Source organism: Solanum dulcamara, chromosome 6 (genome assembly GCF_947179165.1).
Source record: "Solanum dulcamara chromosome 6, daSolDulc1.2, whole genome shotgun sequence".
Classification (NCBI taxonomy): Eukaryota; Viridiplantae; Streptophyta; class Magnoliopsida; order Solanales; family Solanaceae; genus Solanum; species Solanum dulcamara.
In genome coordinates this window covers 2164020-2275316 of record NC_077242.1, presented here as the reverse complement: position 1 = coordinate 2275316, position 111297 = coordinate 2164020, and the positions used below count along the sequence as shown (strand labels likewise).

The following is a 111297-nucleotide window of genomic DNA, read 5'->3' as shown; positions in this document are numbered from 1 at the left end:
TTGAGATGTTTTTTGACTCTGATACTCTAATAAGAAAATGAAACTTAATTCTAATCTAATCCCAGAAACTAGCTAATGATGTTAGAATTTTCTATCCAAAATTATATAAGAAAACCAAATAACTAATCTTCTAGTACTATAGATTTTAGAATTTTTGTAAGCTTATGTGACGAGGAGTAACCCTCCTCCTTTTTTTTATTTTTTTTATTTTGATAAGTTAGAGAGTAAGGATGTGCCCTCACTCCTAGTTTTGTAATGCGGAGGTCAGTTTTCGTCTCCTCCATGCTCCTTTGGCTTATCTATTGAATCCCCTCTGAGGGAACCTTTTAGAAAAAAAATCACCCATCGATGTGGAAACTCAACAGTACTGAAATTCAAACTCACGAGACTAACCATTTTGAAAATTTAAACCAAATAACACACAAAAAAAATGAGAAACGAAGATTTCATGGTGTTGCAAAAGAGGTGGAACAAGTTAGGATAAGGTCTTATTAATTGGAAAGAAAATGCGGGGCACAACAAAAAGGGTGCATTAACAAACTCAAAGTATTAGATTCATCTAATTGGGGCATGTCCATAACTTATCCGACCACAATCTCTGCACCTATTACTATGTTAAGTTTATAACCTAATTCTAAACAAAAGTCCATTTGTTTCTTTGTTGTTTTTGAACTTCTAGTCCCCACATCATCATGATACACTACTATGCATTGTTCTTTAATTTGTTCAAAAAAATTGTTTCGAAAATTGAAGAAAAACATATTATTAAGCTTCAAAAAGGATGCGTGGTCAGACGAATCGAAAGAATTCAAGACCTAATTATTTTGATTGAGTCGCTACGTCTCTCTTGATAAAAGCAGAGTGAGGTTCTTAGAGTTCAATTGAATGTTTACATAATATATGACCAAACCATCTCAAACGATTTTAACTTATTTTATCATCTATATATATGTGTGTCATTAACACCCTCCTAATGCAATCATTTATATATTAATTTGTTCAATCTTGTACTAGTTTACGTCCATCTTAATATTTACTATATTAAACAAGATGAACGTGATTTCGAAGAATCATTATTAAATTCAAGTTAAAATCAAGGGAAAGTTATAATTCAATGTCTTTCAGCCCTTAATTAGTTTGCAAGAAATGTGCATAATGTATAGGCAGTGTGTGTCTATATATATATAATTAAAATATATTGATAGTGTATAATTTTGCCATTTTGATAAATTAGATAATCGAAAGATACACATACGTAAGTTCCCAAAAATCAATCCTTGTATTTAGGGCTGTACAGGGCAAATCGATAAACCGCACCAAACCGACAAATCGAACCAAACCGGAAAAAAAAACGACTAGTGGTTTGGTTTGACTTGGTTTGGTGTTTGGAAAAAAAATCCGACCATTATAGGGTTGATTTGGTTTTAACTAAAAAAAGTCAAACTTAACCTAAACCGACCCAATTATAGATATACTACTTTTAAATTATGTTATACATAAAAATATTTATTAAAATATAATTTATAAATATTTTTTAAAAAAATTTCATAATTTTTGTTTTCTTTCTTACATTTAGATTTGGATTTGAGAAGCTCATCTAAATAATATACAAAAAAACTCATTTTATAAAGTTATATTATAAAGTTAAAACTTCAAACAGTGTTCTGCCTCCATCTTATATGTTGATATTTTGTACTAGAACTCTTTTTAAGAAGCACTGCTCTGTGCTTTTTATTAGATACTATGAAAAACCCGAGAAATCCGAGAAACCCGAAAAAAATTGATATCGAAAAACTTAACTTTTATTGGCTTAGTTTATAAATTTAATAATCCGACACAAATAATTTGGTTTAGTTTATAAAAAATCTGAACTAACCCGATCCATGTACACCCCTACTTGTATTTTATCTTTTCTTTAGCTTTTAAAGAGCCAAAAAGTAGTTTGGTCCAAGTACAATCATATACTTTATGTTGATTTTCATTCAACCAGAAAATATCTCGAAGTCTTCCACAAGGTGGAGTATTATTTTATGGTTTTGAATAAAAAGCATTCAAGGAGAAAAGCATTAAATTCTAAATACAATCAAAGTCTTAATTGGCTATCAACTTAAAAAAAGATATAACTCTTTTGAGTTTTGTTCCAATTTATATGATATGTTTGAATTTTGAGAGTTAAACAAAAACGTTCTTAAAGCAATATATTTGTATGATGTCTTTTAAATATTTTTAAATTTTCATTCTTATAAGTTACAATACTTTTTAGATAATTCTTAAATATGTAAATTATTTTTCAAAAATTGTATGTTTAAATGCACGATCAAAATAAAGAAGACCGTTTCTCGAAATTTTTATATCATATAAATTGGGACGAAGGGAGCATATAAAATGAGGTAGGAAAAGCATATAGATATTTTTATTGCACCAATAATTTTGAAGTTTTTCCATCTTTATCTGTTGAAGAATGTGATACTAGTTTAAATGAACTCCTCCATTGGTCCAAACCCTAATAATTTCAGAGAAAATTAGGCAAACTGCCACTTTTTTGGACCACTAATTAACATTTAATCATTGTTTTAGAAGTTATCCAATGTTTAGCAACATTTTAATACATGAATAAAATTTGAGAAAAAAATATCCTTAACTAAAACATGGAAAAACAATAATAAATCATTGTAACATTTGTTTTCAAATTCAAGGAGTGTTTTTCATGGTATTTGGACTACTAGTTAATCTTTCGTGTTTTTTAGTGTTTTAGTTAGGGATATGTTTGTTTTAATTTATTTTTGCATTAAAAACTAGTTATATTTTAAGTGTAATTTACATAAATCTCATAGTGTTAAGAGTTATTTATAGTATTTTTCTATTCATTTCGAAATTACAAAAATTGCTTAAAAATTATGAATTTTGGATACATCACTGTATTTTCAAATACATCAATAGACATCCAGATACATAGAAGAGGGATGTATCCTAGATAAGAGAAATGTATTAGAGAGGGAATAAAGATGTATCAGAGCCGGGATAGGACTTCCGAATACATAGGAGAGGGATGTATCCAAGAAGGGAGAGATGTATTTGAGAAGGGGATAGGAATGTATCACTAGAGGTCAAAGGGGAGTGATGTATCCGAGAGAAAATTTATAATTTTTTTTTATAGATTATGATAAAATAAGATGTGTATTCATATAATTTTTTCATATTTAATTACATTTTATTTTATACAATAGATAAACTTAAATACCGATTTGATCATTTTCTAGCCCGCCCAATTTTTACAATAATTTCGTATCATCCATCTTTCTTTCCTCGTACATATTTTTGACGAGGTCTAGTGGACCATATCTTAAAATCAAACCAATTAAACCTTATAACTATCTACTTGACTAACTAAATTTATATACATTCTCAATTTTTCATATAATGTAGCGAGTGGTCTCAAATTCTATAGGAGCATAGAGATTTTAATAAAAAAAATAGAAAGAAGTATTAAAAACACTCCTAAATTTAATGAAAATTTAAGAGTGTAATTTACTCATGTTACAAGATCAAAAGTATATTTAAATTTCCTGGAATAGAGTAAGAGCACAGTATTTAGCCACAGTAACACATGTGCTGTAGTACAATACAATTATGGGACTATTTTGATTGGTCGGTGGGTACAATCATTTATAGCAGTGTCTGGAGTCGTAAAATACAATTTCCACGTGTAACTAGATTAGGTCAAACTACTAATTAAAAATAACTTTTTTCATGTTATTTAAACACTATACTCACGTTACAATTTATGTGTAAGATTAGTCATGTTATCATGTACTATCATAGTAGAGATTAAATTATAATTATAGAAATAGTAACATAATCTTGAGTAGTAGTTGATTTAAGATTAATGTCTTGTATTCTGTTTTATTAATGTGATTTGAATTGTCTTTTCTTTTCTTTCTATATGATATTATTATGATAATTTGTTCATTTATTTATCTGACACACTTACAATTTTTCATTTGTGTACGTTGGTATTTATCATACCTATCAATATTTCTGGCAATTCATTGCTATCAGTCTATCACAGATCTAATGTTTTTGTAGGCTCAATATATATAATTCTTCTTTTGCGTGCATAAAATATACAATATATATATATATATATATATATATATATATATATATATATATATAAGATAGAAAATATATAATAGTAATTTATTTATTCTAAGATTAGGGAGATTCTCAGTAGTGGTGACTTCAGACTCACACACGTATCTTTTAAGTAAGTCATATTTGTTCTAATAGGATCAATTATGTTATTTAACACTGTATAAGGCTGATTTTATTTTCTTTTGCCTATAGGAAAATGATGATTTTTCATGAATAATTGTGATGGCTATGATGTTGAGAATATGTGCGCTTTCATAATTTTCGTGTAGGAACAAGTAGACAGTCCTAATTAAATCCAATTAAATCACGATCAAAAGTATAATAACAGAATGAAGTGTGCACGAAATAGTTTTTAAAAGAAAAGATGCCACATACATACATATCTTGTAGACATAAATTAAATTTAGTAAAGTACTATTATTTAAAGATGTTCAAATGATAAATTACATAACCTTTATTGATCCATATTTGATTCAGTGGCGCGGAGCCAAAATTTTCATCAAAGATATTTGAGATGTCTTTACTTTATTCTATCTTCTTCTTTTTCATTTGATTTGTTATTTATATTGGGATACGATTAACTTTGAATTTGCATATTACAGAGCTCATTTTTAGGAACGACACTTTCAATAAAAAAAAATATTTTTTGAAATTCTTAAACTCAAAATATCTAATTAAGAGAGGGGATCACTGACGTTATTTTCATTCTACATAGCATCATCACATACGTAGCAGGGAAATAATCATAATCTCCAACATCTTTGACCTACGTCTCTCTCGACTTTTTAATTGAAAAATATCAGAAACACAAATTATCTAAGACTAATTAAGCTGGAAGTAGGAAATAAATACTCCACTTGACAAGGTGAATAAATTATTTAACAGGAAGTTTGGATGTTCGATTATTAAAATTATGTTTGATAAAGTGAAGTGTTTAATAAAGTTTTTTGTGAAATAATATACTTTTATATATGGAGGTAAGCAGAGAAATTATTTTTTAAAAGCTAAAAGAAATACTCATTAGATGCGCGGATATCTTAGTGGAGAAATATGAAAGATTGATTATAGATGACTTAATTAGAAAAGGTAGAGGTGGATCGAAGATGTATTAAGGAGAGATGATTAGACAAGACATGATACGATTATAACTTATCGAGGAAAGTGAGAAAGATACGAATTAGGATAAAAGGTTAGTACGTTCATACTAGTAGATAAGAGTGCATTGTCTTGTCACCTTTATTATTAGTAGTCGTAGGACTACTCTCTTAGTTTCATATTCTTTAATTTCTGTTGCTATTTATGATTTCGTATAGTATAATTATAATATTATTTTGTTGTAGTGTTGTTCTACCACTAGATTCTTTTTGTTTTTGTCCCTATTATTGTCTTTTGTACTTCTATCTTTATCTTGAGTCAAAAGTAATTTTTCTATCTTACTTCTAAAGTAAGAAGTAAAGATATGATTTGTGTATATTCTTATATTTATCCTAAATTTATTTTAAGTGACTATATTGAGTATATTGTTGTAGTTGTTTGGACAATCATTCTATTAACCAAGGATTTATATGACTTTATATATATTATCGTGGACCAGTAAGAAAACAGCAAACGTAAAATGAAAAGATGAGCATGACTTTATTTAATATTTTAGATATAGCACGTGGCAATAAAAAGAACTCAACAAACCTCAACCTCATTATGATCAACTTCATAATTTATAAATTACGAAAAAGCAATCGACGTGCCCTTTTGACCTACCAAACAATTACTAATTCTTATCTACTATATTCTTACTTTAGGACAATCAAATGCTTCTTGATTTTGTTCAATTTCCTCAAATAATGCCACGTTCACTAAAGTTCATTAAAGGATCCAATCATACACGCCAATATTATTGTCGATGCTTAGCTAAAATTGACATTCCATTTTCCATTTGAAGCTTCAAGTCTTTGACCTTTGCAACTTCTTCTTTTTTACTTTTATTATATTTTAATTTATCATATTCGATATTTATATTAAATTATATTTTATTATTGATTAAGTAAAAGAATAAGAGTAGAATATATATTTATGAAATAAGAATATAAGTTAAATATATATCATGTTTTTATTAATTTGATAAAAAAAAATTAAGCATGAATAAGTTCTTATCCTTCTAGGTCCACGGAAGAAAAGTTAAACAAATACGCCCTAGTCCACATGACTTTAGCGTAAATACATGACTTCATAGTCACTATATAACAGTATTCAAATATTGTATATATAAATTATTAAATATTTTTGGTATGTTTGACATGAAGATAATTATTCAGTTTTTTTTTATAATTGTTTATTTTAAATATTATTAAAAAGAATTCCTAAAGAACTCATTTTCCTGTAATTTCAATGAACTTTTTTTTATATTTTTCAAAAAGCCTAACTTTTTTTTTGCTCTTTTGACGATCTGAACTCACAATAAGAGTTCTAATCATTTTGTTCTTTTGGTGATTCAAATTTACAATTATAGAATTGAAGATGAGGTTACTTACCATCTGAACAATCCCTTTTGTTAATTTGAAATAATTCAATTTCTCGAGAGGATGAGAGGATCTATTTTTTGAAACGCTCTCATAACATTTTCAACTGATAATTTCAACAACCCAACCTCCCCACCATCCCATCAACCTCCCCCCCCCCGGCAACTCTCGAGATATTTTGAAAGTATTTTCAACTTATTAACCAAATATCTGAAAAATCACCATTTTTCCGTGGAAAGCATAGCACTAACACCATTTATGAACGACTTTAATCATTGCTTGTTCGAAATTGTGACTCGAAACACATTATGTGCATGTTTAATCTCTCTGTTGAAATAGTAAAATTAATTAATTAACATTGTTAGTTTGAAATTGTGACTCCAAATGCTAATTTGAAACATCTAAGGGCACGTTTGATTCATGAAAAAAATATTTTTCTCTATTATTTATCACTTTCATGCATTTTGAAGAGACTGATACTTTGTTACTTATCACGATTGAATCTCAACCTGTCGATTGATGATAAAGACATAAACATTTCATTTCTAGTTTTAAAAAAAAATAATTTTATTTCATTGTTTATTAATCAGATTCTTCGAGAATCGATTTTGCTTTTCTTCATAACATGTTTGTATTGAATAAAACGTTCTGTAAGAAATAAAACGGAGCCCCGAAGAGGACCACAACACCATTGTTTATGAGCTGTCGCACGCATACATGACAAACACGTGTGCATTAACAAGAGAGTTTAATTTGAACGGTGAAGATCGGATTTGGAGGTCAGAAACATCCTGTTTTAGGTCCCGAACAGTAGCTCTGTTTTGGGTGGTTTTCTTCCTATCACTTTTGTTGTTGTAGCTATTGCTTCTCCTTTGCTTGGAAATTGTTGTGTAGCAATTTAGGAGAATATTTGTAACCCTCTTATTGTTATAGTGGAGCAATTCGAATTTCGAAAATCCCGTGGTTGTTACCTTCGATTTGAAGGACTTTTCCATGTTAAATTTGATGTTATTTATTTTCTCTATTTTCTAATTTGCGTCCTTCCGTCATAACACACAATGAAGGACAGGATGCAACACTGGTATACAAAAGGGCAATTCACCCTTACAGCCAATGGGAAATACTCAATCACAAGTGGTTATCTGGCTATGATAGGAAACCAAGCTAAGCTAGAGAGCTGCACCAATTTGAAATTCTGTATCATTGCCAAGACGGAGATTCATTATGTGGTTAGCAGCACAGAATAGACTGCTAACAAAGGATAGACTGCTGAATATGAATATACATGTGGAAGACACTACATACAGGCTATGTGAAGCATCAGTGTTGGAGACGAATAAGAGCCCGTTTGGATTGGCTTTAAGTTAGTCAAAACCAACTTAAAGCTCCTTTTCAGCTTTTGGACGTGTTTGCCTAATGCTAACTTTAAGCCAGAAAGTTCTTAAAGTCAGTCAAAAATGAAAAGTTAGGAGTTAGGATTCCTAACTTTTTTTTTCCTAAAGGCTTAAAGTCATTTTCTTTGACCATGGAAATTACTTTTATATTCCTTATATTTTAACTAAATTCCCAAACTACCCTTTTTATTCTTTTAACCCTAAAATTCACATAATTTTCCTCATTTAAACACTTTTATCCAAACACTCAACTGCTTATTTATAAAAATAACTTTCAGCACTTTAAAGTTCTAAAAACACTTCATACATAAAAGTCACTTTTTTTAAGCTCATCCAAACGGGCTCTAAACATATATTTGTAGACAGCGAGTATGTAATCTTCCTTCAATATCATTTACTGTCTGTTGGAGCTCTATGAATCCAAATTGTGTCTGCTTTGATGTAAATTTCATGCACCCATTTCAGCTATAAAGATTCTTTGTTCATAGCTAATTGACATAACAATTTGCCTACAAAAGCAACATTTCAGTTCCCACTTGTAGTATTCCTGCATAGGAAAGTTGCTTTGCATAGGTGTATTTGATCCTGCTTACTATCTGTCAACTAGCTGGTGGCATTCTGATTTACTCCACTTCTTAGATGTGAAGGGTAATCCCAAATATCTAATAGAAAAGGTTCCTTGTGTGAAACCAGTAATTTCCAGGAGCTGTTGCTTCTCTTGGTCAATTATTCCTGCTATGAATAAATTGAATTTGTCCATGTTTGCTACAATTTCAGTTGTTGCACTGAAATGACTTAGGGCTTCCATAACTCTAGTTACAGATTTGATGTCTCCTTCGCAAAAGATCATTAGATCATCTGCAAATACAATGTGATTCAGCCTGAGTGCTTTACACATAGGATGAAATTGAAAGTCTGGCAGATAACTCATGCTCTTGAGTAATCTTGAGAGGTACTCCATAACAAGTATAAAGAGTAATAGGGAGACAGGATCCCCTTGTCTCAATCCTCTCTTCCCTTCAAAATAACCATAACCTTTCCCATTGATCTTGACAGTAAATTTAGGAGTTGATACATATATCATAATCAGTTTTATGAATTTTATTGCACCTATACAAGGTACAACATAACTATTTTGACTACCACTTGACAAAATTTCCCTTGACATTTTGATGGCACATAACAACATACACTTATCTTCTTAATTAAGATAAGTTAAATTTTACATAATATAAATACACTCTCCAAAAGTGAAATAGTTTTCTTCCGTGGCTATTATGGATCATGCATTTGCATTCTCTTTTCACCGTTAGATAAGGTCGGACGCTTGATAACATCGAAAACCATTACTACGTGTTGGCTTTTAAACGCATGATCAACTTTGGGTCCCAATAGAAAAGGACGACCGTACTTATCACTAGTATTTTTTTGTATTAATTTTTTTTTTAATCTTAGGTGATAAAACATGATACGACACAGTTTTAGATTATTAATGGTATGACCTTAGAAAGATTTGGTGAATACGTACTAAGGTTGCAGATTAGTAGGTAGTATAGGATTTTCTCGCTTAGGGTGATTGATATTTATCATTGAATTATTTATTTTATTATAATTCTTATTATTGATATATCGAACTGTGTATTCATGCTTTCAATAATCTATCATGGTATGTTGATTATCGCACTATTTTGTTGTTATTTTTGCTCTATTTTGATAGATTTTTCACCATTTTCTTATTATTTTTTAACTGTCTCCTTCTTCCTTTACTTGAGACGAGAGTATTTTAAAAATAGTTTATCTGCTTCTACGAAAAAATGATAAAATTTATGTATATTCTATCATTTTCAAATTTTATTTGTGAGATTTTACCGTTAAAAATTTCGCTCGATTCTTCTTCGAATCCTCCACCTAATAAAAACTTAATGTATTCTATGGTCTTCTTTTTTTTGTTTTTTTTGGATCTTACGTACAGTGAAAGCTTAATATATTGAGCCAGTCTTTTTTTCCCGGCCTATATAAAGAACCCCATAGCTCACAATCCAAGAAATTTCAGAAAATCTAATTTTCTTCCTCTCCAATTTCCTAAAATCTTGCTGCTCTTTTCTTCTCTCTCTACATTTTGTTTAGTTGCCAGAAGAAAATGGGTGTTCAGGAACCGGATCCTCTTACACAACTAAGCTTGCCACCCGGGTTTCGGTTTTACCCGACTGATGAAGAGCTTTTAGTTCAATATTTATGCCGTAAAGTTGCTGGCCATGATTTCTCCCTACCAATCATTGCAGAAATTGATTTGTACAAATTCGATCCATGGGTTCTTCCAAGTAAGTTTTTCTAAATTAATTTTAGTTTTTTTAAACTTGATTAAGTTAACTAATATTAGTTTTATTGTTGAATTTCGTAAAGGTAAGGCGATTTTCGGAGAAAAGGAATGGTACTTCTTCAGTCCAAGAGATAGAAAGTATCCGAATGGATCTCGACCAAACAGAGTAGCTGGCTCTGGGTATTGGAAAGCAACTGGAACTGATAAAGTAATTACTACTGAAGGTAGAAAAGTTGGAATCAAAAAGGCTTTAGTGTTTTACATTGGTAAAGCACCTAAAGGAACAAAAACTAATTGGATTATGCATGAATATAGACTCAGTGAATCTTCAACCAAAAGTGGAAGTTCAAGGGTATATATCTTTTATTATTTCAGAATTAGAATTTAAAATTTATGAATTCTTGAAATTTTATTCTGAATTTGACACTAAGAGTTGATTTTTTTTGGTATGTTTCAGTTGGACGATTGGGTTCTATGTAGGATTTACAAGAAGAATTCCGTTGGACAAAAACTGAGTAGTTCTGATTTACAGAGTAAGGATATAAGCCATGGTTCATCATCATCCTCTTCGTCTCAATTTGACGATATGCTGGAATCTCTACCAGTAATTGAAGACCGGTATTTCTCATTACCGAGAGTGAATTCCATTAGGAATATTCAACAAGATGATGACAAGCTCAATCTTCAACAATTGGGTTCTGGGAATTTCGACTGGGCAACTCTAGCTGGATTTAATTCGTTTCATGAATTGACCACCGGAAATCAAGCACCAGCAACCGGAAATCAAACTCCGGTGCTTGTGAACATCAATCAGTATCACAATCACAACAACAATTTGAATAATATGAATGAATTTTTCGCCAACCCAACGGCGTTAAATTTTCACGGCGAAGCTAAGTTTGAAGGAGGAGTTGATCAAGAAGTAGAAAGCAGTGTTAGAGCTCAACGACTTAACAGCGTTAACCCGGGTTTCTTCCCGGAGAACTCAACCGGGTTTCCGGGCACTTATACGAACTCGGTGCCTGACCCGTTTGGGATTCGGTACCCGACCCAAACAGTGAATGTGGGGTTTACTGGGTAAATAGTGAAAAGTTAGAAGCATTGGAAAGGGTAAAATGTGAATGTTCCTAGATTAACTTCAAGACAATTTGGAAAAAATCGTCACGATTATTGCGGTGAAAAGGGCATTTATTCTTTGGTTGGGGACTAAAAATAGCAACAAAAAAAAAAAAAAAAGTTCACAAGATTTGTTCATGCAATTATGAACATATACAATGTATCTATTTTGTTGTACTCAAATTTAAGGCTATGGTAATGTACTCATAGGAATACAAATTGGATGATTTAGCTAATTTTTAATTATTTTTTTTTTGGTTCTAAACTTTTGTGACTTTAACGTGAATTTGTTGCATCTTTTTTTGGTGCTTAAATCTAATAATTTGTTAAAATATTTGATGGAAGATAAAAATGAATATTGATTTTTGAAAATTCTTAAAAAATAAAAACTAATAATAATATATCTAAGAGTCCACTTGATAATTTATTTATATATATAAGAGATCATTTTTGTCATTTTGTAAGCTTAACTTAATCAACTCGTCTATTAAGTTCAATTATGGAATAAAATGGGTTAAAAATGAATTAAGAGTGGATAAGAAATGACACGTCTATTACTCTTTTTATTGGACAAATAACCTGTTCAAATATGAGTAAGAACATTCTTTAGGGATATCCTCGTTAGAATAAAACATATGATTCATTAGTAGGACCAAATTTAATATTGTTGTGATTCTAGTTTATTGAAGGATAGACGTAATCGATTATGAATACATAGAAATTCTAATAGTAAAAAGTAATAGTAATAACCAAATGCATGATTGGTGCAGAGGAAAAAGAGAGACATTGAAATGACTATTGGAAATTAATTTATTCAAAAATAGTACTAGTCACAAATTTTATGGAATTCTACTTAGGAGGTTAGATATGTAATTAAGAACAAGTCATCAGTGTTTGTACCTTAATAAGATTATTTTCAATCTTCATTTATATAACTAAAAATAATCGAGAATTTCTTAACACATGCTGTAAATTGTTATATAAAAATATTTTAAGAAATAACTTAGAATTAAACTGATAAAGTAATTGTCATGTGGTCAAAATATCATGTTCAATTCATTCTAAATGTAAGATAAAAATATGTATAATAATTCTTTATGATCCAATTTTTTTTCGAACCCTGCATACAATGAGAACCTCTCTTTTTTTCCTTTTTAGGTTTAGAATTGGACCAGTTGATTGTGATAGTTACTCAATTAAATGCAATCTTCGTTTGACACTCCTAATATTAAATTATATATAATTAAATGGGAATGAACTACTTCGGTGACTTCTTAAAAATCATGACTTCCCAGTATTTCTATATATTTTTCTTTCTCCAAAAGTGTGTTAGCGAAGTTTTGAAGTTTCATATATCATAAATTTTACGTTGAATCAAATAGAATCACATGAATTGAATTGAAAAGTATGTTAATCATATGAAACAAAGCATAGTCTCGGTTTTTTGTCAAAATAAAAGATACAGCGATAACTTTAGTAGTATGACATTATACACAGAGGCGCAATCATAATTTAAAATTTATAAATTTGTTATAAAATAATTTTTATATATTTAATAAATTTCTTAATAAATAAATAAAATTTAAATTAAGATTACTGAATTCAATCGAGCACTGTACCAGTTGCAACCGATTATATGAATCTATCACAACTTTCCAAATTGAAAGTTGGGTTCACAAGGCTTCATATACACTTGTCCTTCCACATATTACTCCTTTTCACAAGTCGGTTTTATTTGGTGACATATGTGACTTTATTTTTTACGTTACAATTTGGTTTTTTGGCATTAGGTATGCTAAGGTGGTCCTTGTCTTATGCTATGACACCATTACATACGTTGTACACATAAAAGACAATTATACTTTATTTTTTTGTAGTTATTGGGTCTACTAATTGTCTAATGAGTCATGACAAAGATTGCACATACTGTGGATTTCTCTAGGAGGTTTCATGAACATAGTGTGATCAATACATTTAAATGTTTGATAGTGTAAAGCCTATTTGGGTGGAAAAGTGTTTAAAATTGGCTTAAATTGAATAATATCATATTATGTTAAGAATATTTTTAATTGTATAGGAATGTAGTGAAGGTATGGGACGCCTTAATGCCTTTGCCCATCTACATGACGGTTAATTTGCTATCTATACCCGTAGCTTTGAAGACACAAAAAAGAAGCAAAACTTTGGTGCCATAGATACTAAGTTTATGTGGGATGACACACAATTAAGCTCCAAATTAGCCCATGAATTATGATGGATCATGTGAAACGTAGTGTAAGCAGGAGATTGTTTGATATGTGTGAACAATATTCCACTTGGATAGTAAAAAAGAAATCGCGTACTTCTAAGGTGTTGAATACTTAATGTTGTGAGACATTTTGGTGAAAAACATGCAAGTTCGGTCCAAAATCAATAATATTGCACATATTAAAAATATTTTTGAGTTGTTTGAGCCTAATTGAAGTTCCACTCGTAAAAGTTTCAAACTCTAACATATAATGGTTGAATACAAACTTCAAATTTTTTTCGGTTTTCTTCATTCCGTGTTTATTGAAAAGTAGTAACAATTAATTGAAGTTTTAACAATATTTCTCTTGATTTGGTCAAATGTATTAAGAGCCTGTTTGGATTGGCTTTTCAGCTTTGACTTATAAGCGAAAAGTCATAAGTTAAAAATTCTAACTTATGATTTTTAATTTATTTTTATCATTTTAGTTTAAAATTAAGTACTTATACTCATTTTTTTAAACTTATCCAAATACTGCAAAACTCCTTAAACGTTATTTTAACTTAACATTTATAATAAGTCAATCTACACAAGCGCTAAGCCTTCTTCCACTATGATCATTTGGGTCTTGCTCATTTATGAATACGAAATGGGTCCAAAGTTACTCTTAGTCCATACATTTGTATTCCTCCTGGGCCTAGCCTATTCCATTTAAAGGCCCAAATAAGCTATTGTGGGTTCAATTTAGAAACAAGATAGAAAAAATTACCAAATTACACATTTACACTCCTTTATTTACCATTACTCTCATACATTTCAAAAAACTTCAAAATATCTTATTTTCATCCGGATACATTAATTTTGATTCATAAATTATCTCTATGTTCAATGTATCATGCTTTAAATGTTATATGTTGATACATAAAACTCTAATTAATATATCTGATTTACTGAATTAATGTATCCGAATTACTGAATTAATGTATCCGAATTATTAAATTAATGTATCTGAATTACCATATTTTTAAGAGATTTCTGTAAATTAAAAAAGGATAGAAAAAATGATAATCAACCCTTTGCACAATGTGATTTATGTAAGTTTTACAAAAAGATAGGGCCTTAAGAATTGGAAGTATTAGGTCTTGCCCAGCCCAAGCGCATTTCCCTTAGGCAAATATTTCTTTTTAAGCCATTATTTAGATCATATTCTATTTTTAAAAGAGGCACAAGTATAATCCTTGGGAGTGACAATAGTCTAATGTTTTCTCATAAAATAATTTATTTGGTCAAAAGAAATCTTTATAATGTGATCTAAAGGGTCTATAAGTTGCAAAGAAAAAAAAAGTGGGGGGAGGTAATTTATTAAATATTTGCACAATATGGATACAAACTGTTGAATGTCAACATAACTACGAGCCCAAATATAACAGGCTCTCAAAAATTTAAAGAATATACATTCTTTTTGAGATTACCCATCCACATACATAGGTAAAATACAAGAGATTTAGCAAAATATTTGAATTCTTTAGATTTTTGGCGCAATGTCTAAAATGAATTTTACACCTTAGTTGTAACCATTTGTACCCGTCCTTAAGGAAGCAGGAAAGGAGGGGACACTGGGTGAGATCTATCAACAGCGAATTTTTCTTTTATAGAAATAGAGGAATTTATCAAAAAGATACTTTTATGGCAACAGTTGACTCAAACGAACTTGGGAACAAAGCAATTTCTAGTAGCTAACGAGCATATAGTTAATTTTGTAAGCTAATCAATCGAAGAGAAGAAATTCTCATGAATAAGATATATGATTCAAATTACTTATCGTATATGATTCTTATGCACCACAAATCCTGGATCTTATTCTTATGGAGTCTCTCAGTGTATGGTAAATGTACAATAATACGTCTTGATTATAGTGCAATTATGCTGGCTAAAATTTGTAAAAACGTAAAATAAAATACTTTATTCGTTTAAAAAGAAAGACTTACTTTTCTTTTTAGTATGTTTCAAAAAGAATGACCCATTTTTTGGGGGGCAACATTTTAATTTTAGTTTTTTACGTGACATCCACAAGATTAAAGGGCATTTTGTTACATTTCACATAACTTAATTAATTTAGGACTACAAAATTGAAAAATCTTCTTTATTTTTTTAAACTTCGTATCAAGTCAAACTAAGTCATTCTTCTTGAAACGGGAAATATTTTTATTGACAGTTGGAAATGGGCCCCATTTACATTATTCTATAGGAAAGTCCACATTTTCCATAGAGTTCGAAGCAAGCCTTCATAAACTCTCTCCAAAAGGTCAATATTATGAGGCCTGACTTAACATTTTGTTCTCGTGAAAACTTTTGATTGACAAGAATGCTTGAGAGAAATAGAGGAGACGAGAATATTAGATGATTTGTTTTATTTGTTAAATTATTGATGGATAGAGTTATTCAGTAACTATGCTAGTTGAAGGTGTACGAGCTCTTTAAAAATTAGTCAAGGTAGGCACGAGCTAATCTGATCACAATGATTATCAAAAGGAATTAAATGTTTGTGATCTTTAAAAAGTTACGCTAATAGATCCAGTATATATGTGCATGCCACTCATTCTTTTCCAAGAATTTCAAACAAAAATAACTGAAGTTGGTACTATGTTAGACTAATTATTTACTAATCATGATAATACGTTGGAAATTAGCAAAAGAACGAAATTATATTCTGTGGAAATTAAAGCTGTCATATGAAGCGTAATATTCTATAGTCAACAAAATCCAGCTTGGTGTGTGACTGTGAATTGAGTTTAATTTTTATATATTGAAAATGTAAAAGATAAATACAAATAACTTTCCATAAAAAAATGAAATTGGAGTGGGAAATGTGAACGTCTCTGTTGATAGTTGAAAAAAATTAACGAAGCTAAATATAAATCGAAGCGTTGAATACTCTTTCTATTGTATGATTTTTTGGAGAAAACCATGTGATTTGGCAAAACATATAATATTATACCATATTACACGAATTTTTGGAATGTCTTATTTCCAATTAGAGGTGTACATGGATCGAATTGGTTCGGATTTTTTACAAATTAAACCAAACCATTTGTGTCGGGTTATTAAATCTATAAACCAAATCAAACCAATAAAAGTCGGGTTTTTCCATATCAATTTTTCTCAGGTTGTTCGATTTTTTTTGGGTTTTTCGGGTTTTTCATAGTATCTAATAAAAAGCACAGAGCAGTGCTTCTTAAAAAGAGTTCTAGTACAAAATATCAACATATAAGATAGAGGCAGCACACTGTTTGGAGTTTTAACTTTATAATATAACTTTATAAGATGAGCTTTTTTTGTATATTATTTAGATGGGTTTCTCAGGTCCAAATCTAAATGTAAGAAAGAAAACAAAAATTATGAAAAATTTTAAAAAATATTTATAAATTACATTTTAATAAATATTTTTATGTATAGCATAATTTAAAAGTAGTATATCTATAATCGGGTCGGTTTGGGTTCGGTTTGACTTTTTTTAGTTAAAACCAAATCAACCCTATAATGGTCGGGGGTTTTTTCCAAACACCAAACCAAGTCAAACCAAACCACTAGTCGGGTTTTTTTTCCGGTTTGATTCGGTTTGTCGATTTGGTGCGATTTATTGGTTTGTCCTGTACAACCCTATTTCCAACAATGGTATTAGAGCTAATAATTTACCAAGACAAGTATGGAGATGACGGTATAATAGTGTGGGACGTGACTTATTGCATTTACCTGTCTACAAACAAATTTATAATAACGACTGGCGGTAACTTTGAGACATATACACAAAAAAAAAACATGTGGGCTTTGATGATCATAATTATATACTCGAGAATTCATAAATCTCAATAACAGGCATGTGGAGCTTCATTCGAATGGGATTGAAAATTGTTGTGTATAAATAAAGTATTATATTGATAGTTGACAGAAAAATGAAATTACATATAGCTTCATTCGAATGGGACTGAAAATTGTTGTGTATAAATAAAGTATCATATTGATTGTTGACATAAAAATGAAATTACATATATAATGTACTCAGAGAAATACTCTTGATGGTATGAAGTCGTATAGAAAAATGGGCTTGACACAAAAACGGAGGGGTTTCACAACTATATTTGAATACTTTGGATTGTTTTAGCAAAATAAATAACCTAACATGTTATAACTCATACATTATCTTGATAGCGTAAAAATTCTTTACACGATTAGTACAAGTAATTAAGTTAAATCCTTTTTCAATTTAATACTTCTTTTTTTCCCATCAGTTCAATGATCATAATCTGATTCTGATGCATTTTATCTTATAGAATTTGTTTTCTCTGGTCATTATTGATTATAAAAAATTCCCGCAAAAACTTTTTTTTAATAAAAAGTGTACAGTAAATATACTATTCTCATCCACAACATAAATATCAAGATGAATTGTATTTTGTAAAGAGCATCTTTTTATCTTTTTCTCAAAATATAAAGTGAATGGATAATAAACATAGACGACTTGATCATTTTTGCCTAAATTTGGTTAAGCAGTAAAATCAAATGAAGATTAAGGTGTCTAATTATCACTTCATACTTAAGGAATATATTGAAAGCATGTCATATATATCGTCACATACCACTAATTTCCAGAATATGGGTGAAAAAGAAATTACATAAAATATATATCTTACTACAAAAAAAATTACTAATATGGATTTAACTATGAATTTTATCGTAAAAATTCATTTCTTTGTATTTTGTTATTAATTCGTTGCTAAATTGAATTAGCGGTGAATTTGGCTGTATATCACGCTAATTTCCATTTTTTTTGGTAGATAATGCGTGGGTTTAAATAATGACAACATAGTGAAAAAAACTAAGTAGGCATTTGGCAATAGATTTTAAATATTTTTTATTTTATTTAAAATTTAGGAGTTAGAGTTGAATATATGGAGTTGTGTTTGGTTATACATTTTTGCAAAGAATATTTGAAATAATGTTATTTATACTTGAATGTACTCAAGTACAACTTAAAAAGTGAAAGCGACCGAATTGGAAAACAATTTACCTGTTTTTCAAATTAAAAATACAACTTCAAGTTGGATTTGAATTTTCATGACTAAACACTGATTTTCAAATAAATGAAAAGAATTTATTTTGGAAAGAAGTGAATGGAGTAATTTTTAGGTTAACAACAACACTATATCTAGTATAATCTTATAAGTGAGGTCTTGAGAGGCAATATGATGTATGCAAATCTTACCATTATCTTTCGTAGGATCCGCTAAAAAATAAAAGTAAGTTGGGTCAATTTAATAATTTCAGGTGCTTGGTGATTTTTTTATTTTTTTTTTGGTGTTTTCCAACTGATTCATTGAACAAAAAAGACTAATGGTTTTGTCTTGATGTACTAAACTAGAAAATGGATGGGAACCCTTCAACTCTGAGATTAAGAAATACTTAAGCACAGCTAATTAGTGAAAACAAAAATTAATGGCACATCTCAATCACATTATCTCAAATTACTTTTTAAAGGAAAACAAAGCTGGCCTAATTTCAACCCTTTGCTTTGCAATTCTTAGCTGTTTTCTCTTTTTAATAATTAATAATAATCTCTTCTGTTTTTTTTTTAATTAAAAAAATAAAATTTAATTAATGATCTGAAGTTACGGTCATATGTATTATTAATTTCTTGTTGAAACTAAATTATCCAATATTTATACCTTTTTCCTTAAGAGTTATGAGGTGACCCGTTATAGTCTGCTATTATGATTTTTAAATTATGAAAAGATTAATTCAATTGCTGAAATTAGTAATGGGTTTAATTTTTCAAAAATGCATTTAATCTAGGAATACGAAGATAAGGCATGAGGTTCAAATCCTAACGAAAATAAAAATATCCAGTGATACTTAGTGAATAGTTTTCATGTCCGATCATCTGATCCAGTATTTTCAACAAAACATAAATTTCTTTAAACGTTACATAATTTTAAGACACAATTGGTTCATTAATGTTTAAAAAAAATTAAATATTGAACGTTCATAGAACTTAAATTTCAAAATGTTGAATGAATAACACTATCTGATAGATGATATATGTGCTGATAGAAAATTTCACGTGAAATAATTGAAGTAAGCACGAAATGGCTTGACAACCTCCGATTACATGTAGAATATATATTGCTCCCCCGTGACTTTTTGTGTTATTGCTGAATGAAGTCTTCAAGTCATGATAACTTTGAAAATTAGTACGTGAATAATTATATATTCGTAGTTACTATTTTCTCCCTGTGATTTGAATTTGATAGAAATATAAGAAAATAAAAAAAAATTGATTTTGTGAATTTATATAAAGATATTTAAAATGTATTAAAATATCATTTAATCTTATGATTTTAAACACGCCACGTAGAATTCCTTACCTTAGCTGGAGCTTGTTGGTGCCACCTAAACGATAGGTAGGCGGCGAATTATATATTTAGATTAAAAAGTTGTCTAAAAAGGAATAAATATTTTTTAAAATAAAAAAAAAAAAAAGTAAAATAAATAAATTAAAACGGATTGAGTATTAATATGTTTCGGCTAGCAAAGTGTGACTTCCACCAAATTGTATTCGAAAATATGGACATCAAAGGTATAAATGGAGAAACATTTAAGTTTTCCTTTATTAAACTAAGACATATATAAGCATGGTGATTATACAAGTGGAATTAACTGAAAGGACTTGAAACAGTTTAACGAAAATAATATATATATATATATATATATATATATATATATATATATATATATATATATATATATATTATGGTATATAAATTCATAAGTTAATTTTTCATGAATCTTCCCCCACACAGGGGGGAGGAGGAGTTAGGTAATTCAGTACGTTGCACTCCTAAATATACTATATATTAAAATTATATTGTATATATAAAGTTAAAATTATATTTTATTTATGTGTATCAGATGTCGTGTGTTTACTTTTTTATATTTTTGAGAGTTTTTTTAGTGAAAATGATGGCTCCGTCAAATGAGGGGTTAGGAATACATGCCAAACTAACTAACTAAAAGGTTTGGTAATATAATTACGTGCGTATTTGGTGTATAATTACGATGCAAAACAGAAAAGAAAAAAATACACAATAAAAGGGGCATGCAATTGTGACTTGCTTGAATTCTGTTAAGAGTGTGAGCAAATTATGCTTTTCTTGTGGCGTAATATCTGCAATAGGTGATAATAGCCTTTAATTTTGTCTTTTAAAACTTCTGCCCATCAACTTCACTTCACTTACAAATACCCGTTCCCTCGCCATCAACGAATGTAATGCAGTAGATAAGACTGTTTCTATCTGAATTAGAAGTCTCAGTTTTGAATTTTGGATACGGAAAAATTCTTAGTAGGAAATGCTACTCCAAATAAGCCTTGTCTGGCACAAATCTGAATTAGTTAGACTTCAATATGAATATCAAACATTATATGGAAAAGAAAAAAAACAAACACCCCTCTTTTTTGCAAAACTAAACATTGACATCCCTCTTTCTTTTTAATCTTAATTCTCATATACATTATGTTGCTCTCCATTTACCTTTTACTGCAAATTATATATCTTGTGAACAAATATATATTACTTTAAAAAAGCTTTATCTCATCGTAAATGTTACTAAATTTATAAAAATATCTTCACTATAAAGCAACAACATAAAAAATTGATCGTGCTAGAATAATGAAACTTCCGTAATTCACAAAAACTTCATGTGAACTCGTCCGATCATATTGGAAAACTTGGGTGGGGTGGGGTGGGGTGGGGGGATGATGTAAATGACAACTTTTCTTGTGTGTGGGTAATCATTCGATGTTCATTGGACTAACTAATTCGAATTCGCACGAGATATGGAGTCAATTGGCTTTGTAGTCCTTTACAAACTCATTTTTAATTAGTTATGTGTTCTTTTTACAAGAGATCTTTATCTTACATATAAAAGATCTTTATTTATATGTGTAAAAGATAAGAAAAAGTCATTTTCTTCTATTTAATTTGTAAAGGGTCATAATAGATCATTTCCACCAAAAGGGACGGTGTCACGACCCCGATCCGTCGTGATTGTCACCCACACTAATCCTCCGATGGAAAAACCACGAATTCAGCCCCAAACTAACAGTACTCACTAGAGATAGACAAATTAAAGATGCGGAAATTAGCACCTAGGATCTGAAAGTCGATGTACCAAAACTCTAACGAAACAACAAGTCTAAGATAGGGGATGCAACCCCAAAAAGTCATAAACTAAGAAGTCTGAAAGTCTAAGTCTTGAGAGAGGGACTAAGATAAAGAAGAGCACATGGTATCCTGAAAGAACTGGCTTACCCTTGAACTCTTGGCACTAGCGATCTTCTATTTGAGGTCTTTCAGCAGTCGCTTGAATATGCCCTGTACTCAACAAAGATAGAACAAGTGCAGTATAAGTACACAAAGACTAGTGTACTGGTAGGATCACGCGACTAGCAAATAAGTGAGACATGACAAGTAATTACAACACAGTAACCACATATATACAGAATAGACTTATCCATCATCATCTCACAACCAATACTTAAATATGATCACAGTTCAACATTCCTAATTATCATGCAATTTCAATTAAGGGTCCTCTCATGGGACCTACAAACTCAAACCATATATGTATCGGAATGTGATACCCGGTCCAAGGTTATGTGTCGAAATGTGACACTCAATTCAAATGTTTGTTGGAATGTGATACCCGATCTAGTTATGTATCAAAACGTGACACCTGATCCAAGCATACACAATTAACCACAATCACAATAAATAGTCCAACCATCATATCTACCAAAAACAGGTTCATTGCAAGCCATAGACAGTAAGTAGTCATTTCATATGGTTCATTTCATTCTCCCATATTCATATACACATATGCATATAGTGGAGCAATTAGCAAGTACATACATCACATATGGGAAGACAAAATCATCACTAACCTCGAAACCAAGCTTTGACAACTCTAAAGTGCTAGAGCTTTCCCTTTTCGAATTCGTTCAGCTTGTTCTTGGTCTAAAAACAGTCACATACATATAAAAGATCAATACAATGACCTAATTCACATGAATTATAACATAATTTCCCTCTTAGGCCAAATCCATAATCGTAACCCCTATCTAGTGCTATTTCCCACCATTAGTTTCAAGCTAAAACCCTCTCTCAAAGATCACGAACCATAATTTCTAGGTTCTAGGAATCAAAATATGAATTAAGGGAGTGATTTACTTACCTTTAGCACAAAAAATGGTGGAAATCTACAAGAATTTGCCCTAGGTCACTTTTGGTCTCTTAAGAAAGAAGTGGATGACTAAAAATGATTTTGAGACTTTTCCCTGTCTTTATTCGCGATTATCCCGCCACAGCGGGACCATTCCGCTCTGGAGGCCCCGCCCTGACAGGATTGCGGAGACAAAGAGCTTGTAAAGAGTCTCCAAGTCTCCCATATCACACCATACTATCATCCCATGACATCTTAACATATACCTTTCACACCAAGTTCAATTTCAGGGAGTTTTATCGCCCGAATATGATTTCATAAAGCCGTACAAGCTCTATCGTCTTGGCTATCAACTAAATTGATCAAATTATAGGTTCAATCCCCCCATCCATTTCCGGATCTCCTTAGACCTCACTTGACTCACTATTTATCCTAGTATGGCTTAGGCTTAAACTTTTTCCAAGTCACTATCCAAAATTTTCTGGCCCAAATTCCTTGCCTATTGGCTTATCCGTAACGACGGCGACGGGGGATAAAATCAATTTTTAAAAATGCTAGCTCCTAATTGATAATTAATGTTCAATTATCATATAGTATTAAATATATATCATCAACTAAAGAAATAAAGAGAATAATACAAACAAATTGTTGGGCTAATTTAGCCCAAAGATATTCTTTAACTTGATGAGGATTATTCTCACATTATGTGGGATAATCTTCTTCAGATTAAGTTCTATATGACCCATTATCATGTTCCATGAGTCACCCCTTGATCTAAGTTCTATGTGGTCTACAAATTATGATTCACAAGTCAATTTTTTAGATTAACTGTACGTGTGTCATCCACATGATCAAATATTTATAGTCACTGAAACACATAGCTAGTTTCTGTTAGTTTTTTTGTCCTGACTTTTCTAGTATAATTGGGTTTTCCTTTTCCTAAAAGAAAAACACAAAGTCTCCATATTTGGCTAGTCTTTTTTCTTGTAGGAAAAAGGGTTATGACTTTATAAATAGAGGTTCATTTCTTCTAACTTAATAGCATTCACATTGTAGTCCTATAAGCTTTGAGAGTTTTGTGTAGGGGGAGAATTTGTGAGACACAAGTGTTATGTTAACACTTGTGTGAACCTCTTTGTATTCCGAGTGAATTGTGTGAGATTATTTCTCTCGATATTTTGTACTCTCATATTTATATAGTGAATTGTTCATCTCCTCTTGTGGATGTAAATCGATTGACCGAACCACGTGAAATATTTGTGTCTCTTTTGATATATTTCTCGTTTGTCTTCTTACTCATGGTCTATCGAGGTTTGAATTGCTAGCTTCCGCATAACGCCTAATTATTTCAGTCCCAACAAGTAGTATTAGAGCGAGGTTGAAAACGGGTGTTCATCTTGGAGGGTTCAGTTCTAACCGCAACCTATTTGACAGTATTGAAGAATATTTTAGTTGAGAAATTTTTGATAGAGAGGTTTTCTATGTTGAGACATAGACTTTGTAGAGGAGATTATGCAGAGTAGATGCATTCCATTGAAGATTATGTAAAGAAGGTGGAGCAAATTTATTTTGTCAGATATTCAGGGCAAGAGGGGCACTTAGGACTACTTATCAGACGAATCGGGCGGATAATTTGACTTAACGATTTGGCCTATCGGATATCAATTTTTAAATTTACTAATCCACTAGCCAACCTATAAGATATTGATTGATTTGGTAATGGATTAGCAAATTATTAGACGGTTATCGGGCGGTGTATCGGTTAACCTCTAATCTCTATGATACCTTTTTTTCGATGAACGCACCTTACAAAAAATATGGCTTCTTTTCATTATTTTAAAAGTCGTGGGCGAGGGACTTCTTTACGCCTTACCTCTTTTAAACTTTAGTGTTTTTTTTGAGTTTGGTGACTTGCTTTCTATTCTTTAAGGCAAAATATATAATTATAGAAAAGTAAATAAGTTTTTCTGGCTTTATGGGTTTAGCCTTTAGGAATTAGGACTAACAAAGAAAAAATATATACTTACTCTTATATTATGATAAAATATTAAATAAGGCTAATATACCTAAAATAAAAGTGTAAGTATGGTAAGTCTTAACAGGTTAACGGTTTACCCAATAAGGAAATTGAACAATCCGCCCCCACAGCAATAAGCCATTAATTATGAAATTTTAATTTGTTCCCCAACCGTTTGTCCGATAACCCAATACCAATAAGCCAATAAGTCAATTTTGCGGTTGGCTTATCAGTTATAGTTTGGTTTTGAATATCCCTAGGGAGAATTGTTAAGTTTTTTGCCCTGACTTTCTTATTATAATTGGGTTTTCTTTTCCTAAAAAAAAACACAAAGTCTCCATATTTGGCTAGTCCTTTTTCTTGTAGGAAAAAGGGTTATGACTTTATAAATAGAGGTTCATTTCTTCTAACTTGATAGCATTCACAATGTAGTCCTAGAGGCTTTGAGAGTTTTGTGTAGGGGGAGAATTTGTGAGACACAAGTGTTATGTTAACACTTGTGTCAACCTCTTTGTATTTCGAGTGAATTGTGTGAGGTTATTTCTCTTAATATTTTGTACTGTCATATTTATATAGTGAATTGCTCATCTCCTCTTGTGGATATAGATCGATTGACCGAACCACGTTAAATGTTTGTGTCTTTTTTGATATATTTCTCGTTTGTTTTCTTACTAATGGTCTATCGAGATTTGAATTGCTAGCTTCCGCATGACGCCTAATTATTTTGGTCCCAAAAGTTTCTTCTTATGTGCGTGCATCTCAAAGCTATCTTTGGCATGGTAATGATAGTAAACCAAGCCTCACACTACCGCCTTTTCATTTCCATACTTATTTCAACGAACAATTGGCTCTAATACCATTTTTTGGGCTAAATTACTAGTTTAAAGCTATTCTTAATTGTGTGTAAAATTACTCTCTTTGGGACAAGTTCTTATAGATTTTCACCATGTTTTTGACTAAACAATGTGAAACTTCATTCGTACGCCCTAAACAAACCGGTAAAAGCATGAAAAACACCATTCAAGATACTTTTTTCAAGAAAAGGATAGGAGATCCTATATAGTGTATAAAGAGTTGATCAATGCATAGTTAACTTGCTACTAGCTTATATTTGTATTTGTAATAAAAAAAAAAAAAAACATGATAGAAATGTGGCAAGTAGTACAAAGAGCACATGCATAGTATAATTCACATATCATTTATTTCCCAGACCTGGAATTCACAAAAGGGCAAGTTAGGTTAACCCTACAATAAAGAAATTGATAGATACCATATTTTTTATAAGTTACAAGTACTAAGTTTGACTCAGAGCTTATGTAACCCACATGCAAGGCTTTGTATATATGTATTTTAATCTAACACGTTTTCAAAATTTACAATATGCTTTTCTTTCTTATATACTACATTTTTTAAACATATGGTCTTAATTCCTACTCCACTCGTACGATTATATTAATTTTTTTATTATTGTTGTTGTTATATTTTTTTTTATGATATGTTTTCCTTAAATTGATAAAGAATGTGGCCCTCATAAATTTCATTAATTCAATTCATATCATGACCTTCACTAAATTATACCACTAGCTATCAATAAACCATGCGCATATTCCTCTTTCTTATTTTCTTCTCACATAATTCATATACTTCATAACTCAATGAGTGCTTCTTTATTTAAATTTGGTAATTTCTTTTTCTTCTTTTCGATACTTTTTAACAAATTGCACTCAATAGCATCATTTTACACTCCACTGTCAAATTTACTTTTTAACTTTCCGTTTCCAAGTAGTTATGAGCCTCACATTTCTGCAAATAAAAAAAGGGCAGCCCGGTGCATTTAAGCTTCCGCTATGCGCAGGGTTCGGGGAAGGGCCCGACCACAAGGGTCTATTGTACGCAGTCTTACCTTGCATTTCTGCCAGAGACTGTTTCCAAGGTTTGAACCCGTGAATTAAGTTACATACATCCGTTAGTCTAAGAAATATTTTATATTATCACGTCGACTTTACTTGTTATATCATGTAACTTACATGACTAATTAGGCCATTAGTGAGTATTTGCAAGTAGAATATTGGATTAATACTGGTTCAAAAACGAGTTTTTGCTCACAAATATGTTGATCTATAGGCTACAAATTCAAGCCATGGAATTAACCACGTGTATAAGGTCCAATTCCCTACATCATATCTCTTTGGGGTACGTCCCTTTTCTGACTTCTACGTAAATGTGAAATGTTTTGTGTACCAAAAAGTGAGAGTGCGACTCTCAACCGAATCCAACATAAATGTGAGATTGTTGTATTTTAATTTGTGGTGAGAATCATGAAAAAATAGTGTAGTTTGTCCTTTAGTATTAGGCAAGCATGGCCAGGAAGTGCCATCAATTATCATTTGACTTCAAAGTCTTTTTGCTTCGTAAGCTATGACATAAGAAAATTAAATCCCGCCCATTAAGAGAATTTATATGCTTAATTGATTTAAAATTTACGCGATATATATATGTAATTTAATATGTTATAATTATTTTTCAACTATAAGATTTCGTCAGTTATAAACAGTTACTATATATATTATATATTGCACGTAACGTAACGTAACATAATGGTGTAAAAATAATAAACTTATACTCATGATTAATGAGCCCGCTCTTATTTTTTATTTTAAATTTATGTGGATTAAACTTCACTAGCTAGTCAACATTTACTACTTACTAGTAGCATATTGGATAATAGTAGACGTGTTATATAGACAATAAAGCAACTTTCCCAACCTTATGTTTTCTCTCCTTTTATTTTTTATTTTTGTGGAAACAACTTGATTTTCTTATGGATAGAATAGGTTATGGGGTCATTTTTAGCACTCGTTTATTTCATCCTCCGTTTTAAGTTATATATACTGATAATATATATATTCTATATATCATTGATGAATTTTAATGTGTGATGGCAGATTCGTTATTAGTTTTAATAGATTACAAATTAACTGCTTATTACGAGACTTACATGTGTAATTATCCCATAACTAATTTGATTGTCTAAATATTTGGACACCGTCATTACACATAACTTAAATTCTATAGCATCATCCTTGTTCTGACTATTGATGATATACATGGATATTTGATATTCGTCTGAAACTGACCACTCTATATGTTTAGTGGAGTATAAGTTCTTTAAAAATTAAAATAATGCCCAAACATAATTTATTAGATATTATAATGCAAAAATATAAACTTATATTTTGTAAAAAATTAAATATTTTTTACGAGAAACAAAGTTTAAAGACCAGTACGACGCTCTAATGGAATCTTTACAGATAAAACAAAAAATTCAAGTTTGATAATGCTTGCATGACATTAAATAAAGACAAAAGAATAAATGACCCAATGTTAAATTACTAAAAGATATTATTGTGGTTTAGCCAGTGAGAGGACAACAGACGAACAGGCAATATGGTAAACATTTTATGGTTGTATTTTATGTGGTGGACTAATTAATCACCTTTTTAGTGTAGTTGCTATCTTGAATTTGGTTAAAGACAATGTTGCTGATGTTTCTAGTGGGAAGTGGGGGCTCACTTGGATTATTAAAACCGTACTCAGAATTTTTCGTAAGCGATTTATATTTAACAAAAAAAGTGAATATAAATATAATTAAATTACTATAATAACAAATGATAATTTTTTATATAATTATATATTATCTAAGAAAAATTTTGGTGAAGTAATATTCCGTGACATTGTTTAGAACTAAGTATATTTGTCATTAGTACTGCAAGAATTGACAGGAAATTAATGCTAATCTGATAGATTAAGAAGACTACATTTTGACCCCACTAGGAGTCGATAAATTGAGTACCATGAATACAACTGATCGATCATGTAGACTTTTGACTATCGATAAATTTTTAGCCACTATCAAAATTAATTGGCTCGAGACGAATTCAGAATTTAGATACAATGTATCTTGAAATTAGATATCGATGTTTAAAGTATATATCTAATTCTATTTGTATATATTTGTTTTATCTGAGTGCACATGCATATATATATAAGACAATTTCAAATTAAACACAAATTCATAGTTGATATGTCACGATTAAAATTACAAGTAGTTATTTTTAGTTTTTATATGATAATAATTTTAATTACAATTCTGAAAAGTGACTAATAAACGCTATTTTGATAGAATCAACGGTTTTATATGGGCCCTGACCATATTCACACAATTTTTCTCCATTTGTCTCTTCTTATATCTCTTTCGATATATTCTTTTCATCCTGACGTATACACATTTATTGCTATCACTTGTTTTCTGTTTAAATGAATATTATATTAAATGAAACAGAAGATATATTTAAATTATTTTTGATAGTACACTCATATATTTAACCCTTTTTTTCTTAAAATTATATTAAAGTCCAGCAATATTTACCAACTAGCTAGCACATTACGTGGAGATTTAGACAGCAGAATTGATTAAAAAGATGAGGATGGAGAAAAACTGATAACACGATAAAAATTTATACTATTAAAAATCACAGTTTTTTCGCTTGAATTATTTATTGACTATTTCTACAGTTATTTTGATTGAATTAGTGAGAAAAGAAAAAATAGTAACCATACGAAAAAATTAGAAAATTTCACTATTTCACTGATAATTTATTTTTCATCATGTATTTTTTTCAGTGAAATAATTTAGTAAATTTTTTTAAAAAAATCATATTTTATAATATAAAATCATGAAAAAAACCCCAAATTTGTGGCAGTAGAAAGTCATGAAATGATAAAAGCAGTCCTTGACGTACAATATCACTAAATAGTCAAAAAGGTCACTAACTTTGATATTTTTTAAAATATTTTTTAGCTTTTTGCACGTTTATAATGAAAACTAGCTACTTTAGTAAGATAGTAAATGTTAATTTGTGTTATTATTTATTAGATTGTAAATTTTATCTCTTCTCAAATTTACTCATGGAAAATTGTAAATACTTATTATAAGTTTGTGTTATTATTTATTAGACATGGGTAATTTTGAGAAATGAAATTAAGATTTTCTTGTTTTGGCAAAACATTAATGAAAAACTAAAAAAAAAAAAAAGAAGGATGAATGGAGTATTTATTTATAAGAAATACGAACATGGTTGACTTTATAAATTTGCTCTTTAACGTAGTTATTAGTAAATGATAAAAAGAGAATAGTGAGAACTAAGAACATTAATGAAGATCGTAGTGGAGTAGTAAGTATTTTTTTTATTTTTAATTAACGATCTTAGGTTCAAGCTGCGATGTGAAATCACATTGTTAGGGACCATATATTTTAATGAAAATTTCCAATACGAATATGAAATTATCAGATATCCAATATGAATATTGAATCGTAAATTGTATGCAAATCTTGCTATTTTTTTAAAAAAAAAATACTTGATTTGATAAGAAATGTGAAACGAAAAGACAAAACAAAAAACAAAAAAATCATAGACTAAGATTATGCTCCAAGTCTCACTTTCAGATAAAATGGAGAGAGGTATTAATAGTGAATTGAATCTCTTAGTAAAGAAATTCTTGATTTGATAAGAAATGTGAAATGAAAGAAAGAAAAAAAAGACCTATCATAAAAATATCTTTTTGCATGAATTCCTTGGACACATAATGATGTCTTCCATTCTTTGTTATTTCTAATGGGAACAACTATATGGTATTTAAAATTTGTTGGTTCTATTAATTCAGAATCATACCACGTAAAATTTATTAAATTAAAAAAATGTATTCCTAATAAAAATTTCTCCAATTCTAATTTTCTTGATAAAATCATTCGGATCGAAATTTTTCGTTACATGGTAAATCAAAAGGAGAACAGGAAAGTTGATAGCGAGGATCGATTTTTTAACCTATTAAATACTTATTAATATTGATACCACTAAATTATAAACCGTGAAATTATATCACTTGGATTTCTATTAGTCCCTTTTTTTTGTGAATAATTATTAAATAAATTAAAAATGCATACATATGAAAATGAAGACCATTAAGGAGATTAATTTTGACCCCACCAAAGGCAAAATATACGGATTAGCAAACAAAGTGTATCATATTTGAGGTTAAAAGACCTTCTTATCTTCGTCGTAATCAAACTTTTGTTGTTTGCCCAAATGTTGTCTCATGTCCATTGGATATTTAATCAGCCAGTCAAGGCAGATATTTGCATGTAGCACAAAAGAATTTGACACTTTTTTTTCTTCTTTATAGCGATGATGTTTTAATCAGTTTGTGTTCATTTCGATAATTTTAACAAATATTTATTAGTTTTTATCTGTACTAGTACCAAATTAAATAATTGTGTTAGATATAAATTTTTTTACTGAAATTTTATTTGAACTTTGATATTTAAAGTTCGAAATATGAGGAGAGTATTCGAATAAACATATAAATTTTTCAAACTAATTTATAAACAGTACTTATTAACTTACTTACAGATTTTGACAAACATAAAAATGTTTATAAGCCAAAATCCTTATAGATTAGTCATTTTCAACTAATAATACTATAGCTTATAAATACTTATAGTTTGACCAAATCAATCTTTTACAAGTTTAAATCAATTGTAATATCCAAAATATCCATCCTAAAACATAAACTTAATTATTTCTCTAATTATATTTCCATCATTCTTCATTTTATTTTTTGAAAATATCTTTCAAAACATTTTGATCATTTTAGTAGAAAAAAAAGTGTTTATCAATAACTTTTTATTGTTCAGTATATTTATGAGCTACTTTTAAATTGTAATTTTCTTTTTGTCTTTTTGATGTGGTTAAACATTTTAGATGAGGAACTTATCTTGGTGTAGATTAATCAAACTTTATAATATTTTGTTGCCTCCCTCTGGTTGTCTTAGGTATATTTAGAGGTGGACCCTATTTGCTTTCTTTTCAACCTCATCACGTGTCGGGCTAACCTTATATTACATAACCATGCGTGTCGATTGATTAAAGGCCTAATATTCAGTTCTCAATCGCTTAATTACGTCATTGATAGCTACTAATCACCTCATTTTTTCCTTCATTAACATCCACTAAACTATTACATGGACTTCCTTTTTTTATAAAAGACAAATATACCCCTTTGTCTTTATATGGTATATAGACATAGGTTAAGAATATTTCTCATCACAAGTTGTACACACACTATTTTAAATATTTTCGTTTAAAGTTTTCATCATTTAAAGTTGTGTATGGCCATCCTCTACTTATTAGAAAATATTGAATATATTTTGATATTGTAAAAGTTGACATTATTATATTTCTACTTGTAAAAAGTAGGGTAAGTAAATAGTTACAACCGATTAAAATTATTGATAATTGTGGGCAGAGTCAGCAGGTGTACAAAAGCTAACGGTTTTAGCTTTTCATAATTGAATTTATTTGAATTCAGTATTTTGACACAGTGCATAAATATCTATATAAAAAGTCATTAAAATTGCAATAAATAATACTTATCTCATATTATTGAAGATATAATGAATTTAATATTAAGAACTTCAAATTCTAAATAAATTTTGGATCAATAATTGGTTTACTTCACCAAATAATTATGTTATATATAGGCAAAATATATAAAATATGTCGCTTAACTCGGCCTCAGTTGGCATCTATGTCCTCCGAGTTTAAATTTGCATAAGTAGACACTTAATTAATTTGTCATGTTTACTTCTTTAAATTTGAATTTCCTTAATAACAAAAATTGTGACTCCACCGCTATCAGTGATGTATATATTACCTTAGCACATCATCAACAACGATAATAATAACATATCAAATATTATCTTACAAGTGAAGTATGAAGATTGAGGATGAAAATCATACAAATTTACTCTTACCTTTATAAAAAATATTATTTTTGATAAATGCTCAGCTATTATCTCAAACACATAAAATTTTAAGTAGTGATATTTTTTTAAAATGGAGTAAGTAGATATTCTAATTGGTTAAATTTTACTAGTACTAGTAGTTTATTTTATTTACAGTATTAGTGTATAAAATAAAATAATAAAATAAAGTAAAAAATGTACTTCATATTATACCATATAAAAAGAAGAAGGGGGAGAAGAGCCAAATGTTATTAACCAAACCAATTTCCAGCTGATTTTCTGTATTCTTGTACTACTAACTCACAGCACACACACCATTTCTCTCTCTCCTGAACTTCTAAATATCTTAAGCTGAATTTTAGTACCATACCATTTACTCCTCCTAGTTCTTCTTCTTCTTGTTATTATTATTATTTTATTATATAGTTTTATAATCAACTCGCTCTGATCGAATATATAATTATAAAAAAAATACATATATTATCGAATTTTGTGTTAATGGAGAGTACCGATTCATCAACCGGCTCTCATCATCAGCCACAATTGCCACCTGGATTTCGATTTCATCCCACTGATGAAGAACTTGTTGTTCATTACCTTAAGAAAAGAGTTGCCTCTGTTCCTCTTCCTGTTTCTATTATTGCTGAAGTTGATCTTTACAAATTTGATCCTTGGGAACTACCTGGTATGTACTATTTTTATCGCGATTTTATAGTCTAGTGGTATCGGTTAATGAGAATTTTTCATGCCATAAGTGTGAGTTTGATTCTCGTTCTTCTCTCTTTTTTATTTCCCCTTCCCTTATTTTTCTTCTTCTTGGTCGTGTAATAAAATGGTAATTTTGATTGTACGGATTTTTAAGTGTTTGAGAATTTTTCACATAATAACTGTGAGTTTGATTCTCCACTTTTTTGTTTCTCCTCCCCTTCTTTTTTTTCTTCTTCTTCATATTGTAAAATGGTATATTTTGTTTTTTTTCAGAGTTTTAAGTGTTTGAGAATTTTTCACATAACAAGTGTGAGTTCGAATTTTTTTTTTGTTTCACTTTTTTATTTCTCCTCCCTTTCTTCCTCTCCATGAAATGAAAAGGCAATTTTGATTTTTTGATAAATTTTTGAGCGTTTGAAAAATTTTCACTTGATAAGTATGAGTTTGATTCTCTTGTTTTTTTTAAAAAAAAAAATTAAAATCTCCTTTTGTTCTTCTTCTTCGGGTAATAAAATGGTAATTTTGATATTTTTTTGTCGATTATTAAGTGTTTGAAATTTTTTCAAGCGATAAGTGTGAGTTTAATTCTCGCCATTCCTTTTTTTTATTTTTCTTGCCGTTGTTTTTTGCTTCTTCTTTCATGTAATAGAAAAATATTACTAGAAAATTGAAATGATAATTTTGAAATTTTGACAACTTTTGAGTGCTTGAGAATTGAGATGTTCTAATTTTGATTGTTTGATTCTATTGTTGTTGTCCTTTTTTTTTTTACTTCTCCTTCCTTTCTTCTCTTTTTTTTTATGTTAAAAATTGTAACTTCGAAATTTTGATGATATTTTAATATTTGAGAATATTTTTTTCCCACATAATAAGTGTGAATCCAATTTTTGTTATGCCTTTTTTTTATTGCTTCTTACCTTCTTTTTTTCCCATTCCATGTAACAAAAAAGACAATTTTAAAATATGTTTGAAGCTTTTTCTCAAAATAAGTGTGAATTCGATTTTCGTTATTTTTTTTATTTAATTCCCTTTCCTTCTTTCTCTCATGTCATAGGTGGCAATTTTTTGAGTGTTTGAGAATTTTTTATCATGCAATAAGTGTGAATTCGATTTTCCTTATTCTCTCTTTTTGTGTTCCCTTTTTCCTTCTCCACTTTATAAAAATAGAACTTTTATAAAAAAAAAAAAAGCAATTTTGAAATTTCGTTGAGTTTTGAGCGTTTGAGATATGTTTTTTAATTTTAATTTTCAGCTAAAGCGACATTTGGAAAACAAGAATGGTACTTCTTTAGTCCAAGGGATAGGAAGTATCCAAACGGGGCGAGGCCTAACAGAGCGGCAACTTCCGGTTACTGGAAGGCTACCGGAACCGACAAGCCGGTGCTCACCGCCGGCGGGACTCAAAAAGTCGGTGTCAAAAAAGCATTGGTTTTTTATGGAGGCAAACCTCCAAAAGGGGTGAAAACAAATTGGATCATGCATGAATATAGGCTTGCTGACAATAAAACAAATAATAAGCCCCCTGGTTGTGACCTTGCCAATAAAAAATCACTAAGGGTAAGTATTCTATTTTATTTTTATGTCAATTTCATACTTTAATTTAAAATTTGTCTTGAATTTAATGTTTTTAGAGCACACCCTATGTTGGAATAGTAAGTATTCCTTTTGTGACAATTACATTAGCAAATACTCCTATATTGGTAAGGTTGTATCAATATTTTTAAATTTAATTATATATTTTTAAAAATTGAACATAATGCATTTTGTTAATTATGAAATCAGAGTTTAGTATTTACTGAAATTTTAAAGATTTTAATATATATGTATGTATGTTTTTTTAGCAATTAAATCATTGATTATATATTACATATTCCTTTAGTGATGTATTCTGTGGCATAACCATATAGAGTGAAGAGTAGTCGGTTTGACATACTCATTTAAAAAAATTATTTCGTGTATTTAAAATTTGATTAACTTGGATGCATATATTTAAATTTTAAATATCTCACCTTGTCATAGGTACTACGTACCTAATATAGCCACCACACACATGGCACAGAATCTTGTTACAAAAAGAAAAGGCTTTAATAAAATTGACTTTTGAAAGTTATTACATTTGATTGACTTGGATTGACTAATGAATTGTTTTTTTAAAAATATGCAGCTAGATGATTGGGTTTTATGTAGGATTTACAAGAAGAATAATACTCAAAGGCCAATTGATCATGAAAGGGATGATTTGAATATTGATATGATGATGGGATCATCATCAATTAATCCATCATGCATACCAAATTCCATGTCAATGCCAAATATTTTTTGTCAAGCAAAAATCCCACAACTAAAATCTTCAAATTTTGGTACTACATTGCTTCATGAAAATGACCAAAATTTATACGAAGGTGGATCACAATTTTCTGCAAAGAGGCCACTAGCAAATTTATATTGGAATGATCAAGATGGAGGAGCTAGTAACGACAATTCTCAATCAACAAAAAGGTTTTTGACGGAGAATATGGAGGACGGATTAAATATGAATGCTCGAGCTGATGAACACAATGGATCTATTGTAAGTCTTCTGAGTCAACTTCCTCAAACTCCGTCACTTCACCAACAACAAGTTTTGGGGTCTCTTAGTGACGGAGTTTATCGACAACCTTATTCGAGCATGAATTGGTATTCTTAGACATCAAATTGAAGAAGAAGAAAAAAAAGGCGATATTGTGAATCATATTATTATACCATACAAACATGTTTAATTATTACAGGATCCTAACTAATTATTATTGATTAACGATCGACGGTGTTAAATTAGATTGGTGGGATCGCTGGATTTGGGTATTGAGATTTTGTTGGTTTTTTAAATTAGATGATTTACAGTTTAGTGAAAAAAAATAATTACGTGAGGCCATGTATATTTTTGTTTTATTAACTGTTTGTCTTTACTTTATAGTATATATAAAAATACATACATCTCCAAGGTTTGACTGTGAATAGAGATGCATAGAAACAAATCTTGTAATTATATATATTCTATATCTTATTGGGAAAAAAAATGTTCTGGACATTTTTATTTGATTCGGTTGGATTGATATAAATTTACTTCGAAACACATCCGATCAACGAGAATTCGTATAATTGATCTTGACTTGTTTAGAATGGAAACCTAGTATTGTTACGATCAGAAAGAAAATAAAAATCGGCCAGATATCTAATTAAATTACATACTATTTTCTTTCAACAACTTTTTAAAAAGATTCCCAAAACCCTAAGGATTAATCTGTTTGTTTGTTAGCTTAGTGAGAGATTATATTTACTAATGCTATAATTATTTAATAAGTAGCTAGTAAGGTAGGTTACTAATTTTAATATAGAATTGGTTTTTAATTTTCCAAAAAAATAGAATATCATTAATTAAGCAGTGAAATAATTTGCTACCTTAGAAGAAAAGAAATCCTGTTAAGGGAAAAGATAAGAATCATTTGTTGTTGTGGAGCGCTTAGTAATTAATAGTGACACATTATAGAGGGATCATACATTGCATACTTGACATGATTGATGCAATTATTTATTGGAGAGAATCAAACAAATAGATAGATAATCTCAATGACAAATGGGTTATTGGATCCAATTATTTAAAGAGAAAAAGAAAAAATCACAATACCTTTTCCATTAATTAATTTGGCATGATAATATTTTAAATTACGGTGGTGCTCGAGCCAATTTATATCCACATCAACTTTTTATCAAATACATATTATTTCTTGTCAACGAAGATATTATAAATAATTCTGTCAATCAAAACTAGGTATGGACAAAAGCGGATGAAACCTCCTTGGTTATGGCTATATGTGAACTTTATAATTTTATCACAAAGTATATATCTGTATGTAAAGATCTATTAAAATCTCAACAAATATCATATGAGAGTCTATAACTTTAACAACAAAATGAGTTCACTATTATTTAAAATACTAATAAGGTTGCATACTCACAACTCTTAGTGAAATTACATTTGATATGTTGTTATTGGTGTAATGAGTTCATTACTATAAGAATCTTGATCTTTTAAATTTTTGTCCATTTTACTAATCGTTAGGTCACGCTGTGAATTCTTTTGACATGATACGTTAATAAGGAGCTTTTGCTTTTGCATTTAGGAGACAATAACAAAATTATAAGAATGGGAAATTCCATCATACATTGTCTAGATATACTTGGGATGTCATACTTTTTTCTTGATTATATCTCTAGTCTCATTTTCTTGGATTAGACATGGGCAAAAGTATATTCCAAGAGCTATAGGTCCTCACAATATTGACAGCAAGATGCTACCTCACAATTACCTTTCTTTCTTTGTTGACTTGGGACCATTTCACTATCATCAAAGGGGAATCATTATCTCCAAAAAAAAACATATAATCGTTTCTTTTTTTTTAATTATTATGTTAATTGCATTTCCTTTTCAAGGAAACATAACAAAACTACTTTAATATGATTTCATTTCCCTACTTATTTTAGCAACATAATATTTAAAAAGGATCCAAATGCATGTATCAATATCATAGCATCACATCATATATATACAAGTATATACACAAGTGTGAACATACATTATATATTTTTTTAATCTTTTTACTTGACGTCAGTTCAACGAAATACCTAATTTTTAGTATCTTTTTTTGCATTCCTAAAATACGCTGTTGCATACGTACGTATAGGTATTGCCAAGTATACAAAAGAAGTATATGATATCCTTTACTTGCTAGATTAAAATAGTCCATGTACCTCAATTTCAAAATTATTCATTTAGAGGTTAAGAAAATTCTTTTTTCAGTAAAATGAAAAGGGGTGTAAAAGATATTATTTAAAGTTTATTTGCTGAAAAGGGATGGTCAGTCTGAATTTATGACTTCAATAAATATGTTGAAATTTCTGTTAAGCCCACTTGAAATGATAATACATTGTCATAATCTTTCTCAACTGATTTTAATGATATTGTGGTGAATGCACTATCTTGATAGATAGATATATATGGTATATTATCTCCAAAAAAAGGTCTATGATTATTTATAATTATTAAGCCTATGGCCAAAGATTAAGCAAATTTAATTGCTAGAAAAATTGATTGATTGGACTCTTAATGTTAGTAGGTTAGAGAAAATTGACAAGTCACAGCCTCTTCTAACATGCATTAGTTGTTAAATACTTACATGATGTTTATATCAAATCATATTAATTTACTATAGTTAAATAATTTAATAAGGTTGAAAATACATAAAGGTTTGATTTTTTTTCAAATAGTAGTATTGCCCTTTTGGGGCTTTATTGAGTTAGCTGCTCTGGACTTTGGCGCATAATGGGGTCATTTGCAGTTTTGCCTCTATTTTGTGCTTGTCTTTTTTTTAGCCCTTAGGATAATTAACTTGGTACATAAATTTATATTTTTGTAATATAATAATTCATAATTTATGCTTCACGCCTTTAAAGAATTTACGTCTGGGTGGCTTGCCTCTACTATCGCTCCTTAGTCTTCTAGTGGTAAAACGAAAGGGGAGATGATAGTGTTAGGTGGTAGAAAGAGCTCAAAATAAGAGCCTAAAATTATGGGATCTTTATTTTGCTAAATTGCTCTTTTTGGTAGAATCTTAATGTGTTAGGTAATTAGATAAAAACGTTTATACTAATTATAAGAGCCCATTTTCATCACCTAGCGTAAAAATCTCCTTTAATTTGACTCCTTGAAAATAGAATTACTTTTGTTTAAAAGTGTTTGGAGAGAAAACAAAGTAACAAGTACGATTTAACTATTAACATATAAGATAAAACACCCTCCTCGCACTCTAAAAAAATAAAAATGAATACCACCTTCCTTTTTAATCAAAGTTTCCTCGAAACTGATTCAATAAATAGGCCGAAGGGATATAGAGGGGCAAGAGCTGACTTCTGCATTACGATACTAGGATTGATAAATTAACACATTCTTGATAAATATCGTTAAAGTATTGTATTGCCCTCTAATAGGACTACACAGAGCAGCAGAAAGCTCAAAGTTATCAAAGATAAAAAACAAAGGTGGTATTCACCTATCTTTATCTTTCCATTACTTCATAATTAGGAAGTTCATCTTTTAATTCTAGTACTTCTATTTTCCTAAGAATAATCCTTCAAAAGGAACTTTCGAATTCTGAAAAAATTGAGGAAGAAACGTCGTTGTTGAGCTAAACAATCGATACACTTGATATGATATGGCATTATGCACTTAAAAACAAGTCTGGTCAATTTTTTTCCAAAAAGATTTAATTTTTTTTAGTATTTGACTGGCCAACTTAAAATCATTTTGTGCTTAAAATAAATTCCAATGAATGGACTTATTTTAAACAATTTATAAGTCAAAAAAAATAAGTTGGGCTGCACCAACTTATTTTTTTTTCAACTTATAAGCAGTTTTCAATTTATAAATTACTTAAAATAAGTCCATCCAAACAGGCTCTAAGACATGAGGGCTGGAGTATAATTTCAAGAACTAGAGGGGAAAGCTTTAATACGAACAAAATACATGGTAGTTCAATGCAATTTTAGTAATAGAATCAAGTCGGCCAGCTCGGCCAAATTGAATGAAATCATTTTATTTTTTTTGTGAGAGATATGTAGAATAGGTGCTCAAGTAAGCATTGCTCCCTGATCATTCTTCTTTTGAGCCGAGCCAAGGGTCTACCTAAAACAATCTATCTAGCCCACAAAGGTAGAGGTAATACATCTTACCTTTTTCAGACTCCTGTTGTTGTTTGCAAGTGAAGTGAAATGCAAAAGAGAGAAATAAACCAACCATCAGGCTTGCAACACCAGTTCCCTTCATGCATATTTCATGATACTTTAAAGACGGTCAATATTATGTTATAAGCTATACTTCTATTATGGAAGTTTCTGTTGAAACTTCAACAGGAACATTAGAGTTCGAGATTTCACTATTTTACAGTTACTACAAAAGAATTTGTGTACATACACGGAGGAAGGAGAGCAGCGTGCAGTATGCACAAATCATAAACGAGTATCTCGGAGGATGTTTTCTGAGAGTACGGTCAAGCAAGTATCTGCGGCTATATCACCTCAAAGCTATACATTTCCTCGAATCTTTGTCGTGTCTTTGCTCTTCCATTTATTTACTCCTACAGCACGCATCAAATTAAGGCAGTACGTCAATACTGACTTCATCGTACATCCACATCTTGCGAGTAAGAAGTTATTTCACACACCTGTGGTGGACCTATTGAGGGAGGTTGCGCCTCTGTTTCTACGATCACCTCAGAGACTCTAGATTCTGATTTCTCATTTGAATAACTAATAAACAAAGAACAAATGAAGTCAAAATATGATGCACTTCTTGTAGTTCCATCTGCATTATTCTAACATCTTTTTTTTTTCTTTTTTTCTTTTTTTGAGAAAAGGTGATTGTATCTGCATTATTGTCGTCGAAGTTTGAAATACCTTAGGGCACTACAGATTGGTCCTAATGATTGACAAACAAAAATACAAGAAGTAATAACATGAAGATTAACCATTCAATAGGAAATCTAATTCACCTAGATGGTAGCAAGCAGCACGGAGCCAGGTAGGACTGAGGGCAGAAACTTACCCTGTTTATACATAATTAAAATTATTTTTTAACATATAGTAGATGTTGAACACCCTTTGGCTTCTTCATGTGTTTACTCCTTTATATTTTGAAACCTCTTAGTGAAAATCCTAGCTCCGCAACTAGCAGCGAGGCACATAAGTATCCCAGTACGAAAAGACTAAATTGGAGTCATTAGTTGGGTGTAACCTAAGAGCTACCTGCCCCTAAATAATCATGGACAACATTTTGTTGAAGAACAGGAAACCTTTGGAAGTTCACATATATATTAATAGAGTAAAGATGGACTGCCATCAATTTCCTTAACCAAGATAACAATCCTTGAATACGATGCACCAAAAAAAGTAAAAATTCGTAATTGAATTTGGGATGCTTACGTTGAGAGTATTGTCACCCAAATGAGTTCTACACAGTCAACCCAAAGAAGCCTTTGTTCAACCGGGACTACACCGTACGTAATTAGATGAGCAAATGGCCACAGCTTCCAACCAGCCTGAAAAATGAGCCACATACAGAGAATCCGTGTTAAAAGGGTGTCATGATGCATGAGTTGCTACTAATCCATGCTGAACCTCAAACATCATGTTGCATGATAGAAGCATGCATGCAAGAAACAACAAATAGGAATAATATAAACTGCAGGAAACTATCATTCAATCGCTTTTCCGATCTGCACAACAAATGGTAACTTATCAACAGAGCGTAGGTTTAAATTTGACAAGTATTATGGAGATTCAATGAACACCCTGACTTAAAAATCTTCTTTGAAAATGCAAAATAATGTTCAACTATGAAAGAACTATGGACCAGATACGAGGAAGAACGCCAGAAAAATGAAGAGAAAATGAACACGAGCAGCACAGTAGCAACTATGGTCATGGTAAATAACACTGATATATTCATAGATATGAAAACCAAGAAACAATAATATTTTACGTAGTAATATGAACTACTGCTTGAAGCGAAAATAAGTTCAATTATGTAAAGGTGATGCCGTAATTTAAGCAAGAAGTAAGAGCAGAAGGTCTTCTTACAGTCAACATTGGAAAGAATGTAGCCTTCAATTCACTGAAAATGGCAAGAGGGGATTCAAGACGTAAAATTCCCAAAACTGTGTAGTAAATGCTGTTCCAAACTGCTGACCAAACAGTTTGATCAAAGGCAACCTTGACAGGAACCACCCACCAATCTTCGAAAGGAAACAGTGCCTAATACAAATCAGAGTGTGTTGCTTAGTCCAGAACAATTAAAACCTATAAATGCACAGCCATGGAAGTATGAAACGTTTTAAAACAGCAGTACCTCACAGAACTGATAATAATAATGAGAGAGGGATCCATGTAGCGTGAATCCAACTAAGCCTGATCTCAACATACGTGCACGATCAATGTCAAAAAGAGGCTTCCCTTCATAGCACTGCAATAAGTACAGGGAAGACTAATCAATCCCTGTGCCGAAAAACAATTTCAAGTGATTCATGGGATTTGCAGGAATTTTCTATTTCATACACACTAACCTGTGCAATCCAATCCCCAACAGAATAAACCACTCCACTGATGACCATTTTAGCCAAAACTGGATTTCTTTTAAGGGCTTCCTCATATGCAACCCAGTTGTGCTGAGGTGCATATCTCAATATCTCAAATAAGGTCCATCCCTGAAAGAGAAGGATGATGAGCTATATTCTCCTGGAAAATATGTAGGTGAGCATACATCACTACAATTTGCTTCAGAAATAACGAGAAGGAATTCCACAAGAAACAAATATGTTTCAATGCGGTGAACCCAAGTAAAAGAATATATAACTTTAAGAAAAAAAAATGATACAAGGGAAAAAAGCAAACTTGTCACTATAAGTATTATAAGTATACGCGATTCCTTGTCAATTTATCAAGGATCAAACTATTTTAAGAAAAAAAGTACTTGAAATCAAGAAAGAGCAATCAGGATCTAACAATTTTAATTGACAGTTCTATATACTGAATGAAATGAAATATGCAATCATCACCCATGAGCAATGAAGGCCAACACAAATTAGACTGCATAAAACTGTCAGATTCTCCAATTAGACCAAAAGCAGATACAAAATAAACATCATACCCCAACCCTGTACAACTGTAAATAACAGCGACATGAAATTCATGACTAAAGTGCAAATGATTTGAACCACAGAAGACTGAAAGACATTAAGAAATACAGATCCTTAATCAAGAATAGAACAACTACATAAGGATTTTTTTTCCCCTTGAACAACAACAGGGCAGAACAAAGAGCATGAGAACATACCAATCTAAAAGGCACCAAAATCAATTGAGTTATATATAGATGGGTGCAACACGCGTGTGTTTCCACCTAAATGGAAGGTACTTGGGACACTCAAGTTATAAATATTAAACATATCTTTTAAGCTTAGGTTGGAAATCTTTCTCCTTTAATCTTTTTCATTGCCTCTTAACAAGTGTGGCCTATAGGTCAATAAAGTCTGTTCAGGTTCAAATCCCAGCAGAGATAAAAACACTAAGTGATTTCTTCCAATCTGTCCTAACCTTTATAGACGGACTTAGTTGCTGCTAGGGGTGTTAGTTATCCCATGTAATTAGACGCAAGCAAGCTGGCCCAGAGACAATGGTTATAAAAAAAAAAATTGAGAGAATTAATCATTTGAACCGAATGAACCAAAATATTAAGACAAAAACCACATAAAGAGAGAGTCTTGATATGCAAATGTTTATGCTCAGAACAAATTTTCAGACACCGAGTTATTTAAATACAAGTTAGTAGCTTCTACAACTAGTAATAAGTAACTTACATGCCAGTAATCATGGTCAATTGTGAGCAATTTAGTGATAGCAAAAGATCCAGCAGCTAAAACAATAGCTGCATTAATAGCTCTATCAATAAGTTTCTCCACATCCTCCTCTTCATTTTCTGACCCAACAACACCACTTGCCGAAGAAAACCCACCAGCACCTTCAAACGACAACCTCCCTTCATTTCCGAACCCACCCACTACCTGATTTACTATATCCATCTCTCCGCTTAATTCCGGCTCTCTTTCTAATCCAATTACGACGCCGTTTTGCTGGTCCGTACTGTCGGTACTTTGGATCGGAATCACGTCGGTTTCGTTGGCTACCGAACCCACTACAGCCAAATCCCTCAACTGCTGATTCTGCTGTTTAAGACCTCTGAATAAGAATTGAGACTTTAAGGGCTTTGATAGAGAGAGAAAGGGCTTTGCGTTGGGTTTTGGCAGAGAGAGAAAGGGCTGTGGTGAGGTCAAGCCATTGATTGTCGCCATTGAAATGGAGAAAGCTTAGATCAAAGCTTACTTCACCTTCTTTCTCTCTGTCAAACAAACAGTAGAACAAAGGGATTTTATATCAGTTTGGTGATCAGGTACTTCGCGGCTTACGATAATGGAAGTGATCCTCCAATCGTTGATTGACAGAAATAAGTTGATGGTGTTTTTTCATTGGTTGATGTGTGGAGGTGCAGCTGACTATGGTGGAGCTACATTCTTTGTTCCTATGTGACTGCGCTATCCTCAAGCCACGTAAGAACGATCATAGCCAATAATTGAGCATAATTTTTTTATAAAGTCAATAGTTTTATTTGTATAAAAATATAATAGATTTATTTTTTTATATTTATTTTAAATACGAAATATATGAAATGTTTTTTCTAATTTTTTTTCTTTTAATTAACAATAAGATGTTAAACGTTATAAAAGTGTGTTCTAAATAAACTTTATCTTTAATAGGATTTGGACCAACTTAAAATAAAAATATAGAAAAATAATTTATATCATTAAAATTAAAATGACTAAGATAGGGCATTTTTGAAAAATTAATTTAAGGGGGCACGGGATTTGTCAAATTGGCACGCAGACTTTTTTTAAAATTGAACTTAGCACATGACTAAGCATTCACCAACTTTTTCTATAAAAGTTTTCTATATTTTCTTAAAATAGGCGAGAGATCTCGCCGGGAGTAAAAAAACGTAATTTATTTTGCTCCTGAAAATTAGCAAATGCTTTATAAAATTAATTGAGATATATACTATAAATTGATTCGTACATTGTGGTTATCAAAACAAAAGTGGGCAAAGACACACAATATTAAATATATATATATATATAAAAAAAATTTATGGAAAAAGGGTCAAATATACCTTTAAACTATTTGAAATGAATAAAAATATGTTTCATTTATAGTTTGGTCCAAAAATATCTTTACCGTCAATATTTTAGTCCAGAAATGCCCTTATTGCTATTTAATGGGTCAAAAATGCCCTTTTTCAAACAAATATATTATTTATTTTCTTTTTGAACACATTTTTTTCCTAGTAATATTTCTTTTATTAGCAAATGTTTATTCCACTTCAATTAGAAAAAAATTTAAAATATTTCTTATTTTATTATAATTATTTTCTATCGTTATTTGAATAAAAATTAATGATAGATTTATTATTATCTTATATATATGACATATATTATCCGTTAAAATTTAGAGTACATGAAATTATTCTATTTTAATTGATAAAATGAGATTATGAAGAATAAAATAATTTGCTACATTTTTATTACTTAAAGTGGTTTAAAAAGAAAGAAAACAAGAATAGAGTTCCTTAAAAGTAATATTTTTATAAAGAACAAGATTTTTTTAAAAAAAATATCTATATATTTATTCGGAAAAAGGCATTTTTGACCCATTTTGTAATAATAGGAATATTTTTGACTCATTAAATAACAATAGGGGCATTTCTGGACCAAAATATTAACGACAAAAGGCATTTTTGAACCAAACTATAAACTAATGACATTTTTATTCATTTCAAATAGATTAGGGGCATTTTTAATCATTTTCCCTTAATTTATTGATTTCTAATGATGCAGGGAAATAAATTTTTTCTAGTCGAGGAAAACAATGTTCTTGTAGGTTTGTAGATTGATTGGCGAAGTGATGGTCCTCTCCACTTGTCGACTCATTTTGGTATCTTTCAGTTTCATATGTGGCTACGTTCACATGAAATCTCATTCGGATAAAAGCATATTCAGATTTTAAATTATAAAAAAAAATAATTGATGATTTCAAGTTAACATATAATAATAATTATTAAATTAACAATATAAGCTAATTATAAATATTTTATTAATTTCTTAATATGAATACAAAATAGAAACAAAATGACTAAATTCCTGTGAATCTATATTTTAAGGGCTAGACCCCCCGCCCCCTGGAGAGAATAGTTAGTTCACACATTTATGGTGGTGGGCTCGTAAATACTTTCCCATATTTGTGGTTGTTGATTAGAAAGCATGTCATGTTCAGTGATTTTTATTTTATTTTTCCTTCGAATGTCATGTTCAGAGATTTAGACCATCAAATAATTAGGGTCATTTATTGTGGGCAAGGAGGCTACCAATATTCTTTTATCTACACATACTATGAGACAATAATAACAGGTGTCTGCCCTTTAAACCATTCAAAAACTCTCTAGTCTTCTAGTAATAGTACTAGTATATATCCTAAGTCAAAATAAAATTAAAAAAATCCTAAGTTGTTTTCATTGGAAATTCTTGAGGCAAAGAATTTTCAGAAATGGTGCATCAGACGAAATGCATGTATTTTTCATTCTCTAACTATAATTCATCAGATTTTATTCTGAAATTAAATTCAACATTAGTGCATTGTTTGTTCCTTAAGACTTAGATTGACTTGTTAATTGTTTTCACATGTTGTGTAGATATTATATAGTTTTAAGTTTCTAAGTTGAATCTTTTCTAGCTTAATGAGTTTAGGTTTAAGTTACTCGAGACCAAATTATAAGTAAAGGGTGTTTGATTTTTGTATAAGTTGTACTAAGCTTATAGTGTGTATATTATAATATATAGGTTAATTTCCGACGTTTGGTAAGTAAGAAGGAAATATTGTCCCAAAAACATTTAGATATAACATAACCAAATACGGTGACACCGAACCCGAATCCCCAACATTTAACATGGACCTGAATTCCTATCTCGTTCGCGACCGAAGATCCGATATGACCCCAACATCGACAAAGATCCAATCCCGACTCGAGACCTAACCCTCGAAACTAACCTCGACCTCAACTCAAAACTCAATCATTGACGTGATTAAGACCTAACCCTCGACCCTAATTCAGACAAAGATCAGAGACACTATTCCAAGCCAGGACCTGACCTTGACCTTGAGTCGGGGTCGAGTCCCTAAACATAAATTATGTAGTTAGTTCTGGATCGTGGTCAAGAATTGGAAGTCGGGTTTGAAAGTTGAGTCTTGGATTAGGGCCAGAATCAAGTGTTAGGGGCGAGAGTGGAGTCTCGAATCTCGAGTTGGGGCCAAAAGTTGGATTTAAGGTTGATGACGGAAGTTAAATCTTGAGACGATCTCGAGTTGGGTCAAGGTTGACGTCTTGAGTCGGGAGTAGAATCTTAGTTCGAGGTAGGGCTGAGAGTTGAGTATCAGGTCAAGAGTTGGGTCATGGGTCCCATTTGGGATTTGGAGTAAAGACACGAGTGGATATCGAATCCCGAATTTAAGTCGAGTGGTGAGGCTGAAATAAAGATTTAAATTTTTTTTTCCTTACTTTATGTAGGGAACTCATTTTCCTTAAATTTAAGGAAAATGAGTCAATTTAAAAAATGATGAATCCAATCAAACATGAGAAAGTTGAAAAACATTTTTCTTCGTACCAAACACACCCATAGTTGATTTTGTTAATATACCTTGCTACTAGCTTAATCCAATAAAGGCATTTAACCTAGTTGATCGAAAATTACAATGGACAACCCATCCAATTTATTAATTACTAGAAAATCATAGGTCATTCAAAGTTGGAAAAACTACACAAAATAGATCCAAATAGGGCAATTGGGGCATTTTAATTATCAAAAAATGGTCATTCGGCGTATATTCATGTATATTTGATGTATATTTTATGTATAGAGTGTATCATAATGTATATTTAGTGTAGAGCTCATGTATAAGTAATCTATATTGTATAATCAGTGTATACTTTCTATGACTCTTGGCAAGCTGTATTGTATAGTTATTGTATATTTTCTATAACTTTGGCTATTATATTTGTTGTAAACTAATTAGTTTATTGTATATATTTGATATTGTCCCGATTATTTACCTTAATTGACCCACGCCCCAAACTATTTACCCACTTACCTCACTTTCTCCTTTTTTATTTTGTGCATGACGACAACATGACTTCAGCATCACTGCTATAAATTAATCCTCCGTGATACTCTATCGGTATATTGATACCACATCGGTAATTCTCTGTGATACTCCATCGATATATTGATACCACATCGATAATTCTCTGTGATACTCCGTCGGTATATTGATACCCTATTGGTATCATATAAGATTAGACTCTTTTTTAAGAAATAAAAATAAAACAATTAAGAAAAAATTATTAAAGTCACAATCTTATTTATTAAACTCTAAATTAGTAGAAAAAATATATTTTTTGTGATACTCCGTCGGTATATTGTTACCATATTGGTGTCATATAGGACTGAGCTTAATCCTCTGTGATATTCCGTCGATATATCGATACCGTATCGGTATCACATAGGATGGTGCTGACGTTAGCGTGTGAATTTTAAAATAAATCTATGACATCTTAAAATAAAAAGAGGGCATAAAAGTAATGGAACATTTAAGGATAAATACTTTTCCTTTTCAAGGTATAAGAGTTCTTTTCCCTTCAAAATTCATGAAATATTTTAGCCAATTATACTATAGCCTGATGACCAAAATTACAAAAGAGTGGAGGAAGAGTTTAAACTACATGAAATATTTTAGCCAATTATACTAGGAAAAATTACTAAGAAAAATATTTTTTAATAAATAATTATTGATTTTAGCGATATTTTTTTATTTATTATCATTTATAGCAATATATAACAATATTATGTTATATCTACTATGTATTATTAGTGAATTATTCATGCAATATAAATATATTATAAGTGTTTTAAAATATAATATACTTGTTTGGTAAGAAATTGACACAATGTATTATAAGTGTATTAAAGTATGTGATAAATAAATTATTCATGAATAAAACTCGTATTATATGAGTTTTATAAATTATTCTCGCTAATATGTATTAAAATTGTATTATAAGTATTCAGTGAAAAAAATATTATTGATATAAATAGTAAATATTTTCTTAATGTAGTACATTTATGTAAATTTACCATTATACTATAGCCTGATGACCAAAATTACAAAAGAGTGGAGGAAAAAGTTTAAACAATAGCCAATTTGACCAAACAAGGTAAAACAGAGTGGTTAAATCCGAAAATAGGAAGGATGGAACAAATCTACTGAATAGCAGCAAATCAGTGTTGAGTGAGCAGTTAAAAAACTTCACTGACACACCTTCCCAGAAATCTTAAGTTTAGCCCGTATTAGTTTTTTCCGTCCGCCTAAATCATCATCAATCAGTTCTAAATCAGAAACGAATCGTAAAGAGGATCTTCGTCGCTTCTTAGTTCGTCTCTGGAAATTGCCGATCTCAGTACAACACATATGGTTTCTGCAGATCAGTAATGGCGAACTTCTTAGCTCAGTTTCAAAGTATTAAAACTACTTGCGATCACGTCGTCATTGCCGGTAAACAAATCTCACCTCTCACTTCTATTTCATACAAACCCTAGCTTGTAGTTGTAATTTGAATTATAGTTTCGCAATGACTGGCGGTAGTACCGGCTATGCCGCTTCAACTATATCAGCAGCGTGATGATCGCCGTCTCCTAATCTTAGATCACTTGGAAATGCTTGCAAGTTATATGTTAGCTATAGACAGCCAATTTAAGGCGAAATTGCTTATTTTTTCCTGCAATCTATCGAAATCAATGTAAACTTAGCTAGAAGGATCTAAATTTGTGATACTAACTAGTCTTGGATTGAGTGAGATTTAGGGAACATCTAGTGTTAGACAACTCGTAGTTTGCCTTAAAAGACTAATTGTTTAGTATTGAAATGAAATTGGCTAAATGGATTTAGAGAATTTATATAGCAGAATCGAGCTTGTGATGGAGTAGTAGTTGATTGGATATGCATGTATTTGAATTATGTGGTACAACTGTGGGTCGTAAGTATGGAATAGGTCCCCCATAACTGAAGTTATGCGCACTTTGGGTATTGAAAAGGAATAACATGTCTATTTATTAAGGCGGTAGTTTTGGTAGTTGCTGCTATACTTGGCTTGTCTGCTTCAGGCTCATGTGAGGACCTTTGTTTGAGGTGAGATTCTATGGCAGGTTGTTGAATTTGCCGACTTTGATGCTGTAATTTATTATACCTGTATATAATATTTAGTTTCTGACTTTCTAAAAGTTTGAACTTTGCATCAAGTATGTCTGTTCCCCCTAGAAAATTATCTCTAATTGTGCTATTCCTATGTACTCTTATCAAAATCTAGTACCTCTACTTGAATAAGTAACCTCTCTCCTTTTCGACTTTTCGTTTGAAAGGGAGACATGTTACTACTAATATCTTGTGCCCATTTTTGCCTCTACTAGTACTGCTAGAGTATAAACCTTAAATTTGGATCTCTGTGAGCTTCAAAGTATGACTTGTTCATCTTGTAAATATTTTACTTTTTGTGCATTATCTTGTATGGTTCAGTTGCTCAGCTTCATTTTTCCAATAAATTACTTTGCAGTTGAAGATGTCAGTGATTTATGGCCCCTTGTAAAGAAGGGGTTTGAAGACCATTTGCCATTCAAGAGAGCTTTTCTAAATAACAAGACCCGTAATCCTGTGCTTGTGGATGAACTGCCAGCTGAATACATATTGACAACAGATTCAAGACTTCGTAGTCGATATCCTCAAGAACAATCATTATTTTGGTTCCGAGAGCCATATGCCACTGTAGTTCTTGTCTCTTGTGAGGTAGAAAGCGTACTTGGCTTCTTAAAGTTGAATATTCTATCTTGGCATCGTTGTTCAATATATAACGGCCTTGTGAGTTGTTGTTGTTACTATAAGAGATACAGTTGTTTAGAATTTAGAGACATTGTGTGTATTGCAACTGATCAGTGAAAAGATGTTATGTAGAGAAAATAACACATACTTGTTTTTCCTATAAAAAAAGAAATGAAAATATGTACTTAGCTTAATCTATGCAATTGTCTCACTTTATACATTTCAAGTATTTTAAATGATAATTCACCCATGAGGTCTTTAGGTTCATATCCTAGCGGAGACAAAAATACACTACATGATTTCATCGCATCAGCGTAAACCTTGGTGGATAGAGTTATCCCAATCTCTTTTCAGTCCTTTCAAGTATCCCTTGCCATATTTACATGTGCTTGTCCTTTGACCCGAGAGATTGAATAGCGGGATATTATGATTGAAACTTAAAAGGGGCAAGTGGAGCTACCGTTGTTGGCTTATATTCCTGTTTGGAGAGGACTAAACTCATATATGGTTGGTGGCTGATGTGAAGCTTTTGCCAAGTGGCATCTGTATGGAGAAAACAAAGAAAGTAGGGCATATCGAGCGAGAATTTTTTGGAGGGAAACAGGAGAATAAGACAAACTATATGTGTAGTTAGCAGTGTAGTCAAAGGCACGCTTAAGCCCTGAAGCGAGGCTCAAAACGTTTTGAGCGCTTCGCCTCGCTTTATGTGCGCTTCAATGTTGTCATCAAGGTTCTAAGGCAAACTTTCCTTGCCAATGAGCCTTTTCTTAAGAAGTGACACTAAACAATTGATATTTCACTTTATCATAATTTGTTTTCAATTTCTTTGGTCATATATTGGTCATGCATGTTTATAATTATTAGTCTTGGACTAAACATATATATTTGTATTTTTTTCTCCCTTTGCGCCTTTGTTCATTAAAGCCCACGCTTTATTTGCGTTTTGTGCTTAAAGCCCCAACGGACCTTAGAGCTTTTTTGCGCTTTTCGCCTTTGATAACACTGGTAGTTAGTAAGGGGGACCAAGTAGCTGGTTATAACCATGACTGAGTTAGTGAAATGACCCATTTAAACTCATTTTCTTGGATATTCACGATGAATCTTGGAAGTTTTTCTCAATTGGCAGACAACATGGTCTTACATTTAAGGTAGCTGCTTATATTTCAGCATTTTCATCTGTTGTAAAAGGAATTGAAGTAGACAAGAAGTTCCAGTTTTGCTAAAAAAATCTTTGGCCTCTTCAGTGAGGGAATAATTGGCAGTTAAGGAACAACCCTGACATGCTCTCACCTTGTTGCTTCCAATTTTTGATGGTCCTTGGAGTTTTTATTTTTGATAAGTTTTTTTTTTTATTTTTAACAGCCTCTTTTTGATTAATCTGCTTAATTAACGTCCAATATTTATTCTACTTTTGCTTCTTTTATTTTGAAGATAGTTTCTTGTTTGTATACAGTAAAAGTTGATGATTTTTTTTTCTTGTTAGGATCTTGATGAGTTTAAGACTATTCTCAAGCCACGCCTAAAGTTAATAGTTCAAAATGATGAACGGGAGTGGTTCATCGTGTTCGTGTCTAAAGCAGCATCTCACAATGATCAGTCCACCAAGATGGCAAAAAAAGTATATGCTAAACTTGAAGTTGATTTTAGCTCCAAGAAAAGAGAAAGGTGTTCCCCCGCTGCAAATTATATGAGTTCTGATGCAATTAACAAGCGTGCTGATTCAGTGCCACCCATGCATCTCAAAAATTGTTTTGCAAGTCCTGAATTTTCTCTCTTTACAAATAAATTGACTAAATGGGAAATATCAGAAGAATATTTTATATACTTACAGAAACCATTAGTGCATCTTGTGGGAGGTACAGGGATCGTACTCCACATCTCAATCTTAGTTCTTACTTCTTCCAATCAATAGAAACCATTAGTGCATCTTCTTTCTAAAATTCATCATGAAGGATGGTTATGTAATGTTTCTAATAAGAAGGCTAATTAGATAATTACCATTCTTCCTCTCATGGATTTTGGCACTAAGTTGCCTTTCTTTTAACAGGTTGTCATACAGCTAACTTTCACTGTATGTGGTCTTTTCCGTTATCTGTCTTGAGTTACATTAGTATTTTCTTCAGATCTATGGTATTCATCCAGTTAAAGCATCTAGTTAAATAACATGTTAAAATTACGTGAATCAGAGAGATGAAATATCCTTGAGAGGAGACAGAAGTGTACCTAACTAATATTTTTATTCTTCCTTTTTAAAATAACCTGGATCTTAACACCCCAAATAAATTCTCTCTCTAACATATTTGGATATATTCTTTGTATAGATGTTGCAAACTAGACATTCATGGACCTGATACAAATTTCTGGGATGACTTGGAAGCCAAGATCATGGAATGCATCAGAAATACACTTGATAGGCGCATTCAGTTTTATGAAGAGGAAATACGGAAGCTTAGTGAACAGCGCTTCATGCCTGTGTGGAACTTCTGTAACTTCTTCATTTTGAAGGTAATACAACAGCAGCAACATCATTCCCAGTGTGATCCCAAATTGTTTCTTCACCATTAGCAGGATCGTCAGATGCTAGTGCCTGGATTCACGAATATAGAAAAGCTTCATTGTTTAACAATACATGATTTCAGAGATTAGTAACTACTGTGGAAAGGCATTTTAGTGCGATATATCTTCTAGTGAAGATCATTTAACCTTCTTGGTTGTAATGGGTTAGCTTTATGCTTTATATCAGTTAGTAGGTTAACTTTAGATAATCCAAGTGATTATATTATGCTTATGTGGAGTTGCCTCAAACTGTTGCGTTTTTTGCTGAGAATTAGATTTTATCGAGAGGATCCATGTTCTAGATTTTCAGTAACAACTTCTTATCATTTAACAGGAGAGTCTGGCTTTTATGTTTGAGATTGCTCATCTCCATGAAGATGCATTACGTGAATATGACGAGCTAGAACTCTGCTACTTGGAAACAGGTACTGAATGGCCGACTCTTTTTATTTTCCTCTTCAACTTCAAGATGGATGAATGTTAATTATTTAAATTTATTGCTGAAAACATAGTCACCCTTCTTGTTTGCTGTTGACCTCCTTACTTAGCCATCTTTACTATTTTGCCTCCTTTCGTGTTATGCTACTAGGTTTCTTGGTATGAAGGAAAATGTTTTCCATGGACAATATTTTCCTAGAAAATACTTTTGTGAAAAATAAGTGGATTTCTTATTTATTTACTAGTGTTTGGTAAGCAAAACAATATTCTGCAAGAGCATTTATATGGAATCCAGAAAAACATTATGTGGGTGGGATAAGCTGGGGTGGGGACTGGGGGTGGTGGTGGGTGGAATGGCCAAGGGTTTGGGGGGGGGGGGGAGGAGACAATGAGCTTGATATGCCACTTATGGAACTTGTTTCCCCTACTTTCAGTAGGGAAGTCATAAAGAGATTCTTCTTTCCATAAAAGTCTGAAATAGATTGCCTAATCAAGAGATTCTTTTTTCCATAAGAAATATCATAATTTCAAAATCCTCAAATATCTCTTTAGGGTTCTCTATATTTCTCCATGGCATTTGTCAAACCTATGTATATGTGAATTTGCATGATGTTCTACAATCCTAATACTCTTCATAGGTCATTGGACCTTACATGCTTGCATATATTCCTTAATAGGTTATTGGACCCAAGATGCTTGCAGACAATACTTAATACTATGAAGTTTGGCGTGAATGCATTGCTAAATCCATTTAATTTGATGACATGAGATCATCGGTGGCTTTTCTTTCTTGATTGTAACATGAGAAACCACTGAGAATTCTGTGCTAATATGTATTATGTTTTGCAGTGTACTATTTAGGCTAACTTGATTTGCTCAAATTTTCTGTTGTTTTCTGGTTATAAAGATGCTAAACCTGATAACTGACCCGATTTTTATATGTCACTATTCATTAGTGAATATGACTGGGAAACAGAGGGACTTTGGAGGAATGGACAGCGGCGATGATCAGGCTGCATTGCTCAACCCAGGAAAAAAAGCACTTAACCAGATTGTTCAAGATGATTCTTTTAGGGAATTTGACTTCAGGCAGTATCTATTTGCCTGCCAATCAAAGGTGAGTATGCAAGACCTATGATTAAAGTAGGCTAGCTTTGCATAAGGTATAAATCTTTTCTTAATCAGTCGGAGGAAAAATACTGCACTGCTCCCTTGCATTCATCATCCTTCTTTCTCTTTTGGGACATGCCAAAAAAGTTGCCCACAACAAAAGTTGAAAGGGAGTCTTATTTCTAGTAATGCTCCAAAATGTAATTTTTTTTGGCACTGTGATAGTTGCACTTGCAACCCTAGCAAGTGAAATCAATTTGCTCATTCCTAATCTGTAATGTACATTCTCTTTTGTTACTTCTACCATCTGCCTTGAACTTCTCCGTGGTCCCATAACATGATAAAGCTGTCTATTGATCAGAGAAGCAAAAGAATTGTGCTACCCATATAATCCCCTCCTCTATGAGCACTATCATAACATTGAGGATACTCGTGGCTTTGAACTGGATGAGTACAAGAAGTTCTTTTTCCCAACCTCTTCTAGTAATTAGTGTTTTCAAGAGTCTACGTGTATGTTGCTGTTTCTATTGCTGAAGAGATTCAGTTTATTTGTGGTTGAAAACACCAACAAAACCAGTGGAATCTTACAAGTGAGGTCTGGGGAGAGTATAATGTATTCAAACCTTTCCCCTACCTCATGGGGTAGAGAGATTGTTTTTGAAAAACCTTGGCTCAAGTGCATCAAATCAAAATAAAATAGTTGTAAACGAGGAAATATGGCGATGATGAAAAAAACAGGCAACTAATACGTAAAGCAATACAGAACATACACAAAAAGAACAGTAATGTCACATGGTAACAAATATCACAAAACAAGAAACTACATGAAGAAGGCTAATACTATGACATACACGGTGCTCTAGACTACCACCAAGCCTATTCGCACTGAAAAGCGACACAAAGCTCAACTCCCAATTAACCTTGTATCCTAGTCCGCGACCTCCTTACCTCCCTATCTAAGATCATGTCCTTGGTAAACTAACTCATTCTATGTACACCATACTATCTCATTTTTGTAGTACAGGTTGTTTCCATTGCTGTAGCTACCTCGTTCTACTTTCATGTTCAGCATAATGCCATGATCCTGATATTACTTTATTAAATGTGTGTAGCTCGAAAAATATAGGACTTCTCAGATATCTGATGAGAATAAGTTCCGAATATGAGGTAACATCAACTCTTGGATGTCATCATTTTTCATCTGTACCTTTGAAAGAGCATTTAGTGCTAAAAAATTTCTCACCGGTGCTCAACTTTGTGAAAATGTGTTTGTTAATCTTAGGAGCAAGAAGCATTTTTTTCACAATTTCTTTTCCCTATACAAAAAAACGAAGCACTAAGCATTTAAAGGAATGAATTCTCCTTCAGTTGAAATGTTTGGTTGGGTTTCACGTGTCACATTTATGACTTATCTTTGCAGCTATTGAGATACCTTTATTTGGCTACTATTCTGTTATTTGTATTTTCAAAAACTAATTGGGATAGAAAGATACTGCATTCTGAAAGATTGTATCATGCTCATAAGTTCAATCCCCTGGAAGTTTGGAACCCAACAAACAACAACAACATCATACCTAGTGTAATCCCACAAATAGGGTATGGGGAGGGCAGAGTGTATGTAGAACTTACCTCTACCTCGTAGAGATAGAGAGGTTGTTTACATAGACCCTCGGCTTAAAATAAAGCATATCCAAGTAGTGATACAAAAATGAGAACAGTTACAACAACGCAATAATGTGAAATTGGAGCAACACACAACATACAACAGAAAAAATAGTAATGCCAAAAAAATAATGCGATAAACGAAGCACAAAAAGACAGGTGATAATCGAAATCGAAGAACAAGAAACTATGAGAAAGTGCTAATACCACTGGCAAGAAAGAAGGTCCAAGTACTACCACCAATCCTATCCTACAAGAAAGCGAGAGAACACTCAACTGCCAACTAATCTTCTACCCTAATGCGCGACCTGGTCTCTTATCTAAAGATCATGTCCTCTATAAGCTCAAGAGGCATCATGTCCTGTCTAATCACCTCCCCCGAATACTTCTTCAAATTACCTCTACCTCTCATGATGCCCGCCCTTAACAATCTCTCGCACCTCCTCACTGAGGCATTTACACTGTTCCCTTTCACATGCTTAAACCATCTCAGTCTCGCTTCTCTCATTTTATCCACCACAGAGGTCACTCCTAGCCTGTCCTAAATATCTTCATTCCTAATCTTATCTCTCCTACTCTCCTAATATGCCCACATATCCACCTCCACCCCTACAAACAATATTTTTTTTAAAAAAAATAGGAAGAGTATAGATGATCACTTCTCCTTGCACTTAAATTATCTTAAGCATTTTTCTGATGATGTTTAATCAAGATTTATTTTTCCATTAATACCTGCAGCTTCTCTTTAAGCTGACCCGACCATTTGAAGTAGCATCAAGGGGGCATTCATTTATTATTAGCTTCTCAAAGGCATTGGCCCTTCATGAGGTAATGAGTTCTCTTTTACCTTCTTCGTAATTTCTATTGTCTGTGAGGATTGAATCCTTTTTTATTATTTTATATTCCCTTTTATATTTTTCATTCAATCCTTTGCTTTAAAAGGCAACTTAATTGCCAGTACAGTCTGAATGGAGTGGAATGTTATTTTAATGATTCATATAGCTCCATCTATTGGGATTGAGGTGTAGTTGATTAATTGATTTTTCATATGTGCTTCTGTTGTTCCAGAGTAAATTGCCCTTCTGCACGCGTGAAGTATGGGTTATAACCGCTTCCTTGGCTTTAATCACTGCAACTGCTTCTCAATACAAAGATGGACAAGTGGCTCCCGACATTGAAAAAGAGTTTTACCGTGTTCAGGGGGACCTTTATTCTTTGTGTCGTACTAAGGTAATTTAAGCTATGCTAAGAAGTATCATCTGATGTTGTCAGATGTATCTACTTATGACTAACCATAATCTTGACCATCCTACACAAGATTTGTTGTCTGATGAGTTTTGAAACGCTGGTCATGTGTATGTAGCTTTTAGGGCTGTCATTTGCTCAAATTTTCAAATAATTTTGATTCTGGATTCAGTTGTTGTTCCTTTAGCTTTTATTTATTACAAATTACTCTCTGCCTTCCGTTGAAGCTTGTTATGGTTGTGGCAGTTCATGCGGCTGGCATATTTAATTGGTTATGGATTACATATTGAAAGAAGTCCTGTGAATAGGTACTCGCACTGTTCGCTCTTGACAACACCTTTTTCTTGTATTGGGGCATTTTTCTGAACCAACCATCCTATAGGAGGGTAATCCAAGTATACAATAAAGGTTGTTTAATTTACTGAAAGCTCATGTATATTTCATTCGTTTGCGCAGTGCTTCACTTAGCATGCTGCCTTGGCCTAAGCCAGGAGTTTGGCCTTCTCTTCCTCCCGATGCTTCATCTGATGTGCTTGTGAAAGAAAAGGTGCGTTTTTATTCGTGGTCATTGAAGATAAGCCAGAAAGACCTGCCCATCTAAAAGCATACCATTCTCCTATAGCAATTACCTAGCTGAAAATTTTAGGATTGGTGACTGCTAAAGTTAATGAAAGTAGATGTGTATGAAAGGGCATGTGGTTTGTAAAGTAAAATTCCTCCCTTCTCATCAACCGTCAGACATTTTGAAGGATCAGTTAGGATTCATTCTGTAGGGTATGAGAAAAGCTTAGGAATGAATATGTAGCATATAGGCAACCCGCTGACATATACAAACTGAAAATTAAGCAACTGAAAAAGCTAGAGGTTTGGCAAATCGTTGATGTACACAAATAGGTAATATTACTTGAGTTGTAAGTAGAAGAGATAAAGTTTTCATATTTTGACCTCCAATCTAAGTTCAGGGTGCCATTGGCCGGGTGAATACTTTTATAATAGACTAACAGACATTAACATTTGAGTTTCTCTTGCGTACCTGCATCCCCATATTAATCATGCCATCCTTGGCACACTTCAAACTTTCAAAGGTCTGCTTAGCCAGCAATAATGGGCCCAATATCCACTTTTGGACATTATTTGCAACATTATTTGCATTTATGTTTTCAATTGAAATGCCTTCTGATACCATTGGCCACAATTTCTTTGCAGATGATGTTTGAAGAAAGTCTGCGGGTTAAGCATTTTGGTATTCAGAGGAAGCCTTTGCCTCTAGAACCGTCTGTACTCTTGCGGGAAGCAAATCGCAGAAGAGCTTCTATTTCTGCTGGAAATGTGTTTGAAATGTTTGATGGACATCCAAATGCAATTGATGGGTAATGGAGATTGATTAAGATGAATGCTTTATTTGTACATTTTTTATAGGTGCATTTCCATACTTAACAAAGCAAAGTTTGGGTGATTGGGCTGTTTTGAGATTATCAGTTGGCCTGATTTGGAAATTTTAGAAGTTCGATAGTTTCTCGTGTAAAAATAAAAAAGAAGTTTGATAATTTTCCTATATTACTTGTATAGGAAGCGACAAGCTTACGGCTCCTATTTACATTCTTGACTTAATACGTTTCCGCTTCACTTATCACTATTGTGCAGTTGAAAATTGCTCTATTTTCAAAAACAGCAAAATATTGTTCGAACAATTGGTAAGGTGAATAAAAATGCTATTTATAAGCATGCCTGTGTCAATTTAAGTGAATTACTGGAGGATATAAAGCTGAATAGACTGTTTTCGTTGATTACTCAAGGGCCCCTTCAAGGTGTAACTATATGGATGCATGGACAAAGACTATGGTTTACATTAGTGTCAATATTTTCTTTTAGTCCAAGAATTATCTCCTGAGAACATCATTAAGAGAAAGCAGAGAACATAAAAAGCAATGACTGGTGTCGTTTTCATCGATTTCTTACTAATCTTTTGACTATAGGATGTTTTCCTGAAGCCATACGGTAAAAAATCTAAAATTATATTAGAACATTGGTGTTAGTCTCCCCAATAGGCTTCACATTTTGTTCTATTGTAACCTCAAAGGCTGAGCTCTTACCTTGTCGTCATCTGCCGACAGCTCAGGTTCAATGTCTTCACCAGCAAAAGCACAGTCGATATCAATGTTGAGAACTAACTCTTCGCCTGGAAACTTTGAGAGCTCAATCAGCCGACCTTTGAGGCTTTCAGAAATTTGTGTAGCTGCTGAGCATGCTTTGCGGAGTACAATTTCTGATGCAGAACTGTGGAAATCATTGTCTTCTGTCCAGGAATTTGAGGTTCCTATCTTCTCTAAGGACTATATGTGTACCTGTGAATAGTAATGGCACTTGGAATAGAGTTCTGTATACTACTTGTGAATAGGCATGATACTACTAATTTGAGTTCTGCATATATCTTTTTTAACTGCTCGTGAATTGGACTCCTTGACATGCATTATTCAGCAGCAGATTAATTTTATTATTTATGTAGAGTCGTGTTTTGTTTTATATTCTTCATTCCTTTATGCAATTCTAATCAGTTTTAATCTTAGCAAAAATACCTGGAGCTGTCAAAAGGAGCTGCCAACAACTATCATCGTTCATGGTGGAAGAGGCATGGAGTTGTACTTGATGGTGAAATTGCAGCTGTGTTCCATAAAAACGGAAATTATGATCTTGCTGCAAAATTGTATGAAAAGGTTTGTGCTCTTTATGCTGGTGAAGGATGGCAGAATCTTTTAGCTGAGGTCCTTCCCAATTTAGCTGAGTGCCAAAAGGAACTTGGTGATCAAGCTGGCTATCTATCTTCATGTGTAAGATTGCTCTCATTGGATAAAGGATTGTTCTCCAGCAAGGAACGTCAAGCATTTCAGTCTGAAGTGGTTCGTCTTGCTCATAGTGAGATGGAGAACACCGTGCCTCTAGATGTGTCCTCACTGATAACATTTTCTGGCAATCCTGGACCACCACTGCAGCTTTGTGATGGCGATCCTGGTACACTCTCTGTCATTGTATGGAGTGGATTTCCTGATGACATTACTCTAGAATCACTTAGTCTAACTCTCACAGCCACAACTAATACCGATGAGGGTGTTAAGGTATTCTGTTATACTCTCTATCGCATTTCCTCAAGTAGTTTTTAGAAAGTGTATGTTCTAGTGCAATAAAATTTTATGAGTCTTTTTCTCAGGCAATAAAAAGATCCGGTGAAACGATATTAAAGCCCGGAAGGAATACAATCATGATCAATTTACCTCCTCAGAGACCCGGTTCTTATGTTTTGGGGGTTCTTACAGGGAAAATTGGTCTACTAAGTTTTAGATCTCACAGCTTTTCAAAGGGTGCTCCTGCAGATAGTGATGATTTTATGAGTTATGAGAAGCCAACAAGGCCAATCTTAAAGGTAAAGGATCTGTCAGATAAGTGGAGAGACAAAAATGAATTGTGAAGGTTGTGATGTGTATTCCAAAAGGATAGGAGTGTCATCCTTCGCTTCTATCCTCAAATATTCTTAATGATTTTTTTTGTATGCAAATGGTTTTTTTATATAGAATGATTATCTGAAAGGCCTTCTATATTTCTTGAACGTTTTTGAAAGGTGTTCAAGCCAAGGTCTCTGGTTGATCTTACTGCTGCTGTTTCATCTGCTTTATTGATGAATGAACCTCAGTGGGTTGGAATAATTGTGAAGCCAATTAGTTACTCTCTTAAGGGTGCAATTCTGCACATAGACACTGGTCCTGGGTTGGCTATTGAAAAATCGCATAATATTGAAATTGAGAGGCACGTGAATGGGCACACAGATGAGTTAGACCATTCTGGAGATTCTAAAGATGATGACAGTCCTGCAGCTACTCCCGAAGTAAAACAAATGTCTCTTCATGATGGAAATATTGAGCTGCCTGATTGGGCAAGCAACATAACTTCTGTTTTGTGGATTCCTGTGCGAGCTACCAGCGATGAACTTCCTAAAGGCGCTCCTGCAGGTGATGATTAATAAACTAGTGGTTGTTCAAACAACGTAGTCACAGCTCCATAAATCTGTTTTTTCCACCGCCTAAACACCTGCTTTACCTATCAGGTGCAATTCTTCCCCAGAGACACAACCTAGTGGAGGGACTGAGAACAATAGCTTTGAAACTTGAATTTGGGGTGTCGCGGAACCAAATATTTGAAAGGTTAACCTTCCTCACCTTTTCATTTGATACTTCTAATTTTTGATACTTTTTATGCATATTCTTGTTAGTAAGAATAATCTGGAATCTTTATGCATATTCTTGTTAGTAAGACTAGTCTGTAATCTAACTTTATTTGCAGGACAATTGCTGTGCACTTCACTGACCCCTTCTCTGTAAGTACACGAGTTACGGACAAAAGCACTGATGGTAAATTGCTTTTGCAGGTAATCGTTTCTGCCGCTTTTGTTTGGTGGTGGTGTTTTGGGGGGTGGGTGAGCTAGGGGTGAGGCTGGGGGTGGGAACTTACAGGCTAGAGTAGTCATTTTCTTTGTGATCAGAGGTTCTTTATAAGTATTTTGGATGTCTGGATTATGTAATAGAAATAGAGAAGAAAAATAAATGACTTAAAGAGAGGAAAAATAAATGACTTAAAGAGAAGAAAAGGCATAGGAGATGCAAGAAGCCATCTGAATTTGCATCCTCTGTGTTAGGATCACTGGTACCAGAAACGCAGACGGTTGTCTCTGATGTCTGTAGTTCTGTGTTTTACGGAATTGTGTAATTTCAGAGTCAAGAAATGACATGACCTTCATTAATGCCAACTCTCTCATGGTTACTGTCTCCTGCTTTGTTTAGGTGATACTACAATCACAAGTCCAAGCTACACTGACCATCTATGATTCTTGGCTTGATCTTCAAGAAGGCTTTGCTCACATTAGAAATGGTGATAAAAAACCAATCTCTGGCTTCTTCCCCTTAGTGATCTCTCCGAAATCTAGAGCTGGAATTCTCTTCAGTGTATGTCTGGCAAATGCACCAATAAAAGGTATGCCCTGTTGTTTTCCCTCTTAGTCACAGACTCGACAGTCATTAATTTTTATCATCCTTTATGTACTGATACTAATAGTAGGGAGCCCAATCATGGCATATCATCCACTACATTTTCTGCAATACTGGGGAAATCTTTGGACAACATTTTTTCCCTGCATGCTTCTGATTAGCCATCGACCAAAAGCAGAAAAGAAGAGGAAATATCTACTGGAGTCTACTAGGGATATTCCTTTGTGGATAGTTGATAGGGATTAATTTGAATTACATGGAGGAGGAAAATGCATGCTACATATTTTTTTTTTCGTATTCTTGAAACTTATCGAACTATTTTAAGAAGCAACTAATGATATTTCATGACATTAGTTTTCACTCTTGCCTTTTCCTTTTGTGGTTTGCTTAGAAGAAGCTGAGATCCAGTGTCCTGAGAGCATTTTAAATATTAGATTTGGTATTTTGGGAAATAGAGCTGCTGGTGCCCATGACCCCAATGCTGAGGAACCTAGTGGACATGATGGATCGACTCAGAGTCTGATTTTCAAGAGCTCTCTTCTTTTACAGAGACCTGTGCTTGACCCTTGCTTTGCAGTTGGTTTTCTGCCTCTTTCTTCAACTGATCTTCAAGTAGGACAGCTTGTTAGCATGAGATGGAGAGTTGAAAGGTTAAGGAGTTCGGAGGAATATGCAGCTTCTGAAAACAATGTAAGTACTGATGATCTGTAATCCTCTATGGCAAATTGGCAATCTCAATAACAAAGTTGATCAATCCTCTCTGTCCAATATAAATTGCTCAACCTTTCATTAGTGTGAAGCTCTTTTTACTGTTGGATTTTCATTTCTCCTGCTAATCAATCATCTGGGTGACTTACTGGATAACTCCATCAAGTTTTTCAACATCCACTTTAGACTCGTGAGGAAGCTTATTATTTTCTATCAAAATTTTGAAATATAGAAAGTGATGTAACATTCATAATCGAGCCCTGGCTGCTGATGCTCATGTATATCTTTTTGATCTGGTTATTCTTGTAAATTTCTCACATCATATAAACTAACTTGTAATACCATATATGTCAAAATGGGACAACAAACTTCCTTTAGATGACAAGTGCCTCCTTTTTTTTTCCTATTGCAAGGATGATGTTCTATACGAGGTCCATGCAAATTCAGATCACTGGATGATTGCTGGGAGGAAAAGGGGACATGTCTTACTCTCAACGAAACAAGGTTTCTTCAAGTTGTTTTTTTCATTGTTTGACTTGTATTACAAGTGCTTCTGTGCACTTACATGTGCTCTGCCGGTTCTCATGCTTTTTTGTACACTGCCAGGATCGAGAATAACTATTTCAGTATTATGCTTGCCACTGGTTGCTGGATATGTTCGTCCTCCTCAGTTGGGGTTGCCAAATGTTGACAAGGCCAATATTTGTTGTAATCCTCCCAGTCCACATTTGGTGTGCGTCTTCCCTCCAGCTTTGAGTTCTTCTTTCTGCATACCAGCCTGAAGCCTTTGGTCATCCTTCTGACCTTTCTTTACAATTGGATTGATCGTCCTTTCTCGTTCAAAGAATGATGAGCTTCACATGGATGGCTTAACTTGAAAACTTCGAGTCTACCAGTGTTTGTAAAATATGTATTCTTTTTCCAAGTCGCGACAGTAAAGGAAGCGAGTTTTTTTAGTGTCAAAGATGTAGACCTAATGTACAGAGAAGATTTTTGCTTGTACAATAGACGAGATTCTGAGAGAGAATTTCCTTTTACACGGAAGAGTAGTCAGGAGTAGATGAATTGAAGAGGTAAAGTGATTGGTTTTACAATATGATGTGCATGCTGTGACTAACTTGATGGTTGATAGATCCTTTTCTTTTTCACATCTCTTTTGATTGTTTTTATGCTCCTTGTCGATCCCTCTGGTTGAGTTAGATGATCTTCCAGTCGTCTTCATTTATTTTGACATTTTTCTCTTATTTTCCAGACTACCTTTCACAACATTTATCATACTAGAGCAAGCACAATAATCGGACACAAAACAAGAACATATGATAGATTTTGAAGTTCAAGCCAAAGTACATTTAGTAGTATTTTATTGATTGATGTCCCGTAATTGTTTTCTACAGAAGAAATTTATAAAGGTTGTGAGGTATTGGTTACACGATTAATATACTTGAATCATATATCTTCAAAAAAAAAATTACTGAGTAGCCATTCTATTATTAATCTAATCATTTTAACTTTACAATATTAAAAGAATTACCTATACCCCAAAAATACGATACAGAAAGATGCTTCAAATTATATATATTAAAAAGAGAAGTAAAGGAAGGTCCCACCGAGATTTGAACTCGGGTTACTGGATTCAGAGTCCAATGTCCTGACCACTAGACCATGGGACCTTATTGGTACATTGTGACAACAATAATTATAAATAACAAAATCAAAAGTAACCCCACCACCACACACAACCTCAATTATCTTTTATGCTACACCATAAATGAAGTATACCTTGAATTCATCATGCATAAAAGTTCATTATTTTCTTCTCAAAGAAAACATAGTAAAGGTAAGGCCACATACACGCCAATCTCTCTAGACCCCAACCTCACTTATATAATTACCTTGGTATGTTGTTATTGTTGTCATAAGGAAACAATTGAAAGAGAAAAGACAGGGAGAAACTTTGAAAGCAAAAGAGGTTTACCAATCCAACATTAACCTTGGATTAGGCCCTGTTTTAAGGACTCAAATATTGTGGCATGTTTTAATGTAAAACACAAAAATCAGGAGAGAAGGAATATATTAAGGTGTGTGGTCTCCATCAACTCTTCTACATACTAAGTCTACATTGATAGTTGAAACGTCGTGAAAATATAATTTTCTTAGTCGATATGTGTCACAAATCTATGTGTTCATTATTTTATTTTATTTTCAATAGCATTCGCGAAAAGTTCACACTGCATTTGCATTATTCATCACCTAAAAATGACTAGGAACGAAAAAATTTATTGGGAGTTTATGCCTATTTAATTGCAAGATTAGAGTGTTTAAACTTTTTGATAGTAAAATTGGAATTTGAATTCCTTTTTTTTTTTCAAAATTAATCCTAAATTGAATAAGCATTTTGATTAAGGCCTCATTATGGTAAAAAGTCCAAAACATCATTGGAATGGACAATACAAAATTAGGGGAGAAGAAATATCATAAATTGTTTGGTCTTAAATCTTAATCAACACATTTAGGTGGGCATCTAATATTCCAATATATATAAGCCAAATCTATTTATAATGATAGCTCAAACATATTGGCAAGCACAAACATTTTGCAACTCTGAAATGTAGTTGAAACACCAAAATCATGAAAACTTTTGTTAGCAAATCCTTTTAATCCTACCAAATCTACAATCAACATCATTGTTGTTTTAGTTTCTCACTAACGACATTGATATGGATGGATCTAACAGAACTCAGTAACTTTTGTTCGAATTTTATGTATGTTTACTAAATACTTATATAATTAAAATTTAGAATCGAATTACTAACGGGTGAGGTTATTATCCTATTATTATCAAAAACCATAAAATTTAAATTTTGTATTTGTCTTTGTCAAACAAAACTTTGTTCATGATTTTGATTTGTCACAAAGAGGCATGAGTGGTGTGTATTTTGATAAAGACTTAACAAATTCAAATTGTATCTAAACTTTTTTATCATTACAATTTATTGCTTTCTTTGATAGCACACATACAAATGGAAGGAGGCTACTATAGAAAATAGTAATATTGAACTTATCTTTTATGTCATTCCCATAAATATTAATCCATCAAAAATTGTTATGAAGTTGTACGTAATTATTCTTAATCAAAAAGGTCTCAAATTCAGCAAGTTTTGAATATGAAATTCTCTTTGATAGAAAGCCCTTTACCCCCTTAAATTGAAAGTTTCCAACGAGAATCCGGATTAGTTGAGTCGCAAGCTCATATCGAACTCCAAAAGTGTAAAACCAATTTTTTTTTATGATATGCCCATTAAAGTTCCCCTATTCAAAATCATTACTTTGAACTTTTCTTGTGGAGGAAAAGATATAGGGTCAATTTCAATATTCTTTTGTTGTTGTAGGACCTATGTGTATGCATTAGTCATTCGTTTCTCTTGCTTTCACATGTAGTCAAAATTTTCTATGGTTTTATTTTCTTTTCTAAATTTAAAAAATAATTAATCTTCTTTTATATAATTTGTTTCTACGGTATAGGTATTTCATTATCTGATCTTCTTTATTTTTATATTAGTTATAATAACATGATAATGTGCAACCTACGTGCATGCCACTTAAATAAAAGGTGTAAATATATGTACTATAAACAATTAGGTTAGGCAAAGTCTTTCCGTCATTATATTTCTGTAAAATATTTTAAATTTTTTCATATTTGGTTGTCAAAATAATTAATTTTTTCAAAGAAAATGGGTTCCCTAAAAATTAGGAAAACGGCTTTTTTTTGAAAGAGAATGTAGAGAAAATGAGTTCTACCAGTGACATTTCATGTTGATTATCCCCTCCCCACCAATGACATAGTCAAGATTTTCAATAAAGGGGTTCAAAATCTAAACTAGTAGACATACGAACTAGCCGAAGGAGGTTCGACATCTATTATTTATACACCAAAAATTATTTTTATCATGTATAAATAGTATAATTTTTTACCAAAGGAGTTCGAATGAACCCCCGCCATCATGTGGCTCCGTCCCTGCTCTCCATCCCCATAGTATTTATCTATATTATATATAAATACTTTTGAAATAACATTTTTCACTTGGATACTCACCAAAATGAGAAAATAGGTAAAAAAAAATCATTTATTTTTGTTGATTTTTTTTCCTTCGTACCAAACACACCCATAGCCTCCACTACCATTCAAATTCCAATTCTACAAAAGAAGTAAATGCAGAAAAGACTTTTGAACTAAATAATGCTCCTTATAATATCTAATATGTGTAGGATAGAGACTTGACAAGGACCTCAATTGATATATTTATCAGCTTCTTTTTTCAATCTTTTATCCAATTATTCAAATACCTAACAACATGTTATTATTAAGAGGTCCCAATTCTATTGTCCTACTATGCTATATATATATATATATATATATATATATATATATTCAAGTTCATTTTTCACTATTCACATGATTTTCCTTGTAAATGAAGTTTTGTCAATTTTGTTGACAAATGTTTTTCTTTTATTTTCTTTTGTGTTTGACAAAATTAACTAGCCAATGCACAAATTAGTTAACATATATATAATTATTGACTTTGTCTCGTTATAAAGAGATTGAATTGGAACAGGATAATTGTATTATGTTAGAGATTTACGGTTAATGAGATGATATATAATTATATAAATATTTATAATTTATTATATAGATATATATTATAATTTTTATAATTAATGATAAATTCTAAATTGAGAGTCTATCAAAAATATTTAATTTACTTTGAACGATAGAGATGGAATCTATATACATACTTTCCTTTTTAAATTCTATTTATAAAATATATTGGATATGTTATGTTATTTCATGCTCAATTAAATAGTATTACATAAAACTTAGAAGGAGTGAGTACAAATTAAGCAAAGAATTGGCTCAATATTGTGAACAAAATGGAAATAGTCATAAAAGTCAAGATTTCAAATATAGAATTTTGGAAATGCCAGTAGACAGACAGGACTGGTAGAATTTAATACTTGGTAACTAACTTATTTCCACGTACACTTCTAAACTCCAATTACCAGTAATGATTTTCAGGTCCACAATAATTTTTCAAATTTTCACTTAAGTCTTTTCTTTTTCTACTATTCTTATGATAATGACCTCTCAACAACTCCAAGCCTCACTTATTTACCCAAATTTAATTCTCCATTCTAATAATTTAACTTTCTTTTTAGTTTTTCGTATAACTACTAAATAAAATAAGGTTTAGATTTCAACTAGATACTTTAAACAATTATGTTTAACACCTTTCTAAGGAAGTAATTTTTTGTATGTCCACTTTACAATTTGAATAGAGAAAAATAATTTTATAAAAAACTCTTTCAACTTTTTAAAAATAAAATTCTTACGAAAAATAAATCTTTCCAACTTTCTAACTTAGTATACTCATGTAGTTTCAAATAATTGTTTTACTCATTTGAGTTGTTTCAAGAGCTGGATGTTTTTCACAAATCAAAGTATTTAATAATGCCTTTAATCACATTTACTTATCATATTTGTCAGATATTATTATACTTAAAACCATGCCATTTTAGGAAGAAAAAAAAAATACTATAATTAAAAAAGTTACCTTTGTTGGTACATCTTCACTGTTATTAATGATTACAGATAGGTTGTCAAAATATACTAACTTAATATCAATAGTCTTTAAAATCAATTTAGTAGAAGTCACTCCTTGATTTGCTCTAATCTATCTATATATTTATATAAAAGAGTAGATAAGGTGATGTGGCACCTCTCTATGGTACACAATGCGAAGTTGTTTTTCACTTGTAGGCTTTAGTTTAAAAAGACAAACAGTAATTCCATATAAAGATTTTTTTATCAAATCGAACGATTTGATTGAATATGATTTAATTTGATGATGTTGGAGTGACTTCATTATATATGACGAATATATAAATTTAATTTTTAATGAGAAAAGGGAATCAAAATGATAAAGAAATAAGAAACAAAATCATATATAAAATTGAACTACTATTGTATTAATAATTGTATATATTTCTCGATCTTGTGTTTTATGTTATTATTATTATTTAATAATTTATATTATTTATTCATAATTATATTTTTTAAAATTCTTTAAGTAGTAGTATATAACTTTAGGGAGAGAATCATGGTGATGGATCTACTTGCAAATTAAGGAAGGCCTAGAAGAATTTTTTTTGAAGCATAATTAGAAATTATTTTGGCAAAGAGAATTTTTTATTTTGGTTTGTAATAGTAATTTAGCTACACTTATTGACAACACTAGTCATTTAGCTTTTTGCGATCTTACTTTTATTATCAAGAATAATTTATATAATTATCTTATTTCAATCAAAAGAATTATGATGGTGAGTTTTATTTTTATTTTTCTCGCAAAAACAATTAAAGTGAAATAATTTATTCTATATTATCATTGTTTATTCTTTTACGTATGTAACAATTTATCTTTGTAGCTATTTTTTTGTTAGTTGAAATATATTTATAATTTTTTTTCTATTTATTATATTATGAATGTAATAGTGTAGGTTATTTTTTATTTTTTTTGTATGTCTTAACTACATAACTATGAAAATTTATTATGTACATATGAATGGTTTATACTTAAAGATTATTTTTTTCTATTTTTACATATTAAAAAAAAAAGAATGAACTGTCATGTCCTGAAGACAAAGATCTAACATCTATGTATATTGTATTCTCAAACACTAACTTAAATATAAATATTAGATAACACTTCATTTAAAATAAAAAATTATCAATATATAGAATTTATATATATAAACAATACAATATAGTAATTTATTAATTTTTCGTATAACAATAATTTCACTAGATGAAGATATGACAGAACAGATGGAATTATCATTATCATGATAGTAGAGCTTGTATTGTCAAAATTAGTGAACATTTATGAAGAAAGATTAATATGGTGAAATATCAAAGAATTAAAAAGGAAATTAGCTCAAGTAGAAATAATAATTAGACTTGTATATCAAAAACATTATGTACAAATTACAATAATTAACATATCACCATTCATATAAAGAAGAGCAATTTCAAATTCCCTCATCAAAATGGGGAAAATAACACTCTGTATACATATCATTTTCAATATGTGAACTAATCTTAGAATTAGTACATATTACTATTCCTATCCCTATCATTTATTGCCTCTGGGTCCACTTTGCTTTCCCAGATTGCCAAACAGGCCCCTACAAATTTAAAAAGTAGAAAAACAGTACCCATAACTTAACACTATTATCACCATATGGATTGTATTTCCTATTACTATCTTCTTCGTTTCATAGGAATATATTTTGCAATTTTCAACAAAGATTTTTTTGGAATTTCTCAATCGATGTCCGATGACTGCAGTTGAAAATTCGATTATATATGAATAAGAAACTGCAGTATATATTTTGATGGCAGCGCTCCCATCAGGAACCTAAAGCAATGTTGGTATTGTCAACAGAGATTGTTGAGTCTCCAATCCAGTCGAACTTCATTGGGTCCCACAAAATGCTGACTTGGCTTGTTGAATGATATGACGTGGCTGTTGACCATAAACGCCGTGACCCGCTCCGAAACCCAAATATCATCCATCTTCAATTCTTGCAGTCTCTTCACGTACTCCGGCACGTGTACCATATCCCACACCACCCCTACGCCGCCGGGTTTCAGCACCCTCACCATCTCCCCCAACACCCTCATCCTCTCTGCCGCGGCCGCCGCCGTTTTCTGCCCAAACTCCTTCCCCACTGTGTGTACGAACGCCGCCGACGCCACCACGTCGAAGTAGTTATCGCTGAAAGGAAGTTTTCTCGGGTCACCCGAGCGGCACGTGACGTACTCCTGAACTCCTTCAAGCCCCGCAGTTCGGAGAGTTGAGAGAGACCTGGTCGGTGTTGGATGTAACCCGACGACCCGACCGGACGACCCGGATTTCTTTAGTTGAAGAGCCACGGCGTTGAGGAGGATACCACGGCCGCAACCAAGGTCAAGAGCATGCTTGACGGAAGACCAATCACCGACGGCGTTCACCATCCGCTGTGCCATTTCCCAGTGTAGCGAAACGGAAGAGTAGAAGATGTTGCCGGCGGCGTAGAAGAGGCAAACGGCGGAGAGTGCAGTGACTGAACCGGTGAATCCGGCGGCGAAACGAGCTGAGCTAGGCCCAGGTAAGAACTGCTGAAAGAAATAGCAGATGGGTTCGAAGTAAACTAGAAAAAGCACAGAGAGTATAGAGAAGAAGACAGCATGAATAAGCAGAAATACTGGGGTTTGCCAATCATCAACCCCATATATTGAATAGATCTGTCCCCAATCTCTACCAGCTTTCCCCATTCTTTTGCTTAATTCTTCTTGAAGAAAACAATTGGCATTGAAATTTCAAAACCCCTTTTGAATACTCTGCAAAAATCAGTACAAAAAACACGAAACCATTAACATTTCTGTATATACAAACACCAAGATAGAAGAAAAAACAAACACCATTGAAGAGAGTGATAAAAAGCAACGTCCGGTGATTTTATCAGATACAAAAGCAGTGAGCAAAAGAGTTAGTAGGAAGCACGATGTCGGAGAGATCAGTAGTGGAATTTGCAAATTCAGATAGAAGAAAAATGTGGGTTCTGTGTAGCAGTAGTAGTATTAATAATGGGATGTAATACCGCGTTTGTTTGTTTGTTTGATTCGTCAGATTATGGAGAGTGCTCTCTTTGATGATGATATGATGATGATGATAAAGAAAAAGAGTTGATGAACAAGTTGCTTCCAGTGCCCAGTGCTGTGTGGAGTTTGTTCTAATTCATACTTGCATTTATATATGCACAAAAATATGAGAGCTGTTGGGTCAGGATCGGGTCAAGCATGGGCGAAGCTACAATATTTCATTCCTTTTATCATACGTTTAATAAGTAAACAGATTAAATCTAGTAAAATAAATTTAATAATTAATTAAAATTCATAAATTTTAAATTTTGACTATGTCATTAAAATGGGATGACGGTGGGGGCAGGAATATTGAAACAATGGCCCGATTAAGTGATTAACTCCATAGTTTTATAAGAGTCCTCCAAATGGAGATGTTGGATTTGAACTTTACGCAATCCAAATCAATTCCAATTAGCGTAAAGCCCTGCCACCTCCATCTTATTTTCTTTTTTACTATATTAAATATAACTTTATTAAAAAAAATATTATTGAATCGAATTCACCCAAAAGAGTAATGCTAGTTAACTCTTATGCTCATTAATTAGTCCTAAACGGCTGGGATTTTGAGTAGCCAAGTTCAATCTTTATGCCTGAAGATTTTTTGATCGTGGACAAAGAAAATATATTCATATCATAAGAGTTAATCTGTATCGTAAGAGTTTTTTGAGTATCGATGAATCAAATCATAGTTGCATCATATTCATTATTTCCACAGAAAAAAAAGTATCCATGTTAAAATACCATAAACTTATTTTTCACTATAAAAATATTAATCTGTAGAATTTATGTAGTTATCTGTCAATTATGTCAATTTTACTTTTTTGAAAAAGAAAAATATTAACGTCCACATTCACATTGATAATTAGGTTTATGGACCCATGTACCCCAAATCATGTATTAATTCTTCTTCTTTAAAAAGCAGAAAGAGTAATGATGCTAAAATATAGGTAAAGTTTCAATGCTCAACTGCTTTATATATATATATATATATATATATATATAAAGGTAGAGACATCTGTTCTCATAATTATTAGGGGTAATGAAAGCCTAATTCAATAATATATATATTATTCTAACTCAAAACATTATAAGTTGAAGTTTAAGTTTTAACCGCATGGTGTAACTTGAAGTTTTAGTTCAGACAACGATTTATCAAAAATTATTAATTTATTTTTATAATATAAAATTTTTTTATTTGATGTTTCTGACTAATTTAGATTTATATCGCGTAAAGTTCATTTTAGAGAAAATATTTTCTATTAATTTTTTTTTATATATTCAAAGCCTAAATTCGAGATCTTTAATCATGAAAGTAGCGGCACGATTCTTTGGTGGTTAGACTATAGTATTATATTTACATGGATCAGTACCAAACAAAGTTATAAACTTATATCACATTTAAGTCAATGTTTTGTCGTGTTATGGTATTATATATAGATTATACTAATTAAATGTTGTTAGCAATTAGTCAAAAACAATAGGAGAAGGTCAAATTCCATTGAGGATTTTAAAAGTATTTTGTGGAAAAATAAGATTGTGGACTTGCGCTAATCAAGGGATTGTTTAGTCAATAGGAAACAAGAATAAACAAAATTATTGTATCTTATTATTGCAATCTTCTTTAACAATATGCTTTAGGAGCCAAGTCAATAACCTTCTTCTTCAATATTCAAACCAAGTTTTTTTAAAGCAAGGGTGTTAATGAAGCAAATGTGACTGAATTTAAACGGATTAAAATAAATTAAATTGATAAAATAAATGGGTTTACAATTTAAACAAAAGTTATTTGAATTAAAATGAGATGGATCAAAATGAGATCATTTGCACTTTTTGTTTCTATTTTGTGTTGTTCTTTAAATTTTACTCCTATTATTTCAGGACATAAATTTATATTTCTGCATTATAATATTTTGTAATTTATGTTCCATGACTTTTACCCTTAAAGAACTTATATCTCACGGCATATATTTGATTGCTAAAAGACAAAAATTAAAAACTAACACATTTGATGGGCAATTTGTGCAATTTCATTATCAAAATGAGCTAAACATTGAATTACAACTCAACTTATCCAATTCTTATTAAGTTGTAAGTTACTTGTTTATATTTTTATAATTTATTTAAGTGCTGAATTCTTTATAACTTTATGTAACATATACAAATATTTTGAGTTAATTAATCAGTCTATCTTTTTAAAATAGATTAAATTGAATGAATCAAAATAGATTGAATTATTTATTAATATAACTTATTCAAACTTCAAAATATTCCTCAAATTCTTTTGCTTACTTTAAAACAATAATATATGCTGCAATGCATCTTTAGGATCACTCGGTTTCTATTTCGTTGTCACTTTTCTTCTCCGTTAAATTTAATTAATTATTTATGAGATATTTTTTTTCTATAAGATGTCACTTTTTTCAACACGCATTGCGCCATAAGACAAGTTTACCCTTCTTTGCATGGTTCGTGCATTATCGTACTAACGAGCTCGTACAAGGGCTCTTTCGTCATTCAGAGGAAAATCTACTTTTGAGTTTATTTTTTCCCTTCAAAATCAGGAATAGTTTATGTGATATACTTTTTAAAATTCATCTCAGCTAAATAAATATTAATTTAATTTTAAATATATCAAATAATTATTTATGATTTCACAAATATCTTTTTTCAACTTTTAAGTACCTAGACTTATGATAAAACGTATCGAAGATTTCAGGTTAAAGCTCTAAAATGGGGAAAATCTCAATGAAAAACACTTTTCATTTAGCCTATGAAGCACACATTCAAATTTGTTTGGCCCCAAATCGAATTACCAAACAGGGGACGTTGGGCGGAAAACAAAACAAAAAATCATTGGAATATTTATAACTTATTGTAGAACATATTTTCTTCGTTCAATTTTACTTGCAAATATCTTAAAAATTAATTTTTATTTTTATTTATTACTTTTAGCATATTAAAAAATAAACATAATTTTTTTCCCTATGATTCACACTTCACTCTCAGTATTAATTACTTATTTTGTAAAATATTTTTAAAAATCTAATAATAAACATAAATTGATATGGATAGTGATAAAATACTAATATCAATTTTTTTTTTTAAAAGACATATAAAATTCAAAATAGATAAATAAAATTGAATGAAAGGAGAAAATGCTGAGAATTTAAAATAGAGATAATGGATTCCAAAGGTGAAGAACGCGGGAATGGCTAAAAATTGACCCAAAGTGTGGATGGAGATAGTGATAGTTTTTTTTTTCTTTTTATATATTTGACGGTTCTTTAATTTCCTATTAGAATATTTATTATGAATAAAATTAGCTTTCTTCCTTTTTCAGCTCTTGTTTTAATCACACTGGAAAAGTTTTCCCAATACCTTTTTTCTTTTTGTTGCAATGGGTAAACATCACTTTAACAATTAAAAGAATTTAGTAGTTATAATTTTATTTTGATGTTTATATCTAAAATATTACGACTCAAAATTCATAAACTAAAAATTCTGTTTCTACTTTTAAATTTATGGACAGAGAAGGTGACAATAAAAAGTCCAAAGTGAGTAATACAATCCTATCTAAAACTTTGAGAATTTTACAAGTTGGTAGGAAAAACACACACAAGAAGACAAGAGAAGCCTCTCTGTATCCCAGTTACCGTAAATGTCCAATCATCAACTAATAAGATACTATTATCTTTAGTTGAAATATGAAAAAAATATAATATTGTACGCGATTGAAATATGCATTTGTATGTATTTTGTTATATAGGATGTGTATGTCTATTTATTTAATTTTATGATAATTTAAGTTTCTATTTTATTTATATTTAAAATTGAAGGACATAATAAATATCAGTTGATATCAAGTTAAGGTTATTATATCAAAAAAACTAATATAAAATTTTGAAATTTAAAATTATAGAGTAAAAAACGTTATTAAATACTTCTTAATTTTTAAATATTTCAAATATTGAAGCTCTACAACGTACTGTCAGTATTTAGACAATTGAAATAACATATGATGTCCAAGTTGGTTAAAATTTTATTTTACTATATAAATTAAAATTTACTCTTTTTTTTGTTTTGGTTGAAAAAGGGAAAATTTCATTCAATAAAATGTGACTATTTACATGTGCTTGTTCATATGAAAAATTTACTCACTTTATTAAAGTGCAACAGTTCATTAATATAGGTCATTTACCTATTAAATGTTTACAAGTTTTCTCTATCAATAGAGAATCTCTTCATTAATAGTTAAAATTTGGGAGAGGGAAACATCAAACTATATTCATCATGATAAAAAGCAACGATGTGATTTTTGCTTAAAAGGAATAATAACGTTTACTCATTATCAATTATGATTTAATGTGAAATGATCCTCCTTTTACGATGATAATAATATACCTGATATAATTTTATATCTTTTATATAATTGTATTTGCTTTTATTAAAATGATAATTTTAATATGTGATATTGTGCAGTTTTTAAGTCGAACTTTAAAACTTAAGAGTATCATCTACATCTTATATGTAACTTTATTCTCTATTCAATTACCAATGTGAGAGCTTGTTCTCATATCCGACAATCTTCCCCCTTAAAACTAAATTCACATACACATCACAAACTAATTAAATTCTACATGACTCGTGATCACTTTATAATATTATCCGAAAATTCATTGTGTATAATATACATCCTTCAACTATTTAATAGCCATCAAATCTCAACTTTTTTTTGTAAGAGTGTATACCCTATACGTGTTCAAGTTATATATAAAAATACTAAATCGGCCGATAAAACAAACAAAGATAATAAGTCATGGCCCACGTCACCATTTTATCAATCAATCCATACTCATCTCTCCAAACTATTAACCCAAATACTAGTTATTTGGGAATATAATTTAAAGATACGATAAATTTATATTTGATCAAAACTTGCACGACTTTCACTTGATAACATTAACCTCCCTATCATACCTAAAAAAACAAAAGAGAAAGCACACCTATATATTCATGAATACTCACCTATTGGCCCTACCTATTAATATGATACGAAGTTTCCTTTTTTTTTCTTTTCTTATTAGGGAAGTGCCAGTAAGAAGCATGCATTAATTGGAGTGATAAGAAAAAAATTGTATCAGAAGAAAATTTTGCCAAAAATTATGACTAAATAATAAGGTCGGCAATATGCCATGAAACATATTTCATCAATTAAAGAAATAATAATAATTCTAGTACTAAATTTTAACATTATGCGTCCAGTTGTTCGATTAAGATCACATTAATGATAATATATCATTTAATTACATTAATTACAATATCAGTTTTTTCTATTTAGGTGCAAAGCACAAGATAAAACTAAATGAACTTTTAATTTCTCTTTTGTCTTCTTGTGGCCAATGATCATTTGTGTCAAAATATGAGAGGAAATGGATACTCTATACAATTGAACCTTTTTATAAGGGTTATTTTCAATGATAATATTTTATATAAAAAATATTTTTTACGAACCAATCTTTCATATTATGTGATTTATTATATGTTCAACAATAATTTATTGTAGAAGCTAACTGGCTAAGTAAATATCTAAATAAACTATGTTATTATTGTGATATTTGATTATGTATGCTTACGGCTGGCATAGAGTGATTATATATTTTTTTATAATTAAAAAATTTCTTAAAGATAATAACACATGATTCGAAATTTGATGAATAATATATCCCTCCTATGAAATGATTATATATTTATATTATATCAATTGTAGAGGCTTCTGAGCTCAAATCAAGAATATTTATATGAGACGATTTGCTACTTCTTTTTAAAAATATTTTATGAGAGTCTAAATGTTTTATCAAAGATCTATATTTGCCTTCAAACAAATATAACAATGAACATCTTTAATCCTCGAAACAAATAGGCCGGCTGACACATAATTTAGATTAATCGAGCTTCAATAGAGATACACGCATGAAAAAAGTTTTTTAAAAAAGGTTTGACATATTGTGATCTAAATTAAATGTTGGGAAGAAAAAGAAGTGGTGTGATCTAAAATATAGGATCTAAGCAAAGTCCATGCATTCCTTTAGAAATGGGCAAACATTAGTGATGTGTAGCTAGGTCAGATTTTGCATGTGCAAGGTCTCCATATGATGACCAAATCCATTATTCAAAAACAATATAGTCAATATAGATAGAAGACCTTCTTTTACCTAAAAAAAACCTAGTATGTAGGGGAGGTTTCTTTGTACTAACAAGTTTTGAATTTTAAGATTTAAGATTTGATTGCCTCAATATGATAGATATATAGTACGTACTTAATGTCAAACATGTTCTAGTCAAAATAAGGTCACCAGAATACATGGTATAAGTTATATATATATACATTGATAATGAAGAATTTTTTTCACATTATAAGCATTTCTCTATCATATGTTTATGTATTTTTTCAGTAGCAGATCTTTTACAAGATTAAATCGGATTGACTCTGACTAGTTTAGAAATTGTGGTTCAGGGGACTATATATGTGGAGAAATATAAATTGATACTGACAATTGAGAATTTGGTAACCTCAACTCTATTAGCAACTACTTATGTAGAATTTATTGGTGGATCTCAATCTGCACCCAAATTGAAAAACAATTACTAATAGGTGTTGATACGATATGAGAAAAACATAAATTCAAAAGGCATCTCGATGAAGAGGACTAAGAACTATAAAGTAACGGCAAAACGTTAGCACAAACTGTTCCCATGTATATGTATGCATGATAAGAGGGTGTGGGGATAATCATACCACTACTTTTACCAAATACGGAATTGAACGACCCCAAAAAATGTAATTTTAAATATGCATATTATTTTAAAAATCTATTAAATATGTATAAATATTATATTTTGAAATTAATAAATAATATAAATAGTAAGTGGATTCAGTGATATTTCAAAACCATAAAATTCAAATTTTAAAACTGTTTTCTCATTGATTCCCAAATATTATGGCACCTTCGTGAGTCTTATATGGAACACTTCATTTGTCTTGTTACTTTCTTCACACTCAAACGGACCTTCCATTAAACATATTGAGAGGACAATGTACGTAATGATGATTCTTTTTTCAAAAGAAATGTTAATATTCTCTCAATTTATTTGACAACAAATGTGAAAGTTACAACTTAGACAAATTAAAGTAGTTAACTTTCATATATATACAAACTTCGATTTTCTTTCATAAAAAGAAAAGTTGTATGACATGTGGAACCAAATTAAAGCCCAATTTAAATGCGTGGCCTAAATTGCAGTTGTGGTACCAAAATATACATAGCAGGATTAACTCATAGCACATGTCCATGTTTATATAACTCAATTGGGACAGCACATGCAAAATATACCCTTTTGTTTTATTGAGGTAAAAGCAATCAGAAAAATAATCAAAGCTCATGGATTTTATAGTCTCTGCAATTAGGTAGCTTATATGACACATAAAGAGAATATTATAATTTTTCATACTAGAGAATGCTTCAAGTTTTAGTGGTGCACGATTCGAAATTTGATGAATGATGATGGGCATGTCTCTGATATTTATCTATCTTTAGTTTAACTATTACACTTCTATTTCTGACAAAATTCGAACACATAACGTACGCCTAACCCACATATCATTTTGTTGCACTCATACCACTAAGACCAAAATCTCCAAACTCACATAAAAGAGCATCAATTTAATAAACTCACATAAAAGAGTATCATGTTTATTATTTTCTGCTACATTAATGGGAGTGCTCTACCACCTTAGCATAAAATTAAGTGGCTTTACTGGTTAAACAAAAAGGGAAACTTCCCATACAGAGAACTTTCCATGGATCATATATTGCATATAGCAAGCAAGAAGCAAGTAGTTCAAAGTTACAAGCCACATAAAGTTACTTCAAGAAAGGGGGAAAGGCTACACAAAATTATGAGACAACCAAATGAAGTGTAATTTTCATTAATTGAAAAATAGTCCCAATCAGACTATTTATATGCAACAGAAATATGAAAAAATCAGATACACAAAATATGTATCTACATATACAATGGCTAACTGTTCCTTATAAAGACATGGGCCTAAAACATAATGGCCCAATAACAAAAATAAAAACTAGCCCACATATCTGTATAGACTTTGGGCCTTCTCAATTTTGTGTAACTGGACTCTAACTCTGATCCCGACTAGTTTGAAACTGAGACATAATGTTGCTATCGCTCGTACAAGTGTTGTATTAAGCCCATACGAATTAATATTAAAGGAAAAATTATGCGGATAAACAAACATATACTACTTAATTAGTTAACATAGCTATAGTTTGAATTAATTATGGCTTGCGGCAAACATCTTGCTGTAATTACAGTTTGAGTTTTGTATAATTCACTCGATTATACAGTTGAGTTTTGTATAATTCGCTTGATTTATAAAACGTTGTTCCCGAATCGAATTGTATAGCGAAATATACAAACACTAAAAATTGTATAGCCAATTATAAAAACGTTGTGCATGAATTGTATAGTGAAATATACAAACATTATATAAAAACTGCGAATTGTATATCAAATTATACAAACATATACAAATTCTGCGCGAATTATACAAGCACTGCCATAACTATTACTACGAATTATAATTAGCAAACTATAATTATGAAACATAATTAAGATATTTTTGAATGGTTATACGCAAAAATTTCCCAATATTAATTCCACATCCCGAATGTTGTAATATTTTTATGTTAAACAATATAAATGTTTAGTAAAAGTAAGACAAAACAGATGCATTGTACTCTATTAGAGATCAAACATATCTCTAATTAACGTTTCATCTTTCTGAAAAGTCTGGTTGTACTAAATACATTTTTTCTTCAGTGAATCTTAAGCAACGCAAGTTAAAATTAATTGAAGTATCTCAAGCAGATACTGAATATTGAATATGAGAAATACAAAAAAAAAAAAAAAAAAAAAAAAACTCAACAATACGAAATATATAATCAAGTGCAGCCTTGCATACATCTATGCGATGGCAAATAATATGTAGATAATTTGCCCTAAAAATATATAGACGCTACAATCAAAATATATTTCGTGGCAATAGATTTTTTTTTGAGCGATAATAATTATTGTCGCAAAATATTTAGCTATAATTGAGTTAAAGTCATTACATTCATAGTGTCTAAAGTCTTTAGTAACATTTATATAAAGTGATAATTATAAATACACATATCATATTATTACTGCTAGATAATTATCGGATAATTCAAAACATGAAAGACCAACATTTAATTCTGTATTTTTGTTTTATCTCTATCTCATGATATATTGGTCTTGTCGCTATATATCTATACACACACACTCACTACTCCCTCTCTCGTATGTATTGTTATGTTTTAGCCTTTTAATTATTGAAATTAACCTATATTCTCTCCATTTTTATTATTTTTATTTTTATTTTCATTTTTTTTAATTTTTAATTTTTATATTACTTTATTCATCTCTCTCTTAACTTGTATTCTTAACAATTTCTTCTTTAACCCCACCCCGGATATGGCGTAAGGCAACGACGGCTTTTTAATTCAAGCGGACTTTAAAGCCAAGCCTTCAAAAACATTTTCAGAAATTTACAGGTTAATCCATCGTTGTTAGTAAGAGATTAAGAGGTTAACCATATACTAAGGGTAATTCATATTATGCAAATAATACACAACTTACTTTAATACATTCACAAATATACATCTAATAATAAAAACATATTTTATGGGGAGAGAGATATAAGCCATATAACAATATTAAGGACTTACATGATTAAACTATGAGAGTTTTTTCTTTCAGAAACACCCGAAGAACTTTCCACAAACTTAGATATTATATAAAGCTTTTATTACACAGGAAGGGTAATTGATTTTTGGAGAGGATTTGAAAACATATAAAAAGGGGAATATGTTGTGTTTTTTGCTTGGTTGTCCATCTATCTCTAAGTTGTGTCTTTCTTCTACGTACTTCGTGCCTCTTATATAGGCAGAGAAAATAAGAAACCAACATATACTATGCATAAGATATTAGTAAGAGACTTATATATACAGATTGATTTGGTAACAAGATTATAATTTCTAATACAAAATAGTAAAAGTTGTTTAATATCTAGAAATAGAGTAATACTTTTTAAAAAAACTACATATACATCAGTATAAATCATTAACCTTAAAACAAAAGAAATATATGCTATAGACAATGAGGCAACAAATATAGCTAAAACCTTATAGTCATACTGTGACGGTTATGCTAATAATAAAAGTTGTTAAGATAAAAATCTTTACCATGAAGAAGAAAAAAAATAAAAAATATATATATAGAGAGAAATATTTTAAAAGGGATGGACCATACTATTTGTTTTTTAAAAAAAAACTGTATAACGTAGAAAGTACTACTAAAAGATAGCTTGAACTTGGACGTGTCCAATTGGAGTTTAAGTTAGGGAAAAAGGGACCTGCATTAAACACAAGAATAAAAGCATCCTAACTGTAAAATGGACACATGGCACTTGCCCACACCTTAACTATAGCTGCATGTAAGTTTCTTTCTTCAAGTACATGAACCATATAACATACAATTTTTTCAACTTAATTATAAACAATTTGATGACAATGTGAAGAATTGTTCCATTGTCGATATAATTTAGCTTCTGAATTGTAATAACTTGTTTGTCTTATTTAGCAGTAAGTGTTGTATACTAATTATTAACCCCCTATAATTTCTATATTATCAAGTTTGACTTACAATTACAAGTAATTTTCATTTCAATTAAACATAATAGGATAACATAAAAAATATATAGTAATGACATGTTAAGATTAAACAATAAAGTTATATATTATTGTTTATATAATATTGACATATAGTTTGTTGGACGAATGCTTATAATAAAAAATTAAAAGTGTTTATTTAATATGTTTTCTTAAAGAAGTACTATAGAAGAGATATTTGCCTTAACTTCTAAAAGATGTAGATATTTTCTAGTATAGTAACAAAACTCTTTTCAGAAGTTGGAATTAACAATTTTGAGAGCTTGCCGAAACACAAAATATTTGCTCTAATATTATCAAATAGGGTATCTATAATAATAATAATAATAATAATAATAATTTTAAAAAAAGTCTAAAACCCGACAATATTGGATACTCCCTCCATTTTTATTTAGTTGTCACCATTTTAGGTTTTACATCCCTATAAAACAATGAACATGAATTTTTTATTTAGTTTTCCTATATTGGTTAAATGCATACTTTCAAAATTAATAACTCTTAAGGGTAAAATAGGAAAAATGTTGTTATTTATGTATTGATTTGGTAAAATGACAAGTATTATGGAACATCTGTTTTTCGTAATAGCGATATGTAAATAGGAACGGAGGGAATAGTTCCCACGTATGCGTGGCAATGTTTCATTAAGAGCCCGTTTGGATTAGCTTATAAGTTGTTTTCAATTTTTTTGAGTGTTTGACTGACCAATTTAAAGTCATTTTATACTTAAAATTAGCCCCAAAAAATAATTGGATTTGTTTGACTTAACTTATCTAAAACAGCTTATAAATTGAAAACAACTTATAAGCCAAAAAAATAAGTTGAATTACCCAAACTTTTTTTTAAAACTTATAATAAACAGTTTTCAGCTTATAAGCAACTTAATTTTTTTTTTAATCCAAACGGGGTCTAAGTCGGAAGCTGAACTTGGACATTGACGTATCTGACCACAAGCCTGTCTAATTAATAACTCAGCCAGCGCCTTCCACGCTGAGGCCCATATCTAAGTCGGTTTCGTGGCCCCTCGATAAATGCCTCTTATCTCAATAGACATGCTATATATATAGCACATATATAACATTATTTGGATCATTCATACAACAATTACGTTTTTTGGTGGTAAAGTTGCTGAATTCTCTACTTCTCTAATTTTATCGATCGATTCGATATGGTTTGTTTTTGCTTTATGGTGGATCAGAAAAAGATGATGAGGCGAAGTAAGCCCGTGGCCGGTTCGTGTTCACGTTGCGGCCACGGAGCTCAAGTTGCTGATATGCGGACCGCTACCAGATTTTGTTACGTCCCCTTTTACTGGAAATCTTGGAAGGCTATTGTCTGTTGTTTCTGCGGTGCTATTCTCAAGTCTTACCGATGATAGTAATAATAATATCTATGAACTTACCTATAGTAGATATAATTATATAGAAATTCAGGACTTAATAGTAATTATGGAGCCATCAAGGTGAAATTCCGAACTTCGTAATCGTATTGTACGATTCGTACATATATAGTCTTTTTGTTCATGATTTTGATGATGTCGAATGGAACGTTTTTTTCTTTTCTGGACGTAAAAAATTCTGAATTGTTCATGTTTAATTTCAACATTAATTTTTACGTACAAATTTTCTGGAGAGATGATTGTGTTTTAATCGGTATTGCTTGAGCTTTCCAAATATTACACGATTCAACTGAAAGTACTAGAGACGATGTATCTTACATCACGTTGATTAATAAAACAAACAAGGATTTTGTAATATAGAATATATATAAATTGCTTAATCACATTAATATATAGCTAGCTAAGGACTGAGGTAAAGAATTTTGCGTTAATTATTTAGCGATAATAATGTTGTTGTCGTTATATTATATTTAGCGATAATAATAAATATGAGTATTTTTAATCAACTTTCTATATATATATATTGCTACTAAATGTCTTTGTTGTAGTTTATAGAACATAAAAGAAGTCTTTGAATATATTTACAAACTAATCAGAATTAATGCATCAAATAAATTATTAAGTGATCTAGCTAGCGGCTAACCCAATTTGAAAGAGACCGTTTGAATTGTATATGTTTGTTTTTCTTAAAATATATCGTTGAATGCACCTTCCAAGATTATTTGGTTGATGTTCACACTGTTGATGCAATTATTGCTATATTTCACATGTACTGAAATTGACATATGAGGAGTTGTATCGACTTAGTGGAAGGAAAGAAGAAAGCTCCAACTCCTTTTATCTCTTGCATGTGTTATAAAGAATATTATCTAGAACTTGTGATTTTAAACATGTATCAATTTAAAGTTGATTTTGATCAAAGTAACACTCTAAAAAGTTCAGGAAATTACATTCAATGACTTTGAAAATGCGCGGTCATGAAAATTTGACCTCCCTTGTCCCATAGATGTACCTTCAAAGTCAAAACTATACTAAACTTAAAATTTAGTCTATGAAACAAGTGAGGTCAAAAATTCAAGAATACCTACTTTCAATATTCTTGTAAATTATTCTCCCTTATTCGTAGGCGTATTAACGCACTATGATTTCTTGTACTCTGATGTATGTTATTTATGGTATTTATGTTATTATCTAATAATAATATCTACTGTTTTTTGTGCTTTGATTATACTATTGTTTGGACCGTTTTCGTCATCTACTTATTTACTCTAATATTCTTGTCTGACCTTTTTCTATGCTTTTATTGAGCCGAGGGTCTTTCGGAAACAGTCGTCCTACATTGGTAGGAGTCAGGTCTGCGTACACTCTACCCTCCCCAGATCCCACGGTGTGGGATTTCACTGGGTTGTTGTTGTTGTTGTTGTTGTTGTTGTTGTTGTAATATTCTTGTAAATTATCCTAAAAATATCGATGCTTCTTTCTGGACTGAAATTCGGCCCGAGAGGAAACTTTTAGTTAGTGTACATGGGCCGGACATATCAGTAGTCCTTTACTTTACTTTATGGGTTTGGATCTGGCCCATTTATGGTCTTGCATTGGTTTATTGGTCCAATAGGTAGGCTGGTTGAGGTAATTCAAATCATGTTGGAAGCATAGATATACATAATTTTTTAAAAATTCTTTAAAAGTCTGCAGTTGAAGTAAAACATCCCTAAATTAATGTAGGTGGACCATAAAATATTATTATTTTATAGATATATTATTTAATCAATGAATTAATAGTTATTAATTTAAAGAGTGTTTTGAAGTTTACTAAAGGTTAATTTTGAAATTGAAAGATATGGTGACAAAATTGAAATTCATAAGAAAAAACGTCAATTTCGTAATGAATCCACTTATGAAAATGTCATTCATGAATGTGAAGTCATGATTAATGATCTCGATTATCGCAATAAAATGAACGTCAATAACCTGTGGATTATCCAGGTGAAAATGATACATATTCAGAGGTCCAGAGCTTAGAAGAAATTGTAGATACCATTAGAAAAAATAATGTTGATGGTGAAGTTGAAGATGGTACAATCAGTGGCGGAGACATGATTTTGATTTTGGGGGTTCAAAATTTGAAGAAGTAGACACATGAACTTGCCGAAGGGGGATCGACATCTAGTATATACATAAAAAAATATTTTTACCATATATAAATATTATATTTCCACCGAAGGTGGTTCGGATGAACCCCCTAAGAAATAGGTGGCTTCGCCTCTGGGTACAACACCTCTGGGATCAGTTATGTGTAAGGAAACACTTATCACGTCTAGAACTATTCACAATTTTATGGTGCAACTCGAAAAGATAACGCCAAAATTTTTGGATGCAAAGTTAATGATGAGCTTCAACTAGATTTAAATTTTAACAAAAACCAAAACACAATAGAATCATATTTTACTAAATTGTCTTTTATATATATATATATATTTATTTATACTTTAAAATAATTATTAATTTATAATATTAATGGGAACATATATTAATGTAGGGGTCTTCTTAAAATATATTATCGTATTATCTTATCGAAATGAGTAATTTTTTCCATTGCCCCAAGTCGGAACAGGAGAAAAATGTTATCTTAGAGAGATTATTAATTTATCGATTATTAATTTAGTAGGATTTTATTGTACTTATAACATAACCAAATTTAGGTAATCATGACTTTCATCAAATAAGCATTGAAATGGTGACCTAGTGATCAATGTAATGAATAAAAATTAAGAGATTTATGTAATGATCATAGAATAAATATAAATTGATATTTTTTCATTTGCACAAAATTTATTGGACAGAATTACTCGATATTTATTCCCATGAAAGTATATAACGGATACTAGTGAAATTATATTGACTTTTGCCGATTAATAATATTTGGTAACGTGGTGGCTTTTTACTAATTTGGATTTTTGACTTGACGACATATCCTATAGTTTTAAGACAGAGAGAGAATCGCGCGGCGCGGCATTATTAACGCATGTTCCGTGAATGGCGGTGAATATTTTCATGCACTAACAACTTCGATAATACTAAGCAGTTGATGATGATAATAATTATTACACAAAAAATCTTCGACAGCTACGTTAAATAATCAACAAAATTGTCCAAATTGTCTTTCTAGTGGGACATGCAACAGGTCTTCTGTACAGTGATAAAATTGGTGTTATGGACCTGGATTCTTCTTTTTTAGCATTTAAATCAATATGTTAACATAATAGGGAAAATATATATTAAAATCACAATCATTAGAACTTCTAATTTAAAAGTAAAGTAATGGATGAATTGGAACTCTTACCCAACTAATGATGTTACTTTATCCGTTAGAAAGTCACAATGTTTTTAAAGGTCGTCATTAGTTTTACATTCACATCTTTTAAAATTAACAGTTATATCATTAAAAAAATAATATATATATATATATATAATAATATAAAAAAAGATCTAAACTATTCTTCAACTATTCAAAATAGGTTAAATATATTTTTCAAGTATTTTTGGACTCAAAACTACTCCTCCCTTTTAAATACAAAAAATATCGAAGAGAAAATATAGATAGTTGAAGGGTAAACGATTAAATACAAACGAATGTCGAAGAGAACATGAAATTGCAGGAAAAAAATAATAATACTTTAGAGTGTTTACGTGGCAGATACCACGTGTGATACAGACGTGGCATATGATTAGGCTGCGCAGAGCGGAACTTGGATTAGGGGTGTATATGGACCGGGTTGATTCAGATTTTTTATAAATCAAATCAAATTATTTGTGTCGGGTTATTAAATTTATAAACCAAACCAGACCAATAAAAATAGGGTTTTTCGATATCAATTTTTCTCCGGTTTTTTCGGGTTTCTCGGATTTTTCATAGTATCTAATAAAAAGCACAGAGCAGTGCTTCTTAAAAAGAGTTTTAGTACAAAATATCAACATATAAGATGGAGGCAGAACACCGTTTGAAGTTTTAACTTTATAATATAACTTTATAAGATGGGTTTTTTTGTATATTATTTAGATGAGCTTCTCTAGTCCAAATCTAAAGGTAAGAAAGAAAACAAAAATTATGAAAAATTTTAAAAAAATATTTATAAATTACATTTTAATAAATATTTATATGTATAACATAATTTAAAAGTAGTATATCTATAATCGAGTCGGTTTGGGTTCGGTTTGACTTTTTTTAGTTAAAACCAAATCAACCCTATAATGGTCGGATTTTTTTTTTCAAATACCAAATCAAGTCAAACCAAACCACTAGTCGAGTTTTTTTTCCAATTTGATTCGATTTGTCGATTTAATGCGGTTTATTAGTTTGTCATGTACAACCCTAACTTGGACGACTCCATTTTCTCTCTATCGACTATTTAAAGCTAGGAAAGCCTGACGAATAAGAGCCTCTTAAAACTTACCATACGTGTATAATAATAATAATAATATAATCACTAAATTATGATTATTTAATGTGATTTTTCTTATAATCTTTTTCCATAAAAATGCTCTTCTGATAAATATTCCTTTCATATCAATTAGTTTATCTTATATTTTATTGGTTTTACATTTTAATATTATTTAAATTTAAATGTGTGTCCATGGAAGGTCTCTTTGTGCAGCTTGTTACTTCTTTTAAACGTGTGTCCATAGTAAACAAAAGAGCTCTTATTAATTGAAGGAGGGAAGTGTCCTTTTTTACGGAGCTTTAGACTTGATTCTTATTTAGAGTTTGTTGAGTTATGCTTTATGATTATGTTGTATTCTGAAGGGGACAAATCTAGAAAATTACTACTGACCGATGAAAAAAATTACTACAATGGATTTGATTTCCTTAAAAAAAAGCGATATATTTATATACCTCAGCTGAAAGAAATTTTATTTTCATCATTTTATTTTTTAATTATAATTTATAATTTTATAATTTCACCAACCTCTTTCATTTTAACTAGTGTTGAAAAAGAATAATCCATTTTTTTTTATAACAATTCTTTAATTTCAACATCTCAAATAATCAAAATAAAAAAAAAATACATCGAAATGAATGAAGGAAAAAAAAAGTTGCAGAATAAGAATGGTTCAAAAAAAGAGGTTACGTACTGTTAATTTTTCTCTGGCAAGGAATAGACATGTGAACACCCCCTCAAAGGGGGGGGGGGGGGGGCTTTACAAGCACTTGACCTCAACCTAAAGGCTTTCATACGCATTTTCAATATCAATTCACTAATGCATGACACCCATTAAAAGGAAGGAACTTCCCATCAATTTTTATTTTTTTTAATTTTTTATATTCAGAGTTTAAATTAAAGATTTTTCGTTAAGAATGGATGAATTCTATTCGTCCCAATATATATTTTAGTGATTTATGAATTAATTTTTTGGTATATTTTTATTTGTTTAAGTTTCTCACCGAATGTTCAATAATAATTACGCAATCCTATTAATCAAAATTAACGCTAAAAGGTTTCACTTTGCAGTAAAATATTCTATATCAAAGAAAATTTTATTCTCGTAACTCATAACATAAAACTTATAATTAAGGCCAAAGAGGTATTTAATTCCCCACCATAACCCTTTCGGTAGTTGGTACATTCTCATCACTCAACTTTCAACTGAAATCTTTATAGAAATGGCTATATATTACTATATATGGAGATTTTTGTCGGTATATATTTATTCGTATTGGACTTCAATTAATATTTCAGTGTTGATTAACTAAAAATTATAGTAGGAATACATATTGTTTGATCATAATAAAATAAAGTAATAAGTTTATATATTTAAAAGGCATTGCATTCATTAATCGGATATCATATTCTGCATGTGGAAATAAATTTTGACCTTTTTGGTTTTATTTATGTGCGATAAATAAATCCTCATAAGAATCATACTTTATCGAATTGTCGTTGAATTTGAACAATCGACGCGTTGTGTTGTCATAGTAAAAATAATTAATATTGCAACTCTTATAAAAACTTCTAATATTCTGACAAAACCAAAATCATTTGTTATTACTAACCAAACTTAGACTGCGGGAAAAAAGGTAGCATAACTATGATCTTGCGACAATTTTTTATCCACAAAATCTCCGTCAATTATTTTTACATAAATTTATAATCATACGGAATGACGAAAGTTTTCCTATAGTGGGAGAATTGCAAAATAGTGAAGAGGAATAATATTGTTAGAGCTAAAAACCAAAAAAGAATAATAATACAATGTTCCTTTATTAAAAAAAAGGTAGCAAATTGGGAGGTTTAGTGTTCGTGGCCATGTGCTTTGGTGCGGCGGTTATTAGAAAAAAGATTTGATAGGTAGACCCAAAAATAGATAATTCGTAAATTTCATAAGGGAAAGAATTTATACGACATGTGCGACTAACTCAATCGTGAGAAAGCATATTTAAAGATTTCCATGCTCAATTAATTCGATTGTTTTTTTTACCTTTTTGGAGTATTTAATATAATTTAATTACACATTAAATTTAATAATATAAGAAACTTTATTTATATTACATTCATCAAATTTGTCAGATATTTCATTTAGGACATGCTTAGACATGTGATGTGAAATTATAATTTGAAGTTGAAGTTTTGTTTGGATATCTATTTAATTTAGAATTTTTAACTTGTATTTTTTTCTCATAAACATAAAAAACCCACAAGTTATAAAAATTATCAAAATTTCTTCAATTCTTATTCAATTTTACTCAATGAGTAAACCATATAAACAAGTTATCGAAATATCCTAAAATGCCACATTTATAAATCATACATCGTCATGTTATGCAACTACAAACTTCAAAATACAGATAATTTATAAAAATCTATTAATCAATAGTAGTAGTAACTAGTTAAGTATTTTTAAATATAATCATTTCACGTGGTACAAACAATTTTTCCACGCAAAACACATCTTCTTTTTATTTTTTTGACAAATTTTAAAATGACAAACTTCTTTTTTAAAACAAAATATAAACTTATAGATCAAATTTTAAATTTTAAACAAACTTGAAATCATAATTTGAAATTTCAAATATTGAGAATTTCAATGATCCCAAATTGTACGTTGAAATACTGAGTTAAAATCATGAGTTCATATTGCATGTCAAACACAAATTTAAGTACTTAAACTAAATCATATTTTAATTGACCACCTTAACTGTTAACGTATCAAATTCGGGCGAGGGACAATTACAGTTAGCAGACAAAAACTCAATAAGCCAGCTGACGGTGACGGCAGCAAAACGATGGCGTTAATAGTTGTCTCCTCCGTAACTTGAAGCCGCGTAGGAGCGGTTATCTTTGTCCCCCAGCAAGGCAGTAACACAAGTTAACTATAACTAGAATTTGTTTGGTTGGAGATACACTAAATATTCATTCAATACCAAATCTTCATACATCCTTTGTTTAATTGTCATTTTCATTTCCTTATACATATAAGATTTTTTGTAGGACACAATTTGATACGTATTTATTTGTTCAATTTTATATAAATTTAAATATTTATTTGTGTATATCTAAAATTGAAGCCATATATATTTGCTAAAATTAAAAAAATACATTTATATATTATATCTAATATAAATGTTTATTGTGTTGTGTTTTTACCTAAATTCACATTACAATTAAGTTTATTTTGTTCCTTTTATCATTTTTTATCATTAAAATTAAAGAGCAAGTAAAATTTTAATACCTCGCATTCTTTTACCATCATATTCAAGCATTATAGCTACTATTAGTTTATATATAAAAAAAACTAATAAACTCATGCAAAACAGAGCCTGGCACAGATAGATAAATATTAATGTATCAGTTTCAGAAGCTTCATAGCTCTTTCTGAGATACTGATGAGTATATCAAAATCAAACCACAATTTGCATTGAGAAACAGCTGGTGCAACTGTGGAGGGGGGGGGGGTGTTGAAGGGGGTGCAGGTCTTTTGTGGGGTCCTCCATTTCTTCCCTTTGCTATATCTTCTGTAAAATGACAGCCTAATCAACAGCCTGTAAAGAGCTGTTTTGGAAACTTTGAACTAAAAAGCTCTACTTGATTGTGTTTTCATGGTGGCATTGAGGTATTCCCCTTCTGGGTTTTCTTTATTTCTTCTTTTTTCTGAATACCCATATCAAATGCTGAAGTTTTTTTTAGCTCTAGGAATGAGGTAAGAGTAGTGCAAAAGATTCATTTTTTCTTGTTTTATTCTTTAGCTTCTTTGCTATTCTTGCATTGCTTCAGATAGATCTATTAATGGTTTGTAAGATTAGTGTTTAATTCTACTTGGGGAATTTGGAGTTTCTAGTGCCCACCAGTTGTTTCTTAAAATGGGGATATGGATGCATTTGGTTCTAGCTTGTGTGTTGTCCAGTTTCTTGATTCAGGAGGCCAATGCTGCTTTTACCCCTGCTGATAACTATTTGATTGCTTGTGGATCTTCCAAAAATGTAACCTTTCTTGGCCAGAATTTCGTTCCTGACACACACCATTCTTCAGTTGTTTTGGAAAGTGAAGAAAATTCTATTTCTGCAACATCCAAGTCCACTGCTCCATTTTCAATTTACCAGTCTGCTAGAATTTTCCACACTACAACATCTTACAATTTTGATATTCATCAAGAAGGGCGGCATTGGGTCCGCCTTTATTTCTACCCTCTCCCTGGTCATAACTTAACATCTGCCTCAATCACAGTTGTCACAGAGAATTTTGTTCTGTTGAACAATTTCAGTTTCAAGAGATATAAGGGTACTTACCTTTTTAAGGAATACTCAATTAATGTCACTTCAGATAGCTTGACTGTTGCTTTAATCCCTTCAAACAACTCCGTCGCCTTCGTTAATGCGATTGAAGTTGTATCAGCTCCTAATGAGTTGATTGTTGATCAAGCAATGGCTGCATCTCCACCAGCACCTTTCAATGGCCTTTCTGGGCTAGCCCTTGAAACCGTTTATCGGTTAAATATGGGAGGTCCTTTGATTACTGCTCAGAATGATACTTTAGGGAGAACGTGGGAGAATGATGCTAAGTACCTGCACGTTAACAGCTCTGCGGTGAATGTTTCAGTTAGCCCTTCAAGCATAAAATATCCTGCTACCATTACTCCTGAAATAGCACCAAATTGGGTTTATGCTACTGCTGAAACCATGGGAGATGCTAATACTGCCAATGGGAATTTCAATATCACCTGGGAGTTCCCAGTTGATCCAAACTTCATGTACCTCATCCGCGTACATTTTTGTGATATCGTGAGCAAGTCCTTGGATACTTTACTTTTTAATCTGTACATAAATGATGACACTGCTATACTGGACCTAGATTTGTCTACAGTTGGTAATTTGAATGTGCCGTCTTACAAAGATTTTGTCTCCAACTCCACAACAAATTCAGGTGTTCTGACAGTCAGTGTTGGTCCAGACACAGGAGCCGATTGGATCAATGCCCTTATGAATGGATTGGAAATCATGAAGATTAGCAATGGAGCTAGAAGCTTGAGTGGGGTTTCATCTGTTGAGACTCTATTTGTGAGGCCTCACAAAAACAACAAGAAAGCTATTATAATTGGTTCTGTTGTAGGAGGAGCATCAGCTGCGTTAGCAATTATTGGGTTGTGCTATTGCTGCTTGGTAGCCCGCAGATCAAAGAGCTCTCGCCAGGGGCAGCCATGGCTTCCTCTTCCCCTGTATGGAAACTCTTTGACAAAGATGTCCACAGTTTCTCAAAAGAGTGGAACGGCAAGCTGTATCTCCTTAGCTTCACCCAATCTTGGTCGATTCTTCAGTTTCCAAGAAATAATGGATGCTACTAACAAATTTGATGAGAACTTGCTTCTTGGTGTTGGTGGTTTTGGTAGAGTCTACAAGGGAACACTAGAAGATGGGACAAGTCTTGCTGTCAAAAGAGGCAACCCGAGATCTGAACAAGGTCTAGCTGAATTTCGAACAGAAATTGAAATGTTGTCCAAACTTCGCCACCGCCATCTTGTGTCTTTGATTGGCTATTGTGATGAAAGATCAGAAATGATTTTGGTTTATGAATACATGGCAAATGGGCCTCTCCGAAGTCATCTTTATGGCACGGATCTTCCATCTCTTTCATGGAAGCAGCGTCTTGAGATTTGTATAGGTGCTGCTAGGGGGCTGCATTACCTCCACACTGGTGCATCGCAGAGCATCATTCACCGTGATGTGAAAACTACAAACATACTCTTGGACGAGAACTTTGTAGCTAAAGTTGCTGATTTTGGTCTTTCAAAAACTGGACCAGCTATTGATCAGACCCACGTCAGCACTGCTGTTAAAGGTAGCTTTGGTTACCTGGATCCTGAGTACTTTAGAAGACAGCAGCTTACAGAGAAATCAGATGTCTATTCATTTGGTGTTGTCCTAATGGAAGTGCTCTGCACCAGACCTGCATTGAATCCTGTCCTACCACGGGATCAAGTCAATATAGCTGAGTGGGCCATGACTTGGCAAAAGAAAGGCATGTTGGATCAGATAATGGATCCAAATCTTGCAGGGAAGGTGAATTCAGCCTCCCTCAAGAAGTTTGGGGAGACCGCAGAGAAGTGTTTGGCTGACCATGGAGTTGATAGACCTTCCATGGGGGATGTTCTGTGGAATCTAGAATATGCTCTTCAGCTTGAGGAAACCTCATCAGCTCTGGCAGAGCCTGATGATAACAGCACGAACCATATACCTAGCATGCCTTTGACACCACTTGAGCCATTTGAGAATAGTGTGAGTATGATCGAAGGGATCAACTCTGGAACTGATGATGATGCAGAGGATGCTGCCACTAGTGCCGTCTTCTCTCAGCTGGTAAATCCACGGGGAAGGTGAAAAGGAACAGTCTGGTGTATGTGACATCCCATAATTTTTATTTTGTGGCTTCAACGAAATATTAATGCGATTTAAAAATCTTTTCATTTATAGTATTTGAGTCATTTTTTCCTAATAAAATGCTCGAGTATGTACTGTAAATGATTGGTGGAGCTGGGCATCCATTGAAATTTGTCTTTGTAATACCAAGAGTTGTAACCTTGTTTGAATTATTACATAGGTGATAGAGTTGCCTTTTTTACTTACAGATATCATGACTATAAATTGTTAAAGCGTTGTAATCAGTGACACGGAGAGAAACAATATTAATCAATTGTTGCAGCACTTCAGCTGAGTTATCTTCTGATGTTGGCTGAGTTTGTCATGCTGTTACTGCTGCTTTTGTTTCCATAAAGGCTATAGATACTCTCTTAAATTGATTGTTGTTATGAGATAAACTTCATGTTGGGAATCTGCTTTGACTATTATAGGCTGAGCCATCTAAGTGGTTATGGAAATAGTTCAGTCGAACACATATTTTCTGTTTTGCATACACTAATCCTCTATTAAAGTTGTGCCGCGGGCTTCTCAACATCTTAAACATCCTGTTATTAGTATGTGTGAAATCTGATTCATCTATTATGTTGGACCTTTCATATCATATGCTTCCATGATTTCATCTGATGCAATGTTGGCCTAATTATTAGGTTCCTAGCAACTGTATAGTGCATTCAATTGTAGTACTTTTTCGTAAGTCATTCTTGAAAAGTTTGTTTGAAGTCTTTGATGCATATGTGCAGATTACAAATTTGTAATTCTTAACTAGGGTATATATCTGTGTCATGTGCCCTTGAGGAAAGAAACTTGGTTATGGAATAAACATACATAGTCTAAATAAGAACTGGAAATCCTTGCCTTTTATTATCAGCAACTGACAAAACAAATAAACATCCCAATTGGGTTCTCATTTTCTGCAAACTATTCCATGGCCACCGCTTGATCCTCCAGTACAATCTAAAGTCCCAAAATCCATGACTAGGGGGTCTGATTCTTTCGAAACTCCAGCTGGAGAGAAGATACAGGAATTACATTTGGAAGACAAAAGGGTTGAAGTTCTGTACTTGGTTTCGCCTCCCACTACAGGCACTGCAACACCTGGTTTTGCTGGATTTTTGAAGTCTGGCTGGTAAGTCCGGCCAAGAACGCCTTCAACTTTTGTTGAGAGGCCATAGAATCTGAACTGCACGTCCAGGTGAGCGAAGCAGTCATCAGAAGGTAACTGATAGTTGTGGATCCTGTCATCTTCCTTGGTAATAGGTACTACATTTACTGAAATTTCTGCAATTTCTGGAAGTGTGATAAAAGCACCGTTCTTGTTTGAAGTTCTTTCCACCTTGATGCCGCTTTCAGAAGATTCCCATATGGATGGATAGCCTTCTGGTAAGACTAACTCCTTTCCTTCATAATAGAATTTCAGATGATCAACTTCGTCATCCCAAGTCTCTGCCTTGGTAGCCTCCACTGAGAAAGCATGCATGTCAAAGAGGATTCCAAGAGCTTGGATCCATGTGTAGTCTCGGGGTCTACCAGCAGGTCGCAAGCCAATGAAACGGGCATTAATCTGGAGATTAAGATCTGAAACTAAGCTGAAATGCTCATTGCTCTTGCCATGGAAGTAAAAGACAATTCCATCTCCACCTATGAAGCGAGGATCCAAGCATGCTGCTCCAGGTTGATTGCAATTCGCCCTCCTGTCTGTAAGTATCATTGATCAAGAATTTTAGATTTTTGGGAAGTATCATGATCGTCCAATAAGAAGGGTTCTAATTTGTTTCAAATGAACATGTTTGTTTTTATAAACATTCTTGGAGACTTTTTTCTTAGCCCAATCGTTGGAAGAAAGTGTTTACAGTACTTTCGTGTTTGCGAGCTAAAGTTCTAGCACAAGAAAGTCGAAGTTCAAACATATGTGAATATAACATAAAACAGAAAATGTTAAAGAACATAGAGAATCTCTTACTTCTGCACTCAGGCTTGCACAGTGGGGAATTACAGTTGACATAGCAAACTTTAGCGTTAGGGTCACTTGGAGATTTTGATGGGCATTCTGCAGGGCAATTTAATGGTTGCAGAAAGCATTTGCTTTTCTTGCTGGTGCAGGTTGTGAGTTCTCCTCCGTTGATCTCCGTTAGACCAGCTAGGAAGAGTATCGCAATGGCGAAAAACAACCTGCTTTTTAGGTTACTCATCTTCTCCGCGCAAGCTGGATGAAGCACAATATGGCATTGTTTGTCTTCTCCCTTGGCCTCTTATAGAGTAATCCTATGAAATTCTTCTTTTAGTTCATATTTTATTTTCTGCAATTTGCTAGTAAAATACTACTACTAGTTTTATAGCTTTCATTCTAATTAAATCTTGATGAAGAAACTTGCAGTTAAAAAAGTAATTTGTGATCTTTAGTCAATGCTTTGGGGCTTGCAACCCTTTATAATAGAGAGAGTTGACAATTTCTCTGGCAGATCTGGATACAAATCACATGACTTAAGAGAGTCATGAAGTGCTTTCATTATACATTTACAAGTTACCTTATAACACAGTACTGAATGTCTGCATACACTCTACCTTCCTTAGATTCCACTTGTGGAATTTCAATTGTTGTTGGTTTTCAAATTGCAGCAAGTGCAGAGAAATGTAAGATTTTATCTTCAACCTATTTATTAACAAGGAGTTTTATATCAATAGTAATTAGGTTAAAAACATTTATCCCAAAGAAAAGTAAAATAAAAGAGGTAAACATATTATTGGTGACTACAATGAAAGTAAGTATTATGCAGCTAAATTTGAAGGGAGGTTTATGTAGTTATTATCCCTTTTGTAGCTTGACTCATTTTGTTGATATAAAATAACATAAGCAACTTTAGTGGATAATTTGATTGTTGCCTTTATGGTTTGAATTGAGACAGAGTTTAAGAAAGAAATGAGAACTTTTGAAATTGTTTAAACATGTCAAGTTATTCGTTTGGTTATATAATTTTGAAATTTATAGCTTTAAATATGGCATAATATTTATGTGATTATAAAAAGTTTTCCATTAAGGATAAAATAAGCAGTGTAGAATTTAATGGTATCTAAATTTAAAAGTATTTTATTTTTTAATGAACAAAATATATCTATCTCTCTATATATATATATGTCCCATAAATTGAAACGTGAGGGTGAGAACATTACCATGTACTTCAAGAACCTAGATTCCTGCCTACATTTCCTCCGTGCAACACATCTTCGAACATGAACTACATGGTCGATTCCACCGCCCTTGTAGATAAAGTTGGACTTAAAAGCAGGTTTGGTCAAGTGGATTGGAGGTTAAAAACATTTTTGAATAATATAAAAATAAATAGAATTCAATATGAATTTTATACAAAATTTATAAAGTTATATACATATTTTATATTGATTTTATACATTAATTTGTGAGCAAAATTCTAAGTCTTTAGTGAGATATACATATATCATACATAATTTATACAATTTCCGTGAAGACTACGGGCCTCAATCAAGTCATGCAATTGTTATTCGTTCTTCGAAAAACTCATCGAGAATTATTTAAGAGATAAAATGAAAAAATTGTGTATGACAAAGTAAACTCTGTTAAAAGAGAAGAAAAAGTTAATAGAAGTACATTTTTAGTCAAATTTTCCAAACTTACGAAATGTTTCCAGTTAAATGGGATAGTATAAGGATGTAATAAAAAACTGTAAACTTTACCTAAATCCCATAATGGAAAAGTCTGATTATTATATATCCCTCATTGTACCAAAATTACCCGATATTCCCTTTTTTTCAACTTTTCTGATACATTAGTGATGTATCTGATACATCAATTATCTATAGAATAATTAATGAAGATCATCTATTTATGGATAGTATCTTAATATAAGGTATGATTGGTTCTTTAAATCAATTACTGATCTAATTAATGAGATTAATTTAGTTAAAAAAATAACGGTTGTGTACATGAAGATTCAAGCAAAAAAACAGAGCATAAATTCAAAACAAATTCGATTTCAATCTTTTTTTCAGTTTTGTTGATACATAAGTTATGTATCTGATACATCAACTTTAGATGTAGAATAGCCCTATATGTTGTTCCGAATCTCAATGGGTGGGACGAGATCTTCTTAATGACGTATTTCATTCCCTGCATTGACATGAAAATGGTTAAATATAACTTGAACTTTATACATAAATACGATGTATCATATGCATTAAAATATCTGATACATGAGATGAGATTCTGATACATACAGAAGATGTATCAGAAGCAGTTATATCTTATAATCTGATACATAAGTGTAGATGTATCAGAATCATTAAAACTTGAAACAATAGAAACTGACACTTAAACATGATGTATCAGAAATAGTAAATCTCCACAAAATTGCATTTGAAAAAGACATTATGTATCTGATACATAAATGTAGATGTATCAGAATCATTAAAACTTGAAACAATAAAAACTGACACTTAAACATGATGTATCAGAAATAGTAAATCTCCAAAAAATTGGATTTGAAAAAGATATTATGTATCTGATACATAAATATAGATGTATCAGAATCATTAAAACTTGAAACAATAGAAACTGACACTTAAACATGATGTATCAGAAATAGTAAATCTCCAAAAAATTGCATTTGAAAAAGACATTATGTATCAGAAGAGATAGCGCTTGATACATGATAATCTGATACATAAATGATATGTATCAGAATCAAAAAACCTTCACAAAATTTTCATTCTAAAAAAAAAACTTAATTGAACCCATACCTTTGAGAGATTAGGGCGTGTTGTAACCCCTTCAATCTTGTTGTCTATTTCTTTGGGTGCATGTTTAACTGTAGCTTTCGACTTCAATTTCTCACGTAGCTTATCCATCACTGCTGGATCGTTACGATGTTTGGATCTAACCTCGTCGTAACCTTACCAAGATGAATCAGAATCAGGTGAAACAAGAATTTTTTGATTTTTATTGGACTGTTTGAGACCATGAACGGATTCCATATGTATCATTGAAGGTATGAGAAACAAAAATAGAAAGATTTACAGAAGAAAGCAAATGATAATAATTTTAGAAGATTTTTCAAAGATTTACAGAAAAAATCAAAAGATACAAATTTTAGGAGAAATCAGATTGAATGAGGATGAAGTGAAATTCCATATAAGGAAAGATTAAAATATACCTTAGTTGGAACCTTGAAATTGATTAACGGTTGAAGAGGATCGAATTAAGTAGAGCAAATTAGGGCGAGGATGTAGGAGGAGGCGGATGTATCAGTGAGGGAGAGAGAGCTAAAGGAAAAAGAGGGATTTTGAATTTTTTTTGGTGTAATAGAGAATAAAAGTAAATATAGTAGGGGAATATGTGTAAAAGGGTAATTTACCCTAAAAAAATTGCATGAAATATAGGGATGATATTAACGAAAAATTATTAAGTGAATCTGTTTCTAATTTCATATATATATAGGTGATCTCCGTCTCTCGAAATCTTACCTTCAGTCGGCTTTGGCCCAACTAAGTTTGAGCACGCAAGCCCGGTTCTTTGAAAAGCTCATGAAAAAATATTTAAAAGATAAAAATAAATTGCATATGACAAAGAGAACTCCGTTTAAAGAAAAGAAAAAGTTTGGATATTTTTAGTTAAATTTTTCAAAGTTAAGAAATGTTAGCAGTTAAACGGGATAGTATAAGGATGTAATAAAAATTTGAATGAAATATAGGGATGATGTTAACGAAAAATATTACGTAAATTTGTGTCTACTAATGATCTCGTCTTTCAAAACCTTACCTTTAGCTGGCCTTGGGCCAACTAATTTTGAGCATTCAAGCCTATTCTTTGAAGGGAAAATTACGCGAATTGACAAACATTCTTACTAATAATTATGTAATAAGGGTATAGGTTCAATTAATTACACGAATTGGGTATAGTTTAATGAAATTTGCTATTATACAAATTTGGGAGCTTATATACAAATCTGAAAGCAAATATACAAATCTCTAAAGGAAATTTGAAAGAGAATGTACAAATTTGAAAGCGAATATACAAATCTGGAAGAGACTATATAAATATAGAAGCGAATATACAAATCTCTTTGAAAGCTCAATTTGTATAATGCAACGAGATATACAAATGGGAAAGCCTAATTTGTATAATGCAGCGAGATATACAAAAGTTAATAACCATAGCAAACATATATATAGTTATGGAGGATAATTAGAAAAACTATACCCATAAGAAGTTATTAAGCTTAATATGTTTGTCATTTCTGAAATTTTCCCTTCTTTGAAAAGCTCATGGAAAATTATTTAAAAGATTAAAAAAAATTTACATATGACAAGGAAAATTCCGTTAAAAAAAATAATTTGAACTTAAGAAGCGTTACTAGTTTAATCGAAGAGTATAAGGATGTAGTAAAATTTGAATGAAATAAATGAATGATGTTAACGAAAAATTATTACGTGAATCTGTGTCTAGTTTCGTATGCATAGGTGATTTCCGTCTCTCGAAACCTTATCATTACCCGGCTTTGGCCCAACTGATTTTGAGCACTCAAGCCCAATTTGAAATTCGGACCCTAATTTCTCTGAATTGATTTTCGCCCGCCAATTTCAAATGTCACCGGAGTAGAGCATTTCCGCCGTGAATTCTTTGCTTCCCTCCGTCTGAACACCTCCAGGATCTTCTTTCTCCTCTAGCATCACAAATTGTAAGTTCCCCTTTCTCTTGAAACAAAAACCCTAATCCCTCTCTGTTTTTCATGAAACACAACCCCTAATCTCTAAATTCCCATGCAATAATTCGAATTTGGAAATTGAGATAAAGTAATTTGTGAATCCTTCTACATAAAGAAGTCGAAAATTCCAATCTTTTTATAGTTCTTCTGATTCCTACATTTTTACTCGCTTTCCATGATGTACCCAATTTAGTGTTGGTCTCATTTTTTGTGGAAAATAATTTTTTTTTACTTTATCTAGATTGCCAAGACTAGACTAAATTGGTACCAGATTGCCGAGACAGTTGAATTTTGAAGTAAATACAAGCTATACTTAGGGTGAATTCTGTGTAAACAAAAAGAGGAAGAAAATGGCAACCCCAAATTCAGGGGGTTCAATCTCAAAAAGACCTGTGAGAAAGAGGATAGCTTCAAGAAATTATGATGAGAATTTGATGGATAGTTTCATAGAAGAGCAGTTGGGTGGTTCTGTGAGGAAGAAGAGTAGAACGAAGAAAGATTTGGAGAAAGAAACTGAAATAGAGGCCTTGATAGCTCTTTCTTTGGGCTTCCCAATTGATGACCTTCTCGAAGAAGAAATAAGGGCTGGAGTTGTAAGTGAACTGGATGGGAAAGAGCAAAATGATTACATCGTTGTGAGAAACCATATTCTTGCGAAATGGAGGGAGAATGTGCATATTTGGCTTTCCAAAGGAAGGATAAGGGAAACTGTAAGTGTTGAATATGAGCATTTGGTAGCCATAGCATATGACTTTCTTTTGACTAATGGGTATATAAATTTTGGGGTTTCACCATCATTTGTATCTAATTTTCCTGAGGAACCTAGTGAAGGATCTGTAATTATTATTGGTGCTGGACTCGCTGGTTTGGCTGCAGCAAGACAACTGATGTCATTTGGATTCAAGGTAACCATCCTTGAAGGTAGGAACCGACCTGGAGGAAGAGTTTATACTCAGAAAATGGGATGGAAGGGCAAGTTTGCTGCTGTGGATCTTGGTGGCAGTGTTATAACTGGTATCCATGCGAATCCTTTGGGAGTTTTGGCTAGACAACTTTCCATTCCGCTTCACAAAGTGAGAGATAAGTGTCCTTTATACAAGCCCGATGGAGCTCTTGTTGATGCAGTAGTTGATTCCAGAGTTGAACTCGTTTTCAATAAGCTACTGGACAAAGTTACTGAACTGAGAAAAATTGTGAATGGATTGGCTAATGATATCTCGTTAGGCTCCGTTTTGGAGATACTCAGACAATTATATGCTGTGGCTAAAACTAAAGAGGAGAAGCAACTTCTGCATTGGCATTTTGCAAACTTGGAATATGCAAATGCTGGATGCCTCTCAGAACTCTCTGCTGCCTATTGGGATCAGGACGATCCATATGAAATGGATGGTGATCATTGTTTTCTTGCTGGTGGAAATTGGGGTATGATCAGAGCATTGTGTAAAGGAGTTCCTATATTTTATGGCAAGACTGTTCAGACGATAAAATATGGAAATGAAGGAGTTGAGGTCGTCGCTGGGGACCAACTTTTTCAGGCAGACATGGTCCTATGTACTGTTCCTCTTGGGGTACTAAAAAGAAGATCAATCAGATTTGAACCAGAGTTACCTGAGAAGAAGCTTGAAGCTATTGATAGGCTAGGATTTGGGTTGCTGAATAAGGTTGCCATGGTATTCCCTCATGTTTTTTGGGGGGAAGACTTGGATACCTTTGGTTGCCTCAATCATTATAGCCATAAACGAGGAGAGTTCTTCTTATTTTACAGTTACCATACTGTTTCTGGGGGTCCAGTACTTATTGCACTTGTTGCTGGTGATGCTGCTCAACTTTTCGAAAGCACTGAGCCATCCACTTTAATTAATCGAGTTATGAACATTCTCAAAGGTATCATCCATCTTTATTTTTATATCTTTATTTTTTTTCTATGGGTGGTGTCCGGGTCAGCTTACACTCACCTCGACTAATCCACCAATCAGCCTGTCCAGCTAACAAACAACAGGCTTCCCATGTAATCCTGCTCATGAAGGCTGGAGAAAATGGGTTTACATCATGTGTTGTTGTAGGGATTCCAACCTTATTCCCATGATTCAACCACTAGGCCGTCTCCTTGGGGACGTATCATCCATCTTTATACAAGACTAGATAGATTCTTAATTTTCTTTTCACTGTTTTTATTCTTTGAGGTAGAACGTGATATCTGGTTTTGATTTTCGTCTGACTTCTTCGACAGGCATATATGAGCCAAAGGGAATTACCGTGCCTGATCCTATACAATCCATATGTACAAAGTGGGGAAGTGATCCCTTTTCGTTTGGCTCATATTCACATGTTCGTGTTCAGTCTTCTGGCAGTGATTATGACATACTCGCAGAAAATCTTGGAGGTCGATTGTTTTTTGCTGGAGAGGCTACGATTCGACAACATCCAGCCACCATGCATGGAGCCTATTTGAGTGGCTTACGAGAAGCTTCTCGCATTTCCCAATCCATGAAAGTGAGGCAAAACAATCCAAGGAAAACTGTATTAAAGAATGTTGGACCAAGCAATGATGTATTGGAAGAGGTGTTCAAGAGGCCAGATCTAGCATTTGGGAAGTTCTTATTTGTATTTGATCCCTCCACTTGTGATTCTAAATCTTTAGGACTCATGAGAATTACTTTTGGAAAATCCAATGACGAATTTAATACAGCAGAGGCAGATAATATGCCTCACCAATTGTTAAATCCATCACTGCAGCTTTATACAGTTGTGTCTCGTGAGCAAGTACGTGAGTTGCAGTTGGTGAAGGAGGGAAACAATTGCAAATTGTCAGATTTCCTTAAAGGTCTTGAGTTAAAGTTAGTGGGAGCGAATGGACTAGGAGTTATAGGCCATTCTTTGGCTGGTAAGATTGTCAATGCGCGAAAAGGTAGAGGAAGGAGTCGAAGCTGTATTGCCCAGCAGAATGCAGACAACAGTAATATTCAGTTACCTTAAGTATATATAAGCTAGGCTTCTTCAATATACTGCATTCATGTTGCTCGCTGGTATATATTGTGCAACTAGCAACAGAGTGTGAAAAAGGATCGAGGAGAACGCTCAATTTGCATCTGGTTTGGGAGTTTCAAGCCTTCCTACTTTGTGCTGTTGTTTTTGTTGTGGATATTCCTTTGTATGCTTGTTTTTTGTACTCCTGGATAGCGCAAACTTTCGTGTAGGCTAAAGATTTTTTTGCTCCCATTTGTAGGCAAAGTTGTGTAAGTTTTGAATGAAAGGAGAGAAATTAGGATGGGATTAAACTTGTACCAGCAAAGTGCTGAAAATGAGAAAAGAAACCAATTGAATGCATGTCAGCTGTGTGTCAATTTATTTATTTCTTCTTTAATTATAAGCTCCCAGATTTAATTATCGTGATTTACGTAATTTTCAAATATATAAAACACTAAAAAAATAAGATAAATATATTAAAGGAAAAATCACACCATACATCTATTAAAGGATTTATATTACAGCTTATGAATGAACTTTTGTGCAATTACTATTTATAAATTATTAATTATGGGTTTTAACATATTGTTATAATTCAACTATTTAAATTAATTATTTAAACATATTAAATTTTTTCACAATTAATAAGAAAGAAAAAGTAAAAAATGGTGCATTAATTATGTGTAATAATAATCACTACAATCAAGGAATCACTTTTCCTTTTTCAACTGACACACGCCTCTCACCTCCCCCCGCCTCTAATACAACTACCTCTGTCAATTTTTCTGTAATTTCTCTTTCTTCAATTTGTTCATAGATATTCAAAGAAAATACGATCAGTCTTCCTCAAGATTTCTTCAGCCCTTACCATTTTTAAAACCTCCATTTTCAATTAGTGTATAGAGGAGTTCTGTATGATGAAGAAAATCCAAAAAGTTGATCATACACTTCAGAAGAGTCCCTGATTTACAGAGGATGAAGCTACGGTAGAAATTGACCCACCAAATTTTAATATATTAACCCAAACATTAATCAAAAAAAAAAAGAAGCAAGGTAACTGGGACTATTGCCAGCAGATTTGGTGGACCACGCATATCAAGAGAGCAGGCTTCGAACACCACTAATTTCCCATGCCAAGGCCAAGACGACCAGTTAGATGAAGAATATTCTCAACTGTTACTTTTGTTTTGTCGTTTTACTAGTCCTTTTCCTCTAATGGTAGCATGTTTTTTGATATAAACAATCAACTGGCACTTTTCTTTTCCTAGATTAGTACATTTTCCTTCATTCGTAGTATGATTTTTGATGTTTAAAGAATCAATTGTTACTTATGTTTTTCAGTTATATGACAATGGTTTCTTGAAATTTTAACTTTCAGTTTTCTTACAGGTTTCATATTGAAATTATAGTCACATGACATTATTAAAATTCAATTTGCACACAGGTTTCATATTGGCATTATAGTTCAGCTCTTTTATGGAATACAATATTCAAAGGTTTATTATAATTCAATTTTCATACAAATTTACATGCTACTACACTTCGTTGTGATATAGGATACCACATTCCTACATTGTTTCAATTAAGTTTCTTGTTGTGTTACCACTAAGAATTTTTTAACTAGTATGCCAATGTGATATCAATTTTTTTGTTGTTGATATTTTTACATATTATTATACTTAGATTTCATTTTATGATTTAGATTTCATGCACCTTAATACACAAATATATTATTAAGTCTACAAACATGGTACAAATTTAATTGAATTTCAAATTTAAGCTAAGTTCATACCAAACTTATTACGTCCAACAGTCAATAAATAATATGATACAAATGAGATTAAACAGGTTTCATACACAAAAATAAAATTCACATGACATATTAGAATTCAGTTTTCATACAGGCTTCATATTGACATTATAGTTCAGCTCATTTATAGAATACAATTTTCAAATTTATATGAGAATTCAGTTTTCATACAAATTTCATATGATATTACAGTTCAGTTCTTTTATAGAATACCATATCATACATTGTTTCAACTAAGTTTCTTGTTATATTACCACTAAGTATTTTCGTATGCCACTGTGATACCAACAATAGATTTTTTATTTTTTACAATAGATTTTTTAATTTTCATACACAATAATACACGAGTGTATTATTAAGCATACAAACGGGATACAAACTTAATTAAATTTCAATTTAAAGCTAAGTTTATACCAAACTTATTACATACGTCCAACAGTCAATAAATAATCTGATACAAATGACATTAATCAGATTTCATACACAAAATAAAACTAACATGACATAATTAATTATAAATTCATTACCAAAAGAGCACCAAAAAATACCAACACGTGTTTGTCAAAATAAAATAAATCTAAACTTTATAATTCTTAACTAATTTTCAAGAACATAATTTCCACACATCTTTCTGTTGTGACCCTCTCGATGACACGCGCTGCAGGTGACCTTAGCCTTCTTAAATTTAACATCACCAACTCCCTTCCAACGTACAGTAACTGGCATCTCTACCTTTCTTCTAAATCCAGACGGCATCAATTTATGTTTCAGCAAGTATCTTGGTATATCCCAAGTACTTTCGCACGGAAGAAGCTCAATTGAAATTGCGTATGCATCTTGAATATTCTTATTGTTGTAATACGAGAGCAATAATCTTCTTCATACATGCGTTTGTATCTAAGAACAACAATCGCATGACCGCAAGGCATCTCATCGATTTGAAAGCGACCATAACTACACTTTATGGTACGTATACACACAATATGCCGCTTAGGTCCATCGTTAACATCATGCCAAATCCATACCATTAATTCAACGTTTAAAAAATTTATACATTATTTTATACAACATGCATACCAACCAACACCATTTACTTAGTAAAATGAAAAAAAACACTCAAATTTAATTACAAATTCATACAAAAATTACTATCACCAAAAAAGTAACGATCATGCACAGTTTCAAACTAAAAACACAAAAAACACTATTATTATACCATGGATATACAGAAACAAGAAACATATATTATACAAAATTTACATTACTTTCATACAAATTATTAACATCGCAGCATATCAAATTTACACAACTCATACTTACAACTTATTATTTAATCAAATTATATACAATATTAATACACACTATATTCATACAAATTATTTCAACTATCGTTAAACATAAACTGAACCCCGATTTTCAATTGTATGAATGACAAAAAAAATTGTCTATCATTAACGTTATGCCGAAAATGTTATTTCATTATTAACTCTTACGTCCATTGAATTAGTACAAAATTCATGATACGTTAAAATGAGTTTAACATTACAAATAAGGAACAGTGGAATCTATACGTTCAACAAAAATGAATGAAACTTTTTTAACGAAAACGGAAATCAAAACACTGAATAACGTACCTGTAGAATCCCATCTTCTACTATATTGAACAAGTATTGATGAAAAACTTTCCCTTTTCATGATAATTTCAATAAAAAAAAATTCAAAATGATGAAAAGTCGTTGAATGGAGGAGAGAGAGAATACACTGGAGACAAAAATTCAAATAAAAATTTCAGTTTTGAAATATATCTCACCAGATTTTCAACTGATTAAGAAAATAAAGGAAATTAATTTCAAAACCAGTTATTAGATTCCTAATTGAATGTTAATTCTGTATTACCATTAATATATTTATTACCATTTTCGTTAATTTATTACAATTTTTTTATTTAGTTTATTAATTCTTTAATTAAATCATAATATTTTAAATATGTTATAACTTGAAAGTTTTTAATTGCTACAACTTGAAAGTTATAATCTACTGTCACAACTCGAAATTTCTTATATTAGATATGACATTTAAAGTTTTTTCACTAAATTAAAATAGAGAAAGTATAGAAATTCCATAAATACCCTCGGTTAGAAGCATACACGTTGACAAAGAGGTGCCTGCTCCTAGAGTCTTTTATATAGTATACTAATTTTCAAATTATATAAAAGACTAAAAAGACAAAATAAACAAATTAAAATAGAAAAAGTATAAAAATTTCATAAATACCCTCAGCTCGGAGCATGCTCGTCCCTAGAGTCATCTATATAATAGTAATTTTCAAATATATAGAAGACTAAAAAAAAACATAAATAAATTAAAACAGAGAAAGTGTAGAAATTTCGTAAATACACTTGACTAGAAGCAGATAGGGTTGTTCAAAACCGAACTGAAATTGATAAACCAAATCAAAAAATAGTTATTGATTTATCGGTAATGGGTTATCGATTTAGCGGTTTCGGTAATGGTTTTAATTTTTTTTATTATTGAGTTATCGATTTTTAACGGTTTAAGGTTTTTTTTCTAAACGGGTTAACCACAAACTTGATTTTAACTTAATAATTTATATTTATTACCATTCGGTATATAAAGTCTTTTACCTAGGGTTTAGTTTTCATACTTTTATTTCTTGTTGTCAAAAACTTTTGGTTATTATACAATGTTTTACATTTGCTTTTGAGTAAAACACAATTTATCAAATCATGTGCATGGTTCATTTGGTTTGTCACCTTGTTTTTTAAGTGATTTTCAATATTTCTTTTTGCATCAAATCTGAATGGTTAAATCAATAACCGAACCGATAATGATCAATAACCGATAAACAGATAACCGATAAGTGAATATCTTAATGGTTCTATAACGGTTTGACATTTCTATAAATCAATACCCGATAAGTCAAATCGATAAATTTCAACACCACATCGAACCGATCGATACGCAGCCCTAGAAGCAGACGAAGTGCTCCTAGGGTCTTCTATATAGTACATAGTAATTTACAAATATATAAATGACTTAAAAAAAGATAAACAAATGTAAACGAAGAAAATATAAAAATTTCATAAATACCTTCAGCTAGAAGCAGACACGTCAATAAAAAGGTGCATGCTCCTAGAGTCTTCTATATAGTAGTAAAGTAATACCGCAGTTTACTACCTATATATTACGCTAGCGATCAGTTCTATTAAAAAGTAATGTCATACACAACAACAATATTTGAATTTCAAGCAAAATGAAATCAACTATAATAATGGTCATGGTTCAAAAGTTGTTAAGAAAGTCGACGCATGCACAGCATTTGCAATCTTCAAATGTGCACATACTGCAACTGAAGCACACTCACCTAACACAACCATTGCACTTAGCAGATTTGGGACAACTCCTGCACAATTTTCGACTTGCACGCTCTTCAGCTTCGTTACAACTTAACCTTAAAAAAGTAAAAATAAATAAATTATTCTCCAAAAATACTTTTCAAAAAACACAAAAATATTTTTCAAAATTATCATTCTTAAATGCTTGACCAAATAGACTATAAATTTGTTTCACATAAAATGAATAAATAAAACAGACAACTTGTTACAATACGTTAAACTACACTGACACTCAAATATTATAAATGAAGAATACCTTTTTTGAGGCATATCAGAGCATTTCCAATCCTTCATAGCAATAGCATCATGATAGTATTTGCATTTTTCTTTAGTTCTTCGAAGAAATCGACGTTGTTTGTTACAAATAGTGCAACGAATGAACTCATCACGATGTATGATTCCTCCACTAATTCACCCTAAATTTGACTCTTCCAATTTTACATTGCCATCTTTTTCCCAACATGTTTAACACATTCAATTGGTGATAGTTTCGTTGCATGTCAAACAAGTAACTGCTTATTTATCAACAAAAAGAAGT

At 31.5% G+C, this 111297-nt stretch overlaps 9 protein-coding genes and 1 non-coding gene across 12 annotated transcripts; 6 read left to right on the top strand and 4 right to left on the bottom strand.

Annotated features, from left to right (window-relative positions):
* Positions 1-10040: 10040 nt before the first annotated feature.
* Positions 10041-11660, top strand: LOC129893260 (NAC domain-containing protein JA2L). The gene is made up of 3 exons (XM_055968770.1): positions 10041-10386; positions 10469-10737; positions 10843-11660. Exons 1-3 carry the CDS (start codon positions 10206-10208, stop codon positions 11464-11466), a joined length of 1074 nt encoding a protein of 357 aa, XP_055824745.1. The 5' UTR covers positions 10041-10205; the 3' UTR covers positions 11467-11660.
* Positions 11661-33120: 21460 nt separating this feature from the next.
* Positions 33121-36591, top strand: LOC129891091 (NAC transcription factor 25-like). Its single transcript, XM_055966344.1, has 3 exons — positions 33121-33570; positions 34846-35150; positions 35758-36591. Exons 1-3 carry the CDS (start codon positions 33384-33386, stop codon positions 36277-36279), a joined length of 1014 nt encoding a protein of 337 aa, XP_055822319.1. The 5' UTR covers positions 33121-33383; the 3' UTR covers positions 36280-36591.
* A 3894-nt stretch (positions 36592-40485) lies between these two features.
* On the bottom strand, positions 40486-44608 carry LOC129891090 (uncharacterized). 2 transcript variants are annotated; one of them, XM_055966343.1, is made up of 7 exons: positions 44039-44608; positions 42746-42886; positions 42532-42645; positions 42264-42437; positions 41607-41722; positions 40850-40934; positions 40486-40762 (listed from the first exon to the last, which is right to left on the bottom strand). In XM_055966343.1, exons 1-7 carry the CDS (start codon positions 44528-44530, stop codon positions 40757-40759), a joined length of 1128 nt encoding a protein of 375 aa, XP_055822318.1. In that variant the 5' UTR covers positions 44531-44608; the 3' UTR covers positions 40486-40756. The 2 variants fall into 2 exon arrangements, with proteins under 2 accessions (XP_055822318.1, XP_055822317.1); XM_055966342.1 differs by having other exon boundaries at positions 40486-40934.
* A 5017-nt stretch (positions 44609-49625) lies between these two features.
* On the top strand, positions 49626-65109 carry LOC129891280 (trafficking protein particle complex II-specific subunit 130 homolog). Of its 2 annotated transcripts, none has more exons than XM_055966584.1 (21): positions 49626-49892; positions 50947-51176; positions 52693-52874; positions 53531-53714; positions 54100-54190; positions 55160-55320; positions 57714-57803; positions 58044-58205; positions 58467-58528; positions 58677-58767; positions 59427-59590; positions 60335-60533; positions 60788-61333; positions 61426-61638; positions 61834-62221; positions 62317-62413; positions 62553-62637; positions 63050-63239; positions 63648-63943; positions 64375-64465; positions 64568-65109. In XM_055966584.1, exons 1-21 carry the CDS (start codon positions 49829-49831, stop codon positions 64741-64743), a joined length of 3762 nt encoding a protein of 1253 aa, XP_055822559.1. In that variant the 5' UTR covers positions 49626-49828; the 3' UTR covers positions 64744-65109. The 2 variants fall into 2 exon arrangements, with proteins under 2 accessions (XP_055822559.1, XP_055822558.1); XM_055966583.1 differs by having other exon boundaries at positions 49627-49892; positions 63645-63943.
* A 450-nt stretch (positions 65110-65559) lies between these two features.
* On the bottom strand, positions 65560-65631 carry TRNAQ-CUG (transfer RNA glutamine (anticodon CUG)). The gene has a single exon. It is a non-coding gene; the product is annotated as a tRNA-Gln (tRNA).
* A 5322-nt stretch (positions 65632-70953) lies between these two features.
* Positions 70954-72815, bottom strand: LOC129892438 (uncharacterized). Its single transcript, XM_055968004.1, has 2 exons — positions 72659-72815; positions 70954-72398 (listed from the first exon to the last, which is right to left on the bottom strand). Exon 2 carries the CDS (start codon positions 72330-72332, stop codon positions 71454-71456), a length of 879 nt encoding a protein of 292 aa, XP_055823979.1. The 5' UTR covers positions 72333-72398; positions 72659-72815; the 3' UTR covers positions 70954-71453.
* Positions 72816-84632: 11817 nt separating this feature from the next.
* LOC129893198 (uncharacterized) lies at positions 84633-85094 on the top strand. Its single transcript, XM_055968688.1, has one exon. It carries the CDS (start codon positions 84696-84698, stop codon positions 84900-84902), a length of 207 nt encoding a protein of 68 aa, XP_055824663.1. The 5' UTR covers positions 84633-84695; the 3' UTR covers positions 84903-85094.
* Positions 85095-92869: 7775 nt separating this feature from the next.
* Positions 92870-96117, top strand: LOC129892341 (receptor-like protein kinase THESEUS 1). Its single transcript, XM_055967917.1, has one exon. It carries the CDS (start codon positions 93283-93285, stop codon positions 95791-95793), a length of 2511 nt encoding a protein of 836 aa, XP_055823892.1. The 5' UTR covers positions 92870-93282; the 3' UTR covers positions 95794-96117.
* A 461-nt stretch (positions 96118-96578) lies between these two features.
* Positions 96579-98114, bottom strand: LOC129892436 (uncharacterized). Its single transcript, XM_055968002.1, has 2 exons — positions 97793-98114; positions 96579-97527 (listed from the first exon to the last, which is right to left on the bottom strand). Exons 1-2 carry the CDS (start codon positions 98019-98021, stop codon positions 96737-96739), a joined length of 1020 nt encoding a protein of 339 aa, XP_055823977.1. The 5' UTR covers positions 98022-98114; the 3' UTR covers positions 96579-96736.
* A 4207-nt stretch (positions 98115-102321) lies between these two features.
* On the top strand, positions 102322-105893 carry LOC129893271 (lysine-specific histone demethylase 1 homolog 2). Its single transcript, XM_055968780.1, has 3 exons — positions 102322-102539; positions 102808-104450; positions 104797-105893. The coding sequence occupies exons 2-3, from the start codon at positions 102917-102919 to the stop codon at positions 105540-105542; spliced, it is 2280 nt and encodes a 759-aa protein (XP_055824755.1). The 5' UTR covers positions 102322-102539; positions 102808-102916; the 3' UTR covers positions 105543-105893.
* Positions 105894-111297: the final 5404 nt, after the last annotated feature.

Coding starts and splice junctions, on each gene's coding strand:
- LOC129893260 (XM_055968770.1), top strand. CDS start 10,206: ATGGGTGTTCAGGAACCGGATCCTCTTACACAACTAAGCTTGCCACCC. Junction 10,387..10,468: donor CGATCCATGGGTTCTTCCAA/GTAAGTTTTTCT, acceptor AATTTCGTAAAG/GTAAGGCGATTTTCGGAGAA. Junction 10,738..10,842: donor CCAAAAGTGGAAGTTCAAGG/GTATATATCTTT, acceptor GGTATGTTTCAG/TTGGACGATTGGGTTCTATG.
- LOC129891091 (XM_055966344.1), top strand. CDS start 33,384: ATGGAGAGTACCGATTCATCAACCGGCTCTCATCATCAGCCACAATTG. Junction 33,571..34,845: donor TGATCCTTGGGAACTACCTG/GTATGTACTATT, acceptor TTTAATTTTCAG/CTAAAGCGACATTTGGAAAA. Junction 35,151..35,757: donor CCAATAAAAAATCACTAAGG/GTAAGTATTCTA, acceptor AAAAATATGCAG/CTAGATGATTGGGTTTTATG.
- LOC129891090 (XM_055966342.1), bottom strand. CDS start 44,530: ATGGCGACAATCAATGGCTTGACCTCACCACAGCCCTTTCTCTCTCTG. Junction 42,887..44,038: donor TTGACCATGATTACTGGCAT/GTAAGTTACTTA, acceptor CTTCTCTTTCAG/GGATGGACCTTATTTGAGAT. Junction 42,438..42,531: donor ATTATTATCAGTTCTGTGAG/GTACTGCTGTTT, acceptor GATTTGTATTAG/GCACTGTTTCCTTTCGAAGA.
- LOC129891280 (XM_055966583.1), top strand. CDS start 49,829: ATGGCGAACTTCTTAGCTCAGTTTCAAAGTATTAAAACTACTTGCGAT. Junction 58,768..59,426: donor ATGTGCTTGTGAAAGAAAAG/GTGCGTTTTTAT, acceptor ATTTCTTTGCAG/ATGATGTTTGAAGAAAGTCT. Junction 61,639..61,833: donor CAACAAGGCCAATCTTAAAG/GTAAAGGATCTG, acceptor CGTTTTTGAAAG/GTGTTCAAGCCAAGGTCTCT.
- LOC129892438 (XM_055968004.1), bottom strand. CDS start 72,332: ATGGGGAAAGCTGGTAGAGATTGGGGACAGATCTATTCAATATATGGG.
- LOC129893198 (XM_055968688.1), top strand. CDS start 84,696: ATGGTTTGTTTTTGCTTTATGGTGGATCAGAAAAAGATGATGAGGCGA.
- LOC129892341 (XM_055967917.1), top strand. CDS start 93,283: ATGGGGATATGGATGCATTTGGTTCTAGCTTGTGTGTTGTCCAGTTTC.
- LOC129892436 (XM_055968002.1), bottom strand. CDS start 98,021: ATGAGTAACCTAAAAAGCAGGTTGTTTTTCGCCATTGCGATACTCTTC. Junction 97,528..97,792: donor GTGCAAGCCTGAGTGCAGAA/GTAAGAGATTCT, acceptor TGATACTTACAG/ACAGGAGGGCGAATTGCAAT.
- LOC129893271 (XM_055968780.1), top strand. CDS start 102,917: ATGGCAACCCCAAATTCAGGGGGTTCAATCTCAAAAAGACCTGTGAGA. Junction 104,451..104,796: donor AGTTATGAACATTCTCAAAG/GTATCATCCATC, acceptor CTTCTTCGACAG/GCATATATGAGCCAAAGGGA.